Here is a 144,179-nt window from a genome sequence, read left to right as displayed (position 1 = left end):
CTTGATTTGCAAATCGTCCACACACCCGTCCCCCCCGTCCAGCAAAGACCTGTCCTCCAGTAGAGGCTGTGCCACATCAAAACACACAAGTGTGTTTTTGTTCACATGAATGGCTCCTTCCAAAACTGTCCTGGAATGCACACAAGGACTGACGCGACTGTCACATCCCAACGAGAAAACAGGCGTCGCATTAAAAGGGATTGGGTGGCCCTGACACATTTAACTTCATCTGCTGCATTATTGGCTGCAGCTATCGATTTTCCTTTCATGATATGGAGATTCATTCACACAGGAGGAGCCGACTCATCCCTGATAAATTTCTAACCTTGAGAAATAAGTCCACAATGCGTGTTGCATCCATCCTGAAAATTGATGAACTGGCATCCATTAGCAGGCCTCACTTCTTCCCCTAGGGAGCGCCACTAGCTTGGAGCAATTAGATGCCTGTGCCGTGGCTTCTCTCGTGCAGGTGTGTGGATGCATGTAAAGCTGTCAAGAGCACTTGGAGAGAATCTGCCAAGGTGAGACCCCGGCCACCTGTTCCTGACACCAGCCTCGCAGCCATCTTCACCCTCGACCACACATTTCTTCCCAAAGACGCAGCCGTTGCTCTTTGCTCGGGTGATTGATTGAGTCTGTTGGCTCAGGCATTTAGGGCTGAGCAGGGGGGAAGGGGGGAAAAAATGTAGGTTGTGTTGGATGAATTACTCACATTTGACTGTGGCGTCATCTGGCTAACATCAAGAGAGCAACAGCCACTCAGAACATTAACAAGCCCAGTAACAAGTCCCACTAAAGGCTATTACACACCCCACAAAATTTCTCCCGGAGCTGCAAAAATGCTATTGTGTGATTGGTCAGAAATGTGAAGTGGGTGTGGTCATTGCAGTACAGTTAGCTTTCCTATGTTCATGTCTCGTAAAGACTAGCAAATGGGTAATAAGTTGTGGAAAGAGGTATCCCGAAAGACGGCTATCCCTTCAGTACAAAACATGTACAGATGAAAAGAACATGTGATGTGAGCTGCAGTGGGCGGAGCTTATGAGGACTTCACGTCAGTTTCTTGAGAACTACGTCCTGGCCATGTCAAATTTTGTATGAAATCTATGAAACGGCCTTAAGTCGCTGACCTTCACAGCTCAGTGAGATTTTCCTTTTCTGGAGGTAAAACTCTCAAAGTGAGAGGGTTAGCATGCCAGCACAAGTTTCAACACAGCCAGATCATTTGTCTTTAGCAACAGAAGCTCATTTTCTTCCTTCTTTTTCTTGTCTGGAGAAAGAGATTTGTCTGTCAACTTGTAGTCAGGGAGATTTCCGTCACTTTTTTTCTTCCTCTATTCCAGATAGTTTTTCAGCTTGAAGGGCCTCGTTGACATGAAATTGAGTGAATCCTTGCCGGGTGAAAAAAGGAATACCTCGTGCAGTTACACAACAAGACGACTTTGGTGTGGTTTTTAAAACTCTGCAGACTTTGCACAAAAATGTACTCCCCCACTCCCCTCAAGACACACACACACAGACACACACAGGATTGTGTTTATGCTTCTCTGAGACTTGTGAAAATAAACACTGTCTGGCAGCAGCAGCGCCATCTGCTAACAGATAATGATGAAATACATTTTTCTGAAAGTGCCGTAAATGACAAAAAAAAGAAAAAGTCCTAAAAATCAAAAGACTTTTAAACGACATTTGAACAATGCTAAATGATTCACATCACTTTCATAACAAGATCCTCTGCATCTACATTATGTTTTGATTCAGATCAATTTTAAACCATCACACGAAACAAAAAGAAAGGCCAAATGTCCAAATACAAAGCCATGTGATTCATGTTAGTTCTGAAGTCATATTTCAAAGGTAGAAAACACTGCCTGTGCTCTCCACCGTTCAGTCTTCATTTAATCAGGTAATCTAATCAGCTGCCTCGATGGGAGAAACTGATGTCTGACCGCTGTGTTAAATTAATTCAACTTATGTCTCTCTGTGAGCAAATGTAAATAAATAACTGCAAAACTGATGAATTGAATTAGGACTTTAGCGAGAGACAGGAGAGGTTCAGGAAAAACAAATAATTCCTGGGACCGTTGTGAATAGTCGATGCAAATCATGGCCAGTTCTGCCCCTGCAGTGTAGATGAACTAATATTCTAACAAAGTTCAGGGCTGTACATTCATGGGGGGACTATTTACAGTTAAAGTGATGCAGTCTTTAAGCTCTTTAGCTACAACATTAAAGTAACTTTTTCCATGACTTCCATGTGCTAAAATATCATCTGTGGAGAGTCGTCAGACCTCAAGGTGCACAATCATCCTGTTGAATATATGACAGGTTTGGATCTCTGAAATTGTCATCATCTTTCATACAAAATTAACATTTCTGCCTACAAATCGACATGCTAGAATTATTCCCTGCACGGAACAATGAAAACCCATCACAAGTAAGTCAAAGTGGCTGCGCCACACCCCAGACCCGGAACACAAACCCAAAGCTCTGATTGTAGAGTGAAATTGGCTCAGCAAAAACAGAATCAAGAAGACCAAAACATAACACAGACTAAAAGAATGCCTGCAAACTAAAGTACAGCAACGCCTGTATTCAACATGCCATATAGTAAAATATGACCGAGGGCTCTGTCTTTGCTGCGTTTCGTTAATCTTGTGTGTTGGGAATGGACGTGCTCCGACGCTTAAAAGACTGTTTAGTGAAACGGCCACAGACACTCAAGGGCCTGTTGGGTGTCAAGGAAGATTTAGCACTTTGGCTGGCCACTCCACTGGGTATGGTCTGCATCTGGACGCGTCTCAAGCCCCTGAAAAAATCCCCATCGATAACTGGCAAGGCTGGGTAAAAAGTCCTCAGCTATACATTTAAACAAAAACAAAACACAATTTGGTGGTTCCAACAAATCTGAGGACACAGACTGATTTCTATCTGGCAACGTTTCTACTAATATTTAAAAACGTGCAGAGACTGGATAAACCATTGTGCGTGATTGAGCAAATATTACGATCAAGGTGTATTCAAATTTTTATCAAGACAGATCTCATCTTCGAAGCAACTGTTGTTTCCTTTGCAGACCCATTTTCATTTGCCTTATTCCACCATAGCTCTCATTATGCCTGTCATTTCTAATCTGTAAATATCCAAAACAAAAGTTATGTATGATCCAGCTTCATATTTTTTTCAGGAGAACTGTTTTCTGTTAAACCCGCAACTCTTCACACAGTCTAAAGTTAACTGCTGTACTCAACTTTTACATTAAAGCTCAATGTGCTACTGCATTTCATCATTTATTCATTTGGGGTAACAGCATCATCTACGGGGACTCCATGATCCTCAACTCCAAAGAGATGCACTCCACACTCCACCCACTAAAGGCTCTCCTCCTCTCAGAAATTGCATCTTTATAAAGGATTGAAGACAGGCCATTTTGTCACAAACACGTTTGTTGGCTCTTCAGGGACTGCCTTGGACCTGTAATTGACGCAGAGACACTGTCCCTGTCACGTCCCCTTTTCCCCAGCCGAGGGACTTGCAGGCTAAGTAGTGCAGAGTTGTGGAGGGCCTTGGTTGGGTTAAGAGGCTGCTGCAGTGAACACCATTAGGCTAAGACTCAATAGCTCTCTGGTGGGAGAGCAGAGCTAAATGGACTAGGACAGTGGCATTTTAGCATCGTGCTCCTCAGAGACTGCTACACTTAATCTTTTAAACCAGTTCCAGCCCTTAAGTCTTGATGATGGAGAGCCTGTGGCATATTTGAAATTGCCACCTTTTTTGGGGGTCCACATTCAGCAGTATTGGTCACACAAGAGTGTTTGCATTAAAGAACGCACAGTAGCCTTCAATGTTGCATGTTTCCCCTCATCATTATCACCAGCATTCTTTGCAGGTTCTGAGTAAGCTTCTGCAAACCTGAAAATCCAGCTTGAAATTCATCACTTCCATATTAACCCACAATAACAAGTTCTAATTTTAACATTTGGGTTTTTTTGGCGTCCACATGGAATTTCTTTATTCTACAGTAAAGACCAATGCTTTGATTATATTGATAAAACTTTTGGTCTCTTGTGGCTTTGTCTTTGCCATTACATTATCAACTTTGGACACCATTAAGGATAACCATCAGTGATTAATTTCTCATTTTTAAATTTAAATTGATCCATTTCTGTTCATCTCTGCAGCACCAAAAGAACAAAGACTAAGAAAACCGAAGAGTTCATTTGCCGACAAACTGGAGAATTAGCATTTCATCGATATCTGCAGCGTAAAATAAATTATGGTTTTACACTTCAGTGAAAGTTATTATGTTTTCCTGAGGTCTGTCACTGTCTTTTCCATCATCTAGGGCTTAATAGTTCTTCAAATAAACCAATGGATGAGTTTATAAATTCCCTGATACGTGTCTAGATCTGCATGACTTTCCTTTTTTTTAATAGAAAGAGGTGCATCAAATGGTCGGATGTACTTCTTAAGGCAAAGAAAAGTATAAGACTGTCATTCTGGAAACGCCTCAAGGAGGATTTTGAAGTCTCCAAGGACAGAGAGGGGAAAACATGATTCTTAAGACACCTTTCTTGACAGGCCTCCTCATCAAAAAGAAAGAAAGTGAGCTGCGATAATCGGATTTATGCAAACTTTTGTGTTACATCAAGACCATAAAAGAAAAAATGTGACAAGCAGAGAACCTGAGCTGGCTGTACAGTATCTCTGATTCTAATTTCTGCAAACTTATTCCATTAGTATGCAGTTACAGTGCATTAATCTGGGTCTGCTTCTGTGTTTTTCAGCACATGTCAGAGGAGAAAATATGGCCCTCACCTGCAATTGACCTCCTGCTGGCAGCTGGACAGGTGAGCAGTGTTGCTGCCTCATTATATTCAGACACTGCAGAGCTTGGCCTGCACAGACTGACAGAACACAACATGCTTAGACACATATGGATTATCCAACCCCGATTTACTGCCCACGCAAACACAAATCTGAACCCATTCTCCCCTTTGTGTTCCTTTCTTTTACTCATCTATCATTGTGCTTCTCATTTGGCATGTAAACATTTTTTTATTGACTGATTTTATTAAGAGATTCCGTAATATTTTTAATTACATTGACATCAGATCAGGTTTTGTTGGTACAGAATTATACAGAGAAACAAACACAAAGAGCAATCTCACACTCCCATTTTGAGGCCCAATGAATAAAAAATTGACATAAAATCAGAAAATGAGAAGAAAAACAGTCCAGTTGACACAAAAAACTACCTTGGATAACCATGGCCTGGATGATTGAGAATCTACACAAACATCTGACACCAATTTAAAAAATCTACATGTCAGCCTCTGCTGCCTGCTACAATCACGCCATTGGTATCTCTAGCTCTGCATGATGGCTCCAGTCTACTCCTATCCTGCACATAGGTGAGAACATCCTTCAGGATGTATTGATGTTCACCACAAAAAGCCTTCAAATGAAGGGCAATGAATTATTTTGGACAGTAGAACATCTTCATCTCTAGCTCCCTGGTTGCAATTGGCATTCTGCATTTATTGACTCCTCGGATATATTATGTAATTGAACTGTGTGTACATTAGTTTATTGTACAGCCCAAAGGTTTGTGCTGAGAGAAACATTATCTCAGTGGTTAAAATAGATTAAATAATCCACTTTCCCCATTTCACAATGAAAAGTCCTCCACAGCAAATTGCCGCAGAGTTGATAAAATTGGGAATGTGTCTGTTCCTGTAAATGTTAATGAAATGGGTTTGGGAGCTGGTAAGGTTGTAAGGTTGTAAGGTTGCACTAAGTGGCCTTTTGAGTCAGGAACAAGAGCTCTCTAATCAAAAGCAAATGAGCAAATGGAAAAACATGTGGCAATGGCACTTGTTTGTGTGTAAATATTTAAGATGGGGAGTCGTAAATGAGGACCCCCTGAGACTGCTGGGGGGCACAATTAAGACTTTTAAGGTCAAATAAGCCTAGTTCACCACCTCCTCCACCCTTTACATCATGAAAATCTGTGACCCAGAACTCCTCTGTTTTTTTCTAGAAAGCTGTCAGTCTCACAAACTTAAGGGCAGCCACTTTAGAGAGGGGAAGCCGAGGTGAGGGGTCAGAGGTTAACTGCAGCTCTTTGGGCCGAAGCAAACTTTGATGACGAGGCGTGTGGCTCATGCGCCAACACCGGAGGTCAGTGAGACCTTGGTAGAGTTGTGGGTTTTTCATCTGCAGGAATAACTTTTAATTTGTCAAGCACTGAACACAGAGGATTCATTTAGCTGATGCCACAACACAAACAGAGTGGTCCCTTTGATTTCTTACTTTTCCCTCCAATTCCTCTGAAAATAATCATCTCTGTGCATTAATAATGTTTAAGTCATAGAGCAAGTTAAACACACACACAATGTTTCATCTGCTAATGCACAACCTTTCATTATTGATAGGCCATTTGCAGACAAACTTAACAGCACAGTGTACCTCACCATTAGGTTCCTGACCTCTTTCTGGCTTGTGGACAGCATTATTTATGCAGGAGCCATGGGCGGGGGGCGGGGGGGGGGAGAGATGACGCCTGTTGATGGGGAATGGTGCAAGTGTGTGTGCATGTGTGGAAAAAGAACCAGAGGTCTGCAGGGATACCATCAATAACCCTCCTTTCCACTCCTGGTACACAGAGAGTGAAGGGGAGTTGGGAGGGTGGTTAATATATGAGTGAAGGTAGAGTGACAGTGTGGCTAAAGCAGGGTCACGGGGGGTCAAACATTAACCTAAAGAGAAAGAAAAAAACAGTGCAACTGCTATTTCTGAGTTCCTCTTTCTTAGCAGCTTGGGGTAATTTTAGCGTCCAAACCCAGACGGCGGGTGGAAGTGGGGGAGGGTGTGTGTGCATCAATCACCTGAAGAAGACACCAGTGTGCACAAGGAAAGAAAGATGAGCACTGTCAGAGTGGGGGAGAAGGAAGGGGGGGGGGGGGGCAAACAGAGGAAGAAGGTAGGTGGAGATGATGCGCTTGGTGGGGTAACCTTTTGGACTGGGTCATTGCCCAGATGTGTGGTGTGTTTGTATCACGTGTGTGTGTGTGTGTGTGTGTGTGTGTGTGTGTGTGTGTGTGTGTGGACTGAGCTGGTGCACAGCAATGAACTGCGGTGCCTATCAGAGCTAAGACAGTCAGTATGTTTACATGCACAGATTAAAGATCCTACCCTCAGAATTGAACCCTGGCTTCTTGTCAAAATTTGTTCCTTGTCCCAGTTTACACACAACAGAGAAAGATGGATAACTGACAGGGAGGGGGAAATATGCCTCTTTTGGCAGGATAATATGGCTGGATTGATTGAGTTCTCTTTAAAATGTATGTATTTGTGATGGTTTTGGCAACAGGTGCCAACAGGGTGGCAGAGTTGTACACTGAAGAGGAGAGATGTGACAACATTCAAGGCAAACTTCTACAGCCTAATTGTTGTGTTTAGCTGTCTTTTATTTACATAAAAAATGATATGAAATGATTTTTGTTGAACTGTAGATTGTAGCCTCAGGTCCTGTGTGCACTAAAAGTGGCCTTTTGGTTGTAAGTCATATATGTTGTCAACCCAAACATAGGGTTGGGTAGCCAATAAGAGGGCAGATTCAAGTATGTATCAATGCAATAATACACAGAGGATGACAGAGCTTGTCATTTTCTGCTCCCATGTCTGTAATAAGGATGTCTGGTGGGCCTCCAATACAGGAATGTCCCGAAGGCTACCATTTAGGAAAGGAACAAATTAAAACATGTCATATCAATGTTAGCATCTCTGAGAGCAGTCAGGCAGGGAGCAATGATTCTCATCAATGCACAACTTAAGTTTGCTATATTCCCATTCTTGGCATGCATGAATGATTGCACAAATCCCCTGATTTAAACACCCGGTGGATTATTTCTTAACTGATGCTTTCAGAAAAAGAAAAATATTGAGATGTTCGACAGAATTAAACTAATTTAAAATTGAATCATGCACCAGTTGTTCACCTGAGGATCAGTTCTAAGCTAGCCTAAATGGTTCTATGACAACATCAAGGTTGGATGGATTCCTAACCCAATTCATGTATTGATCCTTGTGATAAATGCCTTTAGGAGAGCAAGCAGAATTACCTGCCAACTCACAATCACCAGCCTCTTGCTCTCACTTCTTCCCATAAACATGAAAGACACAAATCTCTGATTCTAAAAGAGCAAATTTTAACAAAACCTTTGCTTCTATTTGAGCATGACGTCCCTTAAATAAAATTAGCGTGACGTGTTGGCTGTGACCTGTATATCGTTAACTAATTCAGCATGAAAGAATTCCCATGTGACACCACAGATCAGCCCAGTCATGCAGGAGAACCTTTGCACTCTGTTCAGAAAATCAGTTTTAAAGAGGGGCCCTCAAAAAATGGAGGCTTTACTATTTCTGAAACCAACAATGTGAAACAGGGCAGCAAACCTAGTTTCAACACAAGGAAGAGACAAAGAGGATGAATGAATGAATCACACAAGTCATCTAAAAGGGAGGAGATTAAGAAATTTAAGGTCGACATGGGGGAGAGGTGTTTACTCAACAGCTACGGGCCAAAAGATCGTTTTTAATCTTTTCAAATTCTCAGTGTTTCTGCCACACCGACGTTTAGTTTTTCCATTCAGAGTCTGGAAAGAGGTCAAGGTCTGTTTGATTCCCATCCAAATCCACGTATTGATCTTTGTAATAAATCCTTCAAAGCAGTTTCAGGAGGGCAAACCAAATCCTCTGCTTTCTCACAAACACAAGCTCTCTGGTCACCCTCTCAGTCCAAAACATTACTGCTGCCAAAGATCGAAAACAGTGAAAATGTAATAAATCAAAAGTGACCTCAGGCAAGAAAATAAAATGTCAAGTCCTTTGAAGGTTGGGACTGATGGTGAATCCGTGATAACCTTTTCACCTTTCTGCCCTTCGTGTCCAAACAAGCAAAAGGGATGTAAACATGTTTTATTACCGCATAAAACTCGAAGGAGTTTGTGGTGGGTCTGGACATTAAGGGCTTTTATTTGCCAGAGAGAGGCATGTTCTGAGATTTTCCAATGACCTCTTAAATCCAAAGGCCGTAAATATGCATGACTAAGTGCACGTTAATGAAAACGAGGTTAACAGACAGAAGTATCTGACACAGCTGGTGATTGTGGGATATATTCAGGAATAACAGGAGAAAGTATGGATGGATGGTTCTGTAGCTGCTGGCAGAGGGTAAAGTAAATGAATGACTTCATCTATGACAATTAAGTCCTTTTCTGTGCAGTGGCTCCTTGGAGCTATGAGTAATCAATAATGCTGATGTGATTATTGTGTTGTGTGAGGTTAGCATTATTGTACATCTGTAGAGTGACTGCATATACAGTATCTACAATATTATCAATCAATCTGCCAAGCTTGCTAAAGGAATAACAATAATACAATTGTCAAACTCATGTGACAGGTAATGCCTACTGTCACTTTTGAAGTGTGTTAGCTGTGCCATGTAACTAAAACCATTAATAAAGCATCAATAATGTATCTGTAATAGGTAACATATAAGCTACCTTTAAGGCTACGTTTAGAATTATGGCATCACAAATTCATCAAGGATCATAATTGTCTCAGCTAAAATGAAAAAGCTCTGCATGAAATGCTTGAAATTCTCTTCCAAAATATAAATATCATCATTCTTAAGTGAACACTGATGCAAACCATTGCAGATATTTTATGACAGCTTGTCTGTGAACAATTATTTTTGACTTTCAGTCAAGCTGAGCATTCCCAATGATGAAATATTAGATTAAAAAAATAGGTTTCTCTTTTTTTTAAAAAATAAAAAAATCAATAAATCATTGTAAAATACAAATACAACATACTGTATAAATACATTGCACAGGTGTTTGGGATCACTTGGCGTCCGCACATCCTTAAATAAGGCCAGAAGCTCAGACTGTAAACATTAATGTCTGGCCAACATTTTTTGAAAAGAAGTGACAGAAGGTTTTCCTCAACAGTCTGACCAAGTGGATAAAGATGCCACACTTCCGTGAAATGCTCTTAGGCTGCCTGTACTCAGCATTCCTCTGTGATTCCTGGTCAACTAAAACACTTTTGGCATGAGCTCCTTGAGCTGAGGAGGAATCCTGACAGCTGATATGGGGAAAGAAGTAAATGTTTTTGATAGAATTGACAAATTGGCTGAGGTAACCATTGTGTGTGGAGCTGGTTTCCAGACTCACATCCCACCAGTGTTCATCAGTGTCTGGGAGGCTGACGGTGTTCTCCTCTGTGCAGGTGACCAGTGGACTCTGAGGGAGGCTGTCAGTGAGGAAAGGGAGCTGTGAGACCTCCAGCGGTGTGATGCGCTCATGTTGGTCCAGCTGCAGCATCATTTTAAGCAGGTTCACAAACAGCTTTCTGTCCTCCAGGTCTCCATGAGCTCTGGCACATCATCCAGTCTGATTCTCATTAATGTCCGTGCCTGGACGCCTGTTTCTTCCTCATACTCTCCCGCTGTCCTAAACCTCCAGCTCTGCTCACTGTCTTTCTGATGGCAGAAGTAAAACGCAGTCTCCTTCCCGTGGTCCAGAACCTTAACTGATGGCTGGCAATGACACTGGATGATCTGGCTCAGCTCATCATACTCTTCTTTGCTTCCAAAAATGTTGCACGCTCTAGCTATTTCGACAAGTGATGCACCCGCAGACCACATATTTATGGCCTCAGTGAGTGGGTGGACACCCAGCAGCACTTCTAGAGCTCTGTAGCCTGGAGCTTGATAAAAAGGATGTTCTTCAACTCAGAACGCCAGCCCAAAGTCAATGAGATGAACTCTGAGTTGCCTCCAGTCCACAAGCATGATGTTTTCGGACCTGATGTCAGCATGAACAATTCGGAATGTGCTCAGATGCTGCAGGGCTGTAGCCACCTGCCGAATGATTACTTTAATCTCTGGAATGAGGAGACCTTTTCCTCTGCTCTCAACATTATCACGCAGGTACTGATCCAAAACTGATGCAGATGTGATTTTGATATGTGAAGCTGCTGTTCCACTTCAGGATAGCGGAGGTGTCTGGACCCAAGCAGCGCAGCTGTTCCTGGATGGCCACCTCATCTATCTTTTACAGAGGAAGACCAGGAAACTTGTTGGTCTTGACGGCCTTCATCTCACAAGTTTCAATACTGAAGCATTTGGTCACATAACCAAATGCTCCCTCCTTGAGCAACTCCATCACCTGGTGGTACTCAGAAAGGAAAGTTATTTTTCTGATGTTGAGCTCTTCTATAAGTGCCAGCCTTTAATTCATACTGCCTTTGGTTCTGTTCATCAGCAAGCCATTGTACAGTATATATAATGTACGTTTGCTCTTAGCTCTTCGAATGTGTGTTCTGCTTTGATCTTTAACTTCAGTGTTCTGATCTCATTACTACTTTGGTGTATGCATTTGCTTTGTTACCATAGCAATGCTACAGCTAAAATAATTAGGAGCTCAGTTGGTAGCAGTTTAACTGCCTAAAGTGCTTAAAGAACAGGTCCCTTTATAAATCTGCAATTTAAAATACTTCTTTTCACCCACTTCAGTCAGTAAAAACCTGCAACACCTTTTACAGCTGAAACTGTATTTTCTGTTTTTATCAAAATTGTTTGCATAAGGGGAAAGGCGATTGTAAGGCAAAATCCAATGCTTAAATATACAGACAAGCCTATGTCTTCATTTTATGAGGGTTACAGACAGGTCTACGTTGAAAAAAATGTATGCTACCTTGGGTCCACGAGGACCTTAGAGATATAGGGGGTTGTATTTAAAAGCAATGGTTAAAGGTTATTCAACCCATTGTTTTCAGAGGACAGGAAGCTTTAAGCTTTATATTAGCTTTATTTTGAGATATCGTCCCAGACTTGTGTATCAGATTAAGGTGTGAGTATGTGTGACCACAATGATATATGTGGTTTTCACTTGGAATCAATCTGGTATGCAACAATCTGTTAACAAAATTTACATTGTAGTTGCAACATAATTCAAAATTGCAGTGGAAATAAAATAATATTTAAAAAAAAAAAATCATTTGAAATCCCCAACAGCTAAGTAGACATGTTACACAATATTCATGTATGTTCTTCATGCAGTCTCAGCAGGTTCAATCCCACAAATAGAAGCAGTAGAATTTAACCCACATACTGTAGGTAAATCTGCAAGGTTTAAAGCAAAGCCTGTCCACAGAAGTAGGGTCTATCTCACATATAAAGCCTTAAAAAGTCTCCTGCCGTCAGACTCTGTGACACCATAGTCCCCAGGTTAACCTTTGTTTTATGCCTCAGTTTTCCATTACACATGTGCTTCTGATGGGGTGAAGGAAGAGTACAGTTATCAGTCAGGGGAGTGATTGACATTTTGGTGGTTGTTAAGGTTTAAACTGCTCACCCGCAGGAGTGAGAAGATAGAAACTCTTCCCTCTGGAAGAGACAGTTCTTCAGAGAAGTCATTTTAGAGACATTCACGTGGCATTCCGTCGCACGTGCACATGGAGAAACCTTTTTGGAAATACTTCAAATGTGAAATATATAAAGTGCTACCATCTAATCATACCTTCAAGAGGCTTTATCTGTTTGCTCCCATAAAATGATCAGACAAAATATGTCACAACCTCTTGAAAATCTATAGAATGCAAAGAAATCTATGCAGATATTCATTTATTTCCCTACTCAATCACATCGGCATATGTCAAAAACCTCTACGCATATTAATCCTTTCAGAGTAAAGAGCTACGTCAGCTTTCCCACACTGAGTAATGAGTTGCACTACACTTGTTGAATTAAGAAAAAAGAAACGAAGTGAAACCTCAGCTATGGATATGTGACAGCCTGGCTGGTCCATTTTCCAGCTGTTCGAATGGATCCATCATCGACTCATTCACAAAGACATCCTGCACCTGGGTCTCCAGAGACCTTTATTTATCTTCTCATGGCGCTGTTGATGAATGGGTTGACGCCTTAATTAATAGCGGTGTTGGTGTAATAATAATGATCGAGAGCTGAAGTGGTGTTGATAACTCAATCAAGGACAGCTAGTTCCTAGAAAACCTACTGATTCAATAATTATAGCCTGGCTTGTAATACTATGTTTTATCGATGCTGAGATACAAACTAAAACACAACCTACCATTTTTATTCATTCAAGGAGGTCATATCTGATTAGTGGTATATAGCAAACCTCTGGAATAATTTCTAACTCCTGCTGGTTTTTAATTAAATTGAAACAATTAGTTTGGTCTTACATTTTTCTTGTCTCAGAGAAAGCAATTTTTTTTTTGATTCAGTGCTTCTACCTGAGCAAAAAAAAAAAGTTTTTTCACATTCTTGGTCCATGTCCTCTTAACACTTTTAACCAGTGTAATATTCTTATTGTGTACATTATTGCAAAGATATTGTGTGTTTCTCCTGCAAAATCGTGTTGCACTTTTCAGAACATAGTTAAACAGCAGTAGAAACAGCCAAACCACACAAAACTTTTAATAACATTTTAAAAACAAATTGTGCTATGGTTTGCTAAGTATTATTCTGCTAAAGTAAATTTATTATGACACAATAATTGTGTGGAATGATTGATTAATTTAGCACAGCAACATTGCCTTGTTGCCAAAGCTACAGATGGTGCTTCGTTGGCATTACATTTTAGATTTACACACATGCAGTATTTACATTACAAATGGAAGATAACTTCAACTTCAGACTGAAAAAACCTAAAAAAACAACAAAAAAAACTTTTATTACACTAGGTAATTACTCTAGAATATTGCCTACATCTGTGTTGTTTATTTTCATAAAAATGGCTCATTAAGGCTTTGAAACAACAATTTTAGGGCACAGTAGTAAAGGCAATCTATTATTTATAATGCTGAAAACATTAAAAAAAAGTAATTCATTATTGTTTGCATTGCTTTAGTTTACCTGCTGGTCCTGAAAATAAATGACCCATCATTCAAATTTTCTGTAAACACTGCTCTGACATAGCCCCTGTTTGGACAGGTGTGTGCAAAGGTGCAGGCTGTGAATGTGTGCGTGCGTGTGTGTGTGTCTGCTCTTTGGTCTACAAAATAAAGAAGCCTTTAATGCCCTGGCTGAGGGAGTGGTCCTTCAGTTTGCGCAGTTTCTTAACAAATCTTTGAGAGGAATTAGTAAGGAGCTCACCCGCTTGCCTTGCTTTCACAACAAACTCGGTCATCGAGAAGGTTAAAGCCACATTAAAGTTGAACTTAGAGTGATTTTGAACTTTGATCTACCCTGAAATTGGAGGTATTCCAGGCTCAGTCAGTTCCTGAAGTTGTAGTAGATTTGCATGAGTTGTTACAGAACAAATGTATTAATTATTTTTTTACCCTGCATAAATTGTTTTTGACTTATCTCTTTCAAGGGATTGTGTTAAACTCACCTTTGAAAGTAATTCTAGGGCTCAGGTTTAGTACTGAACAGCTTCTTTGCTCATTTAGATTACTTTTTCTCATCAGTCCAAATGAACAACTCATTTGGACACCCACATTTGGAAAGATGTGTCACCATTGTGTGCTTTTTTGTCACCTGAAACCCTAGGAAGATGAATTTCAGTTAAAAAGAAAAAAAAAATCTATATTACTGCTGCAAATCAAATCAGAAAGAACACAGAGCAGCGTATCAAATGGCCTTGATTTCCCCTGGAGCAATGGCAAAATGTATATCCAGATGTAGTCTTTCCATTATTCTAGCTGCTGCACTGTGGCAGGACATTCAGCAGCCCAGCTCCAGCACCTGTCTTGTCACACAGCTTTGTCCCGCTCCTTGTTTTGAAAACAGCGGCTTATGAATAGCTCCGGTATATCTGACACGCGTGCTCTTAAACTCCAATGTGCTGCAGCCTGTTACCACTACAGCAACTGGATGAGCTTGCCTGGAAAAATGAAGCAACAATTGCATTCCATTAGGATGATGCTTGTGGTCTGTGTGTGTGTGTGTGTGTGTTTTCTTGTGCCCATTACCTTGAAGGCGGCCTGGCAGGTCTGAAAATAATGATCCTCTTTTTAGTTTTCACGAGGAAATATTTACTCACTACTTGCTTGGAGGTGAATCTACATATCTTGGTGGTGTTTAAAAAGGTATCAGTAAAAGTTTGCTTACTCACATTTCTTTTTATGTCTTTTTAAAAAAAAGTTTATCTTTGTATGTTTTGGGTGTGTGTGTGTTTATATTTGCTACATATTGATATATACATAAATACTCATTCTCCTACCAAACAAGTTACTTTTTTTGTGAACCGGGGCCATTTTGGAGGCCAACAAATTCAAAGGACATGGTTTTAAGGTTGATGTACAACTGGGTTTAGGTTCAGGTGAGTTTGGATAGTTAGGATTAAAGTAGGGACCTGGGTTTAGTTTAGTTTAGTGTAATTCATTAGGACCCCGACACGTAAGGCATTATGTCTCCCCAAAGTCCCACAAAGACAGAGATACAAAAATGTGTGTGTGTGTGTGTGTGTAGAAAGGGAGGGAAGTGCTTATCTGTGTTGCCTGCTTCACTTTAGACTTTATTTAGATACCTGGCTTTTCCAGTGTGGGGCAGATGACACCGTGGTGTCTTTCCTCCCACGCCTGCCTTGCCTCACATAAGAGCCGCTAACAGATAAGCTGTGGGAGAGGAACACAGATATCCCTCGTCTCTCTCCACTTAACCACGCTGACACATCTAACTGCAGACAGCCGTTCCACAGGAGAGATGAGCACATCATTAGAAATATCACAAGGTCATTTTAACTTGCAGGGTCACATGAATAAGAGTTTAGAAAGCAGATTGCTCAGCTGTTTCCTCTGCTGTGGGCCGCTCTGTGCTGATTACACTTTTTTCCTTTTTTTGAAATCTCAGCGGTCCTCCATTAGTGTTAACCCAACTTTGGTCTTTATTCAGTCGTAATCACGTCCCTGTTATCTGCCTCACAGCATTTCTGTTTGTTTTCCTGGATATATGGGCCTTTAGAGCTCTGGAGCCTCTGCAAGTGCAATTGGCTTTATCCCACTGAAGTAAACACCATGGGCCCTGACACATTTCTCTTTTTGCCCCTATTACCCCACTCCCTGCACAGCACCCTCCAGCTGGAATGACTAACACTGCACCACTAAACCCAAGCTTTAAAGCTAAAAATTCTTTAGAAAATTGAGAACTGCATATACAGCAAATTACTGAGAAGATCAAGATTTATTTTTTGTCTGGACAATTATGTAGACATGTTTTGGAGCTTTCCCTTTAAAAAATTTGACTATTAATTTACATTCCAAATTTACATTCCATTCCAAATCCTCAAATATTGTCTATGACATTTACAATAATGGACTTTTAGCCACGAGAAAGACAGCGATTTAATAAAAGGACAATTCCTCCTGCTCCTTCTTAATACCTTCCTGCTGCTATTACTACTTCTACTACTACTGCTACTACAACAAGGACATCCTTCTTTAGATAGAGGCTGACAGAGGCTCTCAGAGAAGAAAGGATTTTGTTCTGCTGTTTCCACATGACCTCCTCCAAACTTGGGTCCTGGCTTAACACAGGGAGGAACATAAGGGGGAACACTGTTGCAAATTTGTCACCCAGAGTGTTAAAATTCCCACAGGAATGTTAATCTGCCCAGTGCTCCCAGCGCACACATACACTTCAATAATCCTCTAGACCATCACTTAAGAAGGATCTGCTTGTCCGCTACTACTTCTAGAGCTAAGAAAGCCCGCCGTGAGTAAAGCCCCAGTTTATCTCGAAACCTCTGTAATTGAATGGTAAATGTCATTGCAATCCACCAGGACAGGCTCTGGAGTTAGGACACGGGTTTGCTTCAGTCTCACACATGCTTCCATGATTTATCAGTAGATGTGAATAGAATTTCAACTATGAGTGTTTTGGTTGGGAGGGGTCAGATGCACTTCAGAGGAGGAGAAAACCAGTTTACCATTCAACCGGGAAAAAAGATGTAAGATACAGTATACATACTGTGAGGTGGCTTTTAACTGGTTTCTATATGCACAATTAAGTTGCATAGCTAAAGGAGTTGCATACCCGTGACATGTGGCAGCCCTCTGTGGTGCACTCATGCATTCAACTGGAGCTGTTGATAGTTCATAGACCCAAAAGATGGCGGCGGCAGGTGGACCACCGTCTAAAGACCGCATACCTGTCTCTCAGCAAGTCCAGCGCCACTGTTTAAATACTACTGCGATCTGAGCAGACACACCTGGCTTTTAAACAATGCAAAACTGTGACTTGCTTTGTATTACACCCCCCACACACTCATGCATTACAGATTAAATATATCATCTCTTTGGATAAAACTGCTGCTAAATTATTTCCCGTTTGATTTCCAAAATTTCACCCAATCCTCACATATTCCATTTGTTAATGAATAATGCTTAAAACTGTAGGCACCACAGCCTCATCTATGTTGTTTTGAATTAATGGAAACTGCTTTTGTACTTCAAAATACAGTAAACTCCTCGTGGTTCCAAGGCCTGGCAGGTGATTGCGTGTCAATACTGGTGTGCACGTGTGATGAGGGGAAGAAAGGTGGCGCTTATACAGCAATCACTTTCCTCCGGTTAGAATTTTTTTCTCCTTCCTTTATCCATTTTTGTCATCACACGGAGAGAGAAACAGGAGGCAACTATGCTCTTTTTAACTTTTTGACCTTCAGACAAGATTGAATCTGTTATGCTGCCAAGCCAGACAAAAAGGAGTCTGAAGGCAGAGTCAGCTCACAACTTAGCCTTCATGTAGCCGCCGACACAGTCAAAAGGAGGGAAAGAGGGAGAATTAATGCCATGCATTTATTTATTCAGACTGTCCATCTGCTGTGTGGCAAAAGCTTGGCGAGTATATGCATAACCACACACACACACACACACACACACAAAGAATGAGTGAGATGGAGGAGGAGAGAAAGAGAGCGAAAGAGATGAAGCCACATTGTCAGGGCACCTGTCATAATGGGGTTTTCAGAGCGGACATGGCAATGGCAGGGATGTGCTTCAAAGCCTATTATTTTAAATGGCTTGTACAGCACAATGGAAGTTCTCCACGGTGTCAAGTAAAATCCTAGAAGGGTAAAATGCTTCTGTATGCATTCATGGATCAAAGCCAAAGGGAAACACACAGAATTAGAGAAAGCAAAGTCATAGATTGACCGTACAACAAATTATTCAATTAGAAATGGATGGTTGGTGCAAAGGTTGGCTGTATGTTCAAATCTTAAATTAAGTTCCCATTAGACAAATGTGTTAAAAAAGTTTTGAAAACTGCATTGTGACCTCTGCATCAAACCCTGTATCAAGACAGATCCCCAATCCATTACTGCTTCCAGTAATTGCCTCCCCAGGAGTTTCGTGATCATTATTTTGGTTTTATAAGCTCATTTCACAAACACACAATAAAAGTTGTTTACGATCCACTCAATGCATAAACATATTTGCAACTGCTGTTTAATTCCAATATAGTTATGAAACATCGACTAAAAAGACAGACCTGGCCAACATTAATAGCGTTTGCTGTTTATTTATTGGTATGTACGAAAACATAAACCTTTTCACTTGAAGAATCTTTACCATTCTTCAATATTTGATGAGTTTTAGCTCCTTTTATGGAATTTATTTACTGCTTCACTTACCATTTCAAATCTATAGATTAGTAGACTGCAGTACTTTATTATCTTGACAATCCCAATAACAGAGGTCCAGGTAAAGGTTTCAGGTGAAAATAAACTAGCAATAAACAAATGTAAGTAATGTGTGACATTAGGTACCATTCATTGGAAAAGGATCAAATGTTGTCCCACCACTATAGTGTCAGCTGAGATCATATCGACAGTGGATCAGTTTCTGGTGTGTGAAAGGAATATGCTGGAGTGCTGAGACGGAACATCAGGATGGGAGTGTTTATTATGTTATGTATGAGACCTGGTAAGGGAAGATTTAATAGCAGCCTTCTTAAGGAGAACACAAACTGAAAAGGATCTGCAAATCATCGGCCATGCAGCAGTGGCTGTAAATAGATTCCTATTGCACGGTACGTAAAGTGGCTCTTGACGTGCATGTAAAGCATCACTGTCCTTGTGGAATGTTGGCTCATTCTCAGGAATCACACGGCTGGGACATCATCCTATAACTGTTTTGTTCTCCTTTTAAAAATCAAGGAGATAAGTGCCAGTGCTGATGGTGCCGCCTCTGTATTGCTGGGGGTAGCGATGACAGGAAACTGTAGAGGAGGCAGCTGTGCAGGCGTTGGTCTGTAAACAGTTAAGGCACCCTGACCTGTTACATCGCTGATGTGTTGGTGCCGTTCCTTTGTTGTATCGCCAACCATTAAGTCAGGCTGATGATAATTTGCTTCCGTGTGTGACAGTTATATTGTCAAAGCAGGGGTGGAAAAAGGGGCAAAAATGATGAAGGTGGGCATGCGACCACCTGCCTTTGCATGTAGGGGCACATGCATGGCTGTGCTCAGTCAAGTTTCTACTGTACACACGGAGGTGTGAAGAAAGATCCGCTGTCACAACGTCAGTCCAGTATTTATGTTGCAACTGTCTCACAACCTTTCCCATCAACCCTTCATGTAATTAGCCAAATGGGATCAGTGTGGCTATGTGATGAGTTTTAATTCTGGTTTTAACAATATAAGATAGTATTAATGAATTGAGACCATGCTAATCAATGGTGTGATGGTAACAATCCATCACAGGACTGCGGGGCTTTCCGCAAGCATATGATATAAAACTTAATTATCCACCACATTAGTAAAATAATTGGCAGCATTGTATGTTCTAATTTAATGTGGATTCAGCTGAGTATATTAAGACTCCTCCATCACCGTTAAAATAAGGAATTGAAACCATAGCATTTTATTATAAAGTCCTCTAGATGGATTAATAAAATAAACAAAATTCCTCTTGGTTGATTTGTGTTGTTCTCTGTTTGCACCACAGGTCTGGGATATGTGAGGGTTCTGCACAGTATCTTGCAACCATGACTGCACTCTTCTGGATAGAGCTCAGAGGCTCCTGCTGGAACCATTCCCATAGTCTGGGGGTCACAGCCTCTAATGCACCTAATTACCACAGGGACCATTTTTGGCTTTCACCTCCCACATCTGTTCCATTTATTTCTTCAACCCTTGGTATTTCTTTTCTTTTGCGTCCTCCTTCTTCCTGATGTTACTGTCAGTGTGAGTGAGTGAATCTATCACATGCCCTCATCTGCTCCCTGTCAGCCACAACTATGTCTGCTTCATTTGCCAAGAGTAACTTGTCTGTCTGGAACGTAGAGTCCCATCAGACCTTGACTGTTGATCTCGACCACTCTCAGCGCTACCTTCCACCAGGACTTTGGAACTTCTATTCATTATTGGCAGCGATGTTCCTGTGCATTTTCATCACCACTTGGTTGTTCATCCTAACAGTCCTAGCTCACTTCCTGGTGCTGTTTTATCTCAGGTCATCTTTATTGTGTACACAGGCTATCCTGTCTGCTCTCGTAGACCTCTATAAATCGCACAGGTCGTACCCTTGTGCCCGCATAATTAAAGTCTCTGCATTGTCTTTCTGAGCCACTGCTCCTGCCACTGCTGCAATTTCCCATTGCTAGCCATCTTGATCTACCATCGGTTGGCAGTTCAATCATGGAGAAGCTTCACCCAGCCTCATGGGATTATTTCCAGTGTGGTATTATGGATGTAATCCATTTACCAAGATACAGTTTAATCTAGCTATTTCCATGATATATAGGCTAAATTAGCAAGCAACCAAAAAAGGTAAAGTCCAGGTACAGGTGATCAGCAGAGCAGTAGTAAATAGGGAATAAAACAGTGATAAGAAAAATTTAGCACTAAATCATCACAGGAGGTAATTGGGAGACTTTTTTTTCCCTCTTTCAAATATTTGAGACACTGAGCCACTACTGATAAGTCATACATCTTCATGTGGCCATCCTCATGTGACATAAACCCATATTTCATGAATGCCTGTGTTTTTGCTGTCTCAAAGAGTAGTGGGAGAGCCTCCGTTTGGACATGTGCACACATTACCAAATGTTACTTAGGCTCCTTAGTCAGACGATTGGGAATTCCTTTAGGGGAATATACAGTCACCATCAATGCCATTCCACACACATTGACAAATATATAGATTCCCTGAGATGGTTAGAATTATACTTATGTAGAGAGAATTCAAAAAGACTGGGAAAAAATGCTGTTGTATTTGTGCTTCTCTAAGTTATACTTACAAAATCACAAGGTTCATTTAATGGCAACTTTTTAAGGGTTCATTTTATTTTCAGAATGTGACTTTAAATTTGTGTGGGCTGTAGCTCAGGTTGCTTCTGTGACATGAAGGTTGGCTGAAATTCCTGCCTACTACTTGGATTTTGAAGTGTCCTTGAGCAAGACACTCAACCCCCAAATTACTTCTGCCTTAACACCTGAATGATTATTACTAAATCCAATATCACCTTCAGTGTGAGAATGTGATTGTAAAGTAGTGTGTAGCTCTTTGAGTGGCCATAAAATGCCAGGATAACTGCTTTTCAAATACTCCATTTGTAGATTACACATATATGTTTTTGTAAAATCCAGTGGGCCTTTATATACTGCCGATCCATTCTACAAATGCTCAACACATTGCTACTTTCCCCAATGCCTCTGGCAAAAAAGGACTTTAATTAAAATTTAATCAAAAGTATCAGGTGTTATTTGATTGAAAGCGGTGTTGGAAGTGGAGGGGAATGAAAGGATAGCTTTAAAAGGGAAAAAGTGGAACCCTAACATTGCTGCCCAGCCAGACTGACTTATATCTGTGATGAAATGCTCAGGGAGAGCATGCTGTTATTACCCTAGCGGATGTTATTGTCCAAAGCCAAGGACTGGTAATGAAATGATATATGATGTTTTAGTGAGCAGACAGAGAGTGTGTGTAGTTGAATGAGTGTGAGTGGATGTGCCTTTTAAACGAGGAGCCAGTGTCAGGCACCATCTGCCTGATGGAGGCTACAATAGATGATGAGATTGTGGCTGAGAAAAGATCTATTTGTGTTTGCCCTGCACCTTGACCCCCTCCCCCACCTTAAACACGCATGCACATATGAAAACATGTCTGGTGGCTCCATTTGAGCCTACTTTAGCTCTCTGATTAGGACGATTCAACACAGATGGGAAAATATGTATTAAACCTATTTACAGAGAGAGTCTTTCATCCTTTTTTCCCCAAGTAGAGAGAAGACTGGCATGTGCAATCACATCTTCTCAGGAGGGGGAGTGTGACTCTTAGGGCAGGCAGACTTACAGCTTGTCCTCCAGCTCCTGGACCGAATGACTCTTTGTTTAACACCTCGGCTGAAAGCAGAGCCTCGCCAGGCACGTCCGCTGCTGGCTGACAAAGAGCGGATCTTGTCTCTCCCTCTCAGCAGCCAGCCGCAAGGGTGAGGAACAAATGAGAGACCCGGGGAAGACAGAGCGGGAGGGATAGGAGGACTGACAGAGCCAAAGAGGGCTAGAGAGGGAAGATACTGAGAAAGGAATGTATCGAGTTTGTCTACTTGTGCCAGGAGACCTGCAGAAGTCCTGCCTTATTGGCATTTTTCATCTCAAGATGGTCTGGCCAAGTCACATCCAGGTTGCCAAATGCTTCCTTGGAGATCTCCAGTTTCACTTAGAGAAGAAGCCTTTGTCTTCACTCCGGAGATGCCAACAGCATGATTTCCCCCCAAAGGCACACATGAGAAGTAACAAAGTACAACCTAACCTAATAACTTATAAAACTTACAGGAAAACCCACTCAAATAAGTGTAGATGATGGAAAAAGGTGAAAGAAAGAGGACAGATGGTATGTTGCAAGTCCAGCCCTGAGCAGATGTTTACTTCTGGGGAAGCACAAATGTGACAGCCCATCTTCAACCTCTCTTGTGTGGGGCCATGATGATTGAGATTAACTTCACTTAACATAACGTAGCTTCTCTTCCCCTCACAGGTCATGACTGTGTTTATTATTGTAGATGTCAAATGCCCGATATCTAAATACTTCTTGGAAAGATTAGGCATTTAAGGGGTCATACAACAATATCTGCACTCAATTATTTGGCTACGTTGACAGACAGATTTTCTTTCCAGTGGCAAAAAGTAGAGCCTTGACAAATGGAGCCTGCGGTATTTTCTGCATCATTATCTGTTTCATGTACAGATTTTTATAGCTCTGTTTCTTTTCAACTCTCATGTGTTCATAGTCCATAAAGTTTTTTTTTCCCTTCATAAATAATTCCAAAGCTGACTTAACCATGAACTGCCCTTCCCTCTTTAAAGTACTTTCATTTATTGTTTATATAAGGGAATAAACTCAAATACATGACTTTTATAATGTTTTCTGGCATATTTCCCAAATTTACTTTACTGAGAAAAATCATTAAAAACATGACAAAAAAAGGGAGTGTGGCATCAACTTTTAAATCCTTACTAATAATAATCATCAGGAAGAAACCTTGCGCAGGACCAGGCTTATATATGGCCACCCTCCTGCTGATGGCAGCTGGGTTGAGGAGGAGCAGAAGGGAAGACATATCAGGGGGATAAGAACAGAAAAAAGAACAGACACATACTTCATAAATGCAAAATCTATAAATGTAGGCTCATATCCAGCTTACCTATATGTCTGTGCATGTTTTCATATTTAGAAATGTATATATTTATTTTTTCACTCAGTGTTATGCTTACTTTTCCCATTTTATTCCTGGGATCCACCCTGACTAGATAGACCCAGACCACTGTAGGTCCTAGTACCAAAGTGCCAATGCACCATCATGTGATTACACAATGAGGTATGAGAGCGCTATCCAACCTTAGCACTGACCTTCAAGGGGATTTCCAACTTATTTCTCCTGAGCTAATAAACCATCATTTGTATTACACTAATCAGAGTGCTGCCAAAATAATAGAGTCCAGTGGCTCATCTCCTAAAACCATCTCACAGACATAACAAACTTACCCACACAGACAAAGCCAAGGCCAAGGCATGACTACCTGTCCAAGACAATGAAGATCAGATACCCTCCCCTCTTCCAAAAATAACATTTTGGTTGTTTTACCCTTTTCCCTACTACTCACTTAAGAATAGCTCAAAAACAGCATGTTTAATACCAACATGATTAGCTTCAAACTTACGTCACCGCTGAAGTCATTCGTGTCTAAACAAACCTTTGTCAAACCCAAAACTCATCTTTATTTCTGAGGAGTGGCTCTTTTGTATATTGTTCTTTTTCAGTGACTGTTGTTAACTTTTATCATGGATAGTGAAAATAAAGAGTAATTAGAAAAATTCTACTGTAGTTTAAGCCATGAGAAAATGTGTAGAAAATGACAACATTAGTTAACTAACACATTTTGCCAACAGTCATCATCGAATTAGCTTTGCAACCACCTGTATTTGAAATACGAATATATTTGCCAAGAAAATAATAAGCACAAAAGTATAGCAAGCTTTTAATTTTAGCTTTTACACATAAGTTTCTTCACTAAAGTTGGACAATGTCAGGGCCGTAATAGAGAGGTGAGTAAGTCAGTGACACACAGGTAACTGCCATCATTCTGTGGGTGACGTTCTTAACCTCAGCTATATCCATAGATATTTTTATTGCTACATGAAACATGGCATGGTTCAATGGCAGCTCCAGATGTTGCAACAGAAAAATAGAAGAGTTCTGAACTGAAGTCATTAACATCATTGATTCCCAGTTAAACGTAAACATGGTTTATCTCAGCGTGGGGTGGGAACTACGAATCATTTTTGGTCTTCTGGTTTATCCATGTTAATAAGAATTATTTATCATCTACTGCCTCTTGTCAATCTCCAGAATCCAATCGCCTCTCCCTTAATCCCTTCACTTCACTGCCTCTGTCTCTCTTCTCTCTCTCTCTCTCTCTCCATCCCGCCTTTACTCCAGAGTTACTGTGGTGGAACAGTGGCTGACGTCGGCTTTTTTCCCTCTCTGAATTCAGTGTGGGCCCTAATTGCTAGTCTCTCTCACAAACAGACAGATCTGTTTTATCTCCTGCCGGCCACACCGTGCTTCAGCAGACAGCCCAGCAATGGCGGAGACCACTCAGCCCACTCATAACAGTTCAACACCCCCTCGCCATCATCTGCATCCAAGAGCAGTGTCTTTAAAGCATCCAATTAAACCATTACTGTAATGGAGGGAGGGAGGAGGTGGGAAAATGAGGCAGTGGAGGGAAGGAAATGTGAGAGGATGTGCTTGAGAAGAGAGATAAAATATACACAGAGAGGGCAAACAAAAAAGATATTTCTTCTTTTCAGTGTGTTTATTACCATAGACAGATCTACCCCTCAGCACAAATATGATGGTAGAGACAGGAGAAAGGAAAGAGAGAAAGGAAAAGGAGAAGAGATATCAACTCAGTAATTTACACCCCTTTTTGTCTTGGTGTCCACAGCACCTGAGGGTAAAGGAAATGGCAGAAGGCAATGGGAGATAAGAGTCCTACTTCTATGGAGGGGCAGAGATCGTTACATTCCACTAAATAGCCTTACACTCCTGTCCACCTCGGCTGACTGGAAATGAAAGTGTAAATAACTGCCCGAGAAGGCCAGACATATTTCATTATGGGTCCATATGGTGAGTGCCCTCGGCTAATTTTTCAGAGGCTCTCTGGGAAAAAGCTTTTTGAGGAGATCTTTCAGATGTCGCAACCTGCTGGTAGGCTTTTTTCTTTTCATTGAGAGAAATTGACAAATTACCTGTTTTTCCTTTGTTTCCAGGGTTTATGTTAAGCTAAGTGCCTGCCAAGTATTGTATTTTTAACACTCAAATCTGGAGATGGTACTGATTTTCCCAATGGACCATTCTTTTACATGATCCCTGCAGCATTCTCATTACACTCAAAATGGCCATATTTGGATATGACAAAACATTTTATGGAAAATAAATTAGATTTCTCACACAGTATAATGACATGTGGTAGACAGTGGCTACAGAGCTGTCCATGACTTTGGAATACATGGTTCTGCAAATGCACAGGAAACAATCTGGCTGCCTCTGCACCAAATATCTTAAAAATAACCACCAAAATGTGGATTTGGGATGTATTTTCTTTCACTACTCAGTAAAAATACAAGTTATAGATGCAAATATTGCACATTTCAAAGTTGACTATTACACAAAAAAAACCAAATATAGTTGAAACATTCAGTTCCACTTTGCCACCACTTCATTTTGCAGTTTATTTTGAATGATTTGGTTGAAAACCTACTGCCCGTACCAGGGGAATTCAACAGAGCAGAAACTAGAGACCCAACATCTGTGTCCCTGCAGCATTTCAGACACTTACATTTTTAATTGAGCAGTCGATTTGACAGCAGGACAGCACAACAGTGAATCAAGATGACTGAAAACTATAGCCAGGTTTTATACAGGTTGGGCTCTGCCATTCCAGAGTTTATTCAAGGACGAGACCACTTGTGCCATGAGCCACTGCTTTGTTTGCTTCTGAAAAGTCAGGCCGATCAGAATTATACCTGGCATTGATTTGAATTTTCTCAGCTTTATTAAGAGATCTTGATCTGTAAATGTCATCAACACAAGCTGCTGAAAGAAGGCCCAATGTCACCACAAGAGGTCATTTGTTCTAAAGTTCCAAACAGTACATCAACTCGAAGGTTAAAACAAGCGGGAAATAGTCTCTGCAAAAGCAAATCTACAAAACTGTCCAACATCTTTTTGAGCATGCATTAAATGGAATAAATGTAGTTAAAGATTTATCCCCAAACTACAGGAAGGTGCAGCCGTAGGAACTTAAGTGAATTAAATAGGCTTCTATACTCATAGCCTGGAAACATCCCATCCCACAAACCTGACCAGTATGGAGGCTCCATTATGTGCACTGATTCGTGACCATCGACACTATTCCTTCTTACCCCTTTCGGAACCAGGCTGCGTCTTCTAAAGCCATTTCTTCTCAAGTAGAGAGTGGGAGTTAAATATACAGTCGTACAGTTTGCTGTGACAGACATGCCACAAAATGTGCAATAGCATTGGAGGGCTGTGATTCATGATGCTTCCTTCGACTTTTCCTACCAGGACAAAAAGAAAGCTGCATACAAAAACATTCTGTTTACCAAGACTAAGGCCATCTGTGCTTACTAGTTCATCTATTCGCGTCCCACCACAAGCAGAGAGACATCTGACGAAAAATGGCTGATGGCACAGTGGAACATTCAGAATGTTTGTATGCACAGCTTTAATTGGACTTTTGCCTTCGTCAGAGTTGACATTCACGGAAGTCACCTCACATGCAACCTGCCTTATGACCGGTGGAGATTAGCACTCAACCTTGTTAGTAACTTTGATTTTATTCAAGCTAACATACTGACATCCAATTTGTGTAAGTCAGAAGCACTTCATTTCACCAGAAAGGTGAGGATTGGTGGGCCACCCTGGAGGCTATTCCAGGGTATGTGTGTTGAGAGGGGTGAGTTTAAAAAAGGAGGTGAGATAAGATAAGAATGAGACTTGAGGGTGTGGTTATTTAATTGTGTTTATCCAGTACTGCGGAGCTGTAGTGAAGGCAAGTGCGTTTTCAGAGTGGAACCCTCTCGGTGGGTCAACATGGCCTGGGAGTCATTTCAACTCCGTTTGACATGAAAGAGACAGATCACTGTTGAAAGAGGCGGGGAACCAACACACAGGATGTTTGGTGGGGTTTGTTAGCGTCCTGGTCCCATCTCGTTCAATAGCTATACGTCGGGGGGGGGAAGACGGATGAGACTCACCCCCAACTAAACACAAAATCACCCCCTTGTGTATTTTTAACCCCACAGTTCCTGCAATTTTCCACCTACCAATTCATCCAGAGGATATGGGATCACCGAAGTCACCGTCAAGCTGGAACACCATCTCCGCTTCCATTAATAGCAAAACACGGCCTGCTAATGGACAGAATGGTTTATTACAACTTCAATCATTCCTGACATGTGTATCTACAGTCATCTGTGTCAGCCCTTGTTCCACAGTGGCCTTTAAAATAGTCGTCTTTAGGCGGCCAGGTAAAATGGTCTTCTCCTAATGCAACTCATACATAATCTGGAGGGTGCTAGGAGGTCAGTGTCCTCAGGCAGAGATGAATGATAATGCCTTCCATTGCTCCTCTTAAGTGTCCCTGTCTGATCACTCATCTGGCATTGTTTTTGATACTGTGGAAGTGCAAACATTGCATGACTGATTCCAGAGAAATAATCATTTGCCTGCGGCATTTTTGGCACATTTAATTCCTGATTAATTTGCTGTTTAGACAGGGAGGAAAATGTTAAGCAACCACATAAATAATTATAGTTAAATAAACAACTTCAAATGCATAGACAAAGGAAATAGCACTACAATAGTTCTGCCAGTCACTGGCAATGGGACGTCTGGTGTCTAGCTCTGAAAGGAGATGAGAGATTGAGTTACTCTCTGTTGAGACAGAGAGAGAAAATAAAATAAAATATATATATATGTATTTGTGCCAAGACCGAGGGTCCCATGTGCACCCCAAATACACACATGAGCAAGACTCAAATTAGTGTTGTGAGTTTTAAAATATAATTCTGGGAACTGATTCAGCAGTGCCCCCCCACACACACACACACACACACACACACACTAATTTCAGGCTTAATGTTAAAAAGCATTTTAACAAAGGAAACCCTCTCCATGCCCTCCAGGATTTGGCAGGGGGGGGGCACAGAGCTGTCCCAACCTGTCTGGAGATTCCAGTAATAAGACCACCATGCGCCCTTGTAAAGTTAGTGTGGAAACAGAGTTTTTCATCAAAGCATCCTCAGCAAAGAGAAAAACATTGATGGTTCATAGCTCCTCCACCGTTTAAACATGCACTGCCCTCATTTTAACTCCCTCCCAGCTATCCTTGCACAGATATGTGTCTCTGTGTACGTTTGCAATAACAAAAAACCGAACAAGCTTTGTAGCACACACATTGGAATTGTTAATTGTTAATTAACAGAACAATTATGTGGCTTCTGACATGGTTTTGGCATGCTGACCTTCACCAAAACCTCCAAGTCAAGTGGCACTGACTGAAACTGATCATTCATCTACAAATAAAATAATTAAAATGACATCATTGGTTGATGCCAGCAAGGAGGGAGAGTGCGCTGTCATCTGTAAACTGTGCATTATTCATGTTTAGAGATGCACTATTATACGAAACAAAAACACAACTTTTTCAGCTTTTATTACCAGTTACTCATAAATTCGTGAAGTAAGGAAATCTAAGTAAAGTAATATTGCTCAAAGGTATGCGATGCTCTAAGGGGTTCTTCTTACAGCCAATCAACTTAAAGAAGTCTGCACAGTTTCTGTCTCCCTTCAGCTGCTGGGGACTGATGTGTGCACTACATTACATGCACACATACAGTGCGGAGATCTGCGATTCCTCAAGTCCGTCCATGCAAACAGGTTGTATTACAGGCTGAATGCAGCCACAGTGTGAAATGAGATTGAACGTATATACTTAACATTGCAGACGTGGGTCAAAAGTACAAGATTGTTTCTCTTCCTGGTGTTATAACCGCATTGCTCTCAGTTCTCGAGTTGGAATCTTTGACGTCGATGTGTTGGAGATAAAAGTCCGGCATCATCTTCTTGGCTCATTTTTACACTTATTAGAGCGCAGGGAGAGTAAACGAAAGCATCATTTTCTTGAATCGCTTTTTTTCCGTGCCAGATTAATGTTGAACAAGAGGTCAATGCAGGAAAGTCTCTAGAGATGAGTTAGTAATTCAATTTAATTTGATGTTTTCATACAGTGACTGCACTGTTCTTTCACTGGCAATTACCAGCCAGCTCTGCCAGCATTCCACTTTTATTTACTCCTTCGTGTTGGGAACAGAACTGAAGCGTTCAGGTCTCCAGCCGTGTCCCCTCGCACCTCTGCCTGAACGTTCACACCGTGTTGGGCTTTTAATTTGCTCTTCTTCGGTACAGGTGAGATTGGAGGGTTTTCGCTGGTGGGGGGAAATCGATGGGAAAATGAGAATCTGCTGAATGGATCACGGCGAATACGGTCGGTCCTCACGGGCATTGGAATGAAAAAAGTCTGGACAATGTTTTTAACTTCTTTTAGGAGGCTGACGACAGCAATCTTCCCTCTCAGCTTCATGATTAATTTCTTGTTACCGGGAATTGATCGCTTCTATATGGACTCGTTTGTGGCTGATTCCGTCCGGGTCCGCCTGCCAACAGGACCATATATACTCTAAACATTGGAATTCATCTTTAAGAAAGAAGGCAATTTCTGATGTCGGCTTGTGGAGACAACGCTCTTTTATTTAATGCATCACAGGTGTGACTAAAAGGTTACATTTGTTCGAAGCAGAAATTCAGTTCATCTTCGGCTCAGCACAGAGAATGAGACCGAGAGAGGAAATTGCTGTGTCACTTTGTCTTTTCTTCTGTTTATTAAAACATTGCTTGTGTCAATTGAGTGGATTGATATGCGATGGAGGAACAGCAAAGGCTGCTAGCAATACCAAGACAATCCCTCCACAGTTCACTTACAGAGGGGGGGAGTTCAGTGTATTAGTGGAGGGATCAAATATCATTTCAAGTCAATTCCAGGTATAACACATCACACACAACTGTGTAAGTTATTACAACTTAAATATACATTTTTCAAACATGTTTTGCTGACCAAAAGCAATCTGATGTGTCTTTTCCCCTTGAATTGGTCCAAATGTAAATCCCATCCATACTCACTACTAAGGGGTTTCTCGCTGTCCATCAATAGACAGTGCACCATCATCACTGTCCACAGGGAGAGCGCTGGACACCTTGTGATCTGCTGTTTTCTGTTTGGCTCATCAGCATCAGAAAGAGCTGATTGCACTGTCAGCTGGTTGTTTATGGCCTCCATGTTCAACATTTATCTCCCACACACCCAGTGTCTTACTAATCAACCATTAGTTTACAGTTTGTTTTTATGTCTATATATAGTTAATAAAACAACATAAAAAATATTTTTGGGGCCAGAGAGATTAAAGAGCTCACTTTTATTTAAAGTTTTAAAACTGGCAGTGTTTCTGCTCAAGACAAGATGCTCACACATGCTAATTCTGAAGTACTCAGTGCCAAATTCAGGGCCAATTATGTTATTCCAATATAACAAGAGTAAATTCTCCCTTAATAAGTATCATGGCTCATTCTCTTAGTGTGTATGCACTTTCCGAAACATTAAAGATCTTTGCAGGTGAGGTAAACCAACAAACCGTGAGCCTTTAGCATGTTGGTTGCAGCACTGCAGACAACCATGTCAAATCAAGTTTGTCCTTCATGTCTCACATGTTATTGCAACAATTTTGAACCTTTGGTTCTGCTACTCATTTGCATTCAATGTAAATCAGGCAAATAAATCATAAACCATTGTATTAAGCTTGCACAGGTAAAAATATGAATCAATAAAACTTTACGTGCAACAGCCACAGCCATTAGCGATCCCCATAAAAGCAACGGACCCGCTTGAAATAATCTGTGTGTTAAAGTATGGCTCTGATGGTTTTACTTTGCATTTTTACGATCTTCTCCTACGCTGAGCCAAGTCTTTGATGATCAAATATGAGCCGTAAACAGACACAAAAACGGCACTCAACACTGTGCTTAATAAGTGTCGGGTTGGAGGGCTTATAAAATGGCGCTTAACAGATACCGTCTTCATTTTTTGCACAACCTGGGGAAACTAATTATTTCAGCATTGTGCTGCGAGGATGGCCGCTGCCTGGGTATTCTCAGTATGGGATCCACTTTGATGTCACAAATATGTCCAGTCCTCAGACGCCAGACTGCTAATGATTATTTGGCCCTCGGTGGTGAGTCATCCATCAGCCCATTCAGGATAAGGTAACCACAGGACAAACTGGTTTGACACACACACACCTGAGGGAGCGGCTGCATAGCTTATATGCTCTGTGACCAGCCCTGCCACGGTTTGCATTTGGACTTTGAGCATGATTTCCCTTCTATTGTTATATAAAAGACGTTCATGGCCAAGGGTGCTGAGGGGTGGGGAGGCAGTTTCTGACACCGGCTGGGGTGAATTTCTCTCTAAGCAGCAACTTTTCAACTTCTTTACATTCACTAATGCACATTAAATGTTAAGGTGATGAAATCATAGGTTCCTGCACACTGTTTATGGGTTTGTCACAGACGCACGTGCGGAGGGTTTAGTCTTACAAAGTGTGTGTTTTCAGCCTAGAGGAGGATTTTGCTGTGCTTTTTTGCAGTGTTGCTTCAAGGGTGTCAGCAAGCCTCATTTCCTGTCAAAGCCAACGGTCCACTTGAGACTTGAGTACCGACGTACATTTTACACAATCACTCCAAATAACCTTAGCTGGTGGGTGCAGCGCACCCACACGATGACCAAGCAAGAGGCTGCATTTAGAAAGTGAAGTAGGTGAGACTTTGCATAGATGCTAATGGCTGTAGACCAAAGATCAGATGATAAGCTTCCAGGTTTGTGATCACGTTACAGAAACTAGGGAACACAAATTGTACCAGAGCAGATTTTGTATCTGGATGTGTCAGTGTTATCAGTGTAAAATAAATGATGCCAGCAGCTTTGCAGCAACATCCCTCTTGCTGTTCCCTTCCTCAGAATGGAATGAATGTCTCTTTAATTTGCATCGGTCTCTTGTTAAGTCTGCAGCAGTGGAATGAATGTGGCATTGTTTGACTGCAGGACACATCAGTAAAACAACTCTGGCTTGGAGAGTGTGCGTAAACAGGCTAATAAATGGGTCACATAAACCGTCTTTCAGGGGCGATAAAATAGCCATAAATGTCCATTTGTTTCTCCAGAAGAATTAGGAATGCTCCATTACTGACTGTCCCTCTATTGTTCTGTTTTACTTGGCTCTCATTAGCTGCAGCGAGGCCTCGTTTGCCACATTTGTGGGTTTTCCTTCATTCCCACTTGAAGTCCCACTAAGTGTGTGAAACCACTGGTGGATCTCTGCTGCTGGAACCTCATTTGGGAGGTGCTTGACCGTTATGATGCCGCACATGTAACAGCTGTTTTCATTTTCAGGTTGTCACCGTGGCAGCGCGAGCATTACACATCTCCTCTGAGCAGATGCTGTCCAACTGGGACGTCGGCCACACGATTTTCTTCTTTAAAGCCATCATTTTCAGATTAACATGAAGTTGAAGGGTATTGTAATTTATGTTTTTTCCTAGTTGCTCAAACATGCCTGCTTAATTTATTTTTGGAGCTTTTTCCAGCTAGTGCCACTGTACTTCTTTGGGTATTCTGCAAGAGATGCGTTTATGGTTTGATTATGATTGAGTTTAAGGTCAGGGTCAGAGTTAGGGTTAAGGCCAGGGGAATGAATCATATACGTAAATGCTAATTTAAAGATACATGACTGTTGTACAATCTTAATGTATCTAATGTCCATTTATGTATAATGTAAAGAGGAAAATAATGTACTTACCACAAAATGAGCGGACATGCAGGCAGCCAATTATACCCAAAACTGTGTTTTCTGTTTTCGGAAGCTGAACACACTCGTTAATATGAGCGAAATATTACGGCCTTGTGGATCTGTCCGTCTGACTATCACGGTTGGGCATTTTCAGGACATATGAGACATCATATTAAGAGTGCACTTACAACTTCTGTCAACTCCTTAGGCAGATAACAACCATAAAAAATTCTGAATGAAACGGAAGCAATTTCAGCACGTTTCTAGTGTCGCCACAGAAATTAACTTTCCTCCCTTAAATCCCCCCTAAGTTTTCCTATTTCATCAGGATGTGCCTAAGAAAGTAAAGATTAATGTTGGAGAAGGCACTGAACTGTGCTGTGTAGGCAAAGCTGTGAGTTTTGGACTCTTCCACCTGTAACTTGTCAAATAATTCAGAATAGGTGCAGTCAGGCCCCACTGCCCCTCAAACAGCACCGCCATCTGCTTCTGTTTGCCACTCTTTCCCACAATTCCCCTGCCCGTCCAGACATATTTCAGCTACTAGGTGCTCATGACACGTCTTTCTGTAAAAATCAATGAAACGTCAGCGTGCCTAAACGCACCCCTCTGGACCAAAACCTTTTAGCCTTAGCAACGGAGCTGGTGCGCTGTTTACCATCGGTCCAAAGGTGATCTTGGAGTGGAGCTTTCAGTGGTGTTTGTTTGCTTAATTAAATCACGACAGCCACCCAGAGTATGACAGGTGAGGAAAGCAGACGGGCGAGGATTGCTTGCCTAACTCTATGGAGACGCTCACATCCAGGAGCCTGGCACTAATGATTTCATTAACATGGCTAACAGGGCATCAGTACACCTGTTCACCATGTTCCAGCAGATTCCTCTGTAACCTTGAGGAGACACTTTGAAGACCCTGCCAGCATTACTTTTTGTTTGCTTTAATGGCTGCTACCCGCACTCGTATGCAGTTCAATTACAAGCGTGCGCCTCTGGAGTTTTGTCTGACGTAAATGCTGATCTCATGCTGTAACTATAATGTGACAATCAGTTTCCTTGTGTTTTCATGCTGTAGATCCCACATGTAAGCAGTTCACGACAGGGCACTTTACATTTCACCACAAATGAAGAATTGCTTGTAAAGGCAAAAGAGGTGTGGCTGTGAAACACAAGAGTAGCAGTTCTGCAACCTACGTCATACTTGATCTGTTACCAACAGTAACACGGTAACACCTACAGTATGTGGCCCTCGAGAACAGCTGAAACAAAGATTTTGAGCCAAAGGCTCTTGTGGTTGAATGTCTGAAGCTCTGAATCCACACTGTGTTCCCTTTTACATGTCCCAAATGGCTTCCTGTAACTTAAGCGGCTGCCCCATTCAACCCCTTTTCTCACATCTGTATGCTTTAATGGTCTGTGTCTTGTCAAGAGGGCCAATATGTCTCCTCACTGACTCATCTGACAGCCCCGCTGCCTGAGAATGTGATCGATAGCCTCTGAGCCCCCCACCTGACTCTCTTCACAGGTGGATATCATTAAGAAACGAAATATCCAACCAGGCAAGCTGTAGATTGACTCGTTAAATTCTAAATCTCTCAAAAGAACAGACACATTAGCAACCAAACATGGTCTGGGCTACAAATAAAGTACATCTGGGATATGACAATTAATGTTTGAGGTTCGGGGCATCAAACAGCGATCAATATTCATCCAGATTTTGATGAATGTGTTGTTTGTTAGACCCACGACCTAGTGAGCCAGGATGGTGTCACTTGGACAGAATCTGGTCAATGTTGTTTTTGAACTACTTGGAGTGAACGTGGGTTCCCCGGGTACCACGGGGCACTGACCAAGCATCACGGATATGTAGAACCCTTTCTCCTTAAAAATCTTAGCCAAGGAAAACTAGCTGAACTTTGTTTAAACAAACTAACACGGAGGTCGGATTCATGCATTGCTAAACATGCTATTTCCCTGAATGCAAGTTAGCAGTATGCAGTGGGACATGCTTTTTCTCTCTAAATGCTTTTTGAACTGTGAAGTGTATTGAATTTTTCTAAAAGCATACTGAACTCCCCGGGGGAGGAGTGGTGATAATATCAGACCAAAAGCATCCAGTGTTGGCTATGACTCACGGATTTTGCGGCAAGTTGCAAGAACTTAACCTGAGAAGTGCATTAGATCCAAGCTGCTGCATTTTGTGGGTTCAGCTGTGCATAAAGATACAGATAAGTCTTTTTTTTTCTTTTAAAAGATTAGAACTGTACTTTATTATGGAGTGGCATAAGTCTAATGGTGCTAGATCCATGCTGATATGAACCGATAGCAGGTTTCTTTATCAGAAACAGACATACAGTCGCCTGTTTTGCACATCTACCCACTTGAACTCACGCACGCACACAGACAGCATTCCAGTATCACACAGAAATGCCCACGTGCGCACACTCAGCTGTTTGAAATCTCATGACTGTACAAACACTGTTCCCCACTCTACCTTAGACGACACAGACAGATATTTGCTGCTGCTTGTGAAAAGCTCTTTTCATGTAACAGGACGCGTTTTCCCAAATGCTGAAGTTACAGTAAAATGAGGAAGTCTACAACACCTAAAGATAAGGAAAGAAAACATAGATTACAAGGAGAGCTCCACATTCCTATCGACATTCTTTCTTGTTTTTGGCACCACTCTACGCCATCTTATATTTTGTAACACTTTTGGACATTTACTGTAGCTACCTGAATGCCGTACAATACTGGGGCTTTTAAGAGCTGTGGCTGTCTGTTTTTTGGCATATGTACTTGGCAGTATTTGGAAAATTTGATAAAATTTGAAAAAGTTTGATGGAAGTCTGCAGCTCCACAGCAACGTCTGTTGATTTTAAAGAGGTAGCCAAAGATATTCGTTTTAACTTCTTGACATGAGCTGATGATATCAGCGTTACCTGGCGTTATCTGGAAAGGCCAGACCCTCCCCAATATCCCTGTAAAATTCTGAGAGCAATATATCAGCCTGGGAGGACCTGGGAGAGCTGCAGAGGGAGTATTGGGAAGGGTGACTGCCACGGACCAGATCCAGATCTTCTGTTGGACTTGGCTCAACAGTGAGAACGAACATCATTATTTTTTTTTAAAAAAGAGAATTTTTTTCCCCGATCATCAGTCTATCTTTTTAGAGCTGTGTTGTTAAACATCGTGCTAAAATATATTGTCAGGGTTAGGGTTAGTACTGTGGGTTTTCAAGAAATGTTTTGAATTGTGCTCAACTTATTTTGATTCGTTTGTCTACAAGGTTCTCGATTTATTAAACTGTTTCATGTACTTAGTTTTAACCATAACTGCAAGCAAGTTGGTTTGGTTAAGAAATCTAAAGAGGGACCGTGAACCCAAAACCCCACCTTAAACCACTTGAATTAAATGTATTACCTACTTTCTACTGTTGACACAGCCTCTCTGGTGAGTATTTCTCGGTTTAGGTCAATGTTGGAGTGAGATCGTTTAAACTGTGACCCTTGTCCACTTTGCACCCCCTGATTTATAACTCCCTTTTTAATTGAGGACACCACCGACCGGGCTCTGATTGGCTGTTGTCTGCAAAACATTGAAAAGTTTTAGCTTAAGATAGCCTAACGGTCTCTATCGGGTTTATTAAAGAAGGGAGTCATTTAGAGGTAATTCCAGGAAGGAAACGCCATGCACTATTTTCTTTTAGCTATTTTGTGATTTGGATCCACTTTTACGAAACTGCGTGTGGTTCAGTTGATGATTGTTGGGAAATACTCCCTCCCTGTTTCTGGTAAGACAAGTCAGTAAGAAACACTATTTATACTGGTCGCACACCAGACCATTATCCAATCGTAGCTGACGGCAATTCATCACAAACCTTCTTACTATTTCATCAGAGGACAAATGTGGATGTTCTCCAGCAGTTCATCTCAAGAGTGATAAAAAAAAAACACGATGCTGGAAAAACAGGATCATCGCGATCATTTTGCACATTTATCTCGGTACAAGCCAAAAGCAATGGGGATATATGGCAACTTGTAAACAGCTCCACATGTGTGCTTACCATTATTACCACACTGGGACATTATTGGAAGTCCAAGAAGCCCCGGACTTGGTTCCAGAAAGGAGAGCTCTTTACTTCTTGTAATGAATGTGCTGTTTGCCTTATTCTGAGATTAAAAACTAAAACTAAAAACACTGCTGTCTTCATGACTGGCCCGGTGAATGAAATATAAAAAGTGTCTGCAGAAATAAAACTGAAAGTCATCCGACGGGTTATTTTTTATGTTTGTCTGTTTGCATGCCAAAAAAAGAATTAAGTTGAAGTCTGTACAGCCAGACAGCCTGCAGGAGCTTTCCAGTAACATTTGACTTTCCTTTAGCCATAGAAGCAAGTTCAGACAGGCTGTCTGCTTCCTTGGAGGGAGAAAAAGCAGTCGTCTTGCGGCAGCATCTCGATTATTAGCATTATTCTGTTAATTCTATGTACACCGTTAGTTAACAGATGGTTTTAATGGCCACTTCGAATGCCAAGATAATGATTACTTCATTAATTAATACAGAGGTCAGATGTAGGAGCCTTTGAACACTGCCCAACTCTCTCAAGGGCAGTGCAAGTAAATGATCTAAAATAGAACCATTGAAATAACTATTTTTTTAAAATGGTTTAATCTAGCCTGAACATTTAGTTTATTCAAATTTAAGGCTGCATGTAAGAAAGAAGAAGAAAAAAAATACCACGGAAATGATCCCTTATTTCCACTTTAAATGCAGCCATTACTCTCAATTTTAAGAGTAATTATGCTGACTAACTTGTGTTCTTACTTAAGAAAATACCGCAATGAACATGAGAGCAGGATTTTTCCATCCTGAGTCACAGTTGGGAAAAGCACCAGTTAGTTGCCTGGTGGAATTACAATATAAACGACAGCGTCAAAGAGTTGCAGAAAAGCAGAAATCTCAGCCAGAACTAAGGTGCACATGGCCTTTAAACAGGCTTTGTTTTTTATTATCTTTATAAACTGGCTTCTGAGCATACATACAAGATGTCTACTAGGACCCAAACCCTCAAATTTCATGGTCAAGATGTCCGATGAGTGTGTTGCTCCACTGTGGCTTCTGTTCCCCATCCAGGCTGAAAACAGCATTGACGTCAATAGGGCAGTGATCACAGGGGAGATGCAAAGGTTGATGTGGCAGGAGCTGATCCAGCTGACATCTGAAGATAACGACAGCAGGAGACGGGATCTGACTCTGAGACATTGTAAAGGGAACATTGATGTGCGTAGTCATCTACATGTCTAAACAGGCTTGAATCTGTCTAACATCACTCACGCCACCTTCCATATATCAAGTGCAAAAGAGATTTATAGATGGAAGTTCCACCAAAAAGCAATGTTAGTATTTTTCTAGTTCTCACATTGAAAGACTTAAAAGACTATGTGTGTGACAGTGTTCTAGGGCAAAGGACATCCCAAAATAACTTCCCTTTGACCCTGGGATTAATGGTTATACCGTGACGGGATGGCAAAACACAAACAATGCAGTCGTCAAGCTTCAGCAGGATCAGATTAAACACTACGTTGTGTACCCGCTGGGAGCTGGAACAGTAAAGACAACAATGGAGAGAGCAAAGGTAAACAGGACAACACGGGACACCTCACCACAAAAACTTTCAGTGACTCATACAGCCACGGTAAAGAGAGTGGAGTCCGTCTTTTTGAACTTTGTGTGAGCTCACATCCAGGGAATAAGCTCTTATTAATCTCAAAATATAAAGGCTGACAATAAAACCCTCTGGCCTATTTAATATTAAACTAAAGATGTTGGAACTGTGATAATGAGTGGAGAAAATAATTGTCAGCAACACCGTAAGAGTGCACCAACTTAACGAAACGTTATCTGGGATTATCTAATGACTTACGTGGCCTGAAGACAGGACAGACGAGACGTTTGTCTCCTATCATTTCTAAAATCTCAGGCTAGTCTGTTTCACAGTTTGTCTTATCACAGCAAAAACAGCTTCCCTGTTTCTGGAGATTCTTGAGATCTCTATCCTGTCCTGTATTTACAGATCATGAGCTGCCACTGTTGTTTAGGGGAACAGCCTCTTTCTTCTGGCCCGCATGAGTCCATGTGGAGAAAGAGCCAAACATGGCAGAGTAGAGGCGGATCCTCCAGGTGGATGGATGGATGGATGGATGGATGGATGGATGGATGGATGGATGGATGGATGGATGGATGGATGGATGGATGGATGGATGGATGGATTTTTTTTTTAAAAACCTAAAGATTCAGCAGTCTTGATTTTGTAATTAGAATTGTTGCTCAGAATGAAAAGAAATTTAAACCTTTTTGTACACAAGACAAAAGACTAATAATGGGGGAGTTTATGTCTCTTTAATGAGAAATCACTTTAAGATGGACAAAAGAAGCCAAAACATGTCAAGTACCGGTATGTTTAAAACAAATTCTTCTGACCTGGTTTCTGACACAAAAGAAAAATATATAAATATTCTTTGATAAAATGATTTGTATATTATTTCAATATGACAACTTCAAGAACAAACTGAAGTTCGTCAGTGCCCTTTCTTCGTCGACAGACTCGCAAAGCCATTTGTGGGCAAAACCCCCTGTTTTTAGCAACGCAGCCAATCTAAATGGCAGCAGACCAAAACGAATGCAGACTTGAGATTATTTTGTTGCCTTGCATTGCTGCAAGGACAAGTGCACGGCTAATTTGTCATTATCTGGAGGGGAGTAAGAGTGTTTCTGCTCGTCATGTGCTGCTTCATTCAGAGGCTTTTTGGAGCTCAGTGAAAAATGAAGGAAATGTGAATGCCTGCATGGCTTCACCGGATCTTTTTCATCAAGTTAAAAAAAAAGAGTGACGGATGAGGAGAAAGATAAAGACAAAAGAACACAATAAATAGTTTCTTGTACCACCTAAAGCAATACATCTCCCTGGAGAGGATCCAGCTTACAACAAGAGATCGAGATAGACGGAGGGAGATGCAGCGATAGATTGAGGAGTGAGGGAAGTAAGCACCTGGATGAAAGGTATGGAGATGAGAGCATGTAACACTTAAGAGGCTTCACATTGCTCAGAATCACCTCCGCTGCATACTAAATGACAGCACGGTCACTTAAATCAAGTCCTCAGTGGGTGAATTAATGCAACCCTCCTGAATTCCACAAATGTCATCATCACATCTGTCTCATAGCAGCTGTTCTCGGATTTTGCGATATGGATACATGGATGTGGCATCACGCATCTGTACATGATAAAAGAAAACCTTTTTATATGTAAATGATTCTAAATTTGGTGCATACTAACCCACAATCATCTGCAAGAATGAATAATGCATCTTCTCGGTCCATGAAGCTCTGTGTATGAGTTTTGCTTCCATCTGTATGCACAATATTTGGGTTCAATTTAACAGTTTATAGCTCAGTTCACACCGACATACGCACATTGACATGTTTACATTTGCACCCGCGAGTCACAATTGAAGGCAAATTTTGCAGTCTGTAAGCTGGAGGCTGACACTCATTTCTCCTGGATGCAACAGCAGATACAAATGGGTCACTCTCTCAGTTTCTAATGACTTCCTGGTCATGGTGATGTCAGCCGGGGCTGCTAGTTTACAGGATACAACCACTCATGTTGGCATATTTTCACCTCCTCTCCCCGTTTGTAAGCCACCTTCATGCCATTAACACCCTTTCTTCCGCATTTACAGGTGACACTGACTCCATTGCTGCGCACAGACCTCTGACTCAGTTTTAGATCTTCAGTGACAACAAACTATGACTAATAGATTAGCATACATGCTGTGTGGGCCTCTTCCTCTGTTTTTCTTTGGCCCCCTTAATTGTTCTGGCTTTGTTTAGAGCTCCTGGAGACAACCTTGATTGTAACAGATGTTTTATACATATAAAGCTGAATTGAACTGCAATGAAATTTTGCTTCCTGGAACTAATTTGAGCAAAACCAATCAAAATAAGTGTGCAAACCCAACACTGGTGTCATCGTGTGTTTTGAGAGAGAACAGGTAAACTGACATACTTTTGTCTACACAATGACTGACACGGACACTGTGTGTACCGAGAGGTGTTAACCAGTGAATGGGATGATTGACCGTATCTGTCTGAGCACGCTCCCTCAGTGTGACAACAGCGCGTACATCTGTCAGACTCACAGGGCATTCTTGTCATTTCCAATCTCCAAAACCTGTCACTACAGTTGGTTTTAGCATGTTTGGTTAAACCTCGCCACTGTCAGGCAGCACAAGCACCAATGGAGGCAAATACATGAATGTTATCAAGCATAAAGAGATGAAATATCTCCCTCATTTCATCTCAAAAGGTGATACATTCAGAATCATTTACACAGAACTGTTTAAATCATGTCAGCTCTCGTGTGACTTGTGAATAAGCTACCTTCATATTTTTTATCACACTGAAATCACTGTTTAAATAGTGAAATGTACATAAACATTGCCATAAGAGGGTATGAATAGAAACACAGGGTAGGAAAGAGGAGGCACGCAGGGTTATTAAGGACTCCCATTTCTCCTCAGGGGAGAACAAACTATTTATTTTTGAGAAACATCTTTTACACATTATTTACATACATGTTTACATGTGTGTTTGTTTTTTTCCAGCAAATAAGACTGAACAAGTGCTTCTGAAGGGAGGATGCTGCTTATGGAAATGCAACACCTTTCTTCTTAGTGTTTCAGCAATTCACAGGTGTTGCTGTCTACTTGTTTCACTGCCCTATTTATCATTAAAATAAGAAAATAATGTAAGAATTCTGAGCTGAAAGGAAATATGAATCAGAAAGGCAACTTACTGTGTAACAGTCAATAACAGCAACAGTCAATAGTCCTCAGTTGCACAGATATTACAATCAGGTAAAAAGGAGTTCAATTTTTCCTTTAAAGTTGCAACAGAACACGGGTTCCCTGACAGTCACATTATGTTTGTGTCACATTCAATGTCATAGTGCTCACAGAACCTCAGGTGTAGATGCATCGTGGCGACCAGACCATCGAGCAACCTCCAGACAAGTGCTTAATGATGCCTGTAGTTGAAGCTGTCGCGGAGCTTCACTTGATCCCATCGCATAGTCTAGAGTAAACGCGTCCTGGTCCAGGCTTTGTCCTGAAGCTGACTATTTTCTAAGGTGAACTTAACGGAACATAGATGACAAAGCTAATGGCGGAGGATGCACCTTTGCCGTTCATGCAAAATAATAACCAGATCTTTACTGTCGTGCGCAGACACACGGTGAACTGAGATACATAATCTGTATCATCTGAACTTTCCACCCATCTCTATTAAACCATGTTTGGCTCAAATATAATGTTCAAGTCTCAAAAATTTTATTTTACAGCCCAGTGAAGAAAACTTTCAAGCCTTCCTCTGGGATACTTCCACCATGGTCCACATCTCGAATGATGCCATATCCTCAAGGCCTAATGCCAGCACTCATCTGACTGATGAGAAGGCTTGGGTCACTTTCTACACGTGGATCCTGGTGACCAAGCCACTTCTTCTTTGCCCTTCTGAAGCGCACAATGCAGCCGGATAAGTGTTCTGGAGAGAGACATCAAATCAATCATTACTTTGGTTGCTTAGAGTGTGCGGTTCATCTGTACTATCACCAACTGGGGCAGTTTCTGTTAAGGCACTACTACTGTTTACATAGCTTTGGAGTTACTTCTATTGACCGCCACATAGGTGAGTTTTTCCTGGTTCTTAATGAATGTTTGTTCTCTTCATTAAGCCTGAAGCGCAGTGTGTCCAGTGAAGCTTTGTTTATTAGCCTGTTCGGCGTGGTTGGCTTACGTGTGTCCTGTGTGTTGTTACACCTAAGTTGCTATCTATTTACTGTTTTCTTTATTAAGCCTGTAGAACGGTGTGCTCACAGAAGCTTAATTTATTAACCTGTTCAGTATAGTTCACTCTCATGTGACCACTAGTGGTGCATACCAATTAAATTTCTATTATTGTTTATTGGTGAGTCTCCATAAGAGGAGTGGCTGACTTTATTGAACTGCTTGTTTACCACCTTAAGCCATCTGGTTTGCTCCTTGGTTGAGGTGGTGTGTTAGCACATAGTGCAGGCCTGGCCAACCCGCGGCTCCCGACCCGCATGCGGCTCTTTGCCTGGTTTCATGCGGCTCTAACGTTCATATCGAAGTTTGGGTTTGTGTTTTTTTAATGTGCGTGTTCGCTTCGCTTGAGTTCAATACGGTACTTTCGCCAAAAGCGCATGCGCGTTAGATGAAAATACCGCAAAGTTTCTCAGTAGGGACAAGATCTTTTGAGTAAACAATTAGTGTCAAGTTCGCCTTCAAAATGGCAGGAAAAAATGCACGAAAGCTTCGTGACCCGGTTCCGTGATCTACAACTGAAAAGGCCACAGATTGCATTCCTCGTTGCCCCTTTTAATGTGGAGACGCACTGTTTGAAAGCCCCGCCAGTCTCAGATGAGGCTGCAGCTGAGTTGGAGATGATCGATCTTTGTGAGGAGGACCAACTGAAACCTGCTTTAAGGGAAGGGGCCATTGAGATCTGGAAAAGTGTGCCAATGGAAAAATAGCCCAATGTCAAACGGGCTGCGCTTAAGATACTGTCAATATTTGGGTCAACATACGTCTGCGAGTCTGTTTTCTACCCTGAAACACGTGAAACCAAAGCATCGATCTGTTCTGACTGACACCCGTGTGAAAGAACTGAATACAAGCCAGATTTGAAGAGGATTGTTCAAAGCAAGGAATGCCAGAAGTCCCACTAAGCAACATACATAGTAAGAGAAAAAAAACAATTTTAATTATTATATTTTGATTTGTGGACTTGAATGAGTTGAATTGAGAGTTTGTGTGTGTGAGACAGTGCACACAATGTTCATTGTTGAAAATGACTGGCCCGTGGTCTGTAGAAGTTAAATTCTGTCATTATCATGTTGGTGTGTGACATTTACAATAAATCTGGCTAAGCAGAGGTCTGTGTGTGTGAGGAAGGGATGTGGTGATGTTCATGTGTGCCCATGTGTATGATGTGGCTCTTTGCGGTAACACAGTAAAAAATGTGGCTCTTAGGCTCGGACTGGTTGGCCACCCCTGACATAGTGAGTCCACTTATTTAAAAGTATATTCCATTGATATTCTTTATTGCATCAGCTCTCATTGAATGCCCTGTTTACATTTACCTAGTGCACATTGAGCCATGAGTCGCCTCACTAGGACAGACTAGTTCGTTCTCATGGCCATCGGTTCGGTGCTGTAGTTGTGTTAGATGGCGTGTTGGCATGACCTCCCTCTCTCCGTCGATACGGCGTATTTGACAGTGGGCTTGTGTTCCTTTAGAACAGTGTGTCCATGCATAAGACCTTTTTTTATCAATATAGTGCATCCCTGTTTAATGGGCATAGGATGTTACTGAACCGTTGTCTCTCTCTGTTAATTGCCTATAAATTGAACCAGGGTCAAAGAGCAGCGTGTCAGCATACAGGAAGCTACTTCCTCATCTAGTTACAGCAGGTATAATTTTGCTTCCCTGCCTGTACTTGCTTTGGCCATTGAGAGTGCCCCACTTATTTGGGGTTTTCACATTTGGTCAAGGATATTGCCAAAACCTGCTTGGCAACTCTGGCCCTCCCCTTAGAACATTGTACCCACATGGCCAAGAGGCTGGGGCAGTCCAGAAGACCTTCTACCTCCACAAGGTCTTGAAAATCTCCAGATTCCCTGAGTAATAACAAATAAATCAATATCTACACAGAATATAGAGTATTCTGGGACATAGAGTCCAACCCCCCTTTGTGTTTTTTTCCTGACACTTAATACAGTAACACATGTTCATATATGCTATGTAGTTTACAGAAGTGAGAAATGACACTATTAAAACAAACTAGAGGGAAAAATACTGTGTCCCACAGAAGGAAATCGGTACAGTAAGTTTTAGGCACAAACAAACACCAACACACACTTGCACACTCACTAATGCGCAGACAGCTTGCCCAGAGCTAGTGTCCAATTACAGTAAGAGCCCAACTCCCTGCAACATCAAGACCTGACCTGATCAACTTGTGTGAGCATGCATTTGTGCAACCTGTGTGCGTGTGTGTGCCAGTTTTTAGAGTTTGCCTCTTGTTTACTCTCATTCAGAGAAATTCATGTGTTTGGCCTTTCTGGGTCAAAGGTTCAGAAACAGCATTGCTATCAGATTAAATCTGACAGTTAATGAACATTCTGACAAGATCCGATTGAATCAGAAATAACTCTGTGACTGTGACTCCACCGCACGATGCAAAAAAAAAATCCCAAAACTTTAGAATTTGTCCCAGCAACTCAAAAATCCCACTCAGGTAATCCATGGATGGGATTTTTCCAATATATATTTTTTAAAACTTTGCTGTCTGGCCCAGGGGAAATGTTACCATGTCATTTCATCCATGAACAGAGATTTGCATATTAGTTCACCTCGATAACAGCTCCATCCTCTAGATAACAGCTTGCTAGATAAGAACACAGGTGAACGTAGGGTGAAGCAGGAGCCTTATAAATTAATTTTTTATGAGCAGCCAGCACAACAGCTGCCATCATACACCCTCTGCCACGGGGTAATCAAATGGGGTATACCAGATATTTATTACAACAGAAGTACTTTATGTGTGTACCTGAGTCCATAAAGTACCTCATATAGTCCCCCTCTGCACATGTCAGCTAGATTACCCTTTAACAGGGGATTCAGGATTTACCATGTATTATCTTGAGTAAACTGAGGGGGCAGTCACACCTGCCAAAACCTAAAGGGTTGTTTTTGGGATGTTGTCGTTTTTAGCGGATGTGGATAAAAAAAATTAAAAAAAAAAGATTTGAACATTTGCCTTTGGAGCTTTTTTGAAATCTGGCCTTTTGATTTCAAAGCTAGCACTGCTAAACAAAGAAACTACTGTACAAACACTACTTGAAGTACCAGTTCTGACAATTACAGCACCGGCAAGCTGCCACATGACTCGGAATGCATTGTTTACTTAATGTTGCTCCGCAGTCTGAGCTGTGTTTATTGTATCGTGCTTGACTGCTGTGTGCAAAACTGGAGTGAGAATCTAAGCTTGGTTCTTATAGGGAGCAGAAGAAAGAGGAAATCCTTGCTGCCAATCACACAAACACTTGGCAGTGTTACAGTTGTATCCCTCCAAGAAATAGATGCTGGCAGTGTTTGCACAAGAAGAGAAAGATGCCAAATAGTGTGCACGTACAGTGTTTCTGCAGCGTCTGGGAGCATCCCCGTGAACTGAGAGACAGAAATGACCAAATAAAGAGTCACCTCGGTCAAGAAATACGTAAAACTCTACTTGGGAGTCAGTAAATGATCCTTAGGTTTTATTATCACAGAGAACCACATTTACTAAATGGGGGTTCTTGCAGGAGTGTAGCCTGTTTGTGAAATTGCTTCCCTTGAGACGTGATGCCTGTAAATGTCACTGCGCTCGCATAGCTCGTCTTCAAGCAGCAGGTAGGACCTACTGTTGGCACGGGGTCAAACCAGGGGACACCCGTCTCTTATGCCCTCCCTCCATCTCTTTTCTTCTATTGCACTCTTTTTGGCTGCTTTCACCCACCCATTCATTGTCCTTGTCATCATGGCTGCTGCTCTGTTACATTAAGAAGATGTGGTTAGAGGACTGATAGGAAGTACCGTGGCCCGTCACACGGTTTCTATTTTGTCTTTGTCCCTCTGTTTTGAACTTTGATCTCTTTTCAAGTCTTACTAAAAACTCCAGAAGCAAAGTCACATCAGCTGCTTTATTTCTGACAGCTCTGTTTAATCTGTGTTTTTTTTATGTTGCATAAAAGTCTAACAGAAAGCAAATGAAAGCTTGGTTTTAATCTAATCTACAATCATTTTTGAAGGTGTTAAACTGATAAGCTATGCAAAATTGTCAAAAGATGGAAACATAGATAACTGAAATTCTAATTATACAAAGGGGATAGGCCTGCTTCTTTGCAAGGTTAGGTCTCACTTTACTAAAAAAATGGTTTTAAAAAAGGTTCTTCGTCGCATAATTTGAGCATTAACCCTATTTCGTCTACCCTGACACTTCTTTGATGCGATACATCAAGATCAGCCAATTTGATCTGAGGGTATTTCGCTACTTACTGACAATTGTAGCAGTTTGGATATTTATAGCGAGACACTATCCACTGACCTTGGCTGCCTGTAACTACAGCACGTGATGTATGTTTTCTCCAGGAGCTGAGGGATGGTAAACCCACAGGAACAAAGACGGAGGCACACAAGCGGTACAGCAGGGGAAGATGGTGAAACAGCAAAGGAAGAACAAGAAAGGGGAAAGGGATGTTCAAGGCTGTGATGTAGATCAAAGTCAAGGTGATGCCCAGGGAGTGATGGAAGGGAAGAAAAAAGAGGAGAAAACACACGGAGGAACGGTGCATGTGTGCGTCCCTGTGTGTGCAGCCACAGAAGTAGTGAGGTCTGTAAAAAAAAAAAAAAGAGTAGTGATCAAAGTAGAGATAAGACAATGGAGGAGGCCAGGCACAGACAGGGAGCAGTGGGAGGTACAGTCGAAGCCACAGAGGCCTTGTGCACACTGTAACTTTACTGTTTTGCGCTATTTTTATGGCAATATTTTTCTTTCATGATCTCGTCCCCTTTTTTTCTTTTTTGCAGCTGAACACATCCACCTACACACCAACGGTCAGCCCCTTTTCATACCAGCCCCTGCATCTGCCGGGCACAGCCATAAAAGATGCGGTCACACTGCGCCTCACAGCCAGCTTTCATTATATTCTCTGCAGAAAAGCCACGTTCAGAGAGACACAGCGGTGATTCAGATGCTGCTCCGCTCTCCAGTATTCCCTCATTTGCTGGGTTTTCCTAACTAATGAGTGGGCAGCAGTAAAGGCCGCAGCGGCAGGACAGCAGGGAAGTTTAAATGTGTTGCTTCCTGCGAAGTGGCTAAGGAACTTATTTACATAATAGTTACATAATTGTTGGTTTGTTGGCACTTAACTGTCTAAAGCAGTAAGATAATAATGAAAATAACCTGAAATGCTACTTTCTGCCATTGGCTACCATAAATCCTGCCTCTAGTTTCGAAGTGTGTTTACTCAAAGCTCTGCCAAAGTAAATGATTAATCAGCACCGTGAGGTCACTTCCGATTCCTGTATTTTGCGATGCATCAACTGCGACGCCATTAGCTCCTTCTCTCCTTGAGCAGCTAATGTCAGAACTTGTAATTTGGCACTGTTGTGTAAACTCAGAGTCTTGCAATGACAAAGGAGATAACAGTCCTGACAGGCGAGGGGAGCGCTGAGGACAAAGGTGTAGAATTACATCCATTTCACTGTTGAGAAAAAAACCAACATTTGTAGACCTGTGAGTATGAGTTTGGAAGACATATGTCTGCAATTAAGGAGGCATTAAAATAGAAAGAATAACTCATGCTATCTGTCATGTAAGACAACCCACCACCACACACACCTGCAATCATTCTATACCTGTCCTTATACTGTCTGGTCACCCAATCTTCACTTCTGCACAGCCACCCAACCCATGGTCACGTTTGCAGACACACAGGAGGAAGCATAAATCACAAAGGGCAGTGGGAGGGGGCAGCCTTGGCCCAGAGGTTACATGGCCCCAGAGTTGCTGAGCTCCTCTTTACTTTTCTTATGAATGATGCATGGCTGCTTTGAGTTTGGTGTGGAGGGAGAGGCGAGTGAGCGACAGCAGCCAGAGAAGCAAATGAGCATTGATCAAGTGTGCTACAATTACACTGACCTCAGCAAATTCCTCCCATTGCTCCCAGGAGTGGAGGAAATGGCCTTAGCTGAAACATATGCTTCTCTGTGTGTGAGTTTTCAGTGAACCAATCCAAAAAGTCTAGAGTAGGAATCAGAAATGGAGCATAATTGGGTGTGATAACGTGGCATTTTGGCTAGCTTACGTGGATAAAGGAGGGGTTTAGTGAGAAAGAAAGGTGTGAGATTGGGAGAGCAGATTTGAGATAGGCAAGAAGGAAGCGGAAAGGTGATATGGTGGGCTGTGGGGCCGACAGATTGATGGATAGCTCTGCTGCAGATGGATACTGAGTAGAAACAGAGCTGAAAAAACACACTTTAGCTTGGACACTAAATCACACACAGACACACGTGAAAGCATCAACGCACACAGAGAAAGCCCAGCGTTACGCGCATGCCTTCATAAATATAGATTATACTCCATTCACAGTCTAATAATGCACAGCTACGCACTGACACTGAGCACAGCTGTCTCTTCTCTGATGCGTCGGTGAACATTAATAACATGTCACATCACGCCACGCCACTAATAACTGTAAACAAGTATCACCATGGGGCCCTCACGCAGCACATTAATGGTTATTGCCAGCATCGCTCTCGCTGTGATTATAGACCTGTTGGCCCAACGTAGTGCCCCCGCTACGAGATTACACTTTCATTTATACTGAAATCATCTGCAGGTAGGTAAAATAATAATAGCACTCATGTTTCTGAGTTTATCACATCATGATGTGGAAGACAATAGATGAAATGCAGCATAAAGAAATATATCCAATAATGGGGCAGAAACCGTTTCCTTTCAGCATTGTAATCTCTTTAAATGCCATGTTGAAATGCAGAAGCTTTCGATTGAGATTGTGATACTCCTTTTTTTTTTTTTGCTTGAAAGCCGCACATTAGTCCATGTGTTGCCGGGTGCAACGAAGTGCCGTCTTGATGCACAAAAAGAGACCAAGGTGCTCATTTCTAACGTTGCCATGACAGAATATTTGCTAAACCTGAGCTAGAGAATCCAAAAGGGAAGAATGGTGCCATGTGTGTTTTTAATGCAATCAACCCGTTCAGTCTTAAATTATTGTTGCTTTGATCTCTTCATATGCTCACTTCTGTGCGTGTAACCGTCACTCAGGGAGCAGTGTGCACATAGTGGTGACCTGGATACAAAACGGTGTAAAATTCTCTCTGTACCACTAGATTACAGATATTTATGGAGCATCCACAGATGGAATCCAATATAATTGTCTCAACATCCATTGATTTAACAAGATGCAATTTTGCGTTTCAGTGATGCAAACCAAGGACACCACAGCATTTGATAGATTCTTTATTAACTACACAATAAGACCTTTTAAAGCACACTTCAGGACAGCTTCATTGTTAGCCCAGAAGACTTGATCATTTACAGCGACACAGATCTTGTCAGTATTGCATCATTAATGACCTCCCTGTTCTCTGATCTGAGCTCTCCGACAGGTGTGATGTGGCACGATGAGCAAACAAGCTTTTTTAGCTCAGTTTTTTTCCACTTCAAACAAAGTGTACTGGACAACAGACGCGCCCACACCCCGAAAGAAGGTACGGCGCCGCCCAATTCTGAGCTCTGGTGAAGAATATGTCAAAGGGACACAAAGATCGGCAGCTATGAATACGTTTGTGACAAAAAAAGGAGATTAGAGACAACTAAAGAGGCAGTTGTGTTGACTGTTTCCCCGTATGACGCTGCACGCACTGGGACTGTTGAAATGAAGCCTCATGGATGGACCCAACAGCATATCTGTACTTGGATAACCACTTAAAGAGTTAATGTCTGTAATGTCGAGGTTTATTTGCCCAAGTTAAAAAGATGAAGCGGTTCTATTTCAAGTCTGACCATTAGTTTCCTCTCAATTGTTGCAGCTTGATATTCTTGTTTTCCCGCTTCAGTGGATAAATTAACACCCCTCAGTCACAGAGGCCCGGATAATAAACTCATTTTCGCAAAATTAATTAACAAACAGGACACAAGGAAGGAGGGAATTATGGGAATTGTGGCATGCATACATATTATCCCATATACTAATATATAGAGGATGTTATCCAATTAGAGATACAATAAAAATGAGGCCTTTATGGAACGATATGCTTTGGCTTATAAGAATTGAAACCCAGATTTGTAACCTTTCTGACATCACTTTCAGGATCAACTTCGTGAAAGTGTGGAATCTCAAAAGGGATCAGTGGAAAAGAGGAGAAGAATTTCAGGCACACAGTAACAAAATGTGTCATATCTCACACATAATTGTGTCAACGTCATGTTTTTCCATTTACTTCCTGTTTTATCAAATCAAATTGTATTCTTAATACACACACCTATGTATGCATGCCTCCGCCTACAAACACACACATCCTTGAGGCGGGATATCAATAGCAGCGTCCTGTGATTAAACTCCCAGTTAAAGTAAAAAAAAAAAAAATGAAATCCTTATGATACTTACCACTGTACAGATGTTGAAGACATTATTTAGACCAAACTCTGCCTGTTTGAGCCAACATTCATTGAACGGAATATATAAAGATGCTCTTAACTGAAATGGGTTGAGGATCGCAGCAAATTCAAAACCTGCACAATGTGGAGTTCTGAAATATCCGAAGAAATTCCCACGCTGGCTTCTAAAGAAATGAAGCTCAGGTGTTTCTTTCTCTTTCATTCTCCTTGGAGTCAAGGTCATATTTGATGGATTAAAACAGAATACAAAGTTATACAATAAACTCCAGATGATGAATAACTGTGTTCTCTACAAGAAAACGGTTAATTTCAAAGACGAACAAATCCACATTAGGGACAAAAGACACCAAAGCCATTGATATACCGCAGCTGGGACATGGTTTTACCACTGCTTTGTGTTCAGAAGCTCTCGAAGGGTATCATGTTTTTGAAGATTCATATCATCATCATCGGTTTTATTGTTTGATGCGGCTATTCTTGCAGTGGCAGCTTATTAAGATTCCGATTTGAGGATGATTTTCCACATCAATCTGTAGGTATTCACTGGGAATTGTCAATTGATATTAAACCTTGATGTGATAAATGCTTCTCCTAGTAAAAGAGGTATCCTAAAAATAAGTAAAATAATGAAAAAAAAATGAAGATAATAAATGGGGACTATTGCAATGTCTAGGTTTATATATATATATATATATATACATATATCGTTTATTTTCTATTTGTGTAACACAAGTACGATACTCGGCATATCCAAAGTTAACTATTCACATCAGATTTTTTTTAAAACAGGCAATCTTTTCAGCATTGCAGTGAAGTTGGCTCTAAATTTGTAGCCTAAAATCTGAAGAGTGCAGCCAAACCTAACAAAAATGCTGTAATGAACAAAAGACTAGGCAAGTCTGGTGACTTCTCTATCTTAGAAATGTTTAACACAAGTTGAATGGGCAGATGTCTGACAGCAAGGCGCCTGCAAAACCCCCACCAGAAAGCAGTAAATGAACAACAATGCTTTGATAATGCACTTTCACATGCTCATTCTCTTTTAATCCTCAAACATTTTGGAACATCTGCTATGAGTAAAAGAATTTAAGAACACTGGAAGCTGAAAAGACCGAGAGTTACTTTTGGTTATCCTTTACAAATCCATCATCTTTCCATCATTTAATGCTCAGGGGATTTGAAAAGCTTGTGGGCCGGAATCCGGCAGACGGGAATCTGTCAGTCACAACTTGAGTCATTCTAAATACAAAACGATGGAAATATACAACACACTTGACACAAAAAAGGGGTTGTTTGATATATGATCTTGTAGACTGCCAAGAAGCGGATTATTTATTTTGTAGAAGCAAAAATGCAGCTCCTTTCCTACACAATCCCGCCTTTGATCGTGTGGTGCGAACACTTGTTATTCTGGTCTAAGAAAACTATTTGGAAGATGGTACACATGCTAGCCAGATTGCATCCATAGGAAGAGAAGGCAACTTTTGGATTTCACACCTCATGCACTTAATCACACATAGACAAACGTACATGCAACACAACAAACATGCTAGCAGTTCAGCCAACTGTGGAAAAACCACGAATTCTCCAAATACCTATAGGAAATAATATATACTAGGTAAAAAAAGAAAAGGTCCAGTGCTTATAAGTTGGTAGGTTCATATTGGGATCTCCCCCTTGTTTGCACTTCCTCAGAAGAGCAAAGCTTGTGCTACAGAATGTTGCACTTGAGAAATTATTTTTACCCATATCCTCATAGTCTTAGGTGAAGATTTTCAAATAAGCCTAGATTGAATTGGAACTGAGCTGAAGCCCTTTGTCCATTTACTTATACTAAAATACAAAATGTGCTTCAAGAGATGAATTAGCAGTAATTGGAGGAGGTAAATGGTTGCAATAAGCTGATTAGTCAGATCAAACACTGTTTTGGCAGGTGGAGTACTAGTGAACAATAGTTTGATTCCATAATGAAGCTCTATTTGTCTGCCGCTATAATCTCAAAGTGGTACTTGTATTTGCATGTTTTTATGGCTCCATCAAAAGGACTGATAGACAATGGAGTTAGTCAGACCAGAGCAGAAGCCTTTTGTCTGGCAAACCACAGTAAGTCCACCCAAGTGAGTATAGCAAGTGGTGATACCATTTTTGGATTCAGTCATTTTCAGTGTCTAATTTGCAAATTTGGATTAATACTAAGACAAACCACAACGTAAAAACATGTACTTGAAAACTTGAACTCTTCTTTGTTTCTGTAACTATGACATCAGTGATGATCAGTACATAACCACACCATATCAAAGCCCCATCAAACTCAGTGCCACACCCTGAGACTCATAACTCGTACAAAATGGCATAAAGGTCTCCCCCTAGAAACACCATACCAGTAAAAGACTGGCCATAAGAATGGAGGGATGGTGAAAAGAGAATTGCACAGCCATTCTTTTTTAACAAATAAGAACAACTGCGTAGGGCTGTCCCTGAAATTACACTTTGCATCACTGTGCTTATTGTACACCACATGCATTTCCACCTCATACAGCGTAATGGTAAATTTATGTCAGAACCATTATATAAATACTTGACAGGGGGTAAGCCTTAATGAGTCAACATGGAGAGCTGGTAAATGTGCAGCACTGAATTATTTATAGTGAGTTGTACATAATACCCTTAAGGCAAACAATGTAACAGGTCATTTCAGTTCTATCCAACCGATATATTTTATATTAGTGCTTTCCATCTCGATCATCTGTAAGCGTAGTACGGGGTTACGTAATGCACCTCAAGTGATGCATAACTAAACATGTTCTCAAAACGTTACTATTACAGATCAATGTCAGCCAAAAGAGAAGTGTATGAATATACAATCACCCTGACAGGCAAATGGTACTCATCAACTTTTCTCTTTTGGGAATTGTAACAGCATCGATGTCTCCTGCGGACAGAAAGATTTTCCGCCTCACTATCCCCCTGCTCTTCCTGCGGTAAATACTTGAACAAGCTCCCAGCGTTAGTCCTGTGTCCCGTGTTGCCAATGCACAGAAATTTGCAAAATGGCAGCAGAGACAAGGCAGGAGACAAAGCAAATGTCAAACTGTGTCCCTTTGAACTGGGACTGGGGGCTCTGAAGGGCTCCTCGGTGCTGGTCAGATGGCTAATCCAAATTTATGTGCATCAGTGTGTTCGTGAGTGCTTAAAGCGTGCAAGTAGATGTGGACACGCAAACACTGGGGTACTTATGTGCATGCATGTTTGCATATGCAATCAGCTTCAGCAGACGTCACCTTGGCCGACCATTTCTGCAGCCTCTAACCAAGGCCGACAAATAATGCATGGGGGAAGGAGAGTGTCTGCTGCTACTGTGGGGGCCTAAGCCGGTTAATGATGCCGGGCACCAGAAGCCCCACAGATGGCTAATCTAACCATTGTCTTCTCTACCCAACCCCTTGGAGCAAACTGTCATCCTATTGGCCCCCCCATGCAGCGTGCTACTGTTTACCCTTATTCTCACCAATTCTAATCCTGTTTAGAAACATTCTTAGAACTCTGACCGGGCTCTCCCCATCCACCGTCTCCCCTCGGCTTTTGTTTCTTCAAATGATAAAAAGGGACGGCGGGGTGAAGAGGGGCCACTGTTATCCTCACATGTGCGAAAGAGGAGAGATAGGGCTGCAGGGGAAGGGGTGGGAATGCTGAATAAAAGCCTGAGGGAGTGTGGGAAGACCTTGGAATGTTCAGGGTTTCTTTCAAGGCAAGTTCATGCCCCAGCTAATTAACAATTATGCTTCATAGTTCTTGCATTCACTCTTAGGCAGGGGTGATGGATATGGTGCTGACACCTTCAGCCCCCTGATGCTGCTCCAAGTGCCCCCACCCGCCACCCTCTTGCCTCTTTTTCTCACATATTCTGTCTCTGTGTCAATCAGGGCCCCAATCTAGCTGTCTGATGCCCCCAGAATTCTTTACCCTCCTAAGGCAATGGGCTATCTCTTCACAGTGAACACTGTTTGTGTTCAAGTCTGCATATAGACTGCAGGAATGTCTGATAATCGATATTTCATGAAGATATACCGATATTTGTAAGCTAATACTCCACATGTTTATTACAGAAGCCAAAAGAAAGCAATTATCTAAGAGCTTAAAAAGATTCTTTGAAATTGATTTCACACACAAGCCATGTTGCAATGCCTCGACTTGTACAATTGCTTTTTTCTCCTCTCTGTAATCTCTCCTTCAAAAGATTGTGTAGGAGGTTTCTTTACAAATCAAACCTGCCCTGTGACTTCTTGGCAAATGGCAATAAGCTAGATGTGATTCCCAGCTTACTGAATAAGGTATGGAATTACAGCTATGCAATTTCAATGAAATTATATTAAATTTAAAAATTGAATTGCAACCAGGAAAAGAAGGTTACCAGCTGTACCTCTATTTGGAACAAGGAAACATCAGAGGTCCGGAATCAAAATGTATTACATCACCTTTTCCATCATAGAAGCTTGACAATTACCAAAATTCTTTCTTGTATAATATGTAAGGGGATAGGATCTGTGGCCATTAATAATAAAGGCACGATTGCCCCTAGTCCATAGTCTCTGCTGAGCTGAGGTGACCCAGATGCCGTTATACCTATCCAAAGCAAAGCCAAACCCCTCATGGTGATCTACAAATACTTTCATGTATAAGTTATGGCACTGACAAGAAAATATTAAGTCTCATTGTTGAAAAAGTGGTATCTAAGCAAAACTTACTTTTAAATATAGTATTTTGTCATTCCCTCTTGCGCACACACACACACACACACGCACACACACACACACACACACACAATAACCTCTACCAAAGCAGGCGTATCACAAAGCAGCTCAAAATGGATCAGTGACTTGTGTCTGTGAGCTCGTGTTGCCCTCTGCTCGTCTTTTCACTTTTGTTTCCATACATATCAAAGCACCCCTCAGTTCTTTTGCCCAGCGTGCTAACATGACACATTGCACTCTCTACTGATTTGAATAAGTGGATAAGGGCCACAAAGACCCACACATTATAGAGAATGACTCGAAGCTCCTTCATCAGCCGCTTAAAAAAGGACATTGTTACTGTCCAACCTTTCTGCCGAGTTCCAGGGACGTTTCGACAACTCAAGCAGATTACAGGCGATGAAAGAATCCACTTAACACGTTTTGTTTTTTTCTTTTTTCAATTTTTTTCATCTTTCCTTCTCCTGTTTGCACAGCGGTGAACATATGAAAGGGAGAAATGGCACGTAAATGGGATTGCTGTCTATCTGTTGCAGCCAGGTATTGGCAAGCATTGACTTCAAAGGCCACAGTAGCACTTTGAAGTGAGCTTGAGAACAAAGACATCTGCTCTTCTTTCTTTCTTTCCTCTCCTTCCTTGTTACAGTGATTGTTAGACACACTGATACTTAACACCCTGCCAAATGAGAAGTTTGGACTTTTTAAACTTGACAGCACCTGGGTTAAAATACCCAGCCATGCTGCAAAGTGAAGAGACACCAGAAGTTTCACCATCTTAATCTGTTCTCAATTGCAGCTGTAGGAGCTAAAACTCACAAACACTGTGTTTAGAGTTAGAAGCACTTGTTATTGTGACCTTTGTCTTTCATTAACTTGAAATGACGTATTTGGCAATTATAAACAGCAACTGACAGCCTTTGTTGCTGTCATGTTCAAGTATATTATCTCTACTATTCTTATTTCTGAAGATATCTAACAGTGATACCATCACTTAAAGGGGTTTTCTATGTGACAAAGAGAAGTTTAAGGCATCAAGAGAACAGGGCAGCGCCTGATAAAAAAATCCAAAGTCCTTAGCCGGAGCTCTGTGAAAATATTCTTCTGCTATGTCTGTCGTTCATCTATGGTGTGTGCTTTAGTTATGTGTGTGTAAGGTTTCATATCACTAAATTATGAAATTATTACAATTCTAGAGTAAAAGCAACTTGAACTGATATAACAGAACTAGGCAACAAGTCTAAAAATTGGCATGTTGGACTTGTTTTATATATATTTTAAATTCTAAACACACCTGGTAGAATGGAACTGGTACAAACACTGATTTAATAAGTAGCACTACCATTCAAGTCATAGTGCCACTATTTAATAAATGAAGATTGATCGTATTGAGGAAGGAATTAACTAGCAATTTCCTGCCTGACATTGCTCAGAAATTGTCTGTAAGGACACAAATCAAGTAATAGATCATTTTCTCTGGAAGCAACGAACCTTAGAGAACAATACAACATCATTTCCTTTGAAAGTAGTGGATTTGTCAAAAGCAAAATTTCACTGTACAATTATATACGTGACATAGTCTCTTTTTCTATTTGTGATTAACATATAAGTTTATCTTAATTTGAATGTGATGTAAAGGAAATGAACTTCTCTTACTTGTCTTGTGGTTTTACACACATTCACTAACAACTATGACAGAGCACATTGAATATTTCCTAGCGTTTCATTTAGAATTTGGAAAATTGTGGCCAATGCAACCCTGCAGGTGTCTTTAAACCTTGGCAAAAAAAAAAGGATTGCATGTTAAAAGCATCAGCAGAATGAATCAACATTGTGGTAAGGCTGAGTAATTGGAGGTCTGCTAGACAAAGAAAGGCTCCATCCTCCCACTGATGAGCCAGCACCAACTACCAGTCCATTCACTGAATCATTCTCCTAGTAAATGTCCTTCATCATAGGTTTTATGCAGCACAGTTCCCTTCTCCAGTCTTCAGGCACTGTAAACGGCAAGCAGGGTCACAGTAATTGAAATCATTAATCGTGTTTTATTCTACTTTGGGGCAAAGTAAGCTTGAATCGGAGAGCAGGTAATGACTTTGTATAATGTGCCCATCTTTGAGGGAAGTGAATGAAACGATATTAGGCTGCATATTGAGTTTCAAGGGGTGGCAGAGTCGTACATCATACAGGGTATTTTGTAACAATAAAATCACAGATTTAGTGTTTCAAATGAATTTTGACCAAATAAAAATGTACAGCAAAATGTATTTAATTATAGCAGATTGGTCTGGATGCTGCTGCAAAAGAGGATAAATACGGAGGCCTTGCAAAAACTGAAGCACTAATAGGTTAGTAAGTATTTGATTTAGGATGCGTCATGAGGTCAACCTGACCTCAGTCAGCCAATGACAGACTTAATTCTGGTGCAACTGAACCTTCACACAGACCACATCCACATCTGCGTCTAGACCCGGTGAGGTTCAGAGGTCAAAGGTGCCCATATAGTTGATTGTAAATCCATAAACCAACCACACTAGGGCGAGGAGACAGGACAGGTCCCAGACCCCCACAGGACATGAACGTATACTGACCTTTGTTCTTGTGCTCCTAATTTTGTTATGACCTCATAATGCTTAGCCTTAATTTAAATTAGCCGCCATCCAGGCAAAGGTTTTTGCTATTTTCTCTAGAATGACTTCAGCCAAACAAACTGTTTGCATCCATGTTTGTGTCTGTCCCTCTCATCGTTCTGTCCTCAACATAAAAGTTTCCTCTCCTGGTTGAAGAGGTTTCAAAAGAACAGAAAAGCTTATATTTAAAAATCTATTCAAAACAGCTTCTCTGCTGAGGAACAGACTCCACCATCCTGCCAAAAAAAGAATTAAAATCTCAATCATTTTAGACAATAACATACTGATTTACTGGCTTATGTACATACTGTAGTGGTCATTTTAGTTCTTCAGCATATGTATAAAAAAACATGTGAAAACTTAACAACACCAAACACACAATGTGTCACCTTTGTTTTCCACATTTTTGTGTCTAAAATTGTTCATTTCGACGGGATTATGACATGATATTTGTAAAACCAGTAGGCTTTGTGGTGAGGCTGGATGTGTTCTGATTGCTGGCTGGAGGCCCAGAGTGGATGTGGTTCCATCCCTTCTGTTACAAAGCAGCTTGATTGCCTCAGGACAGGGCAAAGCATGCCTGCACCGCGACTGTGACCCAACTGGGTTGAGCTGCAATGGCATGGCTTCAGCTCCCGTCCTGCAAGCTGGTGTATTCATCCTTATCAGGTTAACTAGCTTGGGACATGTCCAGTTGAGCTTGGCCACTGACCCAGAGGACCTCCACTGGCAGTTGATCTTGGAGTTCATGTTCTCTATTTGCATTTTTCTTCATTTCTGCCAGTGTGATGGAGGAAATGATGAGATTTGATGACTGACTATTCAATTCACCCAAAATTAGTTCTAATGCACTTGATTAAAATTCACATTTATTTAGTTTATTCCCACTTTTAGGTCCCAGGCAGTATTAAGAGGAGGTTTGTGTTAATATTGAAGCCAAACATAAGGATGAAGTGCCATATTTGGGCATTTAGAACATATTTTTGGTCTCATCCCTTAAAACTGAGTTGGAGAAACATTCAAGTTAAATAATCTTTAAAATAATGTCTTCCATAATGCATTTTGAGTATTTCATGCATCTTAATGAAATCCTGATGTCTGACTTTGTGAACCAATGCTGACACGCAGAACTGCTTTCGATTTATTGCTCAGTGTTTGCTTTATAAAGTCAACTGTTAGCAGATTAAAATTTTGAACAAAGGATGACATAACCTCTCACAATGGTGCAATAAAAATAAAGGAAACCATAACTTCACTTCAGCTTGATTAAATTGTACAGATAAATGAAATGCTCTCATTGCCAAACACTCACTCACTCACTCATTTCCTTCCTGGACACATCTCTGATAGCCGTCCTTTAAATGTTTTTATGCTCGCAGATGACGAGCGCTGTCATATTGCAATCAATCCCTTAACAAGAAACTGAAGTGCCCTTCTTCTGAACAGCAATTATATGGCTAAGCTCCAGGCGAGAGGTGTGTGAACCCATTTTGTAGCCTGATTAAAGACTATTCATCAAGCCCAGCAGTTGTCTCACTCCACCTACAGGACCTGCATTCATGTTCGATCCTTTTAGCAATCTTTTGTTTCAGAGCATGATCTGTACCTGAATTTACCTCTGAAAGGTTCACAGCTCACGCACAGCTCAAAAGAAGAGGGCATCAGACTGCGAATATATGTATGAAAATTCTTACATTCAGTGAAAGGTGTCTCAGTAGCACAAGCATTGATATGAAGGGAAATAACAAAAATATTATAGCAATATTACACCAACATCACAAAGAGTTTCTACAATTTTCATGAAATACATGAGCAATATCAGACTTATAGTACCATAAAATAAAAAAATAAAAAATCCCCTCAAATGTTAAAACATTAACAGATAAACTGCATTTGCAGTGTCCTGAAGAGGATGATCAAAATAAAACAGCTAATCTTCATTTTCCCAAACATGACCTCTCTTTGACCCAGAGAGCAGGGGGCAGATGGTAATGGGGATTATAATGAAGGCAAGTGTGTGTTCTTGTATTTGAACACCCAAATGTTCACTTTAACTTTCAAAGTGAGGATACGATAGTGAAGTGTGGTCATTTTGGCCTGTCTGTACTACTTCAAAGAACTACTTAAGGGCTCAAAACCTTGAGGAGACATAGTTTTAAGGTTATAATAGAATTGGGTTTAGGTTAGGGTTATGGTAAGGAGGTTGGTTGGTATGGTTAGGTTTAGCAGGAGGGAGCTTTGTAAGTATTATGTCTCTCTATAGAGCTCCCCTCAACATAATAAATATGAGTTTGTGTGTGTGTGTGTGTGTGTGTGTGTGTGTGTGTTTAGAGAGGAGCAGACATTTTTGATACACAAAAAAAGCCCTAACCATGACTGCTGTTCTAATGACCAAAAATGACATCTGTCATTGTGCATGAATGTACAATTGTTATGTTGTATTTCGCCACTGTGTGTGTGTGTGTGTGTGTGTGTATTTGAAATGCAAAAAAAATGTTGAAGTGTGGCAGAAATCTGCCTGTAATTGTGACCCTGTCATCACAGCAACTTTTGACAAGATGAATTTCAGCTCTAAATTATGTTGAAAGTGGTATACAAGACTTTTTTGGCCACCCTATCATTACTTTTTTGCCCGTGTGCGAGGAGACGAGAGGGAAACAATGCATGAGTCAGCTCTTCTACTGTATGTGTGTGCAGTGTAAGATTATATACTAAGGAGAGTGATCTGAGATTGTAAAACCATGCCAAGGCTGAACAATTCCCCCAGTGTGGTATTTAAATTCTTTTGACCCTTGACAGATTTGTCCAGGATTTGTGTCAACATACAGTATTTCATTGTTCCCACAATTGCATTTTCAGCCGTAATTTCCTCACCAATGACATATACAAGCCAAGTGACTGCTCCACAGCATCGTAGCTAAAATATTATTCCAAGCATATTTCCCTCTCTGCTGCAGCAAACGCCATAAAGGGCTGAAGATGCACTCAATGTTATTCGTGATTTTAAGATTAGAATTTGTTGTGTTTTTTACCCAAAATACCCTGCTTTTATCCACCCTTTCTAAGCAAACAAGGCTGAATGATTTGAAATGAATTCACAATCATACAAATATATTTAAACAGATGATAGAAAATAAAATCAAAGCAGTTGGGAAAGCTTTTTGTTGAGTTTTTAAGTCCAGATAATTACATTCTTCATCTTATTAAATATGTAAAATAAAAGCCTTTCAGTGGTATAAACAGTAGTCATCGAAGCGGCCTCAGTCTGCAGGTCTGCCTCCCATCTGACATGCTCCCTCCTGTGTTTTCCTCATCACATGACACAGGGGCACTGGAGCATGTGAGGTAGGAGGTGTTTCTGTACTGTTGTTGTCAAGCATGTCTACTTTTTTCCCCCCACAAACCGCTCTTTAATCCTTTTTTTTTGTATGCCTGTCATGGATGGACGATGCCTGCATGTCAACGCGGCTACACCGACTCCTGCGAAGACACGTGCGCTCCTGCAATTGTGCATGAGAACGTAAGCACGAATCGCTAGAGGTGCGACCACCCACAGACACACGCAGGTGCAGGTCGGAGGGTTGTCTACTTGATTATTTACTTTTTTATGTGCCTTAAACTTGCATTTATATTTATTTTAATCCCCTATATAAGTTGATCTTCTGACTGCATCACCAAAATCATACACCTTCAGTTAACAGTGAGCAAGCATTTAGTGTTAGCACAAAAGATTTACACTTTTAAATTTATATTTACATATACGTGAATAAGGGTTCATTTTACACTGAACGCCTGTGATAAAGACTAAAAAAAATTCTCTAGTGACATCTAAATTCACGGTTTTTGTGCTCTTATACCCAACGGTTGTTGTAAGAGCTCAAAATGACCAGCTTTGTAATTAAAGTGCCCTCTGTAATTACACAGTGAAATACTCCAACAATCAAGTCTGGGATTAAGGGAAGAGGGATTAACAGTGGAACAAAAGCCCAACAAACAATAAAGGGAAAAAAAACTCGGGCGCAGCCATTTCTCCTTTTTAACATTCTCCTTCCTTTATCATCACGCTCCTGGATATTACCGCCTCGCAAACGAGCAGTTCTTATCATATTATGGAAGCTGACTTTACCGGCAGCCTTTGATGTGTGCGATATAGCTTTTATTTCACATTTTCCATGTGTTTATTATGATTTCTCTAACAATTCAGAATGTAATGAGAGGTAATTGCCAGCCCTAACTGCGCCTCTACTGGAAGCCTTTATTGTTCTTTATTGGACACCATTTACATCCTGATAGCGCACTCTGCTAAATTGGGCTTGATGCAAATCTTTGCTAATGAGCGAAATGTGAGCGCTGTGTGTTTAGGCGTGTCTCCGTGCGACTATTAAAGGCAGCGTTCACTGGCGTAGCGTGAGGGCAACAACTCTATGTACAGCGTGAATGTCTGATTAGTTTATTTAAATGGCCGTCTAGTTTAACAGAATGATTACTCCTCTGTTTACCAGCTGTCCTACATTTTTGTGCGCTCAACTGCCCTCCTCCTACTCCTACTGAGGAAAAGAGGGCATACTTTTACCCAGGATGCATCGCGATATGGCCCCTGTTTGACCTCGGCCGCCATGATGCCAGACTCTGGCCGCGGGCGGGGTCACATTTCGGTCACTTTTGTCCAATGAGAATCGTCTGTTGTGACTCGGCGGCTGTTGTGGGATCGGATCGTGCTGTCGAGCGAATCGATTTGACATTAATGACACCAAAATAAGGGATAGAACAGGTCAATCTCTTAATCTTTTCTTTATTTGTCTTATTGTGACGGACAGATCGCTCTTCGGTATTCCCGTCGCCTTTGCCCAGCGCATTTTTTTTCTCCCATCGCCTTTGTTTCGCGACAACTTTTGGTGGCTCCAAGTGTTTACAGGTCATTGGCAGCGCAGGGAGGTGAAACCAAGTCCGTAATGAGTTGACAACCGATTATACAAAAAAACACCTCAATGGCCTTCGAACCCACGCAGCTGCACCGCTCCCAAGAATGTTCGCACATTATCCAACACCCCCTGTCGCCTCACCTTTGTCTGCCTGCCACCTGACATTAGACTGCTTCACTATGGCCTTGTGAAAAACTCTCGGAGAGGTCAAAGGGGCAAGACCGGACACCTGATACTGGTTGTAAACGATTATAGTTTATGATGGGAAAAACAGATTAGTTTGTCCCTTTCTTAAACTTTTAAATGGTTGTTCTGATTCCATATCGTTTGTTTCTTAATTACACCGTGGCTAGTTTCTCTAAACTCTTTATAGCAGACTCCGGTTTTCTTGCCATCTTCTCTGGCTCTGGGAACTACTTTCTGAAGGCGCTGAGCCGTCGGCTGGCTGACCATCACATCTGTGGATGCACAGTTTCAACATATCTTGTTAGAAAGGCTCCAGGTCTAGTTTTAGTCCTCGCTCCATCGTCATCTTAACCCGTGGTATGGTTGCTGTACTGATTCCTTAATGTTAGCCTCGTTTATTTCCACGTCTAGGTCACCTGCGATTCTGTGCTCAGTCAAGGCTCTTGAAAGATACTGGGCCCCACTGAAGACATGTGGAGTTCCTAAACCTCTACCCTCTGTTGCTGTTGACGTGCTTTTTCTCAGGCCTGACCCATTCTCCACCGCTCAGACTCACCAGCTTTGACTCCGCCTTAAGAAACCCTCTTAAATTGTTATAATTTTTAGCTGAAAGTGCAATCTTAAATAAGAAGATATTCTTATTTAAGATATATTATACATATTATTATTTGTTGATGTTGTTTTTGATATTATTTGTACTGTCTGTAGATTATATGGTGTTTTATTCTATTATCTATACTCATAAGGTTGGAATTTTTATGTATTATTATAAATCATTATCGGAGTCAAATTAATTATTGATAGATAAAGTATAAATCCTCTCAAATATTATTGACAGTTGGAAGGTGTGTATCAATAAGTAGTAAGATTATTTAAACATTGTGGGTGATTATATTGTATTATAATATAGTTAAACATATAAAGACAATAGAATTTTTAAAATTGTGTACAAACAAAAAAACACTCACTGAAATGTTCGTGATAAAATAAACTGGAAACCTCTCCTGTGCTTGGATGATCATAGGCATCATATCCTCTCCTGCAGAATATTTGCAGTGCAGACATGTGAAGCAGCTGGGAATTCCATCTTCTCCTGACGCCGACCCCTCAAACTTCTTCAAATAGGCACCGGACTGTTTTTCCCTCTGTAAATCAAGGACAGTGGGGAGGACGAGGTGTGATTGCTTTCACACCCAGGAAGTAATCACACCGGACCTGCCACAGCTCTGATTAAGACTGATAAATATCGACAAGCAGTTAATGAGATGTCAGGCAGGAACAAGGCCCTTCCCTTCATGCCTACTGATGACACCAATGGAGAGGAAAAATGACCTCGACCAGCAATGTCACTGTCTTTCACAAGTACGCAGCGAAAGTCGTTAATTATCTTCAGCTGCAAATCGAGATTATCAGTGGTGCCGCTGGATTATTTGCACGCCCGAGTCAAAGTGGCCGCAGAAGTTTGTGAAGACATCATTCTTCATAATTTGGTCAGCTGTCCTGATCGGCAGTGATATGAACCAGCAGACAGTTTCACTTTCCAGTTAAATGACCATCTGAAATGGGCCGAGTAAAGAAATACAGTAATGGGTCATAGAAATAAAAACCCACCTTAACATCCGGAGGAGCATAGATGTTGGCCTGGTTCTCCATGGAGATCCTTCATGTTTGGTTAGCTTAATGACACTGCGCTAGTTTTCCATAAGGTAAACACATCTGAAGCCTTTCGCAAACGCCCTCCTGCATAAATCCTCCTTGCAGACGTTGGCCTACTAAACGTCTGCTCAGCTGCGGTGAAGGCGTGAGCTCGGTTGGGGGTAGAGAAATGTAAATTCATTACCTCTGTAAACAACGGCTCTGCATTACCGCATGCGGGAGCCTTATTCCCACGAGCTGGAGTCCATTTAAGTGCAGCTTCATGTTGTACATACTGTGATTTATGCATTATGTTGCCAGTGTTGGGCTCTGTTTACAGCGAATTAAACCTCTGTCTTGATAACTGCAACCATAAGGACGTCTTATCTATCCCACAGCGGCATTTTGATGTGTTTGTTCAATGTCCGCGCCGTACCTGAAGGCCAGTGCACCTCTAACATGTGATAGATTCCCCACCAACTGTTCGGAATGTGACCGTGAACTCTGGGTCACCCTTTGGTTCCTGGGTACAGTCCTGTCAAATATTGTTTTCCTGGCAGATATACTCGGGCCATCAGACAGAGAGAGACCCTCGCAGCTGCACCTAAATGCCCAACAATAGGATGCTTGTTCTGGGAGAGAAATGGTCAGATCCCCCTTTTGGTGGAAGGGGGTGATGTGAGCGGGTGGTCGAATATTTTAGGGGTTTTGCATTAGGCTAATCCTTTGTGATGTTCCTTTGAATGAACGGCATCCCTCCGGGTCTTGCAAGTGTGCTGGCAAAGGGAGCTGTCCACGACAAAAGCATTTGTTTAAAGATGAAGCATTTTGCACGCATACAGTAGGTGGAAATATGATGAAATAAAATCAGTGCACTGCTTTTGTGCATTTACTTACTCTACCTATGTCAGATTTTATGACTCTTGCCTTCACAAGTGCTGTATTGTACTCTTAATTTTATTATTTTACAATAACAAGGCTTTCAGTGAAATTACAGCAGTTCTCTGACATCAGAAACTTTAGAGTATAAAATTTGTTGTCAAGGTTTCTGTAAAAACATAACAATAATATCAGCAAAGGAAATCCTTGTTTAGGCAACAAAAAGAGTCTCAAAAGTTTTCTATCAGTCACAGCTCATCATGGTTGCATAAAAGAATGATGTATGGGGGGAAATAAATGTCATAGAAGTCATGCATATCTCTGGATTTATATTTTTTCCTTTGTCATATCGTCTTCAGCTGAAACCAAGAAACATAAGTGAGGACAGACATACAGACACACATGCTTCTTTGTTGGAAGCATTCGCCAATTAGCGGGTTTTGGGGCTGGTGTGGTAATTAGGCTTTCCAGTCGACTGTCTGTGCACAGCTTAGCCGAGGCTGGTCCGGAGCTAAACGCCTCGCTATTTGTCCAGCAATTATGTCAGGTCCTGATGTCACAGTGCAGACGTGACCAATTAGCTCTGCCAGGCTAAAGTGAAACAGACAGATTATGGCAGAAGCGCTGGGAATGAAAAATAGACAGCAAATGGGTGTTGGGTTGGTGTTTGCGTGGATCTCAGAAGAGGGGGGAGAACTGGGGATGGGCTCATGGAAATAAGAAAGGGATGATTAGAAAGGGAGGCAGAGCCTGGCTTTCGAAATGAGGAGAAGGAGGGGGTACGGAGGGTGTAAAGGAGTGGATTTCTTTCTTCTTCAGTGCTGCGGGATCATGTTGTGCATTGATCTTCACCCTGACGGACATGTAGCTGAGACATGCTAATGCATAATGATATATATGCTAATGGCGGCCCACTGACAAGTCTAAGAAACTGAGCTTTATTGACATCTTGGTAATTCTCTCCATTACATTATACGCCCTATTTGATGAGGAGGTGCACATTCATTCTACACAGTGCAGCTTGTGGTATTGTGACACTATAATAATCAAACAGCAACAGATGATACTGTAAGCACAACAGGAAGCTCTACTGTCTGGGCAAGTCAAAACATCGTTGGTGGTTTCTGAGTTACATTGCATCATAACTTACATTTTGCTGTTTAAGTGCCTTCTAATGTATCAGAAACTGGGATCAACAGCAAATGAAAACCTTGATAACCTTGATTCTTGTCAAGTGAGTTCATTACTAGCACAGAGAGAGAGGTGCAGCTAAATTTTCTGAATTTTTTGAAATTTACTGTAGCTGCAGCAACACAAGAAGTCCCATAATCCTATTCTCAGGGTGGATCTGCAGGCTGAAGTCTTTCAAAAAATATCTGCTCTGGCCAGACATAGAGACCACCTGAACCAAGGCTCTGTATTTAATTGGACCGGGTAGGGGAGAAGAGGGGAGCCAGGGGATGAAAACATGAGGCAGATAAGGTAGAATCTATGATCTGAGTGTCTTTTCTTGGGGAAAACAACACTGTCTCCTCTGTGCCTGCAAAGATGAGCGCACTTGGTATCAATTAATGGGCTTGAAAGGGGGATTTGTAAGACTCTGTTGATAGAATAGTGGACTGTAAAAATCAATTTGTTTGTATGATAATACATCTTGCAATTTCTAAGCCTGAGATGCATTGGTCATTATTCAAATGATTTGGGTTGATAATTGAAGCAATTGTGTGTTTCTAACTGTCAAAGGTTGGAGTTAAAACAAAATAACCTCTTAATTAAAGAACAGCACATGATAAGGTAACTAAAGGATACCTAAGGTGAAGACACACTGCTATTTATTGATTTACACACAATGGTTATCTCATCAGACAATGCTAATGCTAGCTAAAATATCTATCGAGCCTTTCTGTGCTGATCTTTGTGAGACTTGTGCTTTCCATGTTCCAATATTTGTTTGGTTGTTGAGCATAACTGAGATGGACACCTGTGTTAATGTAGTCGATTCAGCTAGTACAGAACACGAACCAGTTTGTTCGTTCCAGAACAGAGCTGTGCTCCACTGAGCGCCTGGTGGAAGTGTTTGATTAATTTGAAATGTGTTCACCCCTTTTCTATCCAAACTACATGGAGTGACATTCATTTAATGTTTTTAAAAAAAAATAAAGCAAGAAGGAAGAAACGTGAAGGAGTTCGTTACAAACACATAAAAACACACTCAAGAGATTCAGTCACATTTCTTAAATAATTTAATTGCAAAAAAGGGTCTTTTAAAAATATTTCTACAAGGATGCATCATATTTTTTTTTAGTAATTTGTTGTGTAAGGTCTGCACCATTAAATACATCTGAATGCTTTTCAAAGAGGAATCAACAATTGCATTTCTCAGCATTTTTTACACCCTCCCATCTCACTACACATGTACAGTGCACGCTGGAACAAATCACTTGCTTGTACAAAAAGTGGGGAAGTGGGGAAATTTCAAAAGTGACCAAAAACACAGATGTGGCGATTGTAAGAAGATAATAGTACTGTATATATTCATCTAAAATGGATAACGGGAGAAAAGAAAGTTAGCGGTGAAGTGGCGAGTGGTCTCAGAGAGGGTGGGTACATTTGTCTGGTGATCCGGGGATGAGGCAGAAATCAGGAAGCCAAGACTGAAGGAATGTCGGGATAGTTTGGACAACGTTGGCACGCGGAGAGATAAAAGCCTAAATTCTTCTGATGAACATGTTCTTGTATAAAACGGCAAACCTTGTATTTGACATACCTGTACAGACACACACACACACACACACACACACAAAAGTCTAACAGTCCGAATATCAGGGTGAAGAGGGCAACATGAGGGTGAGCTCCATGACCACCAGAGGATAGTGAGCAGCCCCGTGAATGTGTGAAAATCCACTGATGGATTAATTGTCTGCACTTAATCATTCAGAGATGTGCAACTCATCGCTCACAGCCGGTTGACTTTGGTGAACCCAGCGACAGATCCCTGCGGAGCCCGTGCCTCGTTGGCGGTTCCAAAGTGCAGCTATTTCTTAGGAGTAGAAAAGTCTGCTATCTGATCATATTTAGCCCAGAAATTTACCCCATTTTTTTTTTGCTTTTTGCTCATCAACTGTGTCTTTTTGGTGTCACGTCACTGACAGCAGGGCTAAGGCTTAGCTGGCTGAGCTAAGCTCCCGTGTAAAAACTGGGCTCCTGATTACATTTGTTCCATTCCACTTTCTCCAGACAACACGCGCTGTCACCATTTTCCAATCACAGAGCTGATTTTCTGTAGGAGGAAACAAAACAATCCTGCAGAATAATTGCAAGGGGGAAGAAAAAGTCTGACTTGCTAACAGGCACTTTCATCACTGGATCATTATAATAAATCAGACTAATGGTAATGCAACTTCATCACTGGAGCGCATATCTGAATCGATATTATTAATAAAAATCACATAATGCATCTGTCCTGAAGAGAACAAGCACTTTAGAGTGAAGTGTGAAGCAGTAATGTAAATCTAATGGAATCAAGTTTTGCATAACGTCCTCACTGACTTTTGAGAACCAAAGAGAGACTTTACTGGTTTTCATAAATTCCATTTCTTGTAGCGATGGGCGGATTGATCAGTTTAGTCTCAAATGACTTGAAATCCAACTGGGGAATTAGCATCCCACAGTGGACGTGGACGCCCTTGCACAGTTGCTTTCGTTTATGAAGAGGGTACCTACAGATTATGCCTGTGCCCATGCCAGGCTTGTGGATCCTGTGCCACCCTAATCACGCGGCAGCCTCTGCCGAGACGGGATGATTGCAGGCCAGACAGGAAATGAATGGAGATAATGACAGGTCGGCCTGATGCATGGCTGCCGTCGGTGCGTGCTCATATCCTCAACATGCCATTTGGGCTACAGCGTTCATCAGCATGGCAGAAAAAAATGTAGATTTCTCTACTGACAGCTCGGAATTTTCTGATTGCGTCTATTGTACAGGCTGCAGTTTTACTGAACGATGAGGCCGTTGAGCTGATTGACGGCAAGGTTGCATCATTTCTGGACAAATCCATTAATGGGAGATGCAGGAGGACCTCATTGTTGGAGCTGATCAGAAATAGTTACCATCTTAACAGAACAAAGGTGTACTGTGGTGGTCTTGCTGGAGGTTTCAAGATGACATAACTGGAAGACTATTAGTGATACGTCAGTGCTTCAGAACTTGCCTTTGTGGTGAGTACAAGACTTGGGTGGCTCGCACGTGCACACAAACGCACACACAACAAAGGACAGAGAGCAAAAACAAGGCGATCGGTCACCTGATCGAGGTTGTTGTCCGTCTCTACCACGTTCCCTTCCGTTCATTTCACTCCATTTTGTCAAAAAAGCACAATTTTTCTCATTATTTATCATATTTTTCATTAAAAAACATGTACAGGCTGTTTAGAACAACAACAAAAATACAATATCCAATTTATAATATGCCATTTCTTTTAGTTTAATAATCATCAATTCAATAGGTGAATCCTCTTGGAGTTTATCTCTCTGATTGTTCGGGGTCCACGGTCCCAAATGGCCTGAAAGTCACCCGGATCGGCTACAGGGTACAAATAAATACACAGGGCAGGATGTCAAAAAGAAAGGAAAACAGGAAATCTGATTATTTCTACTGTAAATCCAGACAATAGTAGGTAGAAAGTAAGGTGTCCATCGTGGTTTCTCCTCTGCATAATGCATATACATATATATCACTTCATATATGTATGTCCTAAGTTCATTTTTTGGACTGATTTTTTTTAAGTTTAACAGTTGTCCACGGAATATAGCATAATCATTTCAGATATATTTGCTCCTTGTCACGGTTCAGTTCATGCGGTAATTCTCGCCCGTGGCAAATATAAGCTGTATTGTACAGTATCTTTGAGTCCAGTTTGACACCCTCCCGCAGCCAAGCGTACGTAATTACACATACACGCACACACATACGGGGAAAAAAAAGTTGCACACAAAAGGCCGAGTGGTCTTTTTGTCGTGTTGCCAAAGTCCTCGCTGGACAACACATACGTACAGTGTCCAGCAGGGTTACTCGGGTCTCTGGCCGTGATGAGACCTTCCAAAAAGTAATGAAAAAAACAACAAAAAAGAAACTGGGTTATAAAAAGAGTAGGTGTTGATCCCAAGCTGTGGAACTAACGAGTCTCTCCACATGTAGAGATTATTACGGATCCAAAACAAGTTTCCATAAATGGGTTTGGCCTCCTTTGACATCTTCTGACCTCTTGACTTTTACCTCACTTCTTCTCTCCTGTCACCCTTTTTCCTTCTATCCTCGAGAAAGTGCCCTTTAAGAAAACACACCTTCAATATGAAGGTGTATGACGACACTAACGTGCAGAGTAAAACGAGTTCTGGCAGGGCGGGGGACTGCCTGCTTTCTCCCCTGGGACCTTTGTTTGTCAGTTCGTGTGTCTGTTTCCAGCTCGTTTCGTCTTCCATCCGTCAAAGCGGCGCGGAGAAGGGAGGGACTCTGAGCGTGGATCGGATTAGGAAGTTTCACCTACTGAGCTAAGGCCGGCCTCTCGAAAACACACATGCATGCAAACGTCAACCCACACCAGAGCTGGTGAGGCACGCATGGGATATATGTGGGGAGTTAACTCTTCAAATAAAAACACACACTCATTCCGACTGGGTGGAAATCAAAAGAACAACAACGGGTAACAAAAAAGCAGGAACAGGAAATGGAACTAGTAGAGAAAATAAAAGAAAATAGTCAGAGGCACTGCAAGCCAGTTTCATATCAACCAAGTGGTAGAGATGGGTCAGGCAGCTAAGGTTTTCCAATGGCTCTCTCTGGTACAGTTCCTCCCCGTTTTCCTGTCTGGCTAATCTTGGACTGCATCTGTTCGTGCCCTATCGCTTCACACCTGGACAGGAAGTGTTTGGTTCATCTGTAGTCGCATATCTTGAATGCTACCGAGAATCTTCTTCTGATGGCCAGCCAGCGTTACTCCTATCCGCAGTAAATCCCTGGAAGGAGAAGAAAGGGGTAGAAAATGAGAACAGGTGGCTCGCGATGTGAATAAAAATGGGAAAATACAGAAACTCCAGGAGAAGTTTCATTCCACCTCCAACGGTAAGGTTGACTGTTCCGGGAGGGCATAGGAACACAGTGGAAATCCCCCCTTTAATGGATGACTTGGTCAACAAACTGAGAAAACTCATTTGGTTATCACCCCTGCAACATTTTGTTCTCTGGCAGGTGGGCAAAAGTGGAGATGTAAAGGCAGTTAATGATTAAATGGGAAAAATAGCTGCTGTTCAGCAGCTGGGAAGTGTTTGCCAGTTCACATCGCCTACTGAAACTGATGCAAGTCTCCATTCGGGAATCTGACGCCATTGTTTTTCAGGATGTCGGATTTAGCTTCACCAGCGTTGCAAGTCATCGTCGCCATTTAATAATGTCCAAGAGACATCGGCGCAAACAAGAACCGCGGGCCTCGTGTAATCTTTCAGAGGTTTGCACCAGCAACTGTGTAATCTTGGCAGCAGGGTGAAGGTCTTCACCTCAGGTCGAGGGTGCAGCAGGAAAAATATGGAAATGTCGACATATATTTAACATTAATGCACCCCTCAAAGGCCTGGGAGAGTGAACCTGTGTCGTCTGTCATTAATCCAAATGATTGGGAGAACATTCCATGAGCTGATGGCTATGAGCAGAGAGCAGCCTGCGTTTGGTGCGGTGATTAGTTCACACACACCACACACACACACACAATAGGACTGTGTAATCTAATATTATCCAAAGACACTCCGCTTTGCTTGTCTCAATGTCTTTCTGACTCCATCTATTATGAGCAAACACACATATTCTGCATGCGTATGCACAGGTGCTCACGCGCGCACGAGGTTCCTCTCTGAAGCCAAACACAAACGCATCACAGCAATTCTGCCTAATATTCCGCTATCCCTATCAGTGCAGCGATGGAGGATGAAATGATAATAAATGGGTGCCATTAGAGGAATTAGTGGCCATTAAGGGCAACAGAGAGCCACAGTACACCACACCTGTCAGCCCGGCCAAATTGAAACAAATTACCCCCACCTCCATTGCCTATTACGGAGCTAATGACAATAATTTATTTATCATTAGATTCCTTATTCATTTATTTGATCATGGTTGGCATCCAGTTTTAATATTTCCCCCCATTGCATCATTTCCTGTTTGTAAACATGACAGATGGTGGTTTGAGTGATGAAGGTCAACTGGATTTCACATTTTTGAAAAAAAAAAAAAATTGTGTGTGGAGCAGATTATTTATGTTATTATGTAAGGAGTTTCTAGTACAAAAATAATAAAAACCTACTCAGTTTCAGAATTTAGTAGCGTAACACTACTCATTGTGCTCTATTTACAACACTTCTGGAAATGTGTTTATTATTTCCATACAACTTCAGCTGCGCTCAGTCAGTCACATCAGGCCTGATTAGTGCTCCACTCACTCTGCTGTCATCTGGGCCACCAGATCAAAGGAAGCAAATCCGGCGTTGACAAAGTTGTCACGGTAACGGCTCATCTTGATGGCATCCAGCCAGTCCCCCACAGTGGTGAAAGTGGTATAGTCTGGCACACAGCGGTCAAGCAGTGGCTGGGATACCCTACATTAAAAAGCGGGGGAGGAGGGTGGAGAAAAAGAAAGAGAGAGAGAGAGAGTGGGTTAAGGTCGTCACTCAACTGCCTCCATGGGCCACCTCACACCCCCCGCTGAGCGCCACCTCTCCATCTCTCCACCTCTCCTCCTCTCCTTTCCTCTCCCCTCTCCTCATCTCTGTGTCTAGGGAGTTGCCTGCAGAGGGGTCGAGGGTGGAACGTATGAGTGGGTGGGGTGGGATGGGGCACTTTATGACAGTGGAGAAGACTGGCTGGAGGCTCGAGTGGTGGATGCTGGCGCTGCAGCTGGTGAGGCGAGATAGCGTGTACAGAACAGATGTCAGCTTTGGTCTCAAATGGAAACTCTGGGAAAATCTCCCTTTTCTTGTTACAGGGAGATGTCAGGGAGTTGGTCAGACATGCAAACAAGCAATGACACAAAAAAAAACCCAATGTGAAATTAAATCTTTGTGCTGGTTTAGATTTTCTAACCTACAAAGGTGGTTTGTGTCTGAACTGGAATGATTGGATTCTGTGTGGTTTTTATGGAGCCATCAAATCCACTTTAGTTTGTCCAAACTTGGTGTCAACATCAGCTAAACACCAAGGATGAAAGCCAGGATCCTGAATCCAACTATACCAAAGATCATGCGACCCAAACTTCTCTGTAAACACGTGCGACATTCCGAGCTTCGCGGCTCACACACGTTCCCGTGCTCGATGTTGCTTTCACATGTATTCACACACAGAATGTTGTCAGTGGCAACATAAAAAGGTTAAAGTGCTAGCAGCAGCGGCCTAAAAACAGATGTGACCCACACACAAGGGGAAAACCCCTGCCAGACTTAATAATAATAACCTCATAATTGTGCATTTAGATGTTCATATTCTGACCAGAGACCTGTCTAGAGACACTGACATATGACAAAGTGGAACCAGTAGTTCAAGTACATAATATAGCGTATTTTCCCCAATTAGCTCGATTACTATCTAAATTTAACATTTGGGATTCTGGGGATAAGTAAATTTACATTTCATTAAAAATAAAATGTCTTACTCACATAGGCACTCTAATCTTCCCACACACACTGTGTATCACTTGGCTCTGCTGACGCTGGCTTTATAACCTCAGTTCTATCTGTCTGTCTACCTACAGCCGCAATCACCGCTGAAACGCATGACAGACTACTGCTCAAGGTTCTAAATGAGTGGGCGTAAATGCACAGTACCCCGCGAACAAGGAAATGCCCTGACAACCATCCAGCCAATTGACAATGATAAAAGGGTAAAGTCGATGCATCAACATATAATGCAGATGATAAATGAATCAAAACACGTGCACCTGCATGTGCACCTAAATGTTTCCAACTGGGCTCTCAGGAGTCACAGCTCTGTGCAAGGGAACCCTTGTCATCTGTAATTGTCACTGTTTGCAATTTCATTATACCAAATCCCAAAACTTTTTTTTTTCTTTTTCTGAAAGATGCCACAACATAGCATAAGAATACAACTCCCCCTGAAAAAAGAAAACCTTGCTGCATGTAAAGCAGATGTCCTGTACATCGTTAAACAAATGTCACTGGGATAGTAAAACTGTGTCTGTGCGAATGCACACCTGCGGACGGCCCAAAAACGACCTTTCTCAGGACAAAAGTGTGTGCTGATCAATGCCGCAGATAGAGGGGCCACCTTGGGAGTTTTAATAAAACTGCACAACAACTAAGAGTAAAGTTGAGGTAGGAGAGGTGCAGGAGCTGAGGGAAGAGGAACAGGCAAGGTTGCGGGAAAACTGAAAGAGCACCACTGTCTCCCTTCTCTCTGCTCTGCTGATCCCTGTCATCCATTTTGATGGCATTAGATTCATTAACAATTAAAAGAGGAATGGAGAGGGGAAAGTAGGAGAAAAGGCATGTGGGGGAGTTAATAAAAGTGGTACAGAGGCTCCATTGAGCGGTGTAGATGGAGTGATTTTTAATAAGGCCTATGCTTCAGAGCCCAAGGCCCGGGGCCATCGTTAACGCCGGGCTCTTAATAGACTATTGTTAGTCCTCTTTCTCTTAAGTTGGCTTCAGAAGAGTACAGATACTTTCTGGCCACATGTGAATTGGAAGCAACCATGCGGCAGGAAAGCTGGATCATGTTGCTATCTGGAGAGACAATGACCACTGTAAAAGCATAAAAAAACATATTTGTAAAGCAAACGAAGGTCGGCTGGTCGTCACAGCTAAAGAAATTTGGAGTTGCTGCACGTCAAGTACTCATAACAAGATGGTTGTACCAGACAGCTAACCTCTAGCCACCCTTCAATGCTGAGAAGGACAACGATATCATCGCTGCCTCCTCCCTTGTTAGGGTTGTCAGCAGGAGGCCACCTCTCTACTGGCCCGTTTTAAAACTCGTTACTGACTAATTAAAAGGCGCTCCTGTCTCTTTTTTTGCATCATTTTAATCGAACTAATTAACCGCAAGCCTAATCTTCTAAGAACGTCACTCCAGTGGCCAACCGAGACCCTGGTTTCCCCCATGAGCCTCAACCGGGATTGTCTGTGGCAATCCCTCAAGACAGAAAGACCCTGATAGGTAGGTCACCCTACCTCCCTAAAGTTCCAACTCTGGCACCTTCCGTGCTCCAAGTTCTTTCCAAGAAACAGGTTGCGTTGAGAGGTTGTGGAGCTAAATGTAGTGTGACACCACTGACTGTGCTCCCAGTTAGCAGGGGACGATACAAACTTTAACCATTACGTCAGAGTGGACCTGTACATTAAATGCAATGGAAACCATTGCAGATTTGTAAGAAAGTCACTCTGATTGACAAAAGTCAGGCAGGCTTTGCTAAACACATCCATTCAGAAAACTATACAGGCTTTTTATGAGACAGCCTCCACCTATATCCATGATTATATGCTCGTAATTAAACATTAGTCCCCTTCATGGAAATCTCTAAACCGCCACACAAACCTAAACTCAGGTAGTGTCATTTACGAACCTTTAAGATTTGGTTCATCGCAGTTTATTGAGCCAAATGTGCTTTTCTGTCAGAACATGAGAGCTTACCCTGTGGATTGTGTGCTGTTGGTAACCACCTTGAGGCTGGCAGCATTACGGATAAGCTTATCCAGTGTGGCCACGATTTGGGTGAATTTGGGCCGCAGGTTCCTCTCTTTCACCCAGCAGTCTAGCATGAGCTGATGGAGTGCCGTGGGGCAGTCCATGGGGGGCGGGAGCCGATAATCCTGCTCCACTGCATTTATCACCTGAATAAATATGAAGGGAATTAAAATAATTTCAAGTAAAACAGAAAAGAAAGGATCTGGACAGGATTTTCAGGATTTTTTTGTCAAAGCACATCAACTTACATCTTGATTGCTCATGTCCCAATACGGCCGCTCGCCATACGACATCACTTCCCACATGACAATACCATAACTCCATACATCACTGGCCGACGTGAACTTTCTGTATGCAATGGCCTCCGGAGCCGTCCAGCGAATGGGGATCTTCCCTCCCTGTGGATATGCGAATGAGTATGTGAGCATGAAATACTGGGGGAGGATGGAAGAAACACACAATCACACACATACAAGAGGAAGAGAGAGGGTGAGAAAATAACACCGTCTAGAGGAAGTGTTAATGCACAACACAGGGTACATGCTGTTAAACACTACAGACACACGAAGTTAGTAGCAACAGCAACACCAGAATGGACACATAGACATCCCGACTCACCAGGGTGCTGGTGTAGGTCGGATCTGACGGGTCATCCTCGAGAAAACGGGATAGTCCAAAGTCAGAAACTTTACACACCAGATTACTGTTGACGAGGATGTTGCGCGCCGCCAAGTCTCTGTGCACATAGTTCATGTCCGACAGATATTTCATGCCTGCTGCGATGCCGCGCAGCATGCCCACCAGCTGGATCACTGTGAACTGCCCGTCATTCAGCTGGCAAAAGAATAGAGGGAAGGAAGGGTATAAATGTGATTACAGATCAAGGTTTCAGTCTTTGCTGTAATGAACTCTTCTACATTCTGCCATCCATTTATGTGCTCTATTTCTCCTTGGAGGCTTCAATTTATTTGAGACTTTCTACATGTCAAAACTGCCTGAATGCACAACTCAGATATCTAAGGTTGACTTGGTGAGAACTTTTTAAATTTCATCCCTCAAAAAATCTGAAATATAATATACCGGTAGCTGTAACCTAACTTGAGCTAATTGTTGTAGATTCAAACACTTCAAAAGGCCAGGCCAATGATAAACCCAGTCTTTGGGTGCATGATTTCCTCACCCTTAAGAATGAGTCTAACGCTCCGTTCTCCATGAACTCTGTCACAATCATCACTGGCCGACTCTTCGTGACCACCCCTTCCAGCCGGATGATGTTGGGATGGTCAAACTGGCCCATAATGGACGCCTCAGACAGGAAGTCTCGCCTCTGCCGGTCAGTGTAGCCCACCTTGAGAGTCTTGATGGCTACAATTATCTCCCGCCGTCCAGGCAGCTTGAGGCGGCCACGGCACACCTCCCCAAACTCTCCTACGGGAGCCCGGGTAACACATAGATACAGCAAAAAAAGAGAAAGACAGAAAGAGGGATGGGAGAGAAGAATGATGGAGGAGTGTAAGAGAGTGGGGGGAAAGAAGGGAGAGGGCACAATTAACTGGTTAGAACCAAGGAGCCAGGGAAGGATTGGAGGAAGGGTGATACGGAGGGGGGGGGGGGGAGGGACTGCAAGAAAAGCCATGACTATAGGCCAATTTTATGAGATGGTGGGAATGGAGGGAGCATTCAGTGCTTCTTTTCTTTTGAACTATAAAGCAGTAGAATAAAATATATAAATATTTTAAAACAACATGGAGAGTTTAGGGCAAAATGGCACTTGGGAAAATCTCTGCATGTTGAAAATAAAATAAAACTGGAGGAAAAGGAGGTCAGGCTTATGATGAATGAAGGGGACAGGGATGAGGGGGGCGGTGCTAAGCTTCTGATTGACTGGAGAAGCGGACGCAGGCGGAGGAGACAGGGGGGGACAAAAGCTTGGGGTTTCTGGGGGTTTTGGACAGTTTTTGTTTAGATTCTACACCAAGCGTGTGCAAGAACGCAAGACAAATATGGCAATGACAGCAGTGTGTGCCAACACAGTTGCAGAGGTGATTAGGTGTGCGGGATTTCAGGAAGGGCAGGCGAGGGATGAAGAAATGTGGGTTGAATTAGGGAGGTGGTAAATGAAATGGAGGGGGGAGGGAAGACAGGGATTGAGGGCTTGTCACTTTGAAGGCGAATGCTGGGAAGCGACTGTAGTAGTAGTCTCAGCAGCAGAAGAGCTGTTGCAGTAGTAGTAGTAGTAGTAGTAGTAGTAGTAGTAATGTAGCAGAGGTAGCAGTAGGGGCTTCCTTCTGTCCTTCACTTTGGCTGAGATACATTGCTAAGCAAATCATCCACACTTGGCACAGTCCTGCAGCTTTGAGCAGAGATATTACTAACAAATATTTCAGCAAGAACAAATAGTCACCTATCTACAACATTAAAAGTTAGGATTTCTAACGGAGGGGAGACAACCACATGGGGTGTAAAGTATGTATAAGGGTCAAATACAACAATAGTATTCTCCTATTCTATGATATATAAAGAGGTTCTCAGGGCAATGTGAAGTGCGTTGGAGCAGAGGTTGCCAATCCTGGACAAGAAACATCTTATGCCCTCTCGAGATATTTTTTTAGGGAAATACAGAACTCAAATATCATTCTCTCCCAGGCAACCAAAATGCCACTGTAGAGTGTATTGAATTCTTGAACTGTGACAATGTTCTGTCATAAAGCGTATACACTGATCATTTCTAAATATCAAAATATCAATTGAAGAATTGAAATACAATCTGTCCAGTAAATATCTTCTGTGTGGGCTTTCTTGGATGAAAATGAAAAGTTATTATAATGCAACAGACCTCTTGTTCCAGGATTGGGTTTTTTTCTTGAGTGTGAATTGGTCCATCACACATACATTGGTTCGATACTAGGATTGAGTCATGCTCATTTTAAAGTACACACTGTAGCTACTAATGCTTAAAAAACAGGGGGCATCTGGAGTTTCTAGAGATGAACAAGGGGGGAGGGGCGAGGAGAGGACTAGCGATGAATTAAGTGAAAGTACCGCTTGGTGTGATGTCCTCTAATGGTATGGCCTGGAGGTGACTAGCAGTCTTCCCCCTGTTGCTCAGGAGCTTTGGTGGGTTACCTGCGCCAATGACCTCCTCGATCTTCACGCAGGAAACGTCTATCTCCTTGGCAAACTCGCGCACCGCCTCATTGGGGTCTTCATAGGTGAAAGGGTCAATGTAGACCTTCATTCCCGGCGTTACTATTGGGGATTCAGTGACAAGAACAGGAAAGTGAATCTCTGGAGTCAAATATAGACCAAATACATAGGCTAGGACAATTAAAATATTCACATACAAACAAGCAGATTAGGATGTTTAAACACAGCTCTATTAAATCATATTTTAAATACTGTAAATTGGTTAGTTTAGAGTATGCCAGCAAAAAGACTTACTGTACTGCTGCAGTTTCTCCGTGTATTCTGACTCTGAACCATTTCTCTGCTTCCTGTTGTGACAGAAATAAAAGAGAAACTGAGTTGCATGAATTGCACCCAGCATGGTGCAGATATACAGCAAAAGAACAAAGGCGCAGAGAGAAAGCTGAACCTTAATACTATAACTGTGTCTAATTCCTTTCTTTTTCTTTGGTTTAAGGTCTGTATATTCAGATGTCCCTGGAGGGAAGTCAATTTTGACATATCTGGATGCAAATGACTTTTTGTCTGCTTTTGCAGTAGAAGCAAATACTTCAGTGATCGATGTTAATGATTTAATCTTTGGGAATGTAAGACAGACTAAAACAGAAGAAAATGACATCATTGTCTCCAGCAGTAACAATAAGCAGTATTCAGTCCCGGTGCTTTCAGACTGCAAAACAGAGACAAAAACAGGCTGAAAACGCAAGCTCAGCTATTCCGCCTTTCTCGCCCTGCAGACACGGCACAGTACATTTCAATTTTTACAAGTTGTTCTCATGGAATCACACGTTGCTGTATTTCTTTCATTGTGTTTTTGTCTACTAATCTTGTCTCTTCTTTGCCTGTACCCTGTCTCCCAGTGTCTGTATCATTATCTGCCGGCATGTGTCCCTTCTACACCAGAGGGGTGAGCACAAAGACTATGACAGCGAGAAGTCTGGGTTGATGAAATCACATGCTAATGCGCTTCCTTTGTTGTCTAACAGTAACCAGGGCACGAATACCCAATGGCGATTTGCATCTTATTTCAAATTTTAATTTGGCAATGGAATATGCTGAAGCTCTGGGTTTTGTGGTATTATACAATTTCCTCTGTTTTACGTTGTGAGAGATGGACAATGTCAGTATAAAAGCAGAAAAGAATAAGGACGATAAAAAGAGAACAGGGGAACTAAAGAGGATATTTTTCAAATTGTAGAAAAAAGCCTGCGAGTACAAGTCAGTAGTGGGCAATAATCTCTAATATGCAAACACGCTGCATTTACAGCCTGACAAATATATGGTGTGAAGAAGAACGCTCATGGATAAAGTTGTATCTTTCCACGCACTGGATCCCAGCAGATGAGCTTCTGCATGTGTCTTTTTCTGTAAGCCAAACATACAGTCAGGTCTGAATGCCTATCAAATCCAACAGATGCTCTATCCCGCTGTTTCCAGTGAGCAAAGCAGTGTTTTGGACAAAGCTGTTTATTATTCACAGTTTCTGAATGCTAATCTGGAATTCAGTGGCCTCTCACAGGTGGCAAAGCAATCCGCTGAGAGTGCTCAATGGTCCCTCAGAGGACACGCAATCAAAGCTGACATTTGAAATCTCTGGGTGTATTTTCCTCAATGTTTTCAAATTGAACATACTTGCTTGTCATATACTGAATGTTTGCGTGATGGGTTATATTCTGACCTGAGGCAGACAATAGCAATGACCACGACTGCGATAATGAAGACCAAGCTGGCAGTAATGGATCCTACGATGAGCGGAAACTGCTCCTGCCATGACTTTGGAGGATCAGCTTTAAGGGTCAAGGAGAGGAAATGGTTAAAAGAGCAATCTTTTGTCATCAACCAATGTATTTGTAATCAGTAGAAACTAGACAAGTCAGTTTTGCTACACAGAGCCTGATGCACTGTCTGATTACTAATAAAAGCACATACGATAGTCCCATAAGCCTATGAGAGTCACACTTATGCATATTGTTATAAAGATATTGGCCCTCAGTCTAAAATATTGCAGTATATCCCTGTGTAATGAAGTAAGTTGAAGAGCTGCATACTTTGTAGATTGGTGCTGAAGTGAGCCGGGCTACTGTAGCGGCCATAACCAGCCACAGTCCGAGCACGGACCTGCACCACATAGGATGTACCAGCCTTGAGACCTTCGATGCGGGCATTACTCCGTTGGGCAGTCATGGTATGGGCGATGGCCTCACCCTGATCCTGCAGAAATAAGGCAATCAATGGTAAAAAAAATTTTAAAAAAAATTAGACCAATTTTGTAATTACTTAGTAATAACAGTTGTGTGACCAAGAAAAGTCTGACCAAGAGACAAATCAAACAAAAATTATGAATGAGAGAAACTGAGATATAAGGAGGGATACAGAATGAGGCCAATAAAGAGGATGATCTCAAAAGCTGTGGCCGGAAATTGTGACTTGCCTCATCGCAACCATATGCTTATCAGGCGAGGCATTGTTTCCCCATTTACAGAAACACCATGGAAGTCAGTGAAATGGGATTGAATTAGAGGCATAAACCACTGTTTACCTTCTCATGGTACTTAATCTCATAATCCAGAATGATTCCGTTGGGCTTCTCTGGAGGTAGCCAGGACAGGCTCATGGTGCTCGCCGTGGCCGACATCAGGTGAACTGTAGGTATTGCAGATGGAGCTGGCAAAACCAAAGGAGAAGGATAATCACCTTTATTTATTTATATTTCCTCTATTGTGTCTTTTGTATGTGCATGCCCTTTGTGTGTCCGCAGGCTGTGGGCTTTGTGAGAAGCTTTGGGTGATAGTTAGTATGCAACCCCATTCTCCACTAGTGCTCCAAGTCTCCCTCCCTTAACTTCCTGGGAGGGAGAGGGGATGCCTGATTCTTGTGTGATGAGAGAATCAAATGACAAAAGAGATGGAAAAGTTTCTGGTACTAGCAGATTCCTTACATACTCTTACTTGTTAGCAAAGCTGTAGGTAAGAGGACACATTAAGATGTAGACTATTGTCAAACTATTGCCATTTTATTTCCTTTTAAAACACGGAATTTTTCTTTGTTCTATTGTGATAGCACATCTGAGCGATTACTGGATTCTGTCAGAAATTGTTGGTTTTTCTTGAGCGAAAACCATAAATACACTTGCATTTATATATATTTTTCTTTTTTATTCTGCTGTCCACATTAGTTCCAAGGCTGTCTGTCTCTTTCCAGTCCAGACTTGTCTACCCCTTTGACTATCCACCTCCTCACATTGAATTTTTATCTTTGTTGCTTGATTTTAACCTCCAGTGGTAAATTTAGCTTCAAAATATTTTGTTTTCCTATGAACAGTTTTACCTTTAGGATGTCCCCATCTCACTTTTATCATATCTTTTTCTCTTTATCTCTCCTGCCTGTTTTTTAACTACTTAGATAAGTTCTTTGATCCCGTTTGGGTAAATCTGTTCCTCCTCTTTTGCCCATGTTTATGGTCAGACAGCTTTTGTTTTTTTCCTCATTCTCTTTGCCCCGTCACGTTCCTTTCCCTGTCTCATTCACCCCCATCCTGGCCTTTCACATCATTCTTTCCCTTCCTGAAGACAGTGCTTCCTGAACAGATCCCTGATTCCAGCTAAGGGATTAGGGGGCCTCCGGTGGGAGAAGACCTTGCAGTAACCATGGAGGTGGCCTCTGTGGCTTATCACCACCCTATTATTTATTTTGGTTCTTAAAAGGTGAATGGGCATGCAGGGATGGTTTTGGGACTACACAGGGGAATAATCTGATCACAGCTGATGCTCTTTTGTGACCACCCCTTCTTTTTACCACTATCCCGACACCCACCTAACCCCAGACCCAAAAGGGTGGCCACTGCTCTCATGAAGTGATGAAACCCTGACTTGAGGTCCCTTCAGGGCCTTTTGCTCCTTGACTCACAAACATAAGGCATTCCTAAAGATTTAAGAAGCAGTAAGGCAACAAAGACTTGGGGAGAAGAGAGAGAGGGTGGGGAAAGGAATAAGGGATAATCCTCTGAGTTCTCTAAGCCTGCAGAAATTTACGTCCATGACACAACAACTTAAGAAGAAAAGTCCCAAAATAAAATTCTAAGTCTTAACAGCACTCAATTTTACTGAGGTCATGAAAATTAAAAAGTTAAGGTAAAACAATTCAAAGCTAAAGTTTTAAAGAGCAGCCTATGTACAAAGACTGTATCGAAACTTAGAATTATTACTTTGTCCTTCTCTTATTTGTATAATGTCCTAGTTACTCTAGTATGATGTGGGCTGGTACAGCAGTGGGTTGGAAGCAGTGGGCTGTTGGAATACTGGGGGTTCAACATTATGAATACATTCTGCCTCGCTATTGCTATTTGCAGCAGTGTTAGCACTGAGCACGCTGTGGGTGTTTGAAAGAGGTCCTTTTCCTAAGCTCATTCAGAAGACTGTCTTCCTTCTCAATCCATGTTCAAAGAGAAAATATGCAACACACTCCCACATGGATGCAAGCTATTGATCTCCACTTCTTGAGCGTAAAGTATTTTCTTTGACCGCTTTTTATATCATTTCGAAATTTAGCTGCATTTTCAAGTTTCATATTCATCATCTGAAGCAGAAGCTCTACCTACCGGCCTGATTTGTGGTGATGTTCACTGTGGAGAACTGAGGTGAATACGGGCTCTTGTTGGAAACACTGTTGACCGCCTGGATCTCAAAGCTGTACTGCGTGTGAGCTTGCAGGTTGCGCACTGTCACGCGGCGCTGGGTCAGCCCAAGGTGGCGTGGCGAGATGTCGACATTGTCGTCACAGCGTGAGCACATTCCCCGCTCAGGCAGACACTTCTTGCAGATGACGTTGAAGAGGACATCATCACGCCCACCCAGGTCTCTTGGCTCACTCCATTCCAGGACCAATGAGGTTTCGTTAACAATTGAGATGACATTTCGCGGTGAAGAAGGAATTGCTGCAAGAGGGACGATGGATTACATTATAAAAGTAGGTTTGCATTGTGAATTAATTTATTATCCATGGACAATAGGTGTATAGACATTTTCCTATGGACATGCTAACAATAGGCTGAGTCTCGTACTGCACAATATTATTACTTCTCATTATACGCATAAACATTTATTATTCAAAAGTGGGTATCAACAAAACTCATGACCCAATAATTTCCTTTGTGTTGTGGCATTGCTGCATTTTTCATGGACTAAGAGAGACAGTTTTTTCTTCTGTGCAAGAGTGCTCTAGCAATTCCACAGGAAAAAAAAGAGGACAGGAGTGCTGGGGGGGATGTGCAAGACAAGGTATTGGCAGAGTTTTAGCAATTCTTATCCAATTACCAGACCCTTATCTCTTTCTGCACTGTGAAAGAATCCATCTGTACAACAGAAGCAAAAGTGATATTATTTTGCCAACAGCGAAATAATTAGCTTGCATATATGCATGTTTGCCCTTAATGGAGACACTACCACTCCTGTGCTGTCTGTTTGTCAAGTGTGAGGAGCATGAAAAGTGGAGAATCTTGGGAGTTAAGAATGATGAAGTTTTGGATAATGCTGGGAAAGCAAGCAGAGTTGTTTGCTATCTGTGCACAGTGGTGGGAACATATTCGAGCCGACTTTTATCAGCCCCCAAGGGCACAACTCAAATATGACAGAGGGGGAAAACATTTACCACACAGACTTAAACTTTGTTTAACGAAGACTAACACAATGTTGGATGAAAAGTTCATTGTTCTAGTCAAAGCAAAAACATTTTCAATTTTAAAATATCTCATGTATAAGATAGATAAGTCTATATTTACTTGTGCAAGCGGAGTCTGGAGAATCGGTATCTGAGCGGTAGTAGCCAGTTCGACAGGAGCAAACAGTGGATGCTCCAGAGCTGGTGCGGCTGTTGGGCGGGCATGGTATGCAGAAACCGTCACCCTGTTTAGACTTGAAGGTGCCAGGGTTGCAAGCTGTGAAAGAAAAGAAACAGTATGAACATTAGAAATTTTTATTACTTAAAACATTATCTAAAAAAGCTTCAATTTAACCAAAATTCTTGGGCATAAATCTGGGTAAACAGCGAGGTGCACGTTCAAATTTGGTGAACGATTCCATGGTCGATTTACAGTTTCAGCTCAGTGGGTAAAACAAAAAACTATAAATGAAAAAAAGATTGCTTCACCTAATCATTTCATCACGTCTGCACAAACAAATCAGCTTTTTTTAAATCCTTAACAAAGCATTCTCTCCCTTCCTAGGCAGCGCAAAGCTGTCCGAATAAACACAAGATCTCACAAGCAGACTTGTCGAACAAAATTACCTACCAAACCATGTGCAGCAGTAGTGCTGACATGTTACTTCAATCATTAATGGCTTGCAGAGGGACATTACACAGGTGTATTTGTTAGATCATAATACACGTGTGTTTGGATACGTGTACAGAACATCGGTTGAGTCGGTACACGCTTTTCATCTTGATAATCATTGTCAGTGTCTATTTTACAGATCATTATCAATGTAGACCTATACACCCAACTGCCTTTGATGTGTTTTTGACTACTTGCTGAAGTAAATAATGACATGAAAACATGGTTTGTCTTTACAATTGTCCTATCTCTATTTATGGCAGCTATTTGGTCCTTTATAACTTTAGTGATAAGGTGTAGATGTACAGGGAAACACTGACAGCACCCTGATCCACAACGCTCTGGCAGGCTGCAACTCTTTGATAAATAGTCTCGTTAAAAGATGAATGAGTTTGCCGCTGAGCTTAATAAAAAACGATGAGAGCAGGTAAGGCAGGCAAAGTTTACAGGGGCCAGTTGATTAGCAGACTCACTAACGTATTAGCTTGTCAATGTCAAGGACAGACAGCTATGTTTTTTCCTCCATGGATAATTTGGATAACATCATATACTAATATTGAAATATACTGATATTAAAATAATACATTTAAGATCTTCCGGGGGTCAAAAACACAACAGATCTCATACCCTTAGCTGTTGTCCTTTTTTGAAAAGTTCAATATTAACCCAAAGCCACCAGTGGACTGCTCCACGGAGCCAGCATTAGCACAGAGTATATTTGCTCTGTGCCCCATTAATCACAGTCATCCACACCTCTGGCTAACAGGAAGTGCTGCTTGATAAACAGATAAGGAATGACCTCGCATTTAAGTAGGTGAAAGAACAGCTGACTTCGTGTTGATCTAAGAGGGTTCCATTTGGTGCATCTAAGGTAAAATAAACTACCGATTTTTACTTGGCATGAGTTGTTTTTCTTGATTACAATAATCTTTAGGGACAGGATTTTTTTTGGGGGGGGGGGGTGAAAGTGCTGATCAATGGCTTACAGTGAGCAAAGGGGTTACCTCTTCTCTTTCATCTATTTTCCCCAAGAGACCCTAATAAAGAATGAGGGAAGAGAGAGACCATGGGCTAAAGAAAAAGGGGAGGAAGAGGTGGAGGCATAGAAAATGCTAATCCTGCAATCCCCCTGCCCCACACTCCCCTCTCCCCTGTGTCTTATCCTCTCATGCAGAACATAGAGCTTAAGGAACTGATTAGAATGTGTGCTGAAATTGGAAATTGTGGAGCATGAAGAAAGAAAAAAGTAAAGGTAAGATATGTGGAGCAGAAGAAGTAAAGGTGTAGGCGAAGAGGGCTAATTACTAATACCCAGGCAGAGCATCATAAACTAGCCTGCAAAGGACTACAGATTAGGAATGAGTAACATGACAAGAAGTAAAGACTGTTACACCAAAATGGAGCTAGATTCCTGCCGCTCAGTGCAAGAAGAAATCAAGAGATGATGAAAAGGGTGAGGGAAAGTACATGATATGAACCTGAAGACAAATGAATAATAATGATATGTGTGTTCCATGGGGGAGGGGGGCGGGGTGTCTCTCATTTTCTCTCCCTCAGCACATATAGAACTTCCAGAGCTCACTACTAGGTAAGTGGAAGGAGTATTTCACCATTGTCCTGATCAGTACTATGGGTGCTGAGAAAGATACAACACTAATTAGCCATACTTGAAATCACTTCAAGTATGGGCCCTTCCTTTCATTTTTTACATGCCCTGACACCTAAAACTGAGTCCTATCGATGAGCAATCTTGACCCTCTCATTTGCTCCATCTCCATTTGACCTTTACACCCCTCTGCTTCTCCGCACATGGACAGTTTCCATTATCCCTCCCTCTCCTCATGCTGTCACCAGCACTCCACAGTAACCTGGGACGTGCTGTTTGAATTCACCTTGCTCTCGACCTCTGTGAACCTGTCTTGTTTTCCATCAGACCTGCAACCGTCATAGGCTTTCACAGCTCTCAGAGACGGACGGCCCCCACAGCATTTCCATTTATTCAGTAACCAGCTGCCAGGCAAAACTGAGGTCAAAAGAGTGAACAGCTGCCTGCTGACAGTATCATCGAAAGTGCATTATTCTTGTTCGCAGTCGCTGGAATAATGTGTTGAAAAATATGCGGGCCAAATAAACAGGCCATAATAGGCTGCTGGCGGATCTAGCAACGGAGGCTGTAACCTGCAGCCAAGACAATACCTGTCCAATCTCACCATCATTCAGTGTATCCGTGTGTGCAAATGAAGCAATATCCTGCAAGGCCGAGATGCCTCATTCATTACCATCATTGTAATTCACTCTGCATAGACCCACCAGATACGAGGCCTGTAAAATGCAAATGTAAACTTTTCACAGCAGCGATAATGTGATACATTATTGATCAGCGTGGGGAAATACCCCCCAAACACTCGCTGTAAGTGTGTGACACTGGTATAAGCTATTAAATGTTGCTGGTGTGATCTTTCTCCATACATGAAGCAGTATATAAAAACTATATTGACTTCAGCCGGGTTGTTCGGAGCTGCTGCCTTGTGCGTATTGTTGGGGCTATGAATTAATTTGGCTTACCAGGCTGCGGGTGGACATGAAATTGCCTTACCTTGACACTGGCTATCCTTCATGGCTGGTTCAAAACCGGCCGAGCAGGTGCAGGCTCCAACAGGAACCATCCACTCTCCATCGCCATTGCAATAAAGCTTCAGCGGCACTGACACTTCCAGGGCGTTGGGGACGCAAGTTCCCGGAGCAATGACCAAGGATGTCGCTTCGGCTCCGGTTGCCGTCTCTGGGAAGACGGCAAAGTTCGCGATGGTGGTGGAACACTTCTTGTAATAAACCCTCACGGAAATGAGAGACACACAGGACCCAAGATCCTGAAAGGCTAAGTAGAACCCGGCTTTGGACAAGGGCCCGAAACTTCTCACTTTGGTGTTCACCCGTCCAGCGTCGAGCTTGGAGAAGCTCTGGTCTGGAGCGATGGTGTCCACCTTTACGTATGGGTTCTCCATCCAGAAAGGGCTGGTAGCGGTGGCCGAGTCAGAGTCGGACTCATAGTAGAAGAGGTTGAAGGTCTCTTTGCAGGATCCTGGGATGTTTGGGATGCTGTTGCAATCTCGCACTGTGAACTTCATTTCAACGTAAACACGCAGCACATCCTTTCGGGGTATAAAGTCGCTGCGTAGCCAGTTATTCTGGTTGACTTCACGGACATTGCAAACTTGGTACGTCCGGATGGGGTTCATCGCATCATCGTAGCCGCTCACCTCTTCCCACTGTAAAGTAAATCAAATAAAAAGCTCAACATGTCAAATGCTGTTATATTTGCTCATGTACTGTTACACGCACATGCACAAACACACACTGTTGACTCTCGTAGTAACACTGTTATTTGACATGTTCAAACTACTTGTTAATAATCTTGTTTGGCGAGAGGAACAAAGAAAAATGAAGCATGTGGCTGTGAAGTTGTGCCTAAATAAGATGGGGAAGTGCCCAAGACATGCCTCTATTCTGCTTTAGCTTTAGCTGTCTGATGTTAAGAGTATGCTACTAGTGTCAGCAGACGACAGATTTGGACCTTTTGCATACCCTAAAGCTCCATACACATTGCCAAATTATATTTCTTTGAGGAAAATAGCAGCAGCACAAGTGAGAAACTAGATAGAAAGGATTCATGTGGATTTTTTTCTTCCCAGTCCTTTTCAATTTCATTCCCTCGCCTTTGCCATGCTGCATTTTTCATCTGTGGTTAGTGTGGCAAAATGTAGGAGACACGGACGGCAAATTCATCACAATTACTTAACCTGTCACCTCTGTAGGCCAAAGCCACCAAAGCATGTTTACCACAGCCTTGTTTGAAAGTAGCATTGCCGCGCAGCCATTTACACCTCGATTACAGAGCTATGATTGCAATGTCCTCCAATAAAGGCGAGGGAAAGGCAGCACTTAACCTTCACGCTTTTCTGTTTTTACATTTTTCAAAGCTGCTTCAGTACCCAAGGGCTGATTTACTTGGCACAAAAGGGTCATTTTTTTTTAAACTCGATTGCCATTTTGAATATAAGCAATGCAGATTGTTTAACACCTGATGTGATGATACAGTCTGAAAGCATTTTTTCCCGTGTTTTATAAGGATTTATTTATTAGGGTATATAAGTTTATTTTTCAAATACAGATGCATAAAAAAACTCTTTGGAATGAGGCAATGAAATGCTTCATAGTGTTTAAATGACAATGAGATGCACGGAAAAGGAAAATAAATAAGAAGACAGCATTACACACTTAATCAGTGGCTGTTATTGGACGTGTGTCCCGAATTCATGAGATTGAATCACCGCCCCAGTGACTGCAGGATGTTCTTTTCACATCACTCACCGCCCTTGTCAATTCAAATGCCAAGACGCATTTATAATAAAAATCTTCTCCTCGCACTCACACCGAACAATCGACAGTCTCGAATTTCTGCCAATTTGTCCTCCTAAGCCAGTTGTTTCCATTGCAGCTATGAGCATCTTAATTAAGGCTTCGATGTGGATGCCGTGGAGACAGGGCTAATCATCCGAGACCCTTGAGACCATAAGGAAGGACGTGAAGGAGTGTAGATAGCTGTGACATTAAAAGGATAGTCCGGCTCAAGAAAAAAGACGCGTAGAAAAGATCGATAATCAGCAGTGAGGTCAATGAGACGACTAAAAGCAAAAAGTGTCAATGGGTATTAGGTTTGGTGTACTAAATCACCCACTCACTAAGTGTTGGTGTGGCTCTGCATGCTTTTGTTTATTGTTTGTTTGGGTGCACATATTACAGTTAGTTAGTGTGCAAGCTTGTTTTTGGATGTCTTCTTCCCCTGGGGAGACGCACCCGTGGCCACAAATTCAGAATGAGTTACCAATCCTGAATGAACAAAGTAGGTCATGAAAAAGGGTCAAGTTTCTTGGCATCGATCTCCCGCAAGATGAATCGTTATGCAAGATTTGCTATGCGCTCCATTTTCTCTCGGCCTCTTCTAATCAAGACTTTTAGGTTTGAAGTGACGAGGAACAAAGCCTCTGGGGTGCACAAGCACTGTCATTTTTAGGGTCCGTGGCCTTGGCCGGCAAAATAATTTTTCTAATGACCTGGCGAAACTGCCACAGACCGGAAAAAACATATTACTTTATATTACAAAAGCTAAATTAAGCCTTTAAGGCAAAATCTTAAAGCTAAAAGGGTCACAGAATAGTAAGCATAGCGTTTTTTTTAAAACTGTTATTGGCACAATTTAGCTTGGTATACTTCAGAAAGAAAAGGTTCTGAGGTTTATATTTGTGCCAGTGGAATTTAGTAGAGCACCTTTAATCATAGGAGTGAGTGGAATTACTCTACTCTGCTTTAAGGGAACAATTTACACCCTGGACATGCATGATGCTTAATGTTACAGACAACATAGATGGATGTAGACAGTGCGACTAAGATATATACATACCAAGTCAACAGGCATGTACATGCAGTGCCTCACATGTCAGGAAATGAATGTGCCGATCAGCAAATAGCTTTCAGACCATAAGCTGTGACATTAGTATCGCCTAGTGTTTATATACCATTACCGCTGTCTCTGGATTCGCTGTCAAAAATAAACACAAATCATGTGCATATGTCTAAAATAATGCCCGAAATTAGACAGACATGCTGTGATTCCTCTGTGATTGGCAGCATTCCTGAAGAGGGAAAGTGCAGTCTTGGATTGGTCGAGAATATTTTTCTGCAGAATTTATGTATTTTTATGTTTTGGGTTTTTTTTAAAAGCTCTGTCTCTGTCTTCATTTATTGACATTTTTCTGGGTTTTGCATTCTCTCTGTATCGTTTCTCTCAAAACACTTTTCATCTCACACCAAAGGATGCAAGACGAAAGAGGGAAATGAATATGCATTTGTGTCTTTTGGTAAATTTGACAGTGGCAACATCAAATCTGCAATGGAAACTCTGGGATATCCATCATGCTGGACAACAGTAGAAACTTTTGGGTTGTTATGTTGCATATGTAAACCACTCAAAAAGGAGCATCTGTTACAGGTTTGTTTTTGTTTTTTTCCAAAAAAAACAGAAAAGTGTTTTTGTTGGTACATGTGGAGCTGGTGGGAGCATTGCTGTTGTATTGTAGCTTAATGAGGATGAGCAGGGGGGAGGCTTGAGAGGACAAGCAGATGGGGGGGGGGGGGGGGTACAAAAGGCAGTGAGGGCGTTTCTGCTGCCGATTGTTGCAGCTGATGAGGCCAGTGTGTCTGGCTTCATTAGTGCTTAGTTACTTGGAAATAAAGGAAGCGCAGAATGCGAAAGGGTGCGCCACATTCAACAGCTGAGGTGGAATCGCCCTAGTAAGGGCAATGAGGTAAAAACGGAGTACAGGGCCCGTCTTTCAAAATCCAAGTCAGAGGGCCACACAAAGGCGGGAGGAGGAGTGTCTGCGATCTTTGAAGTGAAGCTGAGGAGAGGTCAGGACTCTCCGCTCCTCTTTAGGCTTTTGTGTAGACCACATGGGAAAGCAAGACGGGGCTGTCACCGGCATTTTGTGCTTGGCAGATTTGGATGCTTGGGTCTGCAACGGGTCAATTACGAGAAATATTTTAACCTTTTAAACGACCACTTTGTGGGGAAAGCGTTGTTTCTCGTTTTTTGAGTGCACCGGGGCGGGAGCAATGGAGCATCTGTGGCTGGGCGGGTCGGTGAAATTGGATTGCAGTGTGTCTTTTTTCCGTTCACTAAAAAGTACATCCTGTTGAATCCTTAAACATATCCGGCTGAGTATTCACATCACAGAATGATGTCAACACAGATATGCTGCTGCTGCCATATTATTTATTTATTTATTGTTTTATTTATTTATTGTTGTTGTTAACTCACCCCGGTCTCAGGGTGTGCAGTCCAGGCTAATTCTGTCGTGGCCCATGTTGTGTCCATCAGAGTTTCTGTAGAACAAAGAAAAAAAAACAGGTCAGACAAGAGAGATCAATAACTTTGAATTGCTTCACAACGGCGCCGTAAAAATCCGTCTGCAGGACAGGTAAGACGCCAGTGTCTACGAGAGGAAGACCGGGTCTGGTGGGCGCGCTCTGACATTTTCCTGTAGCTCCTTGTCTGGCTAATTAGTCTCAATTAGACATTTACTTTCATACACTGGAAAGGAAACAACAGTGAGTCTTGCTGGGAAAGAGTTCCGTTTCCCACAGGGCAGACACACACTCACCCACCCACACACACACAGAGCATAGTAGGAGGTTGTAAAAGATAAATAAAACCACTGTAGGCTTGAGTAGAGTGGGGCCATAAAACTAGGTGTCACAACAGAGGCTCCTGAGCAGAACAATGGTCTGTGTGCTTCAATTCACTTTCTGAAACCTCATTTTTACACCTACATCTGTTCTGAACATACAGGCTGAATTCAGTACGTTTGCTTTCCCCGACTTTCTGTGTCCACAGTCAGTTTTCGGAGAAAAGGAGAAGCCTGAGAAAGAAAACTGTAAATGTTGAATCTTTTACTACCTCGCGCTCAAGGCACCGTGTGCAGCCACCGTCATTATCTCAACCGCTCTGCTGTTGAACAGGACAGTAAAAAAGATGATGAAACGGCTCTGCCAGTGATTGCGCTTGTTGGTGGTCAAAAAACGGAAATGAGACATTTAAAATTTTCTGTTGCAGCGGATCAACCTGTTAGGCTGACGTGGAATTTTAGGTTTCTGCTACAAACGCCTTTTAAACTGGTTGGGGGGGAGTAAAAGAATACTCTGTGGGATTTTACACTCTTCATCAAATACCTGTCACTATCAAGGCTGCACTCTGGAGTCGAAAGAGTTGACAAATGCAAATGGATTTCAACTCAAAGACCTTTTTCGTAAATGGTGTAGCAGGTATTTCCCACTGAATTCCAGTCCCTCCCTCCTGTGTTTACAATGCATCTGTGACAACTGTCATGTCAAACATCTACTTAAACTATTGCTGAGGCTAAAAGGGAAAAAAAAATGTTGACTTTTGGGGTAGATCTGCAGACCAAATTAAGAGGAGTCGCTGTTTCAAATCTACGATGGCACTCGTGGATATGTTTCAGACAGTGTGGCTTCTGTATCAGCCTTCTGAGATTTGACACTTTGTTTTGTCTTTCTGACCGGAGGTGGCCTCCACAGTACATTTTCTGTCAACTCTCTTTGGGAGTGGCACTGGAAACAGACTGACAGTCATAACAACACTCACTTCCATGTCACCCTCCAACAATTTTTCAGCCATCCCTAGAAATAGCCAGCTTTTACCAGATGATATTTTAGCCAGCCAACATGTCACCACAGAGTGCATGTACTGCTCAGAAAGTGTGTCAGCAGTGAATAGCTTCAGGACTTCCTCTGGTGTCTGTTTCACCGTGTCACTGTGAACTTTAGGACCGGTTGCACAGGTAGGCGAGAAATTACCCTCCCCCCTTTACCTACCGTTTATTGTCGGGGCATGTGTTTGCTATAGAGGCTAGTCATTAGAGATGACCTTGCTGGAAATGATAAAGTTGAAACGCAATGACAGAGCGAACCAGGTTAAAGAGTGGAGCGGAGGTGGTGATGACAGAGGGAAGGACGGAAGGGAGCGGAAAAAGGGAGACATGTCACACGAATGGCCCCACAGTTAAACAGTGGATTACTCAGAAGTGCGCACGCAGCAATAACCTGTTCTCATCTCGTTGCATCTGCATTGTTCACCCTGTGTGTACTTGTGCGCGGTGGGGGGAGTGGGGCGTTATTGTGTGTATTTGTTGCAAAGCCCTGCATTGTGTGCAAAAGTGGAGCAACACTCCTTAGTCAATGGGCCAGAGCAAAAGTGCTGAAAGACCCTGACCCAACCTGGCCTCCCCCTCGCTGTCACTGTGATTTCTGGTTCATTTGTGTGTGGCTGTGAATAACACACTGGGCATATAAACTGGCACAATGCTATTCATGAATGAGCAAATCCAGACACCTGCACAGTCAGAGAAAACAGTCACACACACAATCACACATGCACACACCTGTGTGTACACGTATAAGGACATAAAAGCAAACCACGAAACAAACTGCTGAACGCCCTCACACCGAAAGTACAATTTTATGAATGATAAAGGGGTGCCAGCATGGAGCGAGGCGGATTAAATCAGAAAAAATGATTCGTTTTTTTAAGTAAAAACATGCAAAAGTTGCCTTTGTGCAAAACTACAAAGACCAGTTGGGGAACATTTTGAAAATCAAGCAAATCACCGTGTAAACATGACGAAGTATTCAGAGGCGGGAGCTACAGTAGGTTTGGATCACAATACACACGTGCAAGAGGCTGATACATGCTCTCCTTTTTTAAATTCATTTTTAATATTGCATCATCCCTGTGAAATGGTGGATCTAATTCTGCAGTTTCCTCCGCCCACATCTTTTTTCTCTTTACATATATTACCGCTTTTAATTTCTGCATTCCTCTCTTTATTATGTACTTTGGGTTTTGGTGCCGTGATGGTGGAGGAAGGCCTCTGTCTCTCAAACTGTCTAAGGAGATTACTGAATTAGCACGTGAATTATCCAAGGAAACATCTGGCCGATCCTGGCAATTCTCTTTCTTCCCTTTTCTGGCACGTTGGGATGGAAAAGCAAACGGGCTCTAAGAGATCTGATGCAGGAAAACAAGCATGTGAACATGCACACACGCATGCAGGGCCAACCCCTATGTTTTAATCCTGTAATGACAGGACAGGGCTAATAACAGGGAAGGGCACCGAAGCTTTCGTCTCTGTGGCTGCATCAAACACACAATAACACACATGTGCACACGCACTTACAAGCTTCTTAAAATATGTCTTTGTTCAAACAAGCTAAAGTCAAAAGAAAAAAAAAGAATAGCAGAAAGAGGAAAGAAGAAGAAAGACAATTTTTAAAGGAGGAATGTGGAGATGTTTCAGGAGGCTAAGTCTCCTGGACGAACCAGTGGACAGGTGAGTGATTAACTTTGATCTCGCCGCCTCTGCTTGGAGCTGTTTAGCATGCTGCTCATTGCTAGTATGACCTAATGAAATGACAAAGGACAGATAATGGAAGGAGAATTGAAACACACATCCAGACAATAAGAAGGGGGATGGGGGGGTTACAGAGAAGATAAACAACAGCTCATGAAAGTAATAGTTTCCTGTTAACTTCCTACTAGAATCCAAAGAAAGACAATATTTACCCTCATATTAGCATTGCTTCGTTATTGAAACATGATGACAGCAAGAATTCTTGTCAGAAAAGGCAATAAATAGACCTTAAGCCCCCGTAATTACTCCTTCCCCTAAGGCTTCTCCACGGGTTAATTATCTTTTTCCCCCACCTCTTCTCTAAGGTGCTTTTGTTGCGTTCCTCTCCAGTCAAACAGACCAAGCACATGGCAACCTGGCATGGGGCAGCCACTCCATTAAAATACGATGTCAAACACTTGAGCTGCTGTTTAGCCACAGAAACAGTGAAATGTGTCAACACTAAGAGCGAGGACCCCACGCTCAACTTATTAGCGCTATTAGCCTGATTGCTTTGTGGGTGCCGCTTTTGTCATCCAATGTGAATCAGAAGTGCAGAAAGAGGAAGAGGGGTGCAGAAAGAGAGGGGTGCTTTTCAGATTTAAATTGGAAATGCAGTCGGGGCCAGAGTGCAATGATTAGTCCCTTCTTTTATAGCCAGACCTCCCCTTTAGTCCCCTCCTCCCAACACACACACATCCCTCTACACTCCTTGTCAGTCACCCAACAATGGCTGTCACTTAAGGGGCTTGTCCTGTGTATGCTAATAGATTTTTGGTCTCCTTGCCTAATAAATCAGCTCTCTATCTCCATCCTTTGTGTTTCCCCTTACTTTAACTTTTGTACCATCTTTCCCCACGGGGAGGTCTAATGAGCCCCAATCTTTACCCTCTGCGTTTGTCACCGAGTCCCCGCACTCGTTTATTTTCCCCTCGTCGAAAGATACCTTGCGGCTGAATACTATTGGAGATCTCTGTCTCTGTTTTTTTTCTTGGCCCCATTTTCTAACAAGAGGCGCTTACCCAATTCTAATAAATAAAAATAAACATGAGCATGTTCTCTTTTTTTAACTCAGAGGTTTTGAGGGAGCAGGGCAGAGCAGTTGAAATGGAAAAAGAATAAGCTTTGATCAGAGAAAGGAGGTCATTGTGAGCTTGTGCAGCTGCCTTGTTGAAACTACATATATGTGCATGTGTCTGTGTGGGTGTGTGCATGCGTGTGTCTGCTACAACTGAAGAGTGTTTGCTTCTTTCAAGGGCTCATGAAGTCTGGTCTAGTTCCTGTACCACCATTGGAATGGGCCCCTTTGTCTTTATCGCCTCTCTCTCCCTCTCTCTCTCTGTCTCTCTCTGTCTGTCTTTCTTTAACTCTAGTAATTACAAAGCATAGAGCATCTGAGGAACAGGTAGCCCTCAGGGCAACTGTCTAAAAAAACCAGGTGTGACCGTGTGTGAATGTGTGCTTGTTTGAGTGCGTGATTATGTGTGTGTGTGTGTGTGTGTGTGCTCGCACATATTCAGCCATTTCAAACCAGCTCCTCAAAGTGACAAGCAGAACAGATCATATTTATACTTGTCAGAGTGGCAGATTAGTGCCAACATTAGGTGGTTCTTCTTCCTGTTGTCTGTGGCACCTTTAGCTCCATCTGATTAGGCAGAAGAGGCTACAAATTATTTATGTTTTTCTTGTTTTGAATGTTTTTTTTTCTTGAAGTAGTCCCCCCCCACCACCACCACCAGCACCACCTCCTCCCTCTTCATTGCAGCAGCCTTCTGGTTATCCAGGCAACCCCTAACCCGGCCCATGATCCAGGCATTCACAGCTGTCTCCATTGGCTCACTCAGTGGCTCCATGTTTGGCTCCGAGTGAAAAACTCGCAGCCCCTTCATCAATAGTACTGACAACATAACACATACACACGCAAACGTGCATATTCACGGTCAGGGGTGAGCCATTAGCACTTTTTTATTGGCGTCTTGGACTTGCAGGCGAGCGCTTGAAAGTATCTCCAAAACCCCATTCTGGAATCCTTTTTGCAGGAAGGGCTGCATTTCATCAAGACTGTTGTCTCGCTCGTTTCTACTCAGGCAGCGACGGCTCCGTTGTGCACTATGACATAACAACTTTCCTGCAGATAACCTAAGATGGTGCTTTCAATGTGCAGAGCATAGCATCAAAGCAATCAAAGCCAAGGGTGATGTAGACCTCAAGGATCAGGAGTTTGGTTTTTGGAGCGCAACGCTGAACACCTAAACAACACATGCTAGTGTTCTCCTCGAACGCCATGGGAAGTTTACTGGATGTGCCGATGAGCTCAGGATAATAAAAACAGTCGTTTGTTCTGGAGAAAATGGTCTCCCTGTGTGGCACGTTTACCGTCTCAATGAAGGATCCATTTGAAGTGGTCGCCGCGGACCCTGCTGCTTTATGACACGAGCCTTTCTCGGCCTTGTCAGATGAAATCTAATTAGGACTGCCGGCGCTTTAAAACCAGCTCTAAGTGGAAGTCAAGCAGGGGCCTATATATTAAGACCAGACCTCATCTGACAACGAATAACAACTCCTAAATACAAGCATTGCCTTTGTACAATTTTTTTTCTTTTAATATAAATGGAATAATTGTCTGCCATAATTTTAGCCCAAATATACCTGGCTTTGGATCCATATGAATGACACACCCAGTCTGGAAAGATGTGCTCCTCATTTGGGAATGTTTAGGTCTGCATCTGTTTAAGCATTGCCAGGAAATGGGCATGGGACCAGATTTCTGTTGGTGCACGCGATGTTTAGGTCACCTAATGTGGAAAGCATGACCACAACCTAAACCAGAATTTTAAACTCAATATTTTTTTTATTCCTTGCTCCACCTCCTTCCTAGAACTGGTAACTCTTGCGTGTGTTTTACAATATTTCACCAATGTGACTTTTTGCTTTCCCTCCAAAAACAGTCAGCGCGGGGTGCTAACAGCAAACACAGGTTAAACGCAATCACAGAATTGGTGGCGTGGTTTTTATTCCGTGTGTGCCTCTGTGATGCCTGCATTCTGTCATTTGATTTCCTGGCACCAATCTCAGCCCACTGCAACTGAAAAATGCAAACAAGCACGTGAAGAGCAGGGATGCTTCTCCCGACAATCTGCATATGGAAATGTGAATCTGGCTGATGGGGTTTGTGGGTATTTGTGCATGTCTAACTTTGCATTACTCTGAGTCAGAAATGTACCGAGACAGCAATTAGAGTGTGTTTGTGTTGTTTGTGCGCGATGGAGTGTATGTTGATTTTATCCGGTTTCACCTCCCACTGTCTTGGAGGGGCCGATAGCAAGAAACATTTTACCGAGACTGTTGATGTGTGTCTGCACAGAACCACACAGCACATGAGTGGCATTTAACATCCGTATTCAAGTTGTAAAAACATGCTTTGACTACCAGTAGTAAAAGTAAAATCTGTGCTCCCTGCGTTTTTTTTTTGTTTTTTTTAAATGCATATCTTCCTTTGTGGCAGGTGTTCAAAGCTTTGCTGTTGGGCACTACGGCGGAGATGAGTCTGAAACAAGCCTAGATTAAAAATAAAACAACTGTAAATTTCCTCTGATTTAATCTTCGCAGATGTTCAACAATTACCTCATCGTCATCTGCAAAGAAAGGCGTATAAGACTTAATTGTGCAAGTTCCTCACATTACATGAGCATATTTCTTTCTAAACACTCTAATTTAATCAGTGAAAAGATTCAAATTGTGCCATTTTGATGGCAGGAATGCTTTACAGACAAATATGTGTGAAAAGTGAGGTTTGTGAGCAACTGTGCAGCTTCACCTGGCGCCTCAGCCTCTTTTAGGGATTTTGGGGTATTAGCGGTGCAGGCTAACACTGTGACAGGTGAGTGTCAGGACTTGCTAAACCCATCCAGGGTCTCATTTAACATGTCAGGTCTGCCGATGGGGTTCTGGCAGAAACCAATCTGCCCTCATACTTCACCTTCAACACCCCCCCCCCCCCCCCCCCCCCCCCCCCCCACCCATTCACCCACCCACCTGCTCATGGATGTTTACACAAGTGTAACTCCTTCAAAGACTGGACTCGTGATTACGGACGCTTCGCTGCTTTAAATATTAGGAGTGTATCACCAAGGTCAGCGTGTGTCCATTAGGACATTCAAATGTTCTTGGATGGGATCAACAATTACTATTTCCCATTTTTTTCTTGAAGGAAAAAGAAGGAAAAAATATTTTTTAATCACATTAATAACAAATCAAAAGCAATTAAAGATCAGTGATGCGGCGCAAAAGTTCCATACCTCCCAATCAGAAAGTGTACAAATGAAATCACCATGGAGGGTCATTTTTGAGATAAGCGGAGGGACGGCAGCAGAGAAAAGCCAAAGTAAATTGGAGACAGAGCGAAGGGTGAAGGTAGACGGGAAATAAAATCACAGAGGGGAAATAATGTCTCCGCATCAGGAAGAGAGCAGATGAAGGAAAACTGGTGCAAGTTTTCATATATTCTGCCCATATGCTTGTTTCGATGTATGGAATGCTGACATGCAGCAGGCTTAAGTGGCTATGTGAGCAAGTATTTATGTCATGTTTTGTGTGTCTGGGAACTTTTTTCGCCATATTGCAGCAAGACATCCATTGTCTAATTCAGGCCCGTTCTCTTTTTGTGCTCGAGTTCTCTCCTCTGCCCCGATGCCAACCAGTGCATCTATTCACATCAGTTCTGGCAATGTATAGAATATGGCTGTGGAGAATTCTATATGTATGAAAACAGATTGGATCTTTGGGAACCTGTGTGGGAACATGCTCACCTTGGCAAGTGAATGAGCGTTTACTGTAGGGCTGCGAGTGTGGAATTAGCCCAGTCTCAGAGGTTTTTGTGCATACACACACACACCCATACACACTTTTGTTCAAATGTAGGTGGGCTATTGTGCTTCCTGTGCCGTCTCATTGTGCACGAGCAGTTACCTCAGAGCTCTAATAGCACGTCTTGAGAAATTGTGTGTGTCAGCAACGGCTGCATCGGAAAAACAGCCCAATCACCTGGAAACACAAACGCCCCACCGTCCACTTAGGTAATACTCAAACACACACTGCACATAATGCAACATTTAAACAACTAAATGAAAACAAAACAAGTCAAAATGGAAGGAAAGACATATTAAGACGAGTACACACATACACACACATACACATGCACGCGCATGCACACAAATCCTGTTTGTTCACAGGGGGTGTAGCGTAGAAAGAGCTGGAACCAGGCATTGAATAAAAGCTGTGGCTCTCTGAATGGCTGAGCTCCACAAGAAAAAAAGGCTTAGCACCCAGCTTTGCCACTCTGTTTCAATAGGCACTTTAGTTCCCTCACACACTCAGGCTCTCTCTCTCTCTCTCTCTCTCTCTCTCTCTCTCTCTCTCGCTTACTCTCTTTTTAGACATCTGTCAACATATCAGATCATTTTAAAAGACACCTTTAATGCAATATGGTATCGAAAGTTACCTGCATTGACAGTGTGACGCGAAGCCTCGCCGTGCTCCACAGCTTACATTTGAGGTGCCAGTGGCTCGGAGTTACTTTGAATCACTTCAGTTTAAAAAACTGTAGCAAAAACAAAAAGTGTTTCTTCTGTTTCTCCTTGAAAACTTTTACAGAAATAAAAGGCGCAGATGAAAGACACAAAAATAGCAACACGGGCAAATCGCCATCCGACTAGCCTATTAGCGTGCTCCCTATGCTAGACATGTTAAAAGCTGTCCTTTGGCTCATTGAACATTTGCTAAATGATTTATGAAGATGTTTCAGGGTAATTATCAAGTCAATTATCACCGCCAGTCATGTTAATTTCCCAGGTATGCCCTTGCTCACAGTTTAAGAAGAAGAAAAAGGTGGGGGAAGTGAGGGGAAAAATGGCAGACGGGGAGTACTGGATGAGTAATTACAGTCTGTCCCCCCTACTGCATATACCCATCATCACACCCCATTCTCCTGTGCTCGCTTTTCAAAATGGCTGAAGAACTCTGGGTGACATGCAAACCCCACGGGCAGGCTGGTGCTTCTCCACCGCTCGTTACAGGTTACCTGGCCGCCCGGTCATTAGCCATTCACGTGAGAGCGGAGAAGAACAAAAGGGGAGGTTGGAGCGGGTTAGGAATGCGGCTCACCAGGTCAGTCCTCTACGGGCCTGTGGGGCCGAGCCACTCCTGCACAACCCGTCACGTCCCCACATGTGTTTGTGCCACACGACTGTGTCTCTGCAGCCTTTCATGCGAGTGTGGAGTGGCCCAAAACAGAAAACAATTAATCGAATGACATTTCAAACACAAACAGGAAATGAGTGAGGGTGGTGGGGCAAGATGCCCATGACGCAGATACACGATCACAGTCTCTATTGTGCAGGTATGCTGACTTTTTAATGTTGAGTCTGTGTGGTCGGGTGGGGTGGGGTAGTGGGGTGTCTTTTTTTTTATAAAGAGTAACGCTGATATATGTGTTTATTTGCTAGGAGCCATCATTAATTCAAAGTAAAAGGTGGATTATTATTATTTATGGCTATTTTGTCTGCCGATACCACGTCTGTCCGCAAATGGACAAACATTAATCACACTGATTGGTCTAGCAACACCCCCCCCTCCTTAACCTCGCGTCCCTTCTTTACTCACAGAGGTTTTCTCCCAACTTGCATTTTTAATCGCCACCAAGTTAATTAATCTCACACTTGGCTTCGTAATAACCTGACTTGTTAGACCTTCTCTGTGCAAATGGTTTTTGCCTCTTTGGGAGCTAAAAGCGCAGTGATGAAGGCACTGGGGGGAGGGGGGTAAAGATATATAGAGAGAGAGCATAAGGTAGACCCGAAAGAAGCTCTGAATAAATCCTCGTCAGTGCTATTTTAAATGTGATTTTACTGGGAGATTGTGATTCAATTTCACCCATTTAGCTTCAATCCAAAGAGGATTCTTGTATCAAATAAAAAATGCTGATTTCCAGATTACCAATACTGCATGTTTGATGATGAGAAAATGGGATCAGACACAAAGCAAAGTTAAAATGATATAAAGGAAGTAAATTAGAGTTCTCAAAGACACTTTTGCCTTTATTTATAATGAAATATCCAGACTGGCTCAAAAGGATTCACTTCTATTTCTTTCGCGTGTGCAATTCTGACAATGTGAGCTCAGCTAACGGCGCTTTGTAATAAATTATATGGCTCCTAAATGTTTATTTTTGAAACCTCTTGGAAGAGAAAGTGAAATGTAGATTACTTTGAGTCGATAGAGAGAAATTACAACCAAACTGGGGCCACATATTCACAGTTTTATGTGGTCAATCTTACGGCCAGGGATCTGCTCCCAAACCTTATTACATATTAATGCATTTAACCCGACAGATAAACCATGCAATAGATAGTGACTATCCACGAGTCACGACTCTTGGCAATGAAAATGAATTGATGTATGGACAGACAGACGTCTGGAGCTGCTCGGCTCCATATGGCTGGGGCTTTCAGAGGCTCTCTTCAATTACATAAAGACCACTGCGCATAGACATGACACTCGGAGGGCCCCAGACAGCACCGCCGGAGAAAGACGGAATAAATCATCCGGGGTTCAGCAACACACATATGCACAAACACGCACGTGTCCAGAAACTGGCTGGCAGAGACACAAACCCAAAAATACAGAGGCTTCACACATACACGACGACCGCAAACCGAGACAGAAAATAAGCTTTCTGCAGAAGACCCAAACCTATCATGTCTGAGTCGGCTAAAGGCAGAGCTGCACTTTGTGCCAGGGCTGCGCTACTCTGTAATCTGAAGGTGTCGTGTCACTTTTGAGGTGCTCAAGCATACATTTTAAGGGAAAAGGTGGCACATGTCACAAAAATGCCGCCTTGTTGGATGAGGGCAGTATGAAATAGAGCAAAGCAACACTCACATTTTATATGCAGTGGACTAGGTTTCATTTTCATAGTTTTTATTTATCGGCCTGTTTATCCATTATCCTTTGCCATTCTGATGGAGAAGGAATTGCTATGGCGTGGAGACTAACCCTGGCTAATGTATTATTCACCCTCCGTTGATGTTTAACTAAAGCTGGCACTTTGGGCCGAGTGGGGTGTCACCAATTACTCCCCCCCCCACACACACACACACACAAACACACACCACCACTACCTAACCACACACAAACAGACACACGCATACATACCTGCTTGGGCTTGTGAAACAAGGATTTCCATTTTGAATGGATGCAGCGACACAGAAGGTCAACTGGGAATTTTAACAAGACTGCAGAGAATTTAGAATTTCACAGATGCTGCACAGTTCCAGTGTCTGTGTGTCATGCAAAATAGTGTAGTTTCCCAATGATATTTAAAAGCTATCAACAGAAAGGTTATGAGATTAAATTGCCTAGATAGGCCAGATTAGATAGTTATAGCCTTCTGACATCCATACTGTTTCAATATTATAAATCATTTTCTGCTCGAGTGGCCCGGCTCAGATGCAGAGACAACAAGGCTTTACAGTATTTCAGTTTTTCATCTACTTCCTGTATACTGCAGCCTGAAATACACACAAATTACAGGACTCTTCGCCCAGGGGTGTTCCAAGGGAGTTAGCTGTTAACTTTTTCCCAAGTTAGCCGGATTTCTCCCCACCCGTCTGCCCGGCCGTGATTCCTATGACACAGCCTCGGGTGAACTCAGCTAGTTAAAAAATAACAATCACAGTGTTTATGCCTAAACTCAGCCATAAGCTCTGGTGCTCAGCTGAGTTCAGCTCTGTTGTGGCCTGTGGCGATTCAGTCTGAAGGTAATAAACAAGAACGGGGCACGAGCTTGCTTTTTCCCACCCCGACTGGAGAGGGGGGGCTGACATATATACCGGAGAAGGAAGTGCGATTTCATCCATCTTCGGAGAGTTTGAGCCACCTTAGGGCCACATCTCTCGGTGGTCCAAATGAGCTCGGGTGGGGTGGGTAAATCTCCAGCCGCATGTTGTGGATCACCGCAGACCTGATTACTCATCAGTCTCAGGATATACAGTAGGAACGAGTGGATGGAGTTACTGACCATAACCAGTGAAGTAAAGGAGGAATCCTTGCAAGATTATTGAAGCACCAATCAGTACAATCATTACAAAACTGTGATTCTTATAAAGATGTTTTTAATAAAAGTGGGTGTTAATATCAACCATCTGTTGTTTTTCCCTGCTTGAAACTAGTACCTGTTTAAGTGAGGCGAACCCTTTCAATAAATAATTGCTCATTTAAATCTGCAAAAGCATTGCTGCTCAGGGAAAGTGTTAATATTTCATCGGCGTAAAGCCCTCCTGTTCCAGTGCTGTGGTCCGACTTCCATATCTAATGACTGCCAAGGTCCAACACATCTGGCCTTCTCTATTCTTGGGTTAATGAACAAGTGAGGAATTTCTAAAACAGCCAGGAATGGAAATTGATTTTTTTTAAAGTGTTGCCTCATTATCCCATGCGGGGCACTTTATGCAGTACCACGGAAACCCAATACCAGACGGCGTGGATTGTGTAACAGCAAGGTCACATGGGTGTTATGGTTTTGTGTGTGCACTGACAGAACGGGGCTCGGTGGTCTGTATCAGGATTGTATAGATCGTCTGGGAGCAGAGCCATTAGTGACAGACTAATTGGAGCAGGCCAATTGGTCTCCAGCACTGGCCTAAGCCAAGATTCATAAATAAGTAAGTGCAGGGGCAGCTTGGTCGCTTAATTAACAAAGCGTGAAAAAAGGGCGTGAATCCCAAGAGGCAGTCAACCCAGTCTGGTTGCTAGGATGGATTATCGACAGCAAACCTGTCTATCTTGGTGGCACTGATTGATGGAAAGCCAAATTGAATCTCTAATCATCACCACTTTTTTGTACCTGCACCTTTGGGAATTGCAGAGGCCAGAAGTGGAACGGGAGCTAATGCCGCCGTATCCATTTCTGACGGTAGTGGCGTAAACATAACACCCTTCCCCCAAGCCTTTTCTCCCGTGCTCTCTTGCCGACTGTCCCCATCTGGCCAGGGGTTATCTGACCCCTGTGTGTGTGTGTTCTTGCTCACACTTTCATGTGTCTGCCAATTGTTTTCACACGACAGGCTGTTTGGCTGAGGTATTTAAAAGACAGACACCTCACACATCTTCCACTTAGACACCCACTGCCACCTTAAGCATATTATATTACAGCAGCGAGAGGCACTTGTCTTTGTAGCCCTTCTTCCTGCACTAATCTTGTTGATTGTCCAAGCTGACAGGCAACGGCCGCTTTCTGTAGGGAGCAGAGAAAAAGCCAAGGGCAACGGTGACATGTTAAAAGAAACAAGCCTGTCAGGCCTGTCATGTAAGAAAATAATTTTGGCCAGTAAAGTGTGGGGAGATGACATGCGTTTAACAATAGCAGCCTTCTTGTTGCCAGTCAGGACCTTATCAAGCACTGTGTGAGAACAAAGGGTCTCAGAGTGGTAAATAGCAGCCATCTCCCTGCTCTTCATCATCATTGTCGGGATTTTGATATCACAAGGGTGTGAGATAACGTGGAAAATAATACTGCAATTAGGACCTACAGTTAGCATGATATGCTGCAGTCAGAGAAGAGCGGTCTCAGGGGGCTGATGGGAGAAAGCTGGACAAGGAATGAGAATGACAGTTACAGGGAGATGGCATAGAGATGATAGCCCGTTAGCGAGGCTGGGAACGGGACGAGGCCAAATAACAGGAGGGTGGGAGAAACAGAAGGTAAACAGGGTATAAAAAGTACACTTTGTTTGCTGGGAATTCCACGTAACATAAAAAAATTTAGGGGTGTAAAATGAACCACAATGTATTCATTTTTGTACTGAGCAGTCTGACCAGCCTAACCCATGCAGCATGCAGATCTGGACGCTAACAGCTCCTGATAAACTTCTAACAATCTGCCATTATACAACCGAAGGCTTCCTGTAATCAAAGAGCAATAAAGTACACCCGTTTATGCCATCAATAACGGTCTGGAGCTAGAGTAAACCATGCCACTTTATGAAAGGGAACTGCATGTTGAAAAATGACCAAGCGTTGTTCCTGTAAGCCTTCAATTTCTCATAAATATATTTAGAATTACAGCACTTATTTTTGTTTAACGCTACATTTACAGCTCAAATTCATGTTGCTTTTCATGCTGACTCGATTGCTCCCTCTGTCTCCCTCTCAATCATTTCAATTCATCTGCCACTAACTCACCCATTCTGACAAAAGTACAGATTGTGTCTTCAAATTTTTTGCGTTGTTTTCATTCATGAGTCCTAGCTTGTGTGTCATATTTATTATAAATAAAATGCCAACAGATTCTTTTCAGACTTTATTAAAGCCCGGACACCGAGTGTAAAAGCACCGCCATGCATAATCCAGCATCTGAGGGAAAGCTGCATGTTCTGAAAGTTGAGACTTGGACAATGTTGGTGGAAAGCATCCAAGTCGGGAGATTAACGTTTCTCTGCAAAGACAGAGCTCGAGCTCGGAAAAACCAGCTGCTACTTTATTCCTCGGTTTCACACACTCACCTTTTTTTCCCATCACTTCCTCCTCGCTCTGTTCTCAATCTCATCATTATTGACCTTGCCTTCCAGTAACCTTAGTGCAACATCTGTCCCTCATGGTTGTTTCTTTCAACACATTTAAAAAAAAAAGTGGGCAGCCAGTAACCCGAGTGGCTTTTGAAGATAAAAAAAAATGCACACTCTGCATGGACTCACACACGGAACCCATGTTGAGGGGCTTTAATATCTAATAACACTTATGACTTTGACTCAGTGTGGGGTGTTGGTGGTGGAGTGGTCACGGTGAGAGTTGGACCCAACACACATATCGGTCTGGCCAAGGTGCAACCTCAAACAGGTGGGGCACTTTTATGGCAGGCAGGGGCATCTTTGGAAGTGGATGAGTTAGCACCTGGCTGAAATCCACCGCGTGCTAAGTCCAGCCTTCCCGCGATGTTGGGATTCACAGTGCTGACATGTTAATCTCGCAGAGGTAAAAAGAAGGTCAGCTATAAATGCAAGCAGAAGACGTCTTGCCTATTTGATCATTTTTTAATCCCTTCTTTCTCTCTTTCATTCCATACACATAAATATGCGCTGGTATGGGCAACATCAAAACGCCACATTTCGAGGGGAGCAAAGTGGGTGAAAAATGAAGAGTCTTTGAACTGCTTGGATGTGTCTCCCCTCTCAGTCTCTGGGCTCCCCCGCTGCTCTGTTGGGGAGGGGGAAAAGGCCTGATCGATGTGCTCTGACAGCAACAAAATGAATGGAACCAGCTGATTGATTCATTAGCAGAGGAGTGAGTGCATGTAGATGTGGGCTCTGACCCTAAGAAGAGGGTGAGTGCATGGGCAAAGATTTCATGGGTGCTTGTGCATGCGTATTAAGTGAAGGTAATTGTGTGTGTGTGTGTGTGGGTGGGTGTGTGTGTGTGTGTGTGTGTGTGTTGGGAAGGGGGTTGCTGTGCGATTAAGCAACTGTCACCATCCATGTGTGTTAAGTGTACGTGTGAAAGACGGAGAAACGGAGGAGTGTGAGAGTAGTGAGGGGTCAAAAGGGATTTCCAATGGGTGTAAGAGGGGAAAGCGAAGCTGTTTCCAGCCTGACTTGGCACAGAGGGAGGGGGTCAGCCTATGTTGTCCGGAGCTTTCATGTGGCTCCTTGCAATTAGTCTTTCACGGTACTGACTGTCAAATCTCTGTTAAAGTTGCAGCTAACAGCCAACCATCATCGTTCAAAGGGGAAAATTATTATAAAATAAATGAAGATAAACAGTTGATATAAAATAAACTGTCTCTATTAGACTTTTTTGATTTCTTTTTTTAAACTTTGTCGTAATGCTACTAGTTACACCCTACATATGCAATGTTGTAGCCATATTAGGCAGTTGAGTATCAAAACCAAGTTGCAAAAAACTTACAGCAGACCACAAGGGTGGCCTTCCACACCTGCTGTGGGTTAATGTGTGTCACAGGCATGACTTTATGGCTTGCCCCAATCAGCGGTGCTACCAAATGGACAGGTGTTAGGGCCATCTCAGTCACAGACCAAAACACCTCAACATTTGCTAGATTGCACCCATTACATGAGTGCCTCAAAGGAGCAATTTGCAAGACGATGAGTCTTTTTCCTGTGCCAAAACCTGACATTTTGGCTCAACCCAACAACCCATTCATGGTCTGGGAATAAGAACCGCCAATTACACCTTCATAAATAGTAATTTTAGACTTTTGACCTTACTTCCATTGGCCTCTAAATATTGCACTTGCTCTGACATTAAAGTCGCTGTGTCACTGAAAACCCCATTTCAGCTTGAGTTGAGGTTAAATAAATGCTCCCCACAGCTGGTAGTGCATTTAGGAGCTACACTGAGGAACCATAGGGATTATGTAAATATCTGCACAAAAGGTCACGTGTGATTGCTGTTACTGCCACTGAAATGTGCAGGATTCACAGTATGTGAGCGGCCCCGTGGATGGTGTGTTCAGGAGCGAGTTGGTTGTCATTTTGATGAGAGAGTGGGGGTCTTGGTGAAAGTTTCACGAGAAGACAAAAAAAGGGCAATGCATGAAATATTTAATGGAATCGGGGAGCCCTTGTCCTGACTACAGGGCCTTTGAAGTGTAGATGAGGTGCAGTTGGTGAGGGTTTTTGACAACCTGGCAGAGACTGAGGCCCCTGCTCTCACACATTAAAAACTACACTCTACAGTTGGACCAATTCCAGGGCATCCCTTTGTCCTGAAAGTTGTACTCCTTGTTTATTCTCTTTTAAGACCAGCAAAATCTGTTACCCTGCAGGGCTAAAGGGCTGGAGGTAGACCTTCTGCACCCGAAAATGGTGCCATGGACTACCCAGCAGAGACTCCCACCCCCCTCCTTTTTTCTTATTATGGTTAACAGGTCAAAAGGTTGTAACTGCAGGAAGTAATGTTCTCCCTCATCAAAGTGATATATATATACACAGTATATATATATATATATATATATATTTCCACTCTTGAAGGCAGATGTAAGTGGACATTGTTCTGTACCCCAAGAATCCCTAAAGATGAAGCACCAAGGTGAGTTGCAACTCCTCCCACTTGGTCTTATGAGTGTCCCTGCCTCTGACCAATGACCAATGGCGTGATTGCTGTCACATGTCCTTAGAAGCTCTTAGTACTACAACCAGCCACAATGACTGAGCAGTAAGGCACACAGTGACTAAGTCTCCAACTGTGCTTTTGACCTGGTCTGTGAATTTAAGTGTTTATGTGTGTCAACGAGCTGTGGAAAGTTGCACAGCTGGATCCTCTATATGGAGACATCCCATTTCAATATATTTTCATACACTGCAGGAAAAGAATAACCCCAGGAGCTTGATTGTGTCAGACCACCTATTGTTGCGAAGAAACGAGACAAGACTTGATGAGTGTAAGCCCCCGCCAATGTTCCATCCAGACAGACCCCCCCCGTGACCTCTGCTGGGATGTGAGCGTGGGTTTTTCATATTTGAATGGATAGAAATAATAGCAGGTCCTAACCCTTTGGACATTGGTTCACGTGGTAGTTTTTGGCTACTTTTAGGGACATGTCGTGCCGACTGGGCCAATAAAAAGCGTCCTCCGATGACCAGTAGTATTAGTAAAGTAGTAGGAAACAATGCTAAAGATGTCCTTTTTTCAGCAATTTTTTTATGCCCTTTGCGCATTGTAGGCTAGTTTAAAGAGATGAAAATGGAAGTGACAAAAACCCTCACCCTACTCTTCCGTTTCTGAATTTCTCATGAATGACTAACACATTTCCCTCTGCTGTCTTTTTATAGCTTTATTTTTATTCCCCCCCACCTTCACTGTAGGAGCACATCAGTTTCAAAATACCAAAGCCCCAGAAATATACAAACACTTTCCGACCGCTGCAACCTCCCGAAGGCCGCACACAGAGAAACACACTCCTGCCCTCTACGCACCACACGCCCCACTCTTCGCCATGACTATGAAATCTCTCCCTCGATCTCTGCCTCTCCCAGATCGTCTGTGTTTCAGTGCTCTCTGCGTTCTGCTCGGCTGGCTGCAGACACCAGCGGTGTGTCCGTTCAGTGGGCAGGCCTAAACACATTTGCCCTCCTCTCCTCGCTCTCAACTGTCGGGACCTGCCAGCCCTCAAAGACCCTCTGTCGGCTAGCGAACGGACTGCACACGCTAATATGATCCTGGAAATAAAAAGCGCTGCACACAAGAAACGTGAAAACGTTCAGTGAAATACACAAGAAGCTGTGCTCAGGATATCCTGCTCACGCAGAGGATTACTGCACAATGCTGCCATTCCTTTTAGCAAAACACTATATTATGTTGGTGTTGCGTGTTTGTAAAGCAACTGAAAACTGACAAGAATATAAAACGTGGCTGAATTAATCCGTGCTAAAGCTGAAGTCTTTGTCTGTTTTGTATTTAGGTTCTGCTGAACCTGTTCTTTAAACCGCAGAAGCTAAAGCTCGAAACAAACAAACGGATGTGACTTCACAACATTCCCACCGTCACATTTTGCCTCATTGTTGATGACAGCACGAACAATTTCTTTTGAATTGTTCTGGAAATCCTTTTTTTTTTTTGGGGTTTTACACAAGTCATCCTGCTTTTGTCCACTTCCTGCTGTGGAGGCCACGGCTGGACTTACGCGGCTGTCGCTTGCCTGACATGTGAAATTCCAGCTCAGTGAATCTCTCTGTGCCGCCATATGAGCCATGACCCATCATTCGATGCACATGAGCACTCCCACAGACCCTTACATCTGCAAAGACCGTCAGTTCCTCCGTACAAATCCGCCCTGCATGTAGACCACCTCCTCGCCGCTCTCTAATACCATCCTGTCCCGACTCCCATTACGTTGTCATGTGCTCCCCTTTCTCGTCAGTGCCTTTCGCCAATCTCAAGTCACTGTACATCTGTTCAACATGGCGGCTGCTGAGCACATGACCTATCAACTGGCTCGCCTCATTGTTGAGGTCAGTATGAGAGGACGCTGGACAAGGGAAGAATAGACTGGAAAAACAAATAAATAAGTAAATTCAGTATGAATATTAGGTTGAACTTTTCTTCTTTCCGTTTTTTATTTTTACAAATTTTGTATGCAGTTTAATTTGAACAAATGATAATAATGATGTATTATGCTATTGTTGAATAAATAACCTGCAAGCTTTAAATGTATTTATTTTGCAACTGCTGATACTACTACTACTACTAATCCTACTACTAATCCTCCATTAAGCAACTGGTTGTGAGTTACTGATAAATATCCTAATGAACTGGGGTTTTTTTTAAAGGAGAGGACAGCTAAAGGTGGCCTTAATGACCCTGTCCGTCTGACCTGCACTGGTTGGTAAAGGTCAGGATAGATAGACAGATAGACAGATAGATAGATAGATAGATAGATAGATAGATAGATAGATAGATAGATAGATAGATAGATAGATAGATAGATAGATAGATAGATAGATAGATAGATAGATAGATAGATTCCCACTTTATCTACAAATAATTACGCCACAGAAACGTTAAATAGTTTCCTTTGTCACACCACCACTCACCCAAAATTTATGTTTCACTTTAACTTTACAGCAGGTTTATTGCGGGGGACAAAAACGCGCGTTTGCGCGCAATAAAAGTCTCTTCAGCGCATAAAAGGTCCTTAAAAGACTCAAGTAAAACCACTACCTCACTCTATTCATTGCTATTATTACTTTTGAGGAGGATAAAACGTCCCAGAACGGACCGAATTTCTTTTAGCGCAATGTTTAGAATGCGTGAAAAGTAATTAACACCGCAACGCATTTTAATCTTAGGCTGGTCTCATAGTTTTGGTTTACACATTTCTGACGTCCGGGGTATTTATTAATTAATTAATTTATTTATTTATTTAAGGCATATTTTAAAGATTACTTTCTTTAAATCAATTAACTATTTTGTTTTATTTCTTAATTCGTTTCTTTGAAAGCAACAAGGCAACTTTATTCATCCCCGTGGGGAAATTGAATTGTAATAGCACCCTATACAAAGTATAGAAACAGAATAAATATATATACAATATAAGAATCCTTTATTTTTATTTACAGCTGCGTTGCTGTGATGAAAATAATAAGAATCATAAATAAAACGCGCGGCTGTCATAATGACAACCACCTTCTCTGTTATACCAGGGGAGAGAATATATCATTGCTGAGTGGTGAGAAACCTGCCAACTGGAAACAGCCACAGGAAAGCTCCTGCGGAGGTGTGATCTCACCGACGTAAACACATAAACGTGGCTTCCAATGGACCTGCGTGTGCGTAATCACTTCGCGAAAAGCGTCGCCGGAAATAGAACGCCGAAGTGGTACGACTGAGAGGGAAACCCCGTGTTGGAGCCATACAGTAAGGAGCCATTAGTCATAGAAAAGACGGGGTGTTGCCAGGTGAGAAGAAACGAGTCTGGGTGTTGTCCAAAATTAATAGAATTAAATCTGCTATAATTTACAGGCCTGAATGCAACTTTTTCTGGCTCTGAAAAATAAAGTTGGTTACCTAAAGTACCGCGATACTCGGACATATTTGATTGCAGCGTCCCAGAATCACTGCGCGTGTGTATGTGCATGTGTGTGTGTGCGCTCAGGTTATCAGCTGATCAATATCGCCGACGCAGTGCTCTCGGTTCTCTGGCTGACTCTGTGCCGCCTGTCCCCATGCCATTCCGCGCTCCCTCCCTCCGACACACGTAATTTACAGCGAGGAGCAGCCACAGCGCCTGTGCGCCACAGTGAACTGTCATCGATGCAATCTGTCTCCTCGGCGCGCCGATCAACAGTCAAGGCCTCCGCCGCACCGAGGCCACCGAATCCTTTGACCTCAGCAGCGCCGCGATTCTCACTTTCACGACATGAAATCATAATGAGTTTCTAACAAGGGCAGGAGGAATAATGAAGAGGAATTAAGAGGTCAGGAGCCTCAGACAGTCAGACTTAAAACACATTTGGATTCAGACTCTTAAAAGTTTAATTACATTATCCGAAAATTGAAAAAAATGAACATAAATCACTCTGAACTACCGCTCATTCTCCCAAATGAGCTTCAGAACATGCAGTTGGATGGGGTTTAGTGGAGGAGCTGTTTCATATTAACGCTCAGAGTTTGTTTGCTGCCTTCATAAAGTCCAGAGACAGGCGGGTGGATCGTTATGGGCCATAATTAAAGCCCGTGGTTATATAATTAAACAAAAACCAAATTTACAGGATTGGAAACATGGAGAGCAGCTTTTACGCATCAACGTGACGGGCGGGTGGGAATGAATGTCGGGGGGAGTTAAAAATGAATGAAGTTAGAGCCTTTTTCCGGGTTCTGTGACCCCTGGAACCAGCGAGACGGAGGGGAGAGGCCGCTTTATTCACCCTAAACTCCCAGACAAGTCCCAGCAGCGGCCATCTGCACTCCATAAAAAAAATTCGGGCGAGTCACAAATATTGCAAAATGATTTATTTTCAATTAAATCTATCAGCTTTCTGCACAAGCATCTTTAACATACTGTCATAAAAACCCAAAGAAACACCTTTCTCTCCATCTTCCCCCTGCGCTTTCTCTTCTTTCTCCAAATTCTCTATTCTATCTGCTCAACTCCTCCGTTGAAGCCATGTGTTTCCAGTCAGCAGAGCCCAACTAAGGTTCGGCGACCTACAGGGTCACCGTATGCTCCACGTTTACAATCCTGAAGGAAACTGATGAGGACATCAGGAAATCTCACACAAACTGTAAAATATAGGCCTATTTCTTTTCTTTCTTTATCAGAGGGGATCAAAATGTCTTCATTTTAAATTTAGGATTCTGACTTTATAAGTCAACGCATGCGCTCAGCATAATCAGCTCCAGACTGGTGATTAAGAGGTGACAGCAACAAACTCGATCAGGTGAGCGTCGTTTTCATTCAAGCGCCAGCGGCGGACGCGCGTCCCGGTCGGGCGGGAGGGAGCAGCAGCTAGAGGCAATTTAGCCAAGCGGTGATTTCAGGAGGTGTTCAGGGCAGCGTTTTGGTCCGGTCCCTCTGTAGACACGCCGTGTCGCTCAAATGAGGTCCACGGCACAGGGAAGCGAGCTGGAAGTCAAATGCGCAGAGCAGGACGGGAGCGAGTCGAGAGGAGGCGAAATGTTGTTTTGGTCTGGTTTCTTTTCGAGTTCTCAGTGACCCTTTCAGCCTCGCCACGATGGCTGATGATTCTGATGGCATTTTACAAACTAAGAAGAAGAGCATGAGCCAACGCATATCGCTGGAGGAGAAAATAATCGATTATTTAAACATCAAAAGCACCTTTACAAAATAAATAGGGAGGGAAGGAGGGAAAGGCGTTTACTGAGCCAGTGGCCCACTGTCCTACTTTCCTAACCAGCCGGAGACCTCGACTACGTCGGCTCCAGTATCCACTTTTAAAACTTCCCTCATATACAGTTGCATTTCCAGATCGACTTAATGTTTCTCACTCAGAGGAAATAAAGTCCCGCAAACTAAACTGTGTGAACATTAAAGCAAGTCTATGAGTTTTCCGCTTTGCTTTGGGAAAATTAGAAAATTATTTACGCCGTTTTACGCACGAAGGATTAATAAGAGAAGCAAGTTTTACAAAATGCAAATGATCGGAAACCGGAATTTAAAATAAACTAACGTGGATCTAAAGATCCTGTAGATATAAGGATTTACACGCGTATTTACTTTTCCGAGCTATTGTGTTTTTGGACAATTAAAAAAAAAAAAAAAGAAAAAAACGTCGCAGCTTTGAAAATTGAATTATGTATTTGGATTTTTTAAAATCGAATTTGAAAGTGTGCACTTTGACCTATAGACATCAGCCCATATGTCAGAAAGAGCACGGCCTTAAAATACAAGGAGCCGTCCGAGAGAAAGTGTCTGCTAGGGAGGGGGGGTGGGGGGAGATCGGAGCCGCGACTCCCCGGTGAGGTACAGTGGCGCTTCTCTCTGTAAGCGACGAAGAGAAGCACCGGCAGCCGGCGATAGCTGATCTAACAAAAAGGAATACACAACTCCAGTGGGAAAGGATGAGCTTTGGCTGCTGTGCATAACAATTGTTTACCAGCACCATCGCCGGCCACAGTAATTGGCTGCGTAAAGCCATTAATGCTATTAGCGCTCCTTTAAAGGGATCCAGATGGCCACTTTGTTTTAAAAAAGGGGAATTTTAATCGTGGATGACAGAAGAAAAAAGAGGTAACGAGGTAACTTGGGTGATTGGGAGCCTCACCCCCTGCGGCACCCAGCTTCTGCCGGGCAATGGGCTCACATGACGGGGGAAAACACACCGGGCATGGCAAACAACGGCTGAAAAGGAGATTTCTTACCTTCAACGGTGGAGACCACGGGCAGCAAGAGGCTGCACAAAAGCAGAAAGTAATCCATTGTCATAAGGCAGTCTGGTCGGACATGTAAATAAACCAACTAGAGAGAGGGGGCAGAAGTGGCAATCCAATCCGACGCCCAGCGCACCCGGTCCCAGTCCCAGTCCCAGTCGGAGCTGTGTCAAGCCTCCAGGGACAGAGTTACCCCTGCGTAACACAGATCAAGTCCGCTGTCCATATAGGATGTAAGAGCCCTGATGTGGACTGTACGGAGAGGGCAGCCTCGCACCCGTGCCAGAGCTCTCCAATGCGCCTCAATAAAACTGCCTGAAGAGCTCAAACCTCCTCACACTTTCGCGCACGGCGAAACAGCTGAAAACAGGTAGTCCAGTCCTCCGTCAGCATCCGGAGAATATTCCCAGCAATCAGTCTGAGTGTCTGTGAGAATTTAAAAAAGCAACCTTCTCCAGGAGATCCAAATACTTTGTCTGTGGTCAGAAGAGCGGAGGCAGTGAGAGCCCCACTTGTGTCACAAGCATGCTGTGCAGTCCCGGTCAGGCATGTGTCCGCGGCTGAGAGGTATTCCTGCGGAGAGAGAGCCCGGAGTTGTGGAGGCAAAGTCCCAGAGCGAAATACTGTCAGCTTTGGCTGCCGCGTAAAGCGCCGCCGACCGTCTGCTCCGCTCGGCTTGTGCTGTGGAATGAAGCACACGGCGACTGAGGAGGAATAACGGGGGTGAGGAAGGGAGAGAGAAGGGAGAGGGAGAGAGAGAGGGAGATAGGGAGAGAGAGAGAGAGAGAGAGAGAGAGAGAGCCCGGGGCAACAGCAGGAGGGGTTAAGTTTAAAGCGGTTACGCTCAGAAAAAACGTCCACATCGACAACCATTTATGATGATATGAGAATTAAACCAGTCTTTGAAACAAGATCACGCATATAAAGTTATTGAGTTGATCGTCTTTGTTACTCACTTTACCACAGCAACATTCTTCTCTTCACATTAATGTGGTTAAAAAAAGGCAAAGAGTGAATTTTATTGATTTTTTTTTGAGTAGCAAAATTTTTATCATACAGCTCCGTAAAGACTCCGGCCTCGGTCACACGCTCAGACATAGTTTTTGTTTTAAATTCAGTTTTCTGTAGCTGCGCGTCTCCGCGACTCTCGGCGTTCCTGGGACTCCCAGCTCCGCGCACAGCCGCGGACACACAGCGCCTCCCTGCGGATCAGCCACACTCGACGCGAAGGTATAATCAACACTTCGCCGGTTTTCTCTTCAAAATATTATTTTCCAAAGCTACGTGATTTTAAAAATCCCCAGAACTTTAGAAAAGAAGCCTGACCGGAGTCTCCGCAGCACCAGAGACTTGTTTTGTAAGTATAAACTTAACAGAATATTAAATGCGTTTGCATTTAATATGGACGGTGAGGAATCAAACTTCTCCACTTTGACTGATGCTCCTCAAAAAAGCAACGATTTTCTTTTAGTTTTTAAAATTTTATTGTATTTCTTTCACAAGCATTTTTTTAAAAAATTAAACAGTGCTTATAATCATTTTTTTAAATAGTTTTATAATTTACCATCATAACAACGCACATCACAGTTGGTCAGGCAAAATACCGGACAGTGTTTTCTTTTCCAGTTTCTTCTCCTCTTCCTACACTAAGTAGATCATCAGTCACGACTACCTTTTTGGGGTTTTTTTGTGGTCAAAATGAGCTATTGCGCACTAAAGACAACACGTAAATCTTTAAAATGTGACCGTAAAATAATGCACAGAAAATGTACTTTTTTTTTTCTTTAGCTTTGCGATTTTTTGTATTAATTTTCCAAGTTATGTGAGTGTTTCCTTGATTTATATATTTTATCCCCGTTGACTGACACTGTTCCAGTTCTGTATTACCGTAAATTAAACAGTCAGCTCTAAAAGAGGTTAGTTGAAGGCATATGAAGTAGATTCCTTCATATATCTGTTTAATCGTTTTATTTATTTTCTAATTTGTATTCCCTAAAACATAAACACCACTCTTCAACTAAAACCACATCTATTTAAGTTACAGTTAAGTTGACTCAGTCACGCGTTGTCCTCTGAACATTCTTCTGGATGCAAAGACCCACAATTCTGTCGACACAAAGGAATCTGGTGCCTCTCATTCCGGCATATAAGGAAAAGTTCTAGGTGTGTCCAGAGGAAACAAGACCTGCGAAATGTCAAAGCAAACTCAAACGACTGTTCTGTCGGGGGGAAGTTGAAAGGTGATTGGATGTCATTTCCTGAGAGGTGCGACTGTAAGCATGTGTTCTGCCGTGTGTCTGCCTGTTTTATGTGTGTCTCCGTGCCACTGCTGCCAAGGAGGCCGTTCAGAAGCTTGGAACGATGACGTTGTGCTAGTTTGTTTGTTTCTCAAAAGCATGTCCTGCTCCCAGTCACTGCCAAAATAACCCAGGACAGGATCACACAATTCACATTTCGTTTTATTGTTTTACATTTCAGCTGGTTATATATTTGTTTAATGGAGACATTCTGCTTTCAGTCTGTGACCGGTTACTGCAAGTTGGACGCCGACCCGGAATTTTCGCTAAGAAACTCCAGACGGAGGCTGGGATCTGAACAAAATTATTTTTCTGTGTGTTTGTACGTACTTGTTACTTCTTCTTGGATGAACTGAATTAAAGGGAAATGTTAGAAGTTAATTCAAAGATGCACAAAGTTGCCATCATCGAAAACAAAGAGGAAGGAGTTATAGGTTTCTAAAGAGACTTTAACCAGAAATATTTAAGAAACTATGAAATTTAAATGCACACTGTCAAAAAGAAGAGAAAAAGAATACTGTATACAGTTCTGTAATTGATGGTATTTACTGTAATTTTACACACACCCAGGCACACGGTTGTGTTATGATAAAACTGAAATACAGAAAAGAAATAAAAGCATTACATTTTTCTTCAGAATTTTGGAGGTGGACGTCCTGCTCACCTCCCACCGACACCGTTCGCTTGGAAAGGAAAATCATTTTAAAACGACGCGACGTGGGTAAGAGGATCTGCGGCAGCTTCAAAGCTAACTGTCTCATTTGTTGCCAAAACCACTGGAGTTCCAGTCCAGTCGCCATTACAGGGCAACCAGCAGCACACACACGCGGATCAGAGTTTGTGCCACCTCCGTTACTTCCATAAAAATATACTTTTTTCATGGCGTGCAATATGGTCTGTGTTCCTGAGGTACGTTTCGGAGGATGTTTCCCAAACCCCAACCGTTTGCCAATGTAAAAAATAAGTGTGTCAAACCATTTATATGGTCTTCAACACAGTGGACTCCAGCGACTGGAACGTCCACAACAATAAATCAACAGATGTGTAGTTTATAAGTTCATCCGAGGTTTACGAAGCTGCAGAGTCAGATTATTTTTTGTTTTACAGGGTTTGATAGTTAGGTTTGTGCAGCAGAGCCACGATTGAGCCTTGATAAAGAATGAGGGGGTTTCACGACTGTTGCTGAAACACAAGTTTTTTTCCCCCTTTTTACAGAGGCTTACCGTAACCATTACCCATAACCAAAACATGCCTAAACCTAACAGTTGCCATTACCTTTCCCCTATAATCTAATCCCGATGAGGTCAATAGGATATTTCAGCTGTGCCTGAATGCAACTGTTCACAAATAGTGGATACCGATTTAGCAGGGCCTGATCTGGTTTAGAGTCCGCAATTTGTTCCAAATGTGACTTAAAACAAACACAAGTACACACAGACACGGACAAAAGAGGTCCACAATGAGCACCTGGCAAATATTAGAAAGTCGGTAAGTAAAGTGGCAGACATTTTACTGCCATGTGGAAATTTCTCAGCCCGTACCTACTGCGCCCTTGCCAAAACCTCGCTAACCTCATCCATGCTTCCTCCTATTCATCGTGTGCCAACATATTAGCGTCTTAAAAGGCGACACAGATACCCCAGACTTTGCTCGCATGCGCTGAACCTCTCGAACCTTCAGTGCCACACGTTCAGTGTCCCTGTCTCTTTTTCACGCAAAGCCAAAACAAACACACATCCTCATATTTGTGGAGACTTCCATGAACACAATACATCACGCAGTTCCCTGGCCTAACCCTAACTATCCCAACTAACCCTTTAACCTAAACTAAATTCTCACCCCAACCTCAAAACCATTTCTTGGGGGAAGCAGCCAAATTGCAAAAATGTCCTCACTTTGCTACAAAATGAGCATTTTTAGCAGTCGTTTTTGTAGTAAATACGAGGACAAACACACACACAAGCGCACAGGCGCACACATGTGCACACACATATTGTAGCTCTCTCATCTGGGTTTGGTCTAAGAGCGGCACTAATGTGATGTGAGTGTGAGGGGATCACTTTACTCTGGCACTATTAGGGCAACGGTAATCTGAAGGTATGTTTGAGTGTCTCTTGCAGTGTGTGTGCATGGAGAAGGAATTGGTGGTGTGTGGCTCTGGAGAATCTCACCAGGGCTCAACACTGGAGTCACAGAAGAGAGGAGGTGTGTGTGCATGTGTGTTGGGGGGGGCGAGAGGGCTGTTTATATAAGTTTTGAAGGTGGGGGATGGGCAGGGCCCTAATCCTGAAGGCCTTCACCATTGACCGAGCACTTAACACAGGATCACCAAGCAGCCCTGAGTGAACCCCTGCAAGACCACCATCATCCACCCACCCGCCCTTCCTCACACACACCGCGACGTGTTACCAGCCGTGGCCGCCACTGCCGTAAATCAGCACCTATCGAGTCACACCCGCAAACTCGCCTCTTCCGCTGCCACCACCTAACGCTCCACCTTTCAAACAACTCCCATCTGCCCCAGCTCAGAGTCGACTACCTTTCAGCACCTTCCCCACACAACAGAGAGAAAAATGACTGTCACGCTCTCATCAGAGAGCAGATTTATGACTCAGCCCTCCATCAGCCGGTCCTGTTGTCTCTGCACCCACAGAAAGACAGACAGACATTTATGCAGTCAGACGGTAGTTAGAAGTAGTCATGCCGGGCTACCGCGTCATGAACACACATCTACAATATCTGCCATCCCTCTCTTGATTCATCTATTGTTGGTGGTGTCTTGTAGATGATACTAGACACTGGGTTTACCATGGTTGTGTTTCTGTTTTGCCCGGGCAACCCCAAAACAAGCAGATACAAGCTCTGCAGTGGGAGCACGAGTCTGACCGAGGCCTTAACTCCAGCTGAACTGCGTCACTAAGTAGAAAAGTGGCTTTTAAGGTTCAGAAAGCCGATGGAAGCACTTGTAATTGTTGAATAAATACTTAGGCTGAAGTAATGACTGTATTCTAATCTCAACCAAAATACAGCACCTCCATTTGTCACATACTGGGCATGTGCGTCCACACGGTGATACATTTTTACATTTAAAAATAATACAGGCTCCTTTTGCGAAACCTGAACTTTGTTTTATTTGGTCCCCGTCTGACAATGTCGTCATAATGGTTTGAATGGCACTCAGAATCGTTTCCCATATTCTTACTTTGATCAAGTGTTGGACGTTGCTGGATGATGCATATGGAGGGTTTCACACATTTGCAGCCTTTCGAGCTTTTTCATTTTGATGTATCGCAGAGGAGCCCAGCTCTCTGCCAAAATAGACACGGTTTAATTCCAAAGCAGTTGCTGCAGGTTGTAACCAGACATATATCAGTCGAGACACATTTCTCTTAAACCTTAACTTTTGGGGTTAGAAACATGTTTGGTTTTATCCCCACAAGACCTCTTTTCTCCATCTCATTCTGTTTTGTCTGGTACAGAAAGTTTAGGAAGGCTGGGACAGGTGCAAAGCCTGGTCGTGGGAAAAACTACTGTACGCCTCAAAGCTTTTCCTATTAGCCCTCTGGAAGCCCGCTACAAGCCGTGTGCCACTACCAGCTTTGCTATTGGCAACGCATGTGACAAGCTACCTTCTGGTTTCTGCCTGTGCATTCCAGATTTATGTGCTGTTGCTCTACGTCCCATAGCTGAGCTTGAAATATCTCCAGCTTAACTTGTGCCAACAAAATCACTTTCGAATCATAAATAGTTTGGATGCTTCCGATCTGAACACTATAACGTAGACCTGAGGAAGGATGGGTTCATTCGTCTCCGTAGGCAACTTTCCCAATACAAAAATCTAGATGAACGATAAGGAAAAAAAAACCATCTGACGTCGGCCAATATCAAAGGGCCGAGATGAATAATCACCGGTGCCGTTTCAATAACTCGGTGATTGATTGGGCCATCACCCCTTCCGTGTCTGAGATAACATCGTTCAAAGCTTCCAAACACAATGTCAACACAGGGTCTCCCTTGTGGGCGCCAGTCTTCCTCTATGCAGAGAAACCCACTGTTGCCCCCTGACCCGTGAGCATGTCCAGCTGCAAACTGCAATCCTCCATGTGGCGTGTGACCCCTCGGGGTTACTGCCAGTGGCAAACAGTGGCAGATGCTCTCCACTGTAGGTTATTGGAGCTGTTCTAAACATAACCGTCAAAGCCAGACAGGATATTAACTTCTTATTATTATCATTATTATCATCCGGCTTCCTGGTTTCTCCCATCTGTCCTACAGGGGACTTATTTGATGGCACAAGCAGAGATCATCAGGGTTAGCGTACAAATTTTTATGAGCTTTGTTTACCATCAGCTTTTTCTGCTTACCCTCCCTCCTGAGAGTCCAGCTCTACTCAAACTCTACCACAGGTGTCCAAAGATTTGTGACCAGCAATGCATGTGGTTTTATTTTAGCCTTCTCTACCATTAGAAATGATCCTCATCCGGTCAGTGATTCACTGCTAGCATGACCAGAAAGCTACATATTGACAATTGAGATGACTTAGCTACCACAACAAAAACATAGATTTTAATGAAAGTAATGAAATTATTTGTAATTTAACATACATACTTTAATCACTCACAAGGGATCCATGAAACAACTTTAAATGTGTGTAAATTACAAAGAATCATTTTATGGAGGTGCTATTGGCATAAGGTTTGGGGCCAGTTAATTGCTTATCTGGGTTTTTGGCACATTCCGCTGTTGATGAGGCAGGCCGGGAGCAGACGCTTGGCAACACCATGCAAGACTGTAAGTTATTTAATCTGTATGACTGTGTGCGTGTTTATGTGCGAGCTAAGCCTGCATTACCTCAGTGTTAGTGAGTGTGAGGTGCTCTGTGTCTGCGTGTCAGCTTATTAGCCTCACATATGTGTAATGTAAGCACCGAGACACGGGCAAGGCAGGGCATGTACGCGATCGTGTGCGTATTTTTTTCGTATTATACGGACATATTCCCACAGACCAGCCAGAAGATATTAGGCTATAAATAAGTAAACATAAAACAATTATTCATGATGTACAGTATAACAGCATTGCAGTAGATGGCAGTATAGCGAGCATGTGCAGGTTTGTAAACCTGCAATTAAAATCAGACTAAGAATATTTTATCAGTTTTGTGTATGCTAGCAGTTCTTTCCTGACTAATCCTCATGTTTTCCACTTTCTTTCGAAAGCAACTCTTCCTAACGATAAATAACTCGGAATGATTTTAGGTCGAAACAGAAGCAATATTACCACGTTTACATTTTAAGTGCTCCGTTGTTTTTCCATATGTTTAATTTAGCTGTGCCCTCTGTAGATGAAAATAATCCATCATCCCCCCTCCGATAGATTTGCAGTTGTCTCGGCTTCCACCAGACAAAGCAGGAAAGCTTTACTGTGTTTGCCTCAGGCCTTTGACATGTCCAGGCTCTTACACACCATTACATCATCACGATTTAAAGCTACAAGCAAAATTAGTGCTGCTTGGCCGCAACTCGTATTATTTCACCCCCTAAGTGAGTCACAACAAGTTGCGCCGCTAAATACACAGGTGGGTTGATTCAGACACGGTGATTTTTGTCTGGTATCAGAGGAAGCAGTCATTATAAACAGACAGGCATGACTGCAAAAGACTGATTCATCTTGTCTCATTTTGATGAATTATGTTTAAAGATTTAAGGGTTGCTTCTTTTCTTCCATTTAAGACGACTTCTGTTCCTTTTGAGCCCTGCCTCCGCTATCACATCTGAATGCGGGCAAATCCGAAGCCAAAAGCTCAACGATGGCTGCCGTCGGGTTCCAATATGAGGTTTGGAATAATACTACACATGCTGCTTTCTCTACTCATGCATGCTGTGACAGCCGGCTGGCAGCCCCGGAGGAAAGCAAGATCCCTGGAAACGAAGGTAATTTGGTAGCGGATATGTAATTCAAGTACGTGCAACCATACACAGACAAGCCTGCACAGTATGCACATAGCTGTGACGATGAATGTATGCAGTTGTGCAGGCACACATAAACATGCACATACACGCACACACAAACACATGACTGCACCCAACAAGCATTTGACAGACAGCAGCGCGCAGCCAAGTTCAACCAGTTTCCAATCCCCAATGACATTTACATGATACACAGATTGACTCTCAGAAAACATTAAAGCGTCTCTGACATGTGTTTGGAGCTGATATCATAATCACATTCAGTTTTTGATTTCATAAGGCCAGCCGTGCAGCGCAAACTGAAAACACAGCTCGACAACTTTGCTGCCATGTTTACGCCGGAGTGGTCCCGTGCTCGGAGATTTAATGTTGCCGGGCACGCGGGCAGATGCCGAGGAGAGGTCACATGGAGATAGTTTTTTTGGGGGGGGGGCTTTTTTTAGCAGTCACTTCGATCGTGATTGTGTAGAATTCCACGTATGCCAAACAGACTCCCTTAGCCACCGGCCAACTTCCTGACTCCTCCCACAAAAAAAAAACATTGACCACAAACAAAAAATAGGAAACCATCAACCCCAAAGAGATGATCCTTGATTGGTTCTGTGAAGGTGCGGGTGGAAAAAAGCAGGATGGACAGAATTAAGGACACGGGATGGGCAAAATTAGCTAGTCAATTGAGAGGCGGCTGAATGAGACATTAAAAAGACATACACATGTGTTTGCGAGGGACCCACCAACCAATTTCTGCGGCCTTACACACTTCTATTCATGCCTCATTGTTTTCGTAACTGATAAGGAAGTACTCGAGCTGTTTGCAAACAGTGTGTCAACAATGGGAGCGGACAATAAGCCTATTCAATAGCTCGAGAGCAAGAGAACTGGGCTTATGAAGACGAAAAAGGGCACAGAACGAGTGTGTGTTTTTGTGAGGTGTGTGTGTGCGGGGGGGGTTGTAAGGTGAAAAAAAAGCGCTTTTCAAACCAAAGCAGCTAATTTTAAGCTTTCTATCATGTCACCCTATGCAAGTCATCATAGGGTGTTCAGTGACTTTGCCCAGTGCCGTCTATATACTTCACCCACCACATACACACACGTCTGTCACCCATGGCGATGTGAGTGATCTATATGGACACAGCTCAAGGGGGCATCTGGACTTTTTCCCCTCTCAGTCGCTGAAATGTAAACACCCCAGTTGCCTGGATTTGCCAAATGAGCACCTGGTATTTCAAAGTGGCCTCCTGGCTGCGACTCTTTTTTAGTTCCAGCGTGGGGTGGGAGGCGAGGCTGTTCTGCATTACGGAGGCATACACACCAGCGCGCTTGCACGCACACTCCCTGTTGTTTCTCCTCAACATATGTACCGTGGGAGTGGAGTCAGAGGGTGAGACCAGCCAGCAGACTCACACGTAAACACACGCTGACGCTCGAACGGGGGGGAAAGGAAGAAAGAAAAATGCACACTGAACGTAGCACACGCTGCACGCACACGACGCACTCCCTCATTCCCTCACCTGGGCCTGTGTTTAGTCTATTCTAAGTGTAATGGTATACCGTAGGATTACTGTGGCCCCCCGGGGTGCCGCAGTAGCGTGGTGGTGCGCGTCTAGACTTTCTGCCCTCACCTTGTCATGAGAGTTCGGCCCAGTCAGCACAGATTTAGGAAGTTCTGAGATTTGGGCCCTTTGGGTTGCAATAGAAGCATGTTTTTACTGACCGTGGGATTTTGAGAAAGTCGCTAAAAAATCATTTGTTTACTTTACAGTTGGAAGGTCTGGCTATAAATTCAGGCAGCATTTTTAGCGTTTACGCGAGGAAAGAGGGGGCTAAAATCAAATACCACTTGTTTTAACCGCGGTGAAGGAGGACACACATTTAAATAAAAAAATAGTGCTTAGTAATCACATCCTCACATCTATGGGGTTAACGCGGCGGAAGGGTAGTTTATCCTGACACGTCACTGTTGGTAATAATCTTTTGCACTGTGATGATTAGTGGACCACTTCCTGTTCTGTGTCCTTGTCACACACAGCTTGAATGTTGAACTATAACACTTTTAATTCAGTGTTTATTCAATGAATAATTAAGGTCAATCCACTTCTTTAAAAAAATAGCAATTGCACGGTTTCACTGACAAATAAACTTGAATGTAGTCATTATTTGCTAGTAATAGCATTCCGTAGCCTAGCGGGTAAACATCTTGCTTTCTCATTTAATTGACATTTCAAATTCAAACTAAAATATTCAGAATAAATATAATACAGACTTTGGGGAAAATGACTTTAGACTTTAATGAGAATTACACTAATTCAATTTGGTAGTAAACTACTGGGTCACTTTAATCAACATTAATGAATTCCTTTTTTCATAATATTCATTCCACCAATCCTCAAGATAAAAATGAGGGAAGGAAAATCACTTATTCTTTCATGTAGCAACACTTGATTGAACATCATAGGTCCCTGTAAAATTTGAGCTTTAATCAGTTTTCGTGTATCCCCGTGTGAGATGATCCTCCTCTTCCTTTTTTAAAGTGAAACAAGGTTTTTGCATAATTCCACATTTTCCTCAGCCCTGCTGTTTTGATATTTGCTGACAAGCCTATTGAAGCTTCTTCAACAACTCCCTCTGTCTCTTAACACATTCTAATGATAAATATTCCTCAATAGGGATTTTTTTTTATTGCAAAAATGGAATCTAGAAAGGTGAATGTTTCTTGTGTTCAGATTTGTACTCTGAAACCACTTTGGGCAGAAATGCATTTGAAATATAGTTAATAGCAATTATTATTTAAGAAAATAATCCAATATGGTAATTGAGAATCCATTTCTTATCTAATTTATTTCCTCTTTGTTGGAGTGCCCATCCCCACAACTGGACTCCAGAGTAGTACCCATAAACACAAATGCAGTGCCATAGGAAAAATGGTGCCTTTTTGCTGATGTGATTTGTGGTCTGCTGCTTTGGGACTGATTCACGTTCACGTGTTAACAGATCACTACAGGCTCCTGCATGCCTTCACATCGAGGGGGGGGGGACTGCCTGTCTGTCATGCGGTGCGTGCCAATGCAGCCTGGTCTGCGCCGACTCACCTGACTGATGCACCGTTAGTGAAAACAAGGCGTCTACCCCTGGGCTCTTACACACATTTCACCAGCACTGACTCACCAGAATTATCAGTTTGAAAAACGAGCATATTTCTGAGACCAGTTTATCATCTCTGCAGTCCACTTTGTGTCGGTGTTTATTCAACTGGGTGGCGTATAATTTGAACCTGAACGCTGCGCGCGTGGGTAACTAAGTCTGGTTTGTGGGACGAGTACTTAGTATATGAGATGATACATCAAAGTCTGTCCTCGCACATCCTTGTATGCGGTTCTGGAGGTAAGTACTCTGACATATCCTCGTGAACAAATCCTCCTTTTATGTTTTCAGGAAACTTTTTACTGGGGACTTTGATACTTTCCTCCTCTCACTTCAACACAAAAGTGATATTGCTCCTTTGTTGCAAATCCCCGCTCTCTTGACTGTCTGCATCCACCGGGGGAAACAGAAAACGTTTTAAAGATGAGAGGCACAACAACACAACAGACAACAAAGAGCTTGCTGAAATGCTGATATCGTCAAGTCTTTGCCACGTCAGGGACCAGCTACAGTATCCGCCATTCTGTCGGTTTTGTCATGTTCTTCCCCTGTATTGTGTCGAGTGCAGGACCTTAAAATGGCACATTTGTCTTTCATGCTCCTTTTTAACCTTTGCTTTCCTTTTGCTCGTCAAAAATTCAACAAACCGAGAACCTCCTGTCCTCCTCCTGTATATGCTGGGGGCAAAGGTGCTCTAGATTAAACAGAACCTTGCAAATTGAATTCACACTTGATGAAACAAACAGATTTGCATGCGTCTACCCACCTGAGATGGGGTGGCCAGCTCCAGGCAATGAGCCGTCCCACCTCCAAACAGTGCAATGTGCTCAGCTAATTAATGGGCTTTTACTGCAGAAATGTGTCAGAGTTAGAGGTGAGGTGATGTGGAGCAGCAGGTCCCAAGTCCAATAAAGGTCGAGGTCCTAATAGGATGGAACCGGGTCATTTGCCAACCTAATGAAAAGTCAAGGTTGCGGTGCTCTTGGAAGTTTGTGAAGTTACTTCAGTCTACTTCAATTTACATCTCATAGTTAAAAGCAGATGCTAACTCCTCCTCTGTCCTTCTTAACAAACCTGAGCCTTCCTTGTCACTTCTTTGTCTTAAAACACGTGAAGCGTCTAAGCTGCTCTGTATTCTGATTACGGCAGCTTACCTCATTTGATGGCTCGCTCCATTATGTCCTTCCTTTTTCTATCAAAGGAGGTGTATTTCTCACTTCTCACTCACATCAATTTACAAATTACAAATTTCTGTCCCTCCAGACACGAAGAAATCTCTAGGGATGCCTCTCTGAAAAACTGCCCAAGTAGATACAAGCATCACGGTAACTGACAGTCAGTAAAAGGCCAGACTGGATGTAACGATCAGCAGATAAGATGGAAAGAAAACAAGCCTCCACAGAACAGATTCTCCTGCATAAAGTCAGATCTGAAGCTCTGCTCTTCAACGACGTTTGGTTAAGGCGTGAAGTCCGCCAACCTACGGTGGAAATTGGAGGTTTTATCCCCATCTGAATAAACAAAACTGAAGTGTGGGTCAAAAACAGGAGGGATAAGACATTTGTGTGTGTCAAGTAAAGCGCTGTAGGCGGTTTTCAGCTCGGGAAATTGATGACACCGAACTTCTGCATTTCAGCCAGCAGATGTAGTTCCTGCTTTCTGAGGTTGGAATTGTTTTCATATGGGTTCCATGGATGGGCGTTTGTCACCTGCAGGTGAGTGGACTGTAAGCAAGAACACCACCATGTGTGCTTATACTCAAAAATCATTAAATGATCACCTGATGTGTCCAGTTAAACGAAGTTGCTGCAAATGACCAGCAAATCCATTTCCCCAAAACGGCCATTCACTAAAATGTTGATTGTTGTATCATAAAGGAGAAAATATGCAAAAATGAGCCCACAGGAACACCAGAACATGTTAAAACTAACTATTAAAACTGGCAAACATAACTTCTGGAAACACAGATTTTTTCTGTCTTCAAAACTATGTGACAATTAAACATCAGTCTAAATTTGGAAACATAAGCAGTCATTACATCCTGGGTTAAAATATATAATGAGGATAGGCAATGTCATCTGTGTTACAGGGGAGTATAATGGTGAGCAAACTACAATGTGCATACAAATGGCACCAATAATATCAACTTTTTTGTCAACATACAAAAACAATACAGAAAAAAAGAACAAATAAAGAAAACATTTTTGGCCCTCGCTCTCCACTGGTCTTCCATGACCAACAGCACAGGTGGACTCCAGGCATCCATATGGACAATAAACTAGCGTAAAATAGCCATGTGGGGAACATTTGCTCCAGGGAGTGGTAGAGGCTGTGCTTCCTGGGAAGGGTTAGAAATACTCCTGTGAACCAGAAAGTGCCACTTCCATCACATCAAGCACTGGTGAAGCTAACAGCGGCTGCATAGTTTAGCTACAGTTAGGTTTGGCGGAAACAACGCAAAACACATGGCAAAATATACACAGATATAATTACTCCTATATTTGTGGACGAATATGTGTGCCAGCCCGTGACTGGGCACACAACAGTTGCTGAAGTGATGGTCAGAGGAGCCTGTCAACATGCCTTTTTTCAGGTTATCTTTCAACAAACTTTAATCACACAGGATAAAAATGGTCTCAGACCCCAAATATGTTCTATACTCAGAGCCTCCCTTCATGCAGTTGATATGGGTCTCCTAGGAGACATATTGGTTTATGGCCCTATAAAAATATAGACTGATAACAACATAGGTGCCAGAGCCACCCAATCGACTTATCAAATATGTGGCACTGCATTCAGTGTGTTAACAAACTTTAATGATATGCTCGTTTTTATTTTTATCTTTAAACATCTCAGGGGGGAAAAAAAGCTGTATCCTGCCACCTATTTCCTGGGCCTCCCCGTTGGTCATCAACAGAAACCAGTGGAGAGGTAAACCCTTGCTCTACACTCTCTTTAAGGATCAGTGTGGGACTTGTCCCCTGTTCCAGTCTCTTCAAGCATATATCAGAAGGGGGTCTCATTCAAACAGGAATTTCACACCCTATTGACAATGTGGCTTCTGTCAGCTGCTGCTTCATCACCCATTACCAGAAGCTCATCCTTTCTTCCAAACCTTGGGATACTCTGTTTTTCTCTTGCTGACTTCTTTTTTATTCCTTTAAGGTGGTTCTGCCCTACAGGTTTTCAAAAGAAAAGCCAGGATCCGGAGGTCAGTGGTTGGTCAGGGATGTGTTCCTAAGGTGTGGCTTTGTTTCTAAGCCTGTTGGTTTTGCAGGAAGAGGAAGTTGTTGAGTGTTACTGATGTGACCTTATGGACTGAAAATAAGCCTTGGATCAGTACTGTTATAGAATCTGTTGTGTAGATGTTATTGAAAATGTTTGTCCTCTTAACAATCAGGGAAAAATGCTTTATTTTTAACACAGGCCTGTCGACTAGGCTGTAACAACACTCACAGCTAACCCCCCCGCCCCCTTCGCGCGTAGGTGGCATCTCTCTGGGATGCTTGGGTTTCTCACATCGCCCGACTTTTACTCATTCAGATGTATTTCCGATGAGATGTTTTAATAACATCTAAAAGTACAAAAAGTGATCTGTCCGCAGAAATGACACACTTCTATTTAGTCAGATATGTGTCAAGAACAACACAATAAGAGCAAAATTAAAGTTTTGAAGACAAAAAAGCACAAAAAAATACATGTCATGACCGTAACCCTTCCTCCCTCCAATGACCTGTTTTTAAGGGCGTCAACATCAAAAGCACCATACCTGAGTAATCCTTTCTACGTGGCTGTTATTTTAAAGGAAGTCCACTTATGTTCCTTGGACTAAGACGTGATAAAACGTCCCATCACACTTGAGTGTTCCTTCCTAACAGGAAAGGTCACATCCTCTTCTGAACCCAGACATGAGCTGCAGGGATGAGCAGTGTTGCTTTCTCTTCCTGTTTATGTGTGTGTGTGTGTGTGTGGGGGGGGGGGGTATTTGTAATTGTAAACACAGTGAAAGATAAGATTTAAGGTACACTGTGTGTGTTTATTTTACATTTTACACTAAAATCTGTGGTATGTGGCAGAATATTCCAAGGTGAGTCAGCAGCACAGATGTGTTGCTGAAACATACTGAAATCTATGTAAGAAATGAATATTCAATGGTGGCCATATTTTATACTGCCTGCACTTCTAAGTCTTGATGGGTATTTTGAATAGAGTCTATTTAATTATTCCCAGATATTACCCAGGATGATCTTTCACAGATCAAATAATCCGTACATAATGTGCAGGGTTTCCATTCAGGGCGGAGCCTGGAGAGGTCACAACATTTCTGCTAAATCATAACATTTTCAAATGCTCCTGGAATCAATTTAGCTTTAAAACACATTTGAAAGTAGCCCTTTTTTTTAGCTTTCATTGTCTGGTTACAGTCCAGCACCTGTGACTTCAGAAACATTCCGAAGTTTCACAATATTCTCATCGAGTTTGGCAAAGACTGCTACGCTAAAAAACTTTTTTTTTTTCACAAAATATCTAATTAATCATTTTAGTCTGAGTGAGGCACACTCGTAATCTCTGTCAATTATTGCCCCAATACCCAAGAGCGAGGGCCCGTGTAGAGGTGCATTAAATCTACCTTTAACGTGATTGAAGAAGGCTTTTGGAACGGGAGGAACAAAATGACATGGAATGAAATTTGGGGTGGGGGCTGGGGGTTAATTATCTTAATAAGATTGGGGAGACGGGGAGTGGTCACGCCAATGAAGGTAAGGAGGGGATAAGGGGGAGGTGCACCTCTGCCTGTCTGAGGAACATGCCAGGAGTACAATAGGGGTGCTAATCTGTCAAATTGAATCCTGCTTGTGGGAGTGGGTGTAGGCAGGGAGTGGCACTCGGGCTCCAATCCCTACAATAAGGAAAAAAAAAAATTAAATTTGTGTAGCTGCAGAATTGTCCCCACTTCCAGCCTGTACTCCTTTCTGTGATTTAATTTATGCTTTGCACACAAGCTTCGGTTTAATTTCATGAGAGAGCAATGCCCTTAAGACAAAATTGTGGAAGGTGCTTTCATTACCGCACCTTTAAAACATTCCATAAAGGTTTACTGCCATTGTGGTGCTCTAACCCCAAAAAACTGTTACTTTTGGTTCACAGTTAAAAATTGAGAGGCTGTGCTCCGACAGCCGTAAAAAGCCGATCGGCAATTTTCAGCATCTCCTTTCAGCCTTTTAAAATTAATCAATGCATATAAACTTTAAAAAGTTGCATCTATCAAGACAACTTGTTTCTTTTTTAAGAGGCACCTTTTTGGATAAAAATCTCCATATATTTTTTAATGTGTTTACACACAGATCTTAAACTCAAAGTCTCGATTATGGCCGATGACAAATCAGTTGCTGCTCTCTTCTTGTTATCAGGATTATGCATAGTTTACTTTCACTGTCGATAAAGTTTTGACTATTTAAATCCGCAGACTGTACCGCGGGCTTCATGATTGTTCATGAAGGTGGACGAAAGACTAACAGATGTATCAAAGAGATCTGCTGATCAGTGCGCAGCAAGAGGAAGCACTGATTGGTGTTAGATATGCACAGCGTCCATCCTGACAGTGACGTAATGTCTCAACAACTGTTATCAAATTCCTAAAGGTACCAACAGTTGGAACAAGACTGGAAGAAAATAAAGATGTCAAAGAGAATTTTACAATGAGGTTTGTTGCTGACAGGATCAACATAAGGATATTTTTACTGCCTATGATATACAACACTGTCTCGGCAAGATTCATGGCTCAATTAAATATGTCATTTATGCAATATTTGCTCTTCTGGAATTGCAGATATATTGCCAGCTATTGGAAACCTTCCATCAGCAGACTCTGGCACAAATTAAGATGAGAAAGGGGATTTGACCCCACTGAGTGCTGATATTTTCCTCACGCATCAGTTTCTTGTCCATCCGAGGACTATACCCTTGCATGTCCTGCAGAAGAGACTCACCTGCACAACCTGACATTTCCTACACAGGAATAACAGTCCCAAGGGAGGTGAAGGTCAGGATTGCCTAGTTTGACACTGTCGCTGAGCCATTCAGGATGAAACCCTTTAACCCTAATCTCACTGTGCTTTTGGCTAAATTGCCATGAACTGCAGGTTTCCCCCCTTTTGCCCCACTCAGCATCCTTGTACTCTATAATATTTTAATGATAATAACTTCTAATTCAATAAGGTTCTTCTGTTACTCTTCAGTCCACACTGGCTCTAGTCTGAGACTTCTTGCTGTCTTTCTGCCCTTTCATCCTAAATTGCTGGAGCATAAGTAAATGCTGTAAAATAAACTTGAGTTACCAACCATTACTTACTCTGTGCCTTTTGGAAGATTGTGGAGAGATTTCTTTCCAACTCTCCTAAAAGCTCAGACAAGATTCGATATTGACCCTAAGTTATATTCCCAAATTAGCCACAGTGTCAAGTGAGCCATGGTATTATCATATTACTGAAAAAGTCTGTGTGTTTACATGCCACAGGATGACTGAATAAAGCCATACTTGTTTGGGAATGTGTCCTGATATCATACTAATCTGTTTTTCTGTGAGCCACACAAACACACTTATGATAATATGTTTGGTTGGGGTTATGCGTATAAGCACTGAAATCAAAACTGGACTCCGTTAGATTCAGCTGTTGCTCTCCAAATGTACCCAAGATGATTTCCAACCAAGGTTTTTGTGCTCCAGAGATGATGATAAATACAGTCCATGTTGACCTTAACTACTTGTTATGCTGACAGGTTTTTGCAAACCAACATGTTTTTCATTAGTTTTTCCTGTGATTAAACAAACTGTAAAAAGTATTTTCACCTCTTACCTTCTTCTATGCAAGTATACATGGATAAGGACAGTAAACAGACATTTCTATACAGATGTATAGAAATGAAGTAAACCTTGACCAGGATGTGACTACCTTTATGCATGTAAACATACTGAGTGAAAATGAACTCATTCAGCTCCAATGGTAAAAGCCTTTTTTGTTTACTTTATAGCTTAGTAATTTGTCATACAGTCCCAGAAAGTTGCATGATTCCATTTATTTTGTTTGTGGAATATATTGAGGTTAATAAGGTCTCTGATGAGAGTGTCGTTTATCTCCAAAGACGGTGTGGCTACCCTATAACATGAATGGATCTCATGATAAACCATTAGAATAGTCAGCAACCATTCCATTATGCTCCCAGTCCTTCCTATCAGCCTGACCTCATCTCTGGGCCTCTCATCCTCTGTCTTTTCCCTCCAGTGACTCTACAATAGCCCACAGAAAATCACAAATAAATAATGCAATGAAAGATTAAATTAAAGTTTCCATCATGAATGCACGACGATGTAAAATGAAAATTAACCTTCCAGCCAAGAATTACAAAGAGGGCTTGTGTAATTATGTAAAGAAGCACTCTTAGCAGTTGGCAGCAAACCCTTATTGGAAGGACGGGCTCGGCTTTTCATCCCGCAGCTTTATAAGCCGAAATTCATGAGATGTTGATGGCGTCCTTTTGGAAAATGTAGTCTGGAATGCAGGACGGGTTACTTTATAAATTCTATGAAAATATGAGTCAAACATATTATCACAAAGTTTGATCTTTCCTTAAAATGTTTTCTCTGCTTTGGCTTTGGAAACCAGTTTCCTCATGTCCTCTACTCAATCATTCTGGTGAAGGCATTATTGTGAGTGAGGGTTAAGACTAATTTTAAAGTTGATGTTGGTTTTGGGGGCTGTGCATGCGTGTGTGTGTTTGTGTGTGTGTGTATCTGTGTGTGTGTGGCTGTGACTGCAACAGACTATTCCAGCCTCTTGATCGATGACCTCTGGGATAGCCTTCAGAATTTGAGACTCTAAATAGGCAGTTTAACAGACAATAGAAAGATGGATCATTAACAAATTAAAGGAATTCTGTTACTGATGACAAAAGACCAAAAACATCACTTTTATCTGAGTTTACTAAAGTATTTCAAATTGGTAAGCAATAGTAAAGTGGCTGTGTGTGAAAGCCTTTGGGTTTTTGTCCATCTTATAGTACAGAATAAGCAAATGCGGGGCCTGAACTACCCTGCCAGCCACTTAGGTGTAAGATGAACCGAATTGTGTCCAAAGGTCTGAAATCACACAAAACCTTTGAAACAAGAAGCAACCTCCCCTTAAGTGCACAGGTTGTACAGAGACGCAGCGACAGACAATAACCCTGTGAGACAGTCAGACGAAGAAACCTGAAGAGATCCCCCCCCACTGCGTTTGAAATTCAACTTTAGATCTAAATGCCTGAGTTGAGGCTCGACAGGGATTTGTCACTGAAATGCAAACCATTTTGCATGCAGCACTGAGGGATGAAAATTAACATAATATGTCATTTTCACAACATAAAACCAGGGATTTTTGGCAACCCAAAATGGAAATTCAGCATGCACTCATTTATTATTCATGTTTATATGTAAGCGCAGCTCATAATTACAGATTCAAATCTTGTTTCTGTGTTGGGGAGCGAACGTCTGACGAACACCTGCGTTCAGTCTGCTGCGATGATCGGCTGCTCGGCTGCTGTCCCTTTGAACAGGAGTCACGCAGGACGTCCTGGTGGCCAAATGGCTCACACTTCCTGCCTAATCTGTCACCTCAACTTTTAGGACCCAGGTTCTATAGCGCTCCTGCTCACAGTAGAGCTGTGCAGTATTGTAAAACCTCCCACCCCTGACCATCTGTCTCTTTTTGTCACCATAAAAAGAAACAAAACAGGGACATTCTGTGCCGATTTGAAGGCCTTTTAAGTGACATAAGGTGAGGTTTCACTGTGTCTTATGTATGGCTTTGCCACATATAATTAAAACGGAAAATTGATCCAAGCCTGTAGGAGGTGGGGGATTACTTCACTTAATCAATGTATTTTCTTTTAGTCATTCTTTCTTTTCTGGATGGCTGCATTCCTTTAATATGATGAATGGAAATGCAACAGCCCGGCAATTTTGCTCTCCAGCGACGAGCATGTCATTATTTCTTGGGGTTTAAAGAAAACACTGCCTTTTTTGTGGGAGTTGCAGATACACTTCAAAGTCAAACTGGACCTCGGGGCGACTGGGTCTAAGAACAAACACCCTTGAGTGCAAGTCTCAAATTTAATCCATGACAAAATTTGGACCAGCATTCGCTTAGAGAAGAGAGAGAAAACACACCATCGTTATTACTTCCACTTACGTCCGCTTTGCATTTCAAAGGCACAGCCTCTCCTACTTGTCACACCCTGGTTAACAGTTTAATCCCGACATGGTTTGATGTTCACTCCCCCCCCCTTCCTTTGTAGGAGGACTACTAAGTGTCCGGTGGCTGGTTGGGAAAGATGTGATGAAATCAGCAGGACGAAACCAGGAAAGGAGGGCAGACGATGAGATGATCAGAGCGCTACTGCTGGCAGAAGTGACATGGCGTCATTGATAAAAATGAGCCGAGGAGATTATCAAGTGCTTGGTTGTTCTGTAACACAAAGTCCACTTCATGGCTTTGTTAACATAATAAATCCTTCTCCCACTATTCAAGATAGCACTTGGTCCAAACTGAAAAAGTAGCATTTCATAGTTCAGTTATGTTGCATTCCAAATACGGTTTTAACTGCAAGTTTCTCACAAAGAGGGTAAAACATCAGAGACAACAGCTCAACTGGCTGGTGGGTGGGTCAATCAGGAGGCACCGGGAAGAACTTTTGAATTTATTTTAATGATAAAAGCACTTGGGGAAAAATATACACATTTGATTAATGTTTGAATCTCACATAAATCAGATTATTGCCAGTGAAAATGCTGACTTTCCTAATTTCTTTTTTTTTTTTTTGGCACAAACAGCTGAATTTTAATTGGCGCAGGGCATTTGATGGATAGAGTGAACCCATCGTGTTACGATCTTATCAAAATTCTTCAGACTTGCAAAAAAATCAATTTCATCATCTCATTCCATATGCTTTTGAATTCCTGCAGAGTGTCTTGCCAAGCAGCAGCGATATTATTATTTCAATAGTGAAACATCAGGGATTCATACCAAGTGGCACGTCGGCGCGAGTGAACGAATGCATCTAGACTGCCTGTCAAAGTGATCTTTGGAAAAAATATTTATGCTTTTTAATTTACTTGTGTGTGTGTGTGTGTGTATGTGTGTGTGTGTGTTTATGGGAGAAGGGAGCAAGTGCAGGGCTTTGATTTGATCAAAGAAGAAAAGACAAATTCACATATGCATATTGACACACTTATGAGAGTCCTTATGTGATTCTCAATGTGCGTTTGCCAGTCATTGCCTTTGAAGTCAGGAGAAAAAAAGACTTGTATTTCCGTACCTATGCTTTATTCAGCAGGATACGTGCATGCACATGCTGTCGTGTCTCAAACCAGGAGTGCTTGAGTTTGATTCCTTCATTTATCATTGAAAGAGCATGTGCCCACCTGAGTCTAACAACGTGCCAATTCACCGGCGTCGCCTGTGTGTCCCCAAAGTCTGACCTCTGTGGAAGTGGATTTGATCTTTTCACCTGTCCCCTTTGACACCACCAAGTTGTCCCAGTCACATGGCCATTGAGGCTGTGACCCGTTCTAACCCTGCTGGTGGAAGAGGACGCAATTGTGTTCAAGAGGTCAGGCAGGGCTCTGTGTCTTTCTTATCCATGCCATTATAAAAAACCTCTAGGTATAAGAACCTAAAGTCTTACTATACTTCTGTTTTTCACTTTTAATTTGAGTTAAGTGGTTCAATTTAAACTGAATTTTTACCTGTGAATAAAATAGATTTTATAGATCTGACCCACTCATATGCACTACAGAATGAATGCCTCACTAATAGTGTTAATAATAGATTAAATGTGCTTGTAAAATAAAATGAAAAAAAAAAAATAGAACCCTTCTGCAAACCCAACTGTCAAGTTTTACTAAAATCCGAACAATGAGAAATTCCTCTTTGTATTTATTTTTTTCCACCCTAGCTCTGACGTCCCAAAATATTGAATGCAAAGGTATGCGGTTTTGCTAGTGTGAGCAGCCACGCCAAAAAGTGTCTAAAAAGTACAATACAATACAAATGTTTTAGTGATGCCAGTTTTTTTTTTCTTTTTTAAACTCTGCATTGAAGAGTAAACCCCAATGGCTTCTCTGCCTGGAGTGTTTCAAGACGCGGTCCTGACGTTTATTGAATCAAACTGAAATGAAAATAGTAAGACGCAAGCCAAACCTCTCTAACCCAATTTTGGCCTTCTTGCGAAGATTTGAGACGTTAGAAGGGTACTCTGTTTTCCACAGACGACTCTCCACTGCCGCACACACCCACACACATACAAATTGCTACATATTGCCGTGGTTACCAGTAGAAGCTGAAAAGGATTTCACCCAGCACTCAAAGAAAATCCTACTTATTTCCTACAATCCAGAATACCTGATTCTAAAGTGTCTTTATGGTTACCCTGCTTCGGGCATTTTGGACTTCACACTGAGTTTATTTTCAGGTATGAATGAAGGAAGGAATGAAGGTGCTTAACACACAGGTGAAGCTGTTTTGAAAAGTTATTTCACCTTATTAGCTCGACTTGGCCGGCTAGCTTAAATTCAGCACAACGCAGACGAGCCCTGGTGGCATAAAATGAGCGGCTGTTTCGGTTTAAACAGGTAATACGGTGTGATACTGGGGTCATTGCCTCCAGCTGTCTGCTCCAGAACCGTGTGAAAGAAAGAAAGAAAGAAAGAAAGAAAGAAAGAAAGAAAGAAAGAAAGAAAGAAAGAAAGAAAGAAAGAAAGAAGCTGTTTTCATTGTTCTATGTGCATTTTCTACATCATGTAATTACCCCTGTCATCCCTATCCTGCCATGGAGTGTCTCCGCCACCACAAGCCTACGCTGGTGACCTGGTACTGGGTTAAGAAATGAAGACACATCCAGCTTGTAGGGATTTCGCTCTGTGTTCTTTGTTCAAAGTGTGAGCTACTCAAAGGAAAGTGTGGATCATCCTAAGGGGCTGATTCTGTGCTGCTCTGTTGATGGGAGGGACATGGGAATCAGTGGGTGGCCCCACAAATGCCCCACAAATAATCTGCTTGTTTATGCCGTTTGGATGCAAATGATACGACTGAGGTCACACACTTTCCTAGTTTGTGTAACAAAAGGCGTCTTGCATGGAGCCATGCTTTTCGGATCAGATTCTAGATTCATCATTAGTCCCTTTGAGGGCTGTTTGATCCCCCCCTCCCTCTCCTCGGTGGTACGGCACTCTGTTTGGGGACCGTGCTCTTTGCTTCTGATTCGGTGAGTTCAAACACGTTGTCCCTGAGGATGATAGCTGATTCTAAAACACAGAGGAGTGAGAAGGCACCCCACAGAGAGAGCTGCCGCTTTTTTTAATTCCTTTTTTTTGGGGGGTAAAACATCAGAATGTGAGGTCAGAATGGTGGTCTGGGGAGAGTGGAATGTTTGAGTAGTTGCTCATCTTCAGGACTTGTGAACAGCTGTGCGGCATTCAGGACAGGCTCACATTCAGGAGTGTGTGAATAAGTACAGTGTACAGTGTGTATTGCTCACAAGAGGAATGTATGGAAGTGGAAAGAATGTGGATCGATCTCACAGCAAACAGCTGGAAGCTCAGTCTTTTAAATGTTCTTTCGTTTATTTATTATTCATTATTTAACACGGCAAACGGTGAAAATGATGGCTGCAAATGTGATACAGGATATGATAAAAAAAAGCGTGCGTACAAGTTCATTTCTGTGTACTGACTGTTAGTTTTAGTGAAGACAAGCACACATACATCAAATGTGTAGACTGGTGCTGTGATAAAGAAGGAGTGGGAAACAATTAGGATAAGTGTGTGAAAGCTGATTTCAGTCACGGCCAATTAAATTCCCTTATTGACTCTTATTGTCTTTTTTCATATCAGTTAATTATTCACAAATGAGGCACATGTAACTGGAATTGTTGTCTATATTTCATCTTTAATTAAATGGTAGAATGAACAAAGGTTACTCAAGCATCAATGAACAATATCAAAGGATTACATTTATGTAAAAATGCAGTAAATACATTAAAAATAATGTAGTACAGGTAAACATGGGGGAAAAAAATCTATAGTAACAGAAGCTAGAAACAGAAGTAGTGTCCAGCGCAGAGGCTGTCTCGAATGTAAGATGTTTTGGCGATAGTGAGGCCAGACTCAGATGAGGGACAGTGAAAAGACAAGAAGATGAGGTTGGAAGTGTAGGAGGCCCAGAGGAAGACCAAAGAGGAGAGTTATGGATGTAGTGAGTGAGAAAGGGAGGCAGAGGATAGGGTTAGATGGAAACAGTTGATTGTGGTGACCCTTGAGGGGAACAGCTGACAGCAGAAAAGGAAGTCCAATAAAAGTGCTTCTTAGGTATGTTCTACCACAGCTGGCATCATGTAGGAAACAAACATCTCTTTGTTTATATGTTGTGTTTGATGAAGGTCTGGGACCAAACTGTCCCCACAATAAAATGATGTTGCACGTGTAGACATCAATCTCTATCAGTAATTTTGGACCTGCTTTTTCCCGACTGTAGAACTCTTTTTCTCGATACAAGAGGGTCCTGAAAGATGTCCCTAGCAGATAGAGGACAAGAGTTTAGCAGAAAGTTCAGCTGAATCCTCCAGATTCACTCAGCCAAGACTAAATGGCGCAAACACTAAATCAATTTCAGAAATATGAGATGATGAGAGACGGCCAATAACTGACGGCAGAAAGATGAAGCAGGAGACACAGAGAGAGAGAGGACCCCTGTGTCAAATACATCAATTGTGGGGTGTCGAAAAATGAGGGTAGATGTCCAGAGTGAGGGATGGGTAGAGAAAGAGATGGATGACAAGGTGGGAAGATAAAAGGAGAGGAAGCAGACAGGAAAGAGAGGGGACAGACCTTCCTGTCAGAGGTATCAACTGGGGGACGGTGACTTTAAAGACAGCAGGGGTCTTCGTTAGGCGAAAAGTGTGATTAGATCAACGCAGGAAGCAGATTTCCACTGCAGATTAAGTAAATAAAAAAAGGTGTGCCAGGTCTGAATGCGGCTCCTCTGTGTTGGTTTAAAAACAAATAAAAGAGGGGGCTGGGAAATCTCCTCAGATTCAACAATCAAAATATCAACAAGGTGATTCCTCTCACTCTGTCACATCTTGGTACGAGGTGTGCTTGTACAGGAAGAATGTCCCCGATGACAGGAGAGGAAGACGGCAAGGAACGGAGAATGTGCGAACACGTTTGCATGTGTGGGGTGGATGGCGGTCGGTCCCAGTTCCCTGGAGAACCTGGCCAGACATTAATCTTCTCCCCCTGACAGCTCCCTGAAAGTTTCTCAAGAAGGGCCATTTCCTTGAGCTATTATAATGCTTCACTCAAGCACAACCCCCTGTGCTTGGAGATTGGCGAAAAGGAAGGACTAGAGTGATAGAAGGTGGAGAAAGAGGGGAGAAGATTGACACCAAGATTAGAATATTGTCATTATTGGAGCAGCGATCTGACAAGCGTGCTTATTTTGGACTTTGAGTGTTAAATACTTTCTATCACATGAGCAGGGAACATTTGACCATAATTACAAGGAAAACAAAGCAATTGAAATCTATAAAACTAAATTAGGAAATACTTTTAATATCAGCTCTTTTCTGTTGTTTTTTAATTGCTAGATGAGATCTTTTATGTTTCTTAGCTGCCAAGACAACACCAGCGTTCCCTCATTTCTCGTCCTTTCTGGGCTTTGATACGCCAGAGGGAAATCTTCCAAAATCTTTGAACCAAACTTCCCCTATTAAAGTCACTAGTAAAAAGCTATTTCCAAAGCTGCATCTACGTTCCAATCAGATCCAGCATTCAACACATTTTACTAATCTCCTTTTGGGGTTGAAAGAGTCTAGTAGGCCAGTGTTGATGCAAAACAAAATAATGTTCTTTTTCAGCATTTTTTTTTATTATAGACTTTAAATTTCCACCCTTTAAGCAGCAAAGCATTGTTTTCCTTTTTTTAACCCTAGTGGTTTTCCAACAAGTTTTTTTTTCTTCTTTTGTGCTTTTCTTTCATCTATTCTTTTGACATGAAACAATTGCACCAATGAAATGAGTTTTTTTTTTTTTAATTTAAACTCTAACAGTTGCACATCTAAAAGAATAACTGAGTTATCTCCAAATAGCTAATATTCTTCCTCTGTGGTCTGAGATCTGAAAGCACGCTGAGG

The 144,179-nt window shown here is 42.3% G+C and overlaps 1 protein-coding gene across 9 annotated transcripts; it reads right to left on the bottom strand.

The window, feature by feature from the left end:
* Positions 1-69,088: 69,088 nt before the first annotated feature.
* LOC101064051 (ephrin type-B receptor 3) lies at positions 69,089-118,225 on the bottom strand. 9 transcript variants are annotated; one of them, XM_029827851.1, is made up of 16 exons: positions 117,539-118,224; positions 94,000-94,064; positions 89,719-90,391; positions 86,571-86,726; positions 85,392-85,727; positions 83,334-83,458; positions 82,843-83,005; positions 82,473-82,581; positions 81,050-81,102; positions 80,651-80,869; positions 78,789-79,036; positions 78,227-78,442; positions 77,857-78,042; positions 77,555-77,754; positions 74,353-74,508; positions 69,089-72,879 (listed from the first exon to the last, which is right to left on the bottom strand). In XM_029827851.1, the coding sequence occupies exons 1-16, from the start codon at positions 117,600-117,602 to the stop codon at positions 72,771-72,773; spliced, it is 3,078 nt and encodes a 1,025-aa protein (XP_029683711.1). In that variant the 5' UTR covers positions 117,603-118,224; the 3' UTR covers positions 69,089-72,770. The 9 variants fall into 9 exon arrangements, with proteins under 9 accessions (XP_029683711.1, XP_029683713.1, XP_029683712.1 ...); XM_029827853.1 differs by having other exon boundaries at positions 80,735-80,869; XM_029827852.1 differs by having other exon boundaries at positions 80,651-80,857.
* Between the last annotated feature and the right edge of the window lie 25,954 nt (positions 118,226-144,179).

This window comes from Takifugu rubripes, chromosome 20 (genome assembly GCF_901000725.2).
Source record: "Takifugu rubripes chromosome 20, fTakRub1.2, whole genome shotgun sequence".
NCBI lineage: Eukaryota > Metazoa > Chordata > Actinopteri > Tetraodontiformes > Tetraodontidae > Takifugu > Takifugu rubripes.
The sequence above is the reverse complement of the archived record's forward strand: the minus strand, read 5'-3'. Positions and strand labels throughout refer to the sequence as shown.

Bases quoted from the DNA above. Each gene is read 5' to 3' on its own strand.
- LOC101064051 (XM_029827851.1), bottom strand. From the start codon at position 117,602: ATGACAATGGATTACTTTCTGCTTTTGTGCAGCCTCTTGCTGCCCGTG. The intron at 94,065-117,538 runs GTAAGAAATCTC...TTTGTTCTACAG, and splicing joins CGTGGTCTCCACCGTTGAAG to AAACTCTGATGGACACAACA. The intron at 83,006-83,333 runs GTAAACAGTGGT...TTATTTCTGCAG, and splicing joins AGATTAAGTACCATGAGAAG to GATCAGGGTGAGGCCATCGC.